A 144179-nucleotide genomic window follows, 5' to 3' on the forward strand; every position below is an offset into this window, starting at 1 on the left:
GCAATGGTGTTAGTATTGTTCATGTGACCTGGGATAGCTTGATATAAATTTGAAACTCCTTTATGTCTAAAATCCTTCATGCAATTCATTAAAAAAAACCGCATTGATCAAACTTGTTTTTCTGTGTCAGAAAGACAGATAAACCTGCAGAAATTACTTGTTTTAATTTTATTTAAATGTACCTGTTCACTATTCAATCTAATGTTTTTCAACTTTAAACACCTTACCCCCTAAAAAGTTTCTAGAAACTTTCTAAGTTCCCTTGGAAGTGCAGGATTGTTCACAATAAACTGTCCTTAGTGGCAAGAAAGCCTTGGCGAGCACTGAACTGTGCCAAGTGAGGTTAAAATCCTTGAGACTGGAGCCAAAAACAAATCATACCCAACAAGGCCAGAGCCTACAGTGGGAGGCAGTAAAGACTAACAGGATCTTTTATTTTAAACATTAATTTTAACTAACTAGATTGTATGAATAGGACTTAGTGTTTCATTAAACACATATTAAATACAGAGGACAGGTGTTTTAGTTTAGGTAAAAGAACATTCCAGTAGTATGAGACTGCTGTCAATGAAAGGCAAAACATGAACCCATCATCCCAACACTGAGGAGTGCTTTTCCAGTAAAAACATATTTTCGCTGGAAAAGGTTCTACATTATTAAAACATAAAACTACAAAAGTCCATGAAGTACATGTTCAAAAACATAGACTGACTGACACAAAAGGAAATAGCATGTTGTGCATACTCATATACAAAGGGATGCTTTGTGTGTCATGTGACTTTTCTTCAACACAAAATGAGAGCCACCTCAATAATCAGGGACGTTATTGAGATGATGATGATAATATATTGATAAAAATCTACGAGGAACATAAAAAATTCAACAGCAAAATGAAACATTAAAAATAATATATGTAATGTGCAGCCGTTACAGTACATATAAATAACAGCGTTAAAATATAATAACTCAAGTTAACTTTTATTTTACTACTCTGTCTAAAACCTGTTACTAACAATTTCCTGCAGCTTTAATGTCTTGTGTTATTTACAATAGTGTTGCATTCTGTTCTTATATTTTTTATATTCCCATTGTATCCCCATTTTTCCATCATCATCATCATCTGATATTTGATTCTAGTGTGATCATAGGGATAATTTTATGGTCAGATGATGTATGAAATCCAAGAAACACAGAATCCAAAGCAGAAAGCCTGGCCTAACATGGTAAGATGGATACCAATTGGATACCAATTTTATCCAAATGGGGTTTTAGGTTTTCTAAAGCCAGTTAACACAAATAAAGCCTGACTGGCTGAGTGTAACTTGCTTTCTAGTAAACCCCTCAACTGTACCTCTTCCATAATCGGCCTGCTGTATATATACGCTCCAGTCCCTCTTGTGTCCTTTGTCGTTGTGTCTGTTGAGCTACTGTCTGTGTTTCCTGTGTTTCCTGTCCTGCCCTTGCACTTGTGTGTTTACTGGCACCTCATTGCTGGTTTTGATTTGGGTATTGTTGGGACTGTTTGTATTAAATTTGGAATATGTCTTTGTAATAGAGATGGTGTACAGCTGATTCTGTTGCAGATATTAACATCCCATTAATGTATTTATTCAATTCAGTTTAGTTTCATTGGTTTTATTGCACCAAATCACAACAACAGTCACCTCATTAATTGATTAATTTATTAACCCTGAAAACATGAAGCTAGCTCTTACCTACTAGTAATTTTTAAAGTAAGGTGAATTATCGAGCAATTAATAAGGATCAAGTGCTGACCCACTTCTATCTACTATGTAAATAGTACACACAGGTTGGTCAAAAAGGTCTTTTGAAATTCATATTATGAAAGTCTAATTCTATTAAGTATGCTAAAGTTATTGTGTGAAAAATGACAACTTCATGAAATGACCTGTCAGTTTTCTATCTCAGACAATTGGATCTCTTCATTCACCTGATTGTTTTCTTTTTTCCTTTTTTCTTTTTTCTATCATGTTTTCTTTTCTGAAAGGAGACAAGAAGTTTGCAGGAATCATAAAATAATAATTTTTTACACTCTTACCTTTATCTCAGCTTCTATTCTCTTGTCCTTGTCTCGTCCTTGTCCACTAAAGTTCTGTGATAAGCAGCTTGAAGAAACTCTGTTAACACCCTTCGTTTCATAGTTTTAAACCTCTTGTGTAATATCTTTGTCCTTTTTGTTTGCCTCACAAGCTCAAAAACAAGGTTCACACACGTTCTGTACGTTGCTACCACTTCTGCCTTCCTTCATCTGTCACGACACTTGGAGGTTGAAAAGGTGAGACTGAGGTCCTGTTGACATTCTGAGAGATGAGCTTTAGCGGTGAGCGGTCAGAGGGATGAACTCTGGCTGTTTGCAAGCACAATATCAATAATACATGAGGTGTTTAGTGAGTCTGTGTTCTCCAGATCACTTTTATTTATGGAGCTTCTTCTGCATAATGCGGCTGAAGATGTAATCAGTGGAACAGCAAAGCCGAGTGATCTATGTCTGCACTCTTATCGGATCACTGAAAGGTTGCACGCTGGCCGGGTGGGGACGATATGTACCAGTGTTCCTAATTAATGGTGGACATTGTGTAGATGTAGCGGTGTCAAAAACCATCCTCAGCCCTTCACCTCCTTCGACATCATTATCTGCTGTGGCGATAAGAGACAAAGGTGATGTTGAAAAGTGTTCAAGAAAATTTATTATCAAACTTAGAGTCCCCAAGGTGGCTTGGTGTTGATAATTGATATGTATCAGGAGAAATATTAAATCCTCTTATGGAGGTAATCAGGGCAGACCATGAAGAGATGGCTAATCTTGAAACTTTGTCCCTTACTATCACAGTGCCCTCCTAGTGTAATATACGAATATTTCTCCAGCATAAGAAAATAACTTCATAACAATTTGAACTTTTACCTTGTATAAAATATTTGATGAAATTACAAGAAGATTTTATTTTTATTTTTTTAAATTTGTACCAACCCATTTACAGTCATTAGCGGTAAAACATATTATGTCAAGTTAGCTTATTACTGCAAAATAATGTACAGGGTATTTATGAGTCGCGGAAATGTGGCTGGAAAAGGACCTTAGTTCAAAGAGACCACTGAATAAATGCTCCCACCAGCTAAGTCATGCCCAGTATGAGGATTACTAAGGATGCTTTTAAAACTGTCACTTCTCACATGATATGCTGTTGATTCTCTCACGAAACCCTGCTCGATGCCACACGTCCCTCTAGTTTGAAAACTTTCCCTCATTCCTGAAGTTGGTAATGAATTATAGTTGATAACAAAAAGCCATCTATAGTCAGACAAAAACTTCAATATTCAACCTTTTCATGGAAATATGTGAATGGGTGCTGCATCCACATGTGTGGAGACACAGAAAAAAACTGCCAAAAGAAAGCTTATAGGGAATTTGATTACGGTGAATGAACAGTTGTTTTACAATCGGTTCATGTTGGGTAGCGTCACAAAGGTGTTAGGGTGACTGGGTCATCGACCCAGTCTTTTGTGTTTTTGGTACTTTTATTTTATTTATTTTATTATGTTCTAGTTTTCTTTGTCTAATGGGTTATAGGGTTTGTTCTAAGTTTAGATTCTTTGTGTGGTTTTTGTTAGAGTTTTAGTCTTCTGGTATCTGTTTGTGTTGATGTCTCCTCTGTCTGCTGTATCCCCTTGTCAAGTCCACGTGTCTGTTATGTTTCCTGTTATACTTTGAAACACTGTCTCATGTCAGTGTTTCTGGTTTTGCTTCCCTTGTCTCATTAGGCCTGATTTGTCCCAGCTGTGTTTCCCTCCTGTCTTCCATTTCCTGATTGCTCCTTCTGTGTATTTAACCCCTGTGTTTTCCTTTGTCTGTGTCATGACCTCTGTGATTCTGTACTGTGTGTTCTGTCTGCGAGCCTGTTTAGGTTTTTGTATTTTTTCAGTTTAATATTTTGGTCCTTTTCAGGAATAAAGCTGTTTTGAGTCCTATCCTGCCTTCACGCAGCCTTCACTTGACAAAAGGATATAGTGGCGGTGTCCTGTACACCATTATTATTATTTTATACTACTTTTTTCCTGTCACTGTTTGGTTAACACCTGAGAGAACTGGTTGGTTGGACTTGGTTAAAGATGAATAATTTAGCAGTAGGACATCAATGAAAAATAACCATAGTGGTTGATTTTTAAGAAGGTTAATGACTCCTTAATGTTAATGGTCATTTGCTGTTAATGTAAGATTTGTGACCTTTCTGAGGTAGGTCTGGTCACCCTGGTAACTAAGACAATGGAGAAAAAGCTTTTACATGGTGAAAGGTAGTACTCATTTATACTTCTGTGAAACCAGATTTTTTTAAACGATCCTTTAATCACTTGATTCTTTTAAATTTTTGCAAAAATTTTAATGTATGTGTGATATTTGCACAGGGTATATTTTGGTTAGGGAAATAATGTGTAGTTCAGGTCAGGCAAATATAATACTTTTGTAACTGTGTGGAGTTTGCAGGTCCTCTCCATGTCATTGCAGGTTCTCTCTTGGTATTCCAACTTCCTCCCAGATGCTTGATGACCCCCAAATTTTGATATCGATCTAATAAAAAGTAAATACGGCAGCAGAATTTCAGATACCAATGCTGATACTTTTAACCTATAATGGCAGCTTATGTAGGGGAGAGGAGCCAAATGAGATCCAGAATGGTAGTGGAACATAAATTTGCCTGTCTCTAAAGCACCTTAGAGCCTATAGCACTGCTATTGCCTATAAATAAAATAGACATGAATCTATCAACAGACTGTAAATATTTCTATGTTCACCCTTTACTTTGTGTTTACTACAGTGTACATGGGATGGGCATAAAGCATACTGCAATGTGCACGTTTATGGTAGTGCTATGGTATGACACTGCATGTGATTTTTATATTGCACAACAATGGATATCCATCACACACAAATAAGCTAGTTAACTGCACACCTTGGTTATACACCATACATGTGTTGTATTGGAAGCAATTAAATGTTTGTTTTATGTGGATTGTGACAAGAAAATGATATAATACCACCAGCCCTATCCTGCAAAACAGTGGAAAAATGGGGATATTGGGCTAATGTCACCTGCATTACCCTATGCTGCAATCAAACTGCTAGGTATGGCTGAAATAGCACAACAGAGTTCGCATATCTACCTGTGTGCTCTTTGTTTGTTGCTCATGTTAGATTCACTTGCTTAATCATGTTTTTAAACTTGACAGTGTTTTGCCACCATAGAAGCCACGCTGCAATTCCAGATCAATTTTCCAGAACAATTATGATGGATACAAAGTGACAACAGAGGTCTGCGATGTCGTATATAATCAGGCGGGTGGCGATGTGTTTTCTGCCTGTAGTGCTGCAGTCTCATCAGATCACTAATCAGGGAGAAGGCTGCTGGTAATTATCCATCAGATCTCCAAAGTGCAGCAGGAAACAGCAGCAGAGAGTCAACGCTCTTTCTCTCCACCCACCTCTTCTCTTACCACTGATTGCTGCTGTTTCACAGGAACGCATTAATCAAGTCTCTTCATTCAGGTGAGAGCACGTTTATTCATAACACTTGACACCAACCTTGAGTGAGCAGTGTGTTAAATTCAATTTAGTCCACATGTTACATTAGAGATGAGCGGAAATCCTAATGGTATTTGGGTAATTTAGAGTCATGTGAGCATGGCGTGATACTGAAACAAAATGATTATTCAGAAATGCCAGCAGTTACAGAGGATGCTCCATGGGAGTGTGAAATAATCCGACAGGCATGTAGGTAGAAACAAAAGTGGGCAATACCATGCATGAAACACACGTAGTCCCACTTTTTAGATATTAAGTAGTAATCCAAAGAATGTCAAGTAGACATGGAGACAGGTTTCATTTGTACAGTGATTATCAAATGAACAGAGTCTCCCAGCAGCAGGTATATTATTCATTCATTATTGGCATTCAATCCACAGTAAAATAATTTCATTGTTACTGAATGAAAAAATAATAAACTGTTGATTTTTCTCAGAAATTATATCAATGATTTCTGAGAACATTATCCTTAATTTGTTTTATATTTTTTTGTCTTCAGAGAGTTAGAAAAACAAAAAGGAAAATAAGCGGGGACTACAGCTCAGGTTTTTGTTTTTCTGTCCACTGCCCAAGAAGTTGCCGGTTACTCCCACTGGGTAAACAAAAGTCACCTGATGAAAACATGCGACATCACCTCATGAGGCCTGTGATGACAGTTTGAACAGAGAATCCAGTGTTTATTCAGGGGACTGCATTCTTACATAATTTTCAAGTAAACATATAAATCTTGAGCAGAGAAAAAGAAGAAATATGTAAAATGATTTCTGCATTGTGGAGGGTGTCTTTGCCTTTAACACAGAAAAATAGGTGGGGAGGAGGTTAAAGTGGGATTGAGCAGGTATGGAATTGTAAAATCACTTGTAGTGGTTCAGAGTACGGAAAAGACTCACAACTCGCACTAATTTCTATGGAGAGCTTAAGTAGATTTTCTTTATATACAGGCTGTGATCAGCTGATCTGGGCTACTGCTGTTCTGAGGTTTACTGCTCTTTGTGGATTTACACATCTGAATTTAACAAGATGTTTCATAAGATGTCCTGCCTCATTTCCGTCCTCTACACTGACAGTACACTGTTTATACTGTCTTTATATTAGACTGTATAAAGTTGGTATGAAGGTGGAATTCAGTGGATGAATCTCAGCATTATCAGCTTCTGCTAACCTAACTCTGACATGAAACCACAGTCAGTTAGCACCAGTCACAAATGCTTCTTTACTTTAAATCCTTCACATTACAGCAAACTAACCTGTCTATCCTGCACTAACCTGCAGAGGATTTTCATGCAGCCTTTAAATATCAGTAAATCTACCTCAGTTTGTTTTGCAGCACAATTCATAACATAAAAAAAAACATAATGTCACAAGCCTGTTTTGAAAACGTAAGGAGTAGAAAGTACAGATATTTGTTTAAAATTGAGAGCGTAAAAGTAAAAAGTTATCAAAAAAAAACCAAAAAACGACTCAAATAGAGTACAGATACTTGAAAATTCCACTTAGCACTGGGAATGCCTGTGCCATTTATTGTGATTATGGTGGATACCAGAAGTTCAAATTTACCTATCTGTGATATGGACTGAGAAACACACAAAATTCCAAATTTGATGCAATCTTGTTGTAATGAATGAATATAGACACCGAAATCATTTGCACTCATAAAACACAGTTTGGAAAAATGTGTATCTTACATCAAGTAATAATGAGCTAATCCATATGTTTCAATGAAGAAACTGAGATTCCGGGTTGGATGATTATATTATTGCTGTGTTTTTGTACTTCTGTCACAATTGCTTAGGCAATGAAAGGTTGCTGGTTCAATGACAGACGTAGACAAGGAAGAGCATCTGGTGTAAAACACTTCTATACCTGCTATAGCAACACCTTGTGTCAAGACAGCAGCTGAAAGGAGCGTATTCCCTTGTCAAAGTCTTCAAAATGCTGTAGCAGAGCTGACTTTGCTTTCGAATTTGCTTTCGAAACTTCTATTAGCGATGTGAGTCATCTTTCCAGGACTTGCAGCCTTAAACAAGATGAATTAATTCCTGTCGTGAAAGTTTGGACCAAGAAGTAACTTCCCTTCGCTCTCCAAATTTTGTAATTTGGAAGGAATTTGGTGATTATAAAAAACACTTCCGTTTAGTCAGCTTTGATTTTTATCTGTTTAGGCTGACGGAAGCATATTAATACCCATCAATAATGTCACATAGAGCATAAAGAAAACCTTGCCTTAAAAGTTTAGGAACAACAATATGTGATGTAAATTTATGTTAATTTAATTTGCTCCAGAGATGCAAAGTGCTGCTGTGTTTCAGCTTCATTTAACAGGGAAACAAAAGACCTCAGCTGCCTCTAAACACTGTTTTTCCACTGCATTTCCTGCACAGCAACAATTTTTTTTCCCATTCAACTGGATTTGAACATATAAACAATCGTATATACAATGTAAAAGTTTGCTTTAAGGTCGTAAGTGATGATTAAAAGGACATTCAACACAAAGATGAGCCAAAGTAGAGCTGATCTGTAAAAATCAGCAGGATTCTGGTTCAAAAAGAAACGCATAAAAGTGACTTTAACCACCCATCCAAACAGCTATGGCTTCGTTCCAATAGCAGACACAAATGCAGATAAAAAGCTTTGCATCTCTTCTATCTGACTGGGGGACAGAGACTAAACAAGCACTCAGAGGGATGGAGAGGAAGTCGTTAAAAAGCAGTTACGCCACTTAAAAGGACGGTTAGCAGAACCCATATCGTGTCATTTCCCCAGTTGGTCCCAGGAGGAAATTTATTACCCTTTAACCTCTTTAACCACCAGAGACTAAAGCTCTCAGCCAAGGTCCCACTCAGATGTCTGAATCACCTGGGCTGCTTCTGACAGCTGGACCCCAAACTAGCAGCTGTTACAGGACATGCAAGCAATATAGTTTCATTGAATAGTTGGTATTTCTCTCTGTGAGGACAAATAGGAATTCAGGATAACAACAGTAGGAACATTTTTCAAGCATTTTTTTGTGTGTTTGAATCTCAGTTGGAACAACATAAAATCCATACATCCTGTCACAGGTAAACACAGTTTCCTTCTGCACAGTGATAAGGCTGGCCGGTCTAATACGGCAGACAAATTAGTTCCTACGAGAAACTACTTACAGGGTCATGATTTACACAAAACAACATAGATACTGAGTTTTTCTTCTTGCTTTTGGTTTACATTAATAACTGGCTCTAAAAAAACAAACAAACAAACAAACAAAACAAGTCGATGACAAGGTGAAGTTTCTCTTTTAAGGAGTCCTATCCTGTGCTTTCTGTCATTGGTATTCTAAAGCCATTCTGGAAATTAATGTCAAATACAGTCATTCGCAATCATTTGGAATAACAACATTGCTACATCACCCTGGTTACAGGTTCTTTTTTTTCTGTTTCAGGTCTCATCACATCGGTGCTGGTATGTGATTGACAGGTGATTTGTGTTAAAACATTAATCTGTCTATTCCCATAATCCAAAGCAGGGAGAAACACCCCTACTGATGTCATTAAGAGATGCAGAGTATTATAAAATTATGGGATACCTTGTGGATGTAAATACCTTACTCATTTTATGGGTGTGTTTGCCCAAGGTTTTGAGGGTTCAGGGAACATATTCCAGCTTTCAAAAAACCTTTCTTTCAAATACTTGGTGAATAATCAGATCCGTCACATTTTTAAGACATCATAGTAGCACCACACAACACATGGTGCCTGAGATATTTAAAAGTAGATGGGAGGCAGAGCCTTGCAACTTCAGGCCCCTCTTTTGTGCAACCAGCTCCCAGTTTGACACCCTCTCTACTTTTTAGATTAGGCTTAAAACTTTCCTTTTAGTTAGAGCTGGATCAGGTGACCCTGACTCCTCCCATAGCTACGCTGCGATAGGCCTAGGCTGATGGGAGCTTTACTACACTGAGCATTTCTTCTTCACTCGCCTCTTTTCATTTTTATACACCTATTTGGATTTTAATAATTAATAGTCAACTATAACTTTCTCTTGCTCTCTGTTGTCCTGTGTGTGAGTCACAGCAGATGGCCTCCACTCCCTGAGCCTGGTTCTGTTGGAGGTTTCTTCCTCTGAAAAGGAAGTTTTTCTTTCCTGCTATTGCCACGTGCTTTTGCATGGGGAGTCGTCTGATTGTTGGGGTTTTCTCTTTATTATTATATGAGCTTTCCCTTAAAACATAATGTACCTCGAGGCAACTGTTGTTGTGATTTGGTGCCAAATAAATAAAACTGAACTGAAGTGAAAAAGTAGCTGCATAGATTAACTTATGCATATAAATGATGTTGCTTTGACTGTTCGGTTGGTGAGTCGTCATAATTTTATTTATAGGGTCAGCATTTATAAATGTTCCACTGTCTACAGTCTGCAGTTAATTAATCACACTTTTCTCCATGAACAAGAAAACTGTAAAAGAAGTACAGCGTTTTTTGTGTGTCTTTTAGATTTATTATTGGTATGTTGTTAAAGAAAAACATTTGCTTTTAAGAGACTGACTGCAGGCTGAAGGAGCAGAGACTTGGCTATGCAGCAAATCTAGAAGTACTGAGACCGGGTACTTTGCAGGAGAACATTTCTCATTTTCTTGGGATTCACTTTATACACTTTCATTTTGTTTCATCAACCAAAATGCAGACGACTGCTGTTTTGTGTAGAAGACTTATTCAGAGTAGTCCTCTGACGGGAGCTGTGTGAAACCACAAAAATTACTTTCTTTTTAAGCTATTTTTTCTGATATCATCCATACCGTTCCTTTGTTTACCTCTCCTCTCATTGGGCATCGCTGTGCTGTTGCTTTCCTTTGATTTTCTAAGCATAAAGTTTGCATTTGGAGCACTTTGTGGTTTCTCAGCTACATTGGAAAAGACAATGCATATCTTTATTTGCTCCACGGGAAAGACAAAAACACCAGCAGTCAGCTGATGTGTAGAAGAGCAAGTAACCATTTTCATGAAAAATGCATCATCGCATTTGCGTGGATGTTCTGTGCTAAAGAGCATCAACAGAGACGTTTATTTGAATGGCAATGACAGCTTTTGAGAGAAATGAGCAAAAAAGAACAAATAGCTAAATTCTGCAGTAATGACTTCACATTGTGATGCATGAAACCATTAAGGAAATGAAAGAATAAAAGCACTACTTTTTCACTTCTTTGGTCAAAATACCTCCAATGATTCAGAGTTTTGCATAAAGAGTGAAATATATATGTACTGAGTTGGTTGGCTTTCATTGCATCATTTCTACACAGCTGTCTCCTTGAGTTCATCCTAATTCTTTTTCTGATTATCCTTAAGGGATCCTTTCTCAAACTGGGGTGCACCTGCAGCAAGGCTAAGATGAGATGATGCATAGCTCTGCAGCGATAGACAAGTTTGTAAAAGGACCACCGGGTAAACATAAAAGGGCCGATGAATGTACACCAGATGTCACAAAACTTGAACATGTTTTTATCTACAGGCTGGGGCGCTGCCAGGCTCGGCTGCCTCATACATTGATCTCGCACATTTGTCCTACACTCCACCCCCTGCTAGCCTGCCTCACACTGCGCTTAACTTTCAGAGTCTGAGTATTCTTCATTTTTCCTCTCATATTCCCCATATTTTGTACCCGTGCTTCCTTTCCTTTATCCCGAAGTGAATGGAGCATTAAAGCTTTAACTTTGTGGATTATTTGGGTCGTTTTTGGAGGGCACACAGCAGTCTCACTAGTCAAACAAACTGGACTTTGGGGGTCAAACATGCTCGGGTGTGGTAAGAATGTTCTAGTGTGGTTATGTCCTCAGGACACCTATCAGGCAAAGACGGAGGCAACAGCAAAAACAGATGAAATGTCTGCAGAGTGAAAGCAGGGAGATGGTGTTTTATGGTCCGTGTCGCCTTGAGTTCTCGGGCTGGCTGCTCACTGCAGGAGGTACAGGTAGGCAACTTTTAAAAAAAAACAAAAAGACCTTGGTCTCATTGTAAAGCTTTTATTTTGTTCATGAAAAAGTACACGGAGTAGCATAAAAGCTTTCCGACCAACTCGGTGACAAAGGGTTGACGTAAAGCTTTGGACTGACTGACGGTTTATTATTTATATATACAGCAGGTGTTGAAATTATGTTAAGTTAAAACAGATGGATTTTGTTTGATTCTTGCACTGTGCTTTGGCTGAGGTTTCACATGTTAACCACGCATATCAATCCTCCTGTCAGTAAAGTCCATCTTCCCATCTTTTAAAACATCCTATGGCTCTGACATCTCAATTTTTTTTACATAAAAGTCATCATCCTCGTAGAAAAGTGTTTCTTTTTTCTTTATAAATCAAGCATAAATGTGCCATTGCCTTTTGATCGTCTGTTTTTCTGTTTAATAAATTAATTGTAGCATTTCACAATGGCAGAGAATTTGGGTAATAAGCACACAAATCACCATTTATTGTGCATCTTTAAATATTATGTACATCAAAGTGACACCATCGATTACTTCCAGGGAAATGGAGTCCAACACATTTGCCCGTGTTTCTAGCAAATTATACAATATTTACAAAAAAAAAAAGGTAACAAAGAAAAAAGCTCAGTGGTATTTTATAAAGCACTGAGAGTAAGTCCTCCTGATCTGTACAGGGTCAGGTCAGTGAGCGGTTATTTAGCAGTCCTGCTAAATAAAATACTCCTTCTGGTTTTCACTGGGAGCGCTCGGAGAATCCGGCTGGCCGCTGAAGGGGAACTCATTGCTGTCTTCAGGTTGAGCTGCTTTCACTTCCTGGTTCCGATATGTTTCTTTCCTGCTGCATATGAATCTGGCCATCACTGCCAATGCAGATAGGGTGACAAAAATCACAACAGCAATCACCCCTAAAAACAACAGAAAGGTAAGAAAAAGAAAAAGAATTGTTAAATTGTTTCAGATGTTGTGCACTTGTGCTCATTCTTGTCAAAGGTTAAATAACCTGAAAAAAAATTATCGCTCTCTAATTTTTAACCATATGTTAAGAATCACATAAGGGTAGCATGACATGTTTACTTTGATTACACAAACATAGGAAACATACCTAAACATGGGTAAGGCAAATTTCAGTGGATTGTTAAGTTGGCCCCACTTTACACCCCGACAAAGTTTTATTCATTCAAATTTATTCAAAACTTTTCAAACTTACAGACAGAATGACACTATGCATGCAAGCGTTACCAAAAACAAAACCTCCTTGGCGGAGGTAAGAGCAGCTTTCTGCAGAGTTGAAGAATGTGCCCACCAGCACCTCTAAAACTAACTTTGTCACACTTGTTTAATCTTTAGCCAAACAAGGCTGCAGGCAAACACTGTGTGTTTAGATGCACTTAAGTAATGGATTAAAGTCTGCCGTCCGCAACAACCTGTCATCGTAGCTGCCCCGCAAATGAGAAACTTGGTTTCTATAACCATGGTGCGGGACAGAGAGACAGACCTGGCAGTTCACAAAGTTCCTGACTGCCTTCAAGCACACATACGCACGACAAAGCAGCAGTGAGTCACACATGCAAAAGAAAGCCCACATAAACACAGTCACAAGAAAAACTGATGAATAACCAAAAAAAAAGGTGTTCAGTTCTACAGAACTGCATCTTCCCAAAGGTTTTGATTCAACTTTTATAATCTATTGATTTGTTCTTATTCCTGCTGAGAAGAATAGCATTACCTCCAATTAGAGCGGAGTCACTTCTGATGGTGTTGACTAAAGGCTGACCTGGATCCACTGAACCAGGCTGGCCTGCAAACAGAGGCAGAGGAGAAAAATACGTAGAGCAAAGATGAGAAGGCAAGAACACGCAGCTATAAAGGTTATATGTATATATGTGTATATATATATATGTATATATATATATCTATATATATATATAGATATATATATAGATATAGATATATATCTATATATCTATATATATATATATATATATATAGATATATATATATAGATATATATATATATATATATAGATATATAGATATATATATATATAGATATATATATGTATGTATGAAGTAAAGCAACAGAAGGTAGAGTTACTGAGAAAGCCATCAGTCAGTACTGATAGTGCTTGTTTAAAGTCTCAGCACAGCCTTAAAGGACCTCACTACAGTTGTCTGACTAATCTCATCTGTCGCTGTGCCATCACTCTGTCTGTTTACCGAGGAGGATGGTTAATGAGCCAATAAGAAAGTCTAATGAACAGCCATAAGAATAATATTAAAGGCGTACCAGACAGATTCCCACACCAGGAGAAGGTGGGTGGATGGGAGGGGGCTGGCCAATGACATATACATAAACTGAGCATACAGAGGCTGACTTTGCTTCCTGTACCCGATAAGGAGTGTGTTGTTTCTGCTGCGTAGGTGTTGGCTGGAGAAGAGGAACCACAGCTTGATTGCACCAATGGGCCGGTGACAATAACAGGGCTGTCAGGATGGAGCAGAGCAGCTTTCAGAGGACTGATGGAGTTAAAATGAACACCTGACAGGCAGCCAGTGAACCCAAGCGAGGCCAGCTCGGCCATCTCGGCATCCAATCCATCAGGCTCTGAATCCAGAGAGAGAAACACACAGCAAGGAGAGGGAGAAGGGGGGCAGATAAATAAAACCTCAACTTTGACGACAATGAACAACCACTCATTATGTTCAAAGTGTTTGATTGCTTTAACAGAGTTATACAGTTATACAGTATTTGTACACATCAACAGCAATATGATGACAGTATCAAAAGGTTGGGAAACTTTAAAAAAAAATAAACGTCAAAGGGCTGTGATGGTCTGCTTTCCTTTGTCACTGCTATATTTGTCACTGCATGTTTCTCTTTTTTGACACGGCATCAAAAGGCGGGTTGTGACTGTGTCTTTTGAGATGGGGCACAAATCATAGCATCCAGCATCAAAGCCACACAAATTATGTTGTGTCTGTCGTGCTGCATCTGCACAAAATAGTGGCAAGGAAAATAAATTATGTCCAAATTTAAGTGACTTTGAACGTGGCATGGTTCTTGGTGCCTGACGAGGCTGGTCTAAGTATTTCAGTATTTCTGCTGATCTGATGGTATTATTGGGATTTGTAACACTTCTGGGGTTTACAGAGAATGGCCTGAAAAAAAGGGAACATATCCAGTGAGCGGTGGTTTGCTGGAGTGAAAATGCCTCAAAGGTGAGAAGAGAATGGCTAGACTCTTGCAAGCTGACAGGAAGTCAACAGTAACTTAAATAACCACTTGTTACAAGCAAGGTATCCAGAAGAGCTCTGTCAATGCACAACAGGTCAAACTTAGAAGCAAATTGGCTACAAAAGCAGAAGACCACACAAGGTGCCACTCCAGTCAGCTAAGAACAGGAAACAGAAGCTACAATTTGCACAGGCTCACCAAAATTGGACAATAGAAGATTTGAAAAACATTGCCTGGTGTGATTCTCGATTTCTGCTGCAACATTCGGATGGTAGGGTCACAGTTTGGAGTAACAACATGAAACAACATGCCTTACATCAACAGTTCAGGCTGCTGGTGGTGTAACGGTGTGGCAAATATTTTCTTGTCATATTTTTGGGCAGCTGAGCATCATTTAAATACCACAGCAAACCTGAGTACTTTTGCTAACTGTCTCCATCCCTTTGTGACCACAGTGTGCCCTTTTAATGGCTACTTCCAAAATAATAATGCACCATATCACGAAGCTTAAACCACGTCAAACTGGTTTCTTAAACATGGGCAGTAAGTTCACTATACTCAAATACCTATTTCTCATGTGCATACCTCTTTAAGGAGTGAGTCTTACTTTCTAATACAGTCACATCCCCGCTATGTGTGGCAGCAGGTGCTAAATAAAATCTTAAGCAGCTATAAATGTCAGTACAAACCACAATTATTCCTGCAGTGCAATTTGATTACACAGCACATCACTGGCAGTCATCTAAGTTATTACCAGAGAGAAACAACTTTTCACCACATTAATGGGACACTGCAGAGTGGCCTGGTTGGAGAGGCCAGTTTATCTGCTGCATATTTGATCAGGCGTTGAGTTTTTAAATTCAGCGTAAATTGACTTTGATTTAAGTATCTTGTGTCATGTGCATATATGCATGAGTCAGCAAGGTATGACTGAGGACAGGAAAAAAAAATAAAAGGGAAAGCTGTGGTGGTAGAATAATGGATGTATTTGAAAGAAAACTAATTTCTTTAACACAGCATGCAGGCTCACAAGTCTAACTACCTAATGTATTAAGAAGACAACATCTCTTCTTGTGAGAAAAAATATACAAGAATATATATAAAAATATATATAAAAATTAAAATATGTGGAATTGAACATCTCAAACTCAACATGTTACAGCTGATGTGGCAAATGTTTTGATACTAATCGTACAGAATGAATAATCCTTGGGTGCAAAATGCTAAAAAGAGTCAAAAGGTGTTTATGTAGCCAAACCCTGACAGTATATGAACTGAAAAAACTGCTTTTCACCTTTACTTCCACCTCCTTTCACTGTCTCTGTCTCTCTCTCCCTTTCTGTGAGCATCTGAATCTCTCCATTCTTTCTTGGTCCATTAGTTAGTCTGATGGATGACAGGGCTGGCAGGGAGCGACAGTATATCAACTATTTTGCTGCCTCTCTGATACTGATATGACTGCCTGAGTCCTCTGGCTCAGCATGGGGGCAGTGGGGTTACATACTAACACAGCCTGGGTCAAGAATTAAAAAAAAAAAAAAAACATAACAAGGAGGACCTAAAAACAGCAACAGCATCGATTTATATCTGTTTCTTACTTGTGAGCCAAGTGCAGGAAGGAGTTCAGTGGCTTCCTGACAAAAACAAAATACAGCCCCAGTTGCTTCATAAAGTTGGGACACTGTGCAAAATGTCAATTAAAACAAAATGTAATTTAATCACATTTTATTCACAACACAACACAACACAGAAAGCAAATGTATTTTATGTTCATTCCATTTATCCTCCTCTCCCACTCATTGTCTTATTTAATCAAAAGTATAGAAAAAAACCCTACACATAGATATATAAGGGAATAGTGAAATGAGAGGCCTGATCTTGCAAAAAAAGATGTACGAGTCAAAACTGGTTTCAGGAAGCGTTGCTAACCCCTTGGCTCATGTACTTTAGGGCCAGGGCTAATGGATAAAAGTACTGGGCCACTCGATATCATGGCAAAATAGACACGCCGGTCCAAAGCATGAAATACATATGAAATAGACATGGATGCTGAAGAACCAAGGGAAAGTGTTTAAATAGACATTCTTATACACATTAGCCGCCTAGATTTCTGGTGACTAAGCACCCTGGAATACACTTTATACATTTTTTGTTCACTACCAGCCTCTTGGCTTTAAATTTTTTATCACCCCCGCTAGTATGCAACTTCTGCATGCAGCAATACAATTCCTGCATGCATGTCCATTTAACACTTCTGAGATTCAAAGCGTGGAATGGAGATGGTGAATGTCGTGCCATTTAGACATTTTGCTGTGATACTGGGTTGTTTTGGAGCCTTCTACACATCACACCTACAGAAGCTTTTTGGCCATGGAAACCCATGCCCTGAAGCTCCTGGCGCACACTGTTTGTGCTGATGTTAATGCCAGGGGAGGTTTGGACCCTGCAGTTATTGAGTCAGCAATATGCACTATTAACGGGGTGACCCTGTTCTGTTACTTTTGATGGTCTGCCACTGTATGGCTGAGTTGCTATGATTTCTAACTGCTTCCAGTTTGCAATAACAGCACTTACAGTTAATTGTATAAGGAAGAAATTTGACAAACTGACTTGTTTCGGTGATGGGATCATATTATAAGAGCACTCAGTTTTATTGAGCTGTTTATAACAACCAGTCCTTTCACAAATGTTTGTAAAGACACTGCATTGCTAGGAGCTTGATGTTTTACACCTGTAGCTTTTGAACTGAAAACACCTGAATTCAAAGGTTAAGAGGTGTTGCAGCGCTTTTACCCTGTGCTACCCCTACATTTTGAGAAACAGTGATTTTTTTAATTTAGCAATATAAAATCCTTTCTAACGCCCACAGGTTCTAGCAGCAGTGAAAAATCCCAAGTGATGGTATTCAAAAACAGCATAGGGAATTCACGTAAGTGTTTCTTTCTTAATGAGAACCCCTTGCAGTTAGAAATACAACATTCTGTCATAGAGGAATAGGGGGAACGGCACCTCCCGACTTCCTGGTTTAGTTTGACCCTACCCACAGCAGCTCAGATTTATTATTTTTTTGGTTGTTATGCTGAATTGAAGGTGCTGACTCCAATCTTCTAAGTAATTTGTTCTTTTCATTCTCTCCTCATTACCATACAAAGTGAAAGACCTTTTTCTGAAGTTGTTATGATTACAGCTGTCTGAAGCCTCGCTCAGCTAGACAGATATAAAGACTATGTTACTCGCCGCCCTGATACCACAGATAAAACTGCACAAACACGTAGGTATATTTTGAACTTTTGCACTAGTGCCATTTACACAATTATCTTAACCTACCATACTTTTAAATGCATCTACATTGCAGTGACTTTCGCAGAGTGGTGTCCTTTTCTAATCTCTTCAAGAGAGTGCTCTGTTTGTGACCAGCTGAATATGGATGTTAGCTTGATTTGCTTCACAGAGTCACAGCTGTTGCTTGGGCTGCAGCTTTCCCTCTGTTCCAGACAACATAATGACCAGAGAACAGCACAAGGATCCAGAACACCACTTTGCCACATGAGGCCAAACATCTCAGTACTGTTATTCAAATGAGCCGGTACTGGTGCATGTCTTAAGATAGCCACACTCACCCCCCACTCTGCCCAGTATGAGTGATTTGATGTTGTTGAACTCCACATCAGATGTCAAGTTCAAGTCCTCTCTGGCGTTCTGGTCAATCTGAAAACAACATTAAGCAAAGACTTTTATGTCAAGTGTTTAAATGACGACGACTATGTGAGCCACAGTGAAGGAAAAAGCATAACATGTGAGGATTATATGTTCAGCCTGGAGCCTGATCTGCATATTCTAATGAGAGGCAGTCTGAAATGCGACTGTGCGATTCACAGCAGCTGAGCAGGAAAAGACTGAGGTGGTAAACGTGTCTGAGAGAGATCCTCTTTATTCAAAAAAAAAAAAAAAAAAAGCTAGGAAACAGTGACATTTGGGCTTTAGTCTCATTTGTCAATAAGACATCTGCTAATGCTGAGACTTAAGTGGAGCGATAGAAAACAGAGAGGCAGTCATAGCTTGACTACAGAGAGGAAATCTGCCATTTATTACATTTTATTCTACTTCCAAAAGCATCCTTGTGGTCAGGGTTGGTTTTTAAATTAAAGAAATAGCTGCAAGCATCAGCCCACAATACTTTCCTTCCACTCAGAGTCTGCCAGCAGACTCCTCTTAGCACCAGCGGCTAAAGCAGTGTGAGCAGCAGATTAATTAAACAATGTACTCTTTAGCTCTTAGACTTAAATGTTGGTGGAGTTCTGGTGGAAGAAAAACCTGTGTGTTATTCCATTTGGTGGTAACAGCCCAGCTTGCTTATGTCTACAGAAACAGCAGAAACCTGTAAGAGAGTAAGAAAAATCTCCCGTGTGTTTGTATTCACCTGCACAGAGACGATATCTGCCAGTCTCCTGACGGTCACTGTGTGCAGGCGCCCATCAGCCACGTTTATGACTCTGCTTCTCAGCGTCTCCACATCTCTGCCGCTGTGCAGCTTGTACCTCAGTTCCAGCTCGTCTTCACAAACACAAAAGCAAACAAAGTGTTCTCAAACGATGATGAGAACTCTGTTACTTCACCTCTCAAATGACATTGAGGTTCAGAAAAAATATAATGTTATTAAAGACCACAAACAACAAAGTAGATCTATTCATGGAATAATGCAAAATATGAATCTGTATTATTCTTTAAATGGTGATCTATGGTCTCAACATGTCTGCGGTTAAAGTTGAAGTTGGCACAAATGGAGCAAAGCCTGTGATAAAGTTCAAGTAAATTAATTTAACTGCATTGTGTCAGACATGCACAACATGCCTCACTCTCTTCACATCCTATCCCTGCAAAATCCCCCTCCTAACATGCTAGTGTCCCTCCTACTATGTATCGTGTTGCAGGGTTGAAACAGCAGGCAGTGCCGCACCCCGCCCAAACCTGTAAATCTTTTTCTCATGACTTTCCTTATTTTAAACGCATGAAATGGTGAGCTCAGAGGCTAAATCTGACTGTATTCTACTGCTATAATAAATGTTAGATGTTTGACTAAATTAATGGTCTCTCATTGCATCACCTCCTCTAACTACTCATAATCTGGCCTGACAAAACAACTGCAAATTTTCTCAAACCTGAAAACAAACAAGTTGACGTGCTGAATGGTTAATAGGGTGTTAGGTTATTAGGCCAAAAACTCAGGTTAGCTCGGGTAGTAGATGAAAGAAACTATTGTTTAATAAAACCAAAGAAGAAAACAAGCCACATATCTGAATATTTTAATAGATCATCTACAAACCATGTAATACTGTAAGGATTAACACTTTATATCTAAGAATAAAACTCCATGATACAAAATTGATTATGTTTCAGTGTTACATTTATATCCCTTGGCTGCGGATATAATTTGAATGTTCTGAGATTCTTGCAGGCTTAAAAGATGAACAGAAATGATAAGAAATAATCTTTCTTTAGTACTACACATATAATTTGATTCTCTCATTTTGACTCTTTTTTCAGTGTGGGCTATTAGTGATTAATTCCCTTATCATAAAGCCATATATTTATAATAAAAAGACTCTTATAGCTGGAGCAGTGTCTTGCAGGCTTTCAGTAACTGAGTCAGATGGGAAAATTTGTCTCTGTGCAGTAGCAGAGGCCTTAAGGAAATTGCTTTGATTTGTGCTTTGGCACAATCAAAATAAAACTCTCCCTGGGATTTAGTTGGATACTTCAGCAAGAGTTCAGATACATGATATTGGCTTGATCAGCTAATTTAAACTTGCTTTTTTTGTGTCATTAAAAAGCTTCAATATTGTGTCTACAAAGCAACAACAACTCTATTCATAACAGTGACAAAAAAGTATATTTTCAGTGGCTTAGACGATAAATCCAAATATTTTAATCAGCCCCTTTGGAGTTTTGATTCTGATTGGAATTTCCTATGATGCCAGTTTACTTACTTTGAATACAATAAATAACCACAACAAACAAAACCCAACCCCACTAGTCAGGCTCTGTTGGAAAAAAGCATCACAGGACAGACAGAGAGGGAGGAGAAAGCAAAGGAGAGAGGAGATGCTTAATTCAACAAATTGCAGGAACAATGAGATGAGAAAATAGGTTGCAGAATTAAAAAGAAGCAATCATTTATCAACAAAAGACAGCCAAGAAAAAATGCCATTTGAGAGTCCTCACCATTTTTGTTGATGAGCAGGATCAGGTACTCTCTGTAGAACGAGCTGACATAGAGCAGAAGAGCAGGACTCTGATTGGTGCTGAAGCTCAGGGAGATGTTTTCTCCTCTTAGTGTGATATCTGAGTAGATGGATGAAGGCAAGCCACTGCTGTTCCTGCTTAGTTCAAAGGGCTCCTTCAGGATGTAGGTGATGGATGTTGTTGACTTAAAGCTGGCTGAAACCTCTGGGAGTTAAGAAGTTAGTGAGAAGTGTCACTGTCGGAGCTGAATGTGCTGGTTTAAAGATTAAATTCAACTAATGCTCTTTGCAAATTCTGTTTTGATGATAAGCATCACATCAACTGAAGAAAGTAGAAATTTTTTTTTAAAACTCCAGGTGGATTGTGGGTGGACGAAATGGATGCAAAAATTCAAAGTTGACATCTTGAGCTTCATATGATAGAGCGAAGCAGCAAATCATTTTGGTTGAGATTAGGGAAACTGTGCGGCTTTGATTAAATGTTAATGAGCATCTGGTTGAATACTTTAGTAAATTTTGAGTTGAAAATGTTTTGTTTTTTGTTTTTTTTTAAAGAACTGAAAAACATTAACTTTGGCTCTTTAGTTCAGTTTGCACTTTAGTAAAAACATTTCTTCAGATTCTTTCATCGAAAATATTTCTTCATTATAGCTTTTATAAAGCAAAAAACAAAAACAGAAAGAATTGTTTGTGTGTGTGTGGGGGGGGGGGGGTGGGGGGGGGGGGGGGGGGTAATTTAATATCTGGCTTAAGGTCTTCTCTGTGATCTCCCTGATTCTGCAGTTTCTTCTCAAACTGCCTGTCCACACAGTCCAGACAAAGCAAAGTAGATAACAACAAAGGAGGTAAGTACTTTTTGATGAATAACTCAACAAGTTGCTTTGTGAGTTAATCAGCTAATTAAACGTCTTAGTTTAAACAGCAAAACATACTTTACCTGTGGCATTTCATCAGGGCAAGCAAGGCAAGCATTGCTTGATATCCGGCATGATTTTTTTGTCCCCAACCAAGATCTGATGTATTTCCCAAGTCTTTCTTTAAGTTTGTGTTTTGAGCAGTATATAAAGAAATGCAGGTTGAGATTTTTGCATAATATTGTATATTAATTCCTCTTCGGTGGTGCAGAAGGTTAAGATAGGTCACTGAGTGCTTTGCCTCACACAAATCAACACCTGCTCTATTCCACTCCCCTTCTTGAAGTTTTTTTTTTTATGGAAAACTTGAGAAACTAAATAAAATATCAAATTTCCAAAAGTTTTTATTTAGTTTCTCTTGTTTGCTCCTTCTCTCTAACAGGCATGTCAGACCTGACACACTTTAATTACCCCCTATAACAAAAACTAAGTGCAGTCCAAATGTATGGACAGTGTGTTTGTGTCCTCTACTAGAAGTTGCAACATAGCATTACCAACACCAGAGTTTGTGTTTTCATTTAGCTCTTCCACTGCATATAGTGTTTCTCCACTGCGTGCCCTGAATGCTGCCATAGCAGATTGTAGGCTAATATTAGCTGCCCTTACCCTAATGCTTTTAGGAAAGATCAAACTCATTAACCTGAATAGTGTAACAAGACAACACATGGTCCTGATCTTTTACGGCAAAGCATAAATCAAACTTTTAATTCAAAGTTTTATACTTTTTTCTTCTTTCTTTCTTCTATTTCCATGTTTACTATAACAGTGAGCATTAGAAGATGTCATTCCATTGAGTTTCACTAATGTAATGCCTGTGATTGATATATGAAATTGGCCAGCAAATCTCTTTCCCTTTATTTGGAGAGCAGCTCTATAGGATGCACAGACTGAACTGTCAAAATAAAATGCCATAAAAAAACATAATAAGCTGCTGTTAAGACAGAAGAAAATCACTCTTGATTTTCAAAGTCATTCAAAAGTTGGTACAAGTGTTATAAAATGTAATGAAAGCATCAGGAATATATAAATGTATAAAGTACTAAGATGTTCATTTATTACAGAGAAAGAGAAAAGAAAAAGTGTCTAAACATATTTTCTTGCACTTATAAAATGTTACCATTAAAGCCTAAATCAGACATCAGTCATCCCAGAATGCTGATTCTATTTTTCTGGACATAGCATTTCAGTGGGAGAAACATAGGATAGTCGGAAGTCGACCCTTGGACAGGTGATGAAATGTTTCTCCTATGGACAACACTACATCCAAAAGATCGGAATCAGCTTACTGTGATCTGAACCAGACACTTTCTAGGTCTCTCAATATTACAGGAATATTATGCAGGGTTGTAAAATACAACACTGTGTTTCAGAATAACTATTATCTTCAAGCCATCAAATACCACCCTAATATTTCTTTTTCATTCCTTATCTCATGAAAGATCCTGCATCTAAAAGTGTACTCTGCCTTTCTTAGACACAAACCTATAATGAATTTTATGCTGAATTAGTCTTTCATCTCTTATGCACAAAAAAATGAAATTGTCAAGGCAATAGTAGGGACAAAAATACGGAGGGAGCCAATTTCAACTCTAGAGATTTCCTTTCAATTTCATTATGATATCAGACCATGGCTCCCTGAGGTGTTTGCTGCTGCAGCTTGTGATCTTAAAATATTAGTCGTTCTTGTCTGGAGGCTGCTGGATATTGAGATTTCTGGGTTTGCAGTTATGAATAAAGTTCACGTTAATACTTTTGTTTAATCTGTTAAATATAGAAGGAAGCCTTGCATTTGCTTTTAAATATATTTAGTAAGGCACGGAGCCAGAGAATGTGCACATCCTAGCTTGAATTGTCAAGGACTTTGACCGTCGCCATCTTGGTGCAAGGGTCACTGCGCACTGCTACAGTGGTGTTATATCAGCCAAAAAGTAGGCCAGCTCGAAAGCAGATCTTGCTCTCTAATTCTTTTTCTTTTTTTGACTCAAATGGATACCATGATGTATGAAATAATTATCATACTGTATTTTATAAGACTTGAAAGAAGGTATTAAGACAATAAAGTGATACAGTGTTTACTGAGCTCATAAATCAAGTGATCCATAACGCCATTTTCTCACAGGCGTACATAAAAATAAAAATGATGAAAGAAGGCAGGTTTGCCATTAGGTTTGCCAAGAAGCTACGTCAGTCTTTTATAAACAGTCCGTACAAAGAACATCAATGAATTGAGCCTATGGATCTGTGTAATCAGTGGCAGAAAGTCTCCACTGTCAGTGTGAGTGTCTGTACCTTTGTGGCAGAAGGCTCCAGTGTAGGCAGATTGTCCACAGTCGCAGGAGAAACCTTTGGCTTTTTCCTCACAGCGACCCTCGTTCTGGCACAGCGAGCCATAGCTGCTGCAGTGGCCTGGGCATCCAGGTAGGACTCCAGGCGTGATCTTAGCTCTCTTCTCCAGGTCCAGAGTGACGCCATTCAGCTGCAGAGAGCGGATACAGCCCAAAAAGCCTTTCTGTCTGGATGCAGTGCCTCCTGCCAGGAAAGAAATAACACTTGATACACCATTGCTCTTTTTCTGCCTACTCAGACTCAAACCTCTTAATGAAAGTTCTATGCAGTACAATCTAGTTCCTATAGACTGCAGATCTATAGTTTTTCATACTTCTCAGCAGTAAATTCTGATTGACAGCCATAAGTTGCTACTGTGGCACAAGACCATGTCTGCACTGCAGGGCAGACACAGTCACACAGCCTAAAACTGGTCCTCGCTGTTGGACTAACTACTTGGCTGTTGAGCCATCTGGTGTGTGCTGACGAATCCCTGCTTCCTTTCATTTTCCTATTAACATTCGAATATAGGCAGTTCACACAGGGTCTGGGCAAAATTACAGTACCAAGCTGGCTGCATCCATTCCTGACAGTTATTATTGTTTTCATAGACAGTTATTGGCAGGGTATTACTGTCACAGTCAATGTTCAGCCAAAGCGGCTTTTCATACCACAAAATCGATAACCTCTGTGTGGCTCTGGCTTCCTTCAGCAACAAAAGTTATAAAACACCTACACATTATGAGCACACGGGGCAGGAAAATTAATTAACGTCTTTTAACACGTTCTGTGAAGATAAGCTTGACTACAAAGAATGAAATACAGAGAAAGGAAAACTCCTGCTTAATGATGATTTAAAAAGCCAAATCTACACCATGATTCTAGAAAGTACTGGTTGTGACTGTTAAGAAAGGAAGATATCACAGTGCACAAAAAGAACAAGGACGGGGTCCTGAGGGGTGCCACCTCTGACCAAGGGAAGAAACAAAGGACACACGCTGCCAGAGGAAGAAGTCCTGTAGGAGTGAAAGGAAAAGCCTTGCATGACAACATGAATTTCAGCCAGTTAAGCAGTTTTACTTTCCCACTTTATGGTGAATAATCCAGATCCCTGTTTTAACTCTAGTGCAACAACAAGCTCAGAGTGGTCTTTTTAGGTCATTGGTACGTGCTGTAAGTGCAAAAGGGCTGAATTATAAATCAGATGAAATGACGTGACTAATAATTTCACTCTCATCCAATCACCGGTCTCCTCACTGTACAGCTGAGACAATCACAGGTTTCAACAGCTCAAAAACTGAGAGGTTGCTTCTGTAGAAATTATACAATGCTTAACAAATGTATTAGACTATCAGTGAGAAAAACAAGAAAACACAAATAATTTAGAAATCTGTCAAAAGAAAACTTGTTTAAAACTAAAAATTTGTTGTTGTTTTTTTAATTGAAAAATTGAATTGCAGGTTCCAAGTTGAGCCTGGAAGTCAGAAATTAATCAAGGACTAAAACTAATTGTTCTGTTTATTAATGCAAGTGAATAACTGCAATTTGGCAACTTTATCAGAAGATAATAACATATTTTCTCTGTCTCATGTCTTTCACGAATGACAACAATAATTATATTGTAGCATTAAAAATAATAATTTTGATTAAAGAGCTTGCACATACTGGTGGACTAACCATAACAGATGATAACAAACAAAATAATAACATTAAAGAATGATTTTGGTAATTACCAGTACTGTTCATTTAGGGTAGTTGCGATATAAACTATGCATTGGGTGGTTCTCTAATAAATTTGTTAAGCAGTATATGTTTAAAGCAATGGCACACAGTACTGCTGTTAAAAGTATAGTAAGAACAGTGAACTACAATGCTTAATATTCAATGCTGCAATGCTTAATGCTTTGGAACGGCACTGCTAAAATCAGAGGCTGTGTATTTTTCCACCTATGTGTCCTGCTGCAGACATTTAATAAATGGAGGGGAAAGTTTTTAATGTAGCACAAAACGCATTGCAGGCTGATTTCTACCAAGTGTGCTTCCTGATCGAAGCAGCCCATGATGGTTTGCCTAGTCCTGCAAATTTTCACTCTTGGGGGAAAGAACAACACGCCTTGAGTACAATGTTTGGGTGGAGGATTCAAACCCATCTTCAGCAGCTGCCCAAAGAAAGGATGCTCCCGGTGGTAGCACAAGCAGGTGCACAAAGCAGATGCTGAGATAGCAACCTCAGCAGTCAGTTACAGCAACAAACATAATCCCAAGAAGACCAGCTCTTTGATCAAGGCTGAAGAGAAGCTCCTCGCAGCTAAAAGCACAGACAGACTTTCGCAGCTTGGAAGAAGATTGGCAGATGGAGCGAAAGACCCCGGAGCATACTGCCATATCAACACTCTGCTAGAATACTGGCTGTGAGCTGACTGAAGCGAGCTGCTGAGGCTTTGCAAGATGGTCATTTTGCAGAGTTTTGACCTAATTCAGCATGGCTGGGCATGTGGAAAAAAGCCTGACAATATACATACTGTAGCTTTGGAAAAGAAAAATCTACTGATTTCCTGAAGCTTCTGCTTTAAACAATAAATGCATATCCATTTTCTGGTGCTTATCCTTGTCATGTTTGAGGGGGGGCTGAAATTCTATCCCAGCTACCATAGGGCGAGAGGCAGGGTACACGCTGGACAGGTCGCCAGTCTGTCGCAGGGCTAATACAAAGAGACAGACAACCATTCACATCTTTGGGAAATGTAGATTCACATCTTTGGACTGTGGGGGGAAGCGGGAGCACCCAGACACAGGGAGAGCTTGCAAACTCCACACAGAAAGGCCTCAGCCAGGTGGTGGAATCACAATCAGGGCCTTCTTAAGGTCCTGAGCATTAAGAGGATGTATCTACTTCATCCAGTCTTCCACCTGTGCACTTGGTGCCAAACTATGCACATTTCATGTTGTCTGGTTGCTGCACACGTTGGTTTTACTATATGTGGAAATGTTATTTTATGGAACGCAAAAAAAGTGTGCACAGTGTAACCACAGTGAATTTTAAATGGAATGGCAGGAAGGAAGGGGGACTGATTGTTTTTACTCTGGTGTTTTTTTAGCCATCCATCTACAAGGGACTGTGTCATGGGACTGTGGGAGGAAGCCAGAGTACCCACACAGACACGGGGAGAACATATAAAGTTTCCTTTGCTTGGTTTAACAGCATTTGGGAAATATTTTTTTAAAAAGACATAGGGGGGGCTCATAATTATGTTCTCATCTGTATAATTCAGAAACAGAAATATTTCGTGCTTTAAGTCCTGTGGATTTACTGATTATCTGCCATATAAATACAAAGCTGCCTTCCTCTGTATTGCCTTAAAAGAATCAACCAGAAAACAAAAAAACTATTACACAACCATGACCAACAATAAATTACAGGGTTATGAACACTTCATTATCAAGCTACAGAGATTTAATAGCCCGATACTCCTTCACCAAAGCAGTATGCACCATTAAAGTCAGATGTGCCATGTATCAGTACACTCACCTATGATTTATTAAAGCATTGATTAATGTAGCTACATCCTAGGCCAAGTAACAATAATGCAAAACATAACCCATAATGACATCGTGCTTAATTTTCCTGAATTGCCTGAATTGTATTGTTCATAAACTGCAAGCCTAAAAACAAGGAAATATTAAGGTTTATTTATTTAAACTAGCAAACATAATTTCTTATTAAGTTACACAATTTGATATATTACAAATGAGATCCATTATTCATAGTAATACAGATGTCTTTGCAGTACTGTGAGTTATGATTCCACAGAGGGCATGCTGTGCACACTGGATTAACAATAAAGCTGCAGAAAGAGCGCAAACGCACCCAAACGCTGACGTTTTACTGAAAACAGAGTCAAGTTTTTGACAGACAAAAACACCTTCTTAAAAAGCATTGTCCTTCAAAATCCTTTTAATCACATTTTTATTCAAACAAATGAGTCCCCGTGCGTTGCTGGTAAATCCCGCCCAAGTAAAGAAAACGACTGATGTTCGTTTCTTTTTTAGCTGTCCAGAGCGGATTATTAGCTTAACACTACCAGCAACTCAATTCCCACTTCGATCTCTCTGCAGCCTCTCAGTCTCATCACACTTTGTTCAATGATTTTGTTTCTCTTCAAAAAATGTAATACCTACAAAAATAAATGAACCAATGTTCATAATATTTGAACAAAGCCAAAGTCTTACAGTACAAGACTGATTTTCAAGCACAGTTCAGATAGATTAATGTATAGGCATCTGGACGTGTTTGGAACAGATGGAGGGAAGTGGTGAATTTAAGAGGAAAATGGTGGAAAAATGTATGCAACATCTCCTAAAAATGGACAAAAGCTATTGATTTAATAAAAAAATGCTCAGTCAGTTTAAACCGTAATGTTAAAGAGGCAATATTACATTTTTAAAAGAGTAAGTGTCGCTCATACAGTTAGGTTTATCTCCTCTAAAGGATAAAGCTGCTTCTTACAAATCTCATGAAAAGAAAAACCGGTAATAAGTATACGCATATAGCCAAAGTCTGACATCCCTCATTCCCCTGTGCTGCTGAGCTCTGCTAATGCCTCAAAATACACAGAGCTGCATTGTCACGCCAGGCGACATGCTCCTTCATTGAACACAAGTGATTTATTTTGATTCAGTCCCACAAACACTCCCCTGGTAGTATAAACACTCACTAGAAGACCAAATGGCAGTGTCAATGTTTCCTGTTGTTTTGGTAATGTTCGTTAAAAACAACATCACATAGCTTTATTTGCCATTTGAATTTACATGTAACTTTAAAAGTGTGACCCATTTTTATTTGTGTTTCAGTGGAAACTAACCGACTTTTGGTTACACAGCCACAGAGTGGGTAATGATGAAAGTCAGACAATACATCTGTTTGGTTTTGGTTTCTTCTCGGGATTTATTCGGATTTGACATTTAGGTCCCATGGGTCACCTACCAGTTGCCTCTGGCTGTCCCAAGAGCGAGGCTGAAGAACAGGGAAGGTATTTTCAATGAAAGCCCCCAAACTTTGCTTCTGTTTATGAGGTACAGAACAGCAGTCAAGTGTTTGCGATAACTGACTATGAGTCTTTCACTTCCCTGTGGAGAAATTTTGGCTCACTCTTCTTTGCAGAATTGTTTTTAATTCAGCCTCATTGGAGTGTTTTCCAGCATCAGCGGCCTGTTTAAAGTCTGTTTAAAGTGTTTAAATTCATGCCAAAGCATCTTAATTGGATTTTAGTCCAAACTTTGACTAGGCTTTCAAAACCTTCATTTTTATTAGCCATTCAGAGGTGGACTTGCTGTTATGTTTCAGATCATAACAGCACATAACCCGAGTGTGCTTAAGCGTCAGGGGATGAACTGATAGTCAAACATTTTCCATCAGGATTCATAATTTCATAAATTAGGGCAAGTTGTCCAGGCCCTGATGAAGCAAAGCAGCCCTAGATACTGGGCTAGTGTCTAGGGCTAGCTTGTTAGTGGGCTAGTGTCTAGGGCTAGCCTAGTGTATACTAGGCAGAGTAATTGTATACTTTGTTATACAATGTTTGATTGTTGCTATGATGTCCTTTGTATGAAACGCTGTACTAGTTTTATGGCAGATGTAACAAGACACAAATCTTTTGTGTTGTCAGTCCACAGAGTATTTTCCCCAAAGTCTTGGAGATCAAGATGTTTTTTGAATGTTTGGATTCTTTTTGGTCAGCAGACGTTTTTGCCTTGGAACTCTCCCATGGATGCCATTTTTGTTCATTCTCTTTCTTACTGATGAGGCAAGTGAGACCTGCAGTTCTGTAGATGTTATTCTGACTTCTTTTGGGACCTCCTACATGAATTGTTGATTACTTGGAGTAATTTTGGTGGGTCTGGCGAAGGTTCACCACTGTTCCAGGTTTTCTCCATTTGTAGATCTTTACGATTTTTACTGTGGAGCTCCAAAGGCGTAGAAATGGTTTTAGTAACCCTTTCCATGATAATTGATGCCAATGACTTTGTTTCTTAGCTGTTTCTTTAGATTGCAGCACAGTGTGTTGCTTTCTGAGATCTTCAGTTTGTCGGACAGGTTTCAGCAGGTCTGGCAGTAATCAGGTATGGGTGGAGATAGTGAAGTTGAACTCACAACCCTGTATCCCCATACCATGGTTTTTAACTCACTAGGGCTATGGCAGTTGCTTTATTCCTTTAAACTTAACTAGTTAGCATTACTGCACAGGTTTCCATGTTGGCTCTTTGTTTGCATTTACTTTCCATGTAACACTGCTTTTGTCAGTGATGTCTAAAACATCTTCAGCTGTCTAACAGATGTGGTGAACTTAAACTGTGGGGAATAATAATGATATATCTCAATTATTGGAGCCACAGCTCAGAAAAAATATTGCATTTCACTCAGGACACAGGAAGAGAAGAAGTGAAAACAGGAAATTATTGAAATTTCATTGACTTCACACTCTTTTGCCGAAGGCTGTATCTTTTAGGTGTTTCACCAGTCTCCTTTGGTATCCAATTTCCTGCACTGATGCATCATAGAGGTGTCTATAGAAGCCAACCTCCTCACAGACTCCTATCTCCAGGTTACAAAAATGTCATTTCTTTTGTGCTTGTAAAACTCTTACACCTAGTATTATTGATCTTCTACAGTACTATAGATAAATAGTCTTGACCCACCCCTCATTTTTTATACTTTGTTTCAAATAAGCCAGGTTTTCATGGAATTTTTGTAAGTGGTTTTGATCAATAGTTCTCCAGACTATCTAAAGGTCTTCCAAAGTTTTTGTTCGTATATTGGTTGCTTTTTCACACATTCTCAGTCCAGTCCTCGCTTCTGACCATTTTCACATCAATATTTTTTCAGTTTGTTTTTCGTTTAGCCACTTACCACTGAGTCATGAGTTATTCAACCATAAAAAATGCAACTAACAGAAAGAATGAGTAAGTGTTGTCTCTACATATAACAGGCAACTTAGCAAAGAACCAATTTTAAATTAAATTAAATAAAATTAGACACTTTGTTACTTTATTTACTACATTTCAGCCAGTGGTGTTTGAGATTTTGTCAAAATTGACAAAAGCAGTGTGGGACCTTCGTGACAATGAACAGAACAAAAAGCAGCCAACATCTAAAGACAAGCTTTGAAGACAATTACAAGAAAGTTTGTCCAGGATAGTTCAGACTATGCTGACGAATAAAAGTGGTCGTACCAAATATTGAGTTTCAAGCTCATTAGAAATGTAGTATTTTTGGTGTATTTACTATATTTCTAGGTATTTTTTGCAAATTTTAATAACTGGCTGCACTTATTTCCCATTTTCCTAGCAGAATGCACAGTTGGTTTGTGAAGGTTATAATCACACACACCAAACATTACACTTTCTCAGCACACACAAACGGACATTACTTATCCAGAGTAATTACTGTTTAGAAAAACTGAATTCAGCACGTCCTGCATACAGTATAGCAGAATTCTTTCTTGGTAAAGTCAAAATCACCAGCTCTTCTAATCACTCCTCACAACTTTCTAAATACCTAAAAACTAACTGGATTGGACTCTAACAGTAAGGTTTGCTCTTATTTTACATACACTATGCAGATATTCAGTACTACTACCTGATTTCCAACAGGTGTCCATGTGGGACTTGTGTGGTTGGGTAGAAACTGCAAGAATTAAATTGTGTTTTCATCAGGTTGTCTTTGCATGTGGGCACATTTGCATGCGTGTTTGTACATATCCAATTCTGAAAAACACTGTGTAAAATATAAATAAAAAACAGAATGATGATTTGCAAATGGTTTGCAAATCTCATAAACCCATATTTTATTCAAAACATAACACAGAAAACATATTTAAAGTGAAAAAAGTATAATTTTAAGAAAAATCACATTTGAGCTCATTTTGAATTTGATGGCAGCATCCTCTTTTAAATTCAGCCTGAGGAGACCAGCTCCTGGAATTGTGGGAAAGGAGCAGTATTATGTTTTTGTCTGATATTGTATTGTAGCTGCTAACGGTCCTGTTTCTTTATGTCATGCTCTAAACATCTTTAATTGGAACTGCATACAGCCAGTCAGCACCCAGCCTCTTCAGCCTTGTCCCTTGCACACAGAGATTTCTCTAGATTCTGTTTTGATATTATGTACTACAGATGTTGTTGAGAAGTATTCACAACTTTACAGTGTGTGGCATTATTCTGAAGTTGTTCCATCTGCCCACCTTTGCTGCTGAGAAACTCTGCCTCTCTAATATGCTTTTTTTTTTAAATCTCCACTCCTGTTGCTGAGCTATTGTCAGCTGTTTCTTTTTAGTTTAACTTGCCCTTCTGGCCTTTTGAGACTTTTGAGATGCGTTGTTGCCATCAAATTCAAATCGAGACAATATTTTTCTTAACAAAGTGCCTAATCTTGATAACCTTAAATTAACCCTGACTTATTTTAATCTAAAAATCCCTTTAACATGTTCTCACTTTAAATGTTTCTCAGGTTTCTTAAACCCTAAAAATTTGAAAAAAAAAGTCAACTTATGCTCCTCACCTATAAATAACTGGCTGTTTAGCTGCAGATGCATGAGTCCGTCAGTGGGAGCTTCGTGCGTGGCGGCGGGGAAATTATCGACACGCAGCGATGCTTCCTTCACATTTCGCTCAGCTTGCACTCTGTGCCATCGGCTGTCATTCAACGGGAGGTTCGTCTTAACTCGTACATCCAGTGGCCCATTCCCCACATCGAAGGAGAAGACAACCTCCGTAGAAGCTGAAGAGGATTATTCACAGATAAAAAGATCATATAAAAGCCTTAAAAACAACGATTAGGTGAAGACGCCTTCACAGTGACAAGAGATGGTCACATCAGCAGACCACATCTGATTCACGGAAATCTTCATTGAAAATGATCAAAGGGGTGCTTATTTTCACTGCAAACCACGATTCTCCAAAGAATCAGTCCATAATCACACTGTGTCCAAAGCTGATGACACTCTTGAAGTTAAGGCTTAAGAAGTTAAGAGGTTTATCATTGATCATTTATTTATGGATGACAAAAACTGCACAAAATGTAGAGCCAGTGTATGATAAGTGCCAGTGCCAGACCATGCTTCATTTCCAGTCTGATACGCCCAATGCTTACTGTCATCTTCTCATTGTTGGCTGTCCAGTAAAGGCAAAGCTGGTAGTAGTTGGAGCGGGAGGATGAAGCTCTGGCTTAAATCAGTATAAAGCACATGATAGTGTACGTATATTCAAATCTAAAGCTAATGTAGATCAGATGGTGCCAGAGTCCTCTGATATTGCTGTAACTGGAAAAATGAACTGATGAGCACATGCATGCTATGCTTTTTTAAATTAAATTATAGCCAAATCAAATAATTACACTAATTTCAAACTGTATTAGTTAAGCATGTGGGCAGAGTAGAATGACTGCAAGGAGTCAGATTCTTGCTTTGTATTCAAAAAGAGGAAAGAAAGAAAAATCCAAACACAGTTGAGAAAACAAGCTTTGACTTGCAAGAAATCTCTTTTTTTACTCATGTTTTTCTATTAGCAACTAAAGTGTATCAGACTCTTTTGTGGCTTTTTTCAGTGATATTTTTAATAGACTTCTTTCTCCCTGCAGTCTGGCTGCAGACTGCGCCGTCTTTTAGCAAACCCATTAGTCAGTCATGTTCGTCCATCATCATATGTTGGCAGAAGTGTGAAGTGACTTCCTCCCACCGGCCCATCTGTTGGCAGCATGGACAGACAGCTGGACGTAGATCTGAGATGATTTAGAGACCGGCCGAGGGCAGGAAAAAAAGACTCACATCTGTTTGTTCCTGTGTGTATCTGTGTGTGGGAAATTGCATGTGTGCTGAGACTGTTACAACCAAGCCTCATTTGAAATCAAAAGTAATGATAATTCTAATGTTCAGTAATACATTTCTAGGCTCACTGAGAATCACTCTGTAATCTAATTTTAATTTTCAGATTTTTTTCATTCAGTTGGGTGGAAAAATATTGCAATTACAGGCCAATTAGTTGAAACTTCCTGATATATACGAACAGATATTTTTTTTAGCCAGCTCTTGTACTGTGATGGGCTTTTGAGGAACTGCTGCTGTGATTTTTGTTATTTGCCTTGACTGGACTGTCAACTGCAAGAAGATCAACAAAAACATGGGACAATGTAATCATCATAATTGGCAGACTGTAGTTTGCATGCGGCTACTGACTTCTATGCACGTTTGCTCTATAAACTAAGAGCTGAGCAGTAGTACGACCTGAAAACCTTTGACACAAACTGGAAACTATAGGAGACTGTCGCAATCTTCTTGCAACCAATTTAAGGAGGATTTAAGTCTACTTATTTTCCCTAGCGAGGGGCAGTTGCCAGGGAGTCACTCAGCGGTCTCTAGGCATCTGTGGCTAGAGGCTGAAGTTAGCAGTGTCTGAACAAATAAAAACATTTGTAAACACTGAGAAACTCTTCCCCTCTGCCAAGCTAACGTGAAACAAACTGCACAGTTAATCTCAAAATAGAAGCAGAAATGCAATAATCCCTCTTATAAACTGTCATTATCAGTTATTTAGAATAAATCAAGAAAGCACTGAGCATTCGATAACAATTATCCAGGACATTAAGTTCTCACTTACAGCTGAGTTCTATCCTGATAAAGTCCTTGATGCCCAAATTCTCCAGGAAAACCCCAGAGGACGATGTCGTTTTAAACAGGAAAGAGATGTCTGCATTCAACTCTCCCTGAAAGGTGGGGAAGTGAAGGTAGGATGTCTCCTTATCAAAAAATGCAGCATTCCAGAAGTTCTCTGCAAAGAAAAAGAAAATCACTTCTTAAATGTGTCATAACATCTCTTTATGTTTGCTCATAAAAAAGGGATGTAAAACTTTCTTTTAAAAAATTGATATATCACTTTGGAACAAGGCTTATTAAAAGAAAACTCATTATGATGGCTATATAATGAAAATCGCATGGTAAACAAATGAACCAACTGTTCAGCTAATTAACTAAGAATAAAGGCATAACTCCAGCTATGCTATCTCATTTAGGCTGATTTATCTACCAAGCCATTTATTTATGTAGTCATTAAACTAAGTGGTGAAATTAAAAGCAATTAACACAAGGTAAAATCTATCACTTACATTAGTTTGTTATATATCTTTGTGTTAGCGGTTGTTATTAAAGAGCAAAAATAAAGTCATATTTTAGCTACTAATTAGCTTGTGCAGACTCTTTTCCCATTAACAAGTTAAATGGTCGGTGATTGGATACACTAATTACTTGAATTCTCTTCACTCTGTGGTTGAATAAAACCTACTTCTTGAGTACTCCATCAAAACATCATCAATATGTATGATATTCACATGGAGAAAACTGAGGTCTCAATATTTAACATCATCCCCCATTGTGCTAAACCATAACCAATTGAAATGGATTTACTGTCTCCATGACAACGTAGCGGTCCGACCCTATAGGCAGCCTCTGACCCAGGCCGATGGATGTCTCCCAGCACCAGAGACCTTACTGGGAGGGTCTCCTTATGGGTAAGCAGGCCTGAGTCCTCAGTCCTGAGGTACAAGGATGAAAAGAAGAGACAGCAGAGGGAAGATAAGAAAAACAAGAGGGGACAGAGGAGGAGGGTTGCATAAAAGGCAAAAAAATGCAAGAAAGAATAGGAAGAGAGTGTGGAAGGTGAGAAAGCATCGGTATTAGAAAGCTGAATAATCATGCATGCAAAGCAAAGGTAAAACTTGTCACCATTAAAACTCAAACAAAACTGTGTTTGAAAAAATAGGACAGGCCGTATTTAGATTAGTAACTCCTCATTTCTCGACTGCGCTTGTCTGCTCTCAGAGGCTCACTGGTGGATGTTGAGAAAAGCTGACACAACATGTCTGAAACAATGTCTTGTGAAAACCGTCTCTGAATGAACGCAGGTCGAGTGATTAATCTGTAAATTCACCACATGAGCTCGGCTCTGTGGTGCTTCAAATTCCAGCAGTCTGCTTTGTTGCTGTGAAATGTAGTCAAAAAATAAATCTGGGACTGTAGGCAGCATCCAGCGCCCGTGTATCTGATGAGATACTGATGGCAGGAGAAGAGTCTATAAAAATAGAGTTCCCCAGTACAGATTTAGGCTAAGAGATAATAGAATGAAGGACCTTTGGCTATGCAGGCAGCAGCAGGATTGGTTACAACATGGGTCTAACTGCAGAATTGGTCACAGGATTGGAGAAGGTGACCTAAATACAGAATTGCTTACAGGGTGGATGAAAGGATTTGAATAAAAAAGGAGTGGATAACAAAAAGAGAGAGACGTTTAAATATCTTGGGATTTGTTGTTTTATGGCTCTTTGCTGTTCAGTGTGGCAGGATGTCATGGGAAGCAACCAAATCAGTTTGTAAAAGAATCTCAGAGACATACACGTGTTTTCAAAATGCAGTGACACACTCTGCCCACTTTCCATGATACGGTAACAAAAGCTATTTTCTTTTAAAACACAAAGAATCAAAAAGCCAGATTTAAATAGACCCCAGAACTTACAGCCTGGAGTGATACCAGAATAGTTCACATTTGCAGTTCCAAAGTACAGTACCATTGGTCGTAGTCGGCATCACAGTTGCAGTTGTGACTTGGATCCAGACAGCTGTCCTGCAGACTGCAACCACACTGCTGGGTACCAGTCAGGGCTCCACCCCAAGATGTCTGGATCTGACCTGGTCCGGCGCCTCCCACCCACCAGCTGAAAGGAGCACCCTCTTGAGCACACACACACACACACACACACACACACACACACAGAGATAAAGACGTGATTAAGCGTTAATTTATTTTTCACTACAGGGAAGAGTTAGACTGCAAATGCAATCAATTTCACAGTCATTTTGAAATGGTATGAAGATGGTGATTCCTATAAAGATAATGAAGGCTGGGAAGGGAAACATCCCCAGTAGAGAATTTATCATACATCTGTTTTCATTTGTTTATTTTTTATTTTTTGTCATTTCATTTTTCTCTGTGGCACAGTGATTAGCACCGTTGCCTCACAGCAACAAAGTCCTGAGTAGGGATGGGTACCGGTGTCCGGTGCCATGATGGCACCGGTTCTGACATAAACGGTAGTAACCAGACCGAAAAGCAGCGCACATTTCGGTGCTTTGTTTCGGTGCTTTTTTTTTTTTCCTGAGCCAATTCTAGCCAATCATTTTACGTTTCCGAGGATAGTAGGCGGGTCCAGGTACGTACGTTCTTTTAGAGCAGAGCTACAGATTAAAAATGCCCAAGGCGAAGCGGTCAAAAGTCTGGCTGTACTTCGCAGCAAAAGATGCAAACTCAGCAGCCTGCAACAAGTACTTTTAGGTGATACTGTGATACTGTCAAAGGAGGTAACACCTCGAATCCGATGAAACACCTGGCGACGCATAGCGTTTTTTTAAAGCCGAGAAATGCGCCGTGTTTGATAGCTTGCTGCGAGACCTCACACCGAGCACATCTACTGCGGGTGTGGTGCCTGTTATCGGACCTGGAGTTAGCAACATCCCCCAAAAACTCGAAGAGTAGAGTCCTGGCCCCGAGCCCTGCCAGTGTAGCAGAAATGATGGATGATGATGGCAGCAGCAGCCGTTCTTCTCTGCGTGAGTAGCTTAATGTTGTTTGTGTGTAATTTATGTTGAGTAGGCTAACCATGTTATTAAATTAATGCATGTAAGGTGAACTAGCAAACACCGTCGTAGTTACATGCGGCTGTCTTCTTGTTTGATGGCAGATACTCCCTTCACCCTGGCCAAAAAGGCTAAAATGACCAAAGAAAAAGTGGAAAAAAGTTTAACATGAGAGGTTTTTGGACAAAGTTTGTGTTTTTTTTCCCATTGTTTAAGCACTGCTTCCAGCCAAGAGTGATACCATATATGCCCTATAGCTGCAGAAAAGGCTAACATTGTTATCTTTTTACAAAAGAAACAGCTGAACATGAGAGGTTTTTGGACCAATTTTGTGTTCTCCATTCTTTAAGCACCGGTTTGAGCACCGTTTAAGCACCGGCACCGTTTCAAAAGTACCGGTTTGGCACCGGTATCGGATAAAACCTAAACGATACCCATCCCTAGTCCTGAGTCTGACTCCACCACCTGACCAGCTTTTCTTTGCAGAGTTTGCATGTTTTCCCCATGCCTGCGTGGGTTCTCTCTGGGTACTGTGGCTTCCTCCCACAGTCTAAAGACATGCAGTCAGTGGTGATTCTACTGATGATTCTAAATTGGCCATAGATGTGAATGTGTCCAGGGTGTACCACGCCTCTCGCCCTATGTTAGAGGAGAATCGATGGATGGATAGTTAAATCTTTATTATAAAACCAAACAAATCCACTTAATTTGTGTTGCAAAATCAGTAACAAATGTGCAGCAGTATTGTAATCTGATTTCTAATTTCTTAATAAATTAAATACATCAGCAGTTCACACCACCTCCCTTCTTCTGAATATCTTATCTTAAAAAGTTGATGGATTTAACACATAATAACTAACAACTATTTTTCCAGACGTTACCGAGTGTGTTGGAGAGGCGGGACTTCCTGCAGTGATAGGACAGCTCCTGCTCGCAGTGCTCTGATTGGCTGATGACAGCCACTAATTGCTCCTCTTCAGAGGAATAGTCAAAGTAAGCAAAATGTTGGTTTCTCTCAGCGGAGGACTGAACTCTGGTCAGCTCTGTGTTATTGTGCTGAATCACCATCCACGTCTTATCCTCTGGTGGAGAGACAGGCAGGGTGGAAAGACCAAGAGAAGGTGTGCACATAGTTACGCTGGGAGCCAAACAATCTTTCAAACTAAAAAAACAAACAAAAACAATGCACATTTTCTTTAACAGGAAATAGAATACATTTGTGTACCATACCTGTCATGTTACAATAAATCAGCTGGGGTTTGATTGGTCCGCTGCCATCCACGTCTATATAGTAATGCCCTGACATGTTGCCTTTGTGTTTGTATGCCTCACATGACTGTCCATATATTGCTGAGGAAAAGAACACAATAAAAAACGTGAACTTTAATAAACTGGATCAACACTTTCTTAGCTATGCTTGGGACCATTAAACCGTAACATGCATCCTAATAAAGGGCAGTCAGACGTGGGATGCCAATACAATCAAACTGAATTCACATGATGTAACCCTTTTATTATTTCTAATATTGGCAATTGAATGATACAAATTTCAAACAAAAAAATACATTCTTGTTTATTTGTTGTATCTACATAAAGAGCCAACACTACCAGTTAATACATTATGTGTCACATCACATATAAATAACTCACTTGCTTTATGGCTCAGTCACACTAGAGTAAAAATAAGACTTCAACTTGTGAAAAATATTTTATTGCGGGTGATTGCTTTCACTTTTTTGCATTCAACAGCCATTTTCAAAATGTTCTGTTAAAAACTTTCTACTGCAAGGCGATTGGAAAGATTTGCAACAGACAATTTATAAATCCATATTGATTGCCAAAATGTTGCAATCAATCTGAGTCACTCTGATATCCACTGATATCTTTGCAATAGAACTTAAACCAACTGGTTACCAATTCAATGCATTCTGGTTATGTTCCTATAACAAAGCAAGGTTGTCAAACTCCTATGCCAGTACTTTTCTGTGCACTGCACTATTTATACTGCACTATTTGTGGGGACTTTTTAAATTTAAATTTCTGTTTCAGACCTATGAGTTTCTGGCAGGATTCTGAATATGGAGACAGTAAAATAGTTGTATTTCTTTTTAATTGAATTTCTGTGTATGCAGATGGCAACGGATTTGCGGCTTTCGGATTTATCACAAATAGGTTGGATGTAATTGTCAAATTGACCCCATGTAGTTGCATATTGATAGCAACATCTCAGCATCTAAAGTTGTTTTAAAGACAGCGACTGACTGTAAATGGTTGCAGACCTGACTTTGAAAGAACAATTTCAAAGGCAATGAAATTAAAAGTTCATCAAACACAGTCCCAATAATTTTCCCTAGTGTGACTGTACCTACATAGGCACCAGTTACATGGGCAAGTCATCTAGGCAATTGTTTGCTGAAGATTGCCAGCAGTTGCAAGATAAAAGTGGTCATAACTTCCCTGTGGTTTCGTTGCTAGCAGTAGTTTGCAAGAAAGATGCTCATTTGACTGCAAACACTCAGCAACTACTTGCTCACTAGTAGTGAAACTGTGAAAGGTGCACCGCAACCTGGAACTAGAAAGTGTTCACCTTCAAATGATATATGACAAGTTTTTAAAATTCAGTAGTGAGGCAGAACTTTTACTTTCAAGGCTAATGTTCTCCGTTTCCAGTCCGATTTGTTCTAGTTTTTCAAGTCTCATTACTGCTCTACTATCACCGCTACACATTTCTTACTCTCAACCGGTCATCATCAGATAGTCACTGACTGTTTTCAGTATAAAAGTCAAGCAGACTACATGCCCACCAGTACATATGTACATGTATACCCAGAGTATATGCATAAAAAATTTATGGAAACATGAGAAGATTACTGATTTTCAAATAACTAAAAACATCTATCAATTAAAATTTGTGTCCATCAATTAAAATTGTAACAATAAAACTGGTAATTGTGCAAAAAAAATTAGATGAAAGCAAATTATATAAAGCCCTACGATTACATAATGCTTGTTGTGTAGAATACACACACACATCCACAAAGGAATGTGTCTGAGTCCATCTATGAGCAGCAACAGCCACGTCAATGCTTGTTTCACTTTTCCCCAAGACACTGCCCTGATACAGCTGAAGAAAGGTTCTGACCCAAATTCAATTAACACAGCTGCGTGTGTGTGTGTGTGTGTGTGTGTGTGTGTGTGTGTGTGTGTGTGTGTGTGTGTGTGTGTGTGAGAGAGAGAGAGAGAAAGGGAGACCTGGCCGTAATCCAGCTCAGAGCTGTTCACATCACCAGCGTGTAGAAGGATTCAATTAATGCTCAGCGGTACAATCAAAGCAAAAAATCAGTTTAATTTCTAATCTGACTCACCTAAAATACTGTAGGCACTCTCTCAGTTGAAATCCATTTATGTGGAAAGAACAGTTTGCCTTGAGACTTACTCTCCTTTTTTTGACATGCTTGCTATGTACCTCCCATTTACTCCTATTCTAACCCCCTCTTTATATTTCTTTTTCCAATCATCGTCGTATCTTTCTTGATTTCTCCCTCTGTTATTTCTTCTAACGCATTTAAGCCCAGCGATTAAATTAAGTGATTTATTCTGAATGTTTGATTGCAGTTCATATGTGGGGACCCATATAACAATTTTAAAAACTTTTTGAGGAGAAAACATTTTCATACATAAGAGTGTACATTATTTTTAATATCTGGGGAACTCATACATTTAAAAATCAAACTATTAAGGAAGCAGGAAGAAGTCACAGTCGGATATTGACGCTGCGCTTGATGCGTGCTCTTTGAAGTGAGAAGTGGGAGAAAACTGTGGCTTTCATCTGCAGCAGGATGCCATCCCTTTGTTCTTTGTTCAGCTTTTCCTCGGTGGATAAAATGACACTTTATTTCTGCATTATGTATTACCAACCGGGCTATTTCTGTTAAGAAGCAGCATATCAAATTTGGGGCAAAGTTATTCACAAGTCTCCACAGGCCTGCAGGTAAAGTGTAACTTTCAATGAAAACCAACCACAGCTTTTTAGGCTTTTTTTTTTTTTTTTTTTACTAAAAGCATGTTTAACTTAATTCTAAAGTACCTAATGCAATCGGGAGAAGCTATTTAGAGCACCTTTCATCCCTCTCTGCACTGGATACGGTTTAGGTATAAACTGATATCACATATAAAAAATTTACCAGTTCAGGCACGTTTTTTAATCCGATAACTTCTCTGCAAGAGAACCTTATTCATTATTCATTATGAAATGTACATATTATGTATTTTTTATGCTGGATGGGTGTTTGATTTCAGCGTGAACCTTTGGCTGATTGTCCACTGGGAGTGAAATCCAGTCTGTCACGTCACTGTACAAACTTCAAACACACAGCTTCACGTGACATTAATACATACATATATTCAAACTGAACAAATACACCAAGCGAAGATGAGAGATAGTGGGATATCTGCAGGTGTCAAAAAGCAAAAAATACGACCTTTTAAGACTTTTGAATAGAAGTCCAATTTACTCAGCATAATGAAGTACCACCAATCCGACTGATCTATTTCCATTTGAACTTGGCTAATTAAAGTTCTGAAACAATGGCCTGAGAAGAAAAAGAGGGAAGTGAAATAACTATTGGAGGGCATGTGGCCTCTATTTTATTAAGTTAATAGTGCAAAGTCCTAAATATTAACCTTTTCTTATAGGAAATAACGTAACACGCATGTATGAGCAGCCTTCTGCTGTTTTCGCTGTAAAAGTTATTAACAAAAAACAGACAAAAAGACATCGTCTGCACTCCAAAGCCATGCCGAGAGAGCTGGCGGCTAGTTGATGAGTATAGAGAAGCAACACAAGAGATTAAGGGTTGGACTTACATTTACTTACATTTCTGCTCAATGTGTAAATACACAAATCTCTGTCACGTAATAATAAATGAAAAGTTAAAGGAAAAAAAAAATGTTACTACTTTTTCCTAGATAAATTTTAGGCTTCAGGCATTTTAAAGAGCTTCAGATGAAACTGGTTGCTTACAGCTGTGGCAGGTGGCTCCCCTGTAGCCACTGTTGGAGCAGTTACAGTGAAAGGTGCTCCACGACTGAGTACATATTCCTCCATGTTCGCAGTGACTGGGGGAACACCTTGAAGAATGAAAGAGACAGACAGAGAGAGAGATGTTTAGTGTTTTTTCTAAAGTTATCTGAAAAAGTTTCTTACGGATGTCTGCATGGAACAACAGACCTTCAGCATACCTGACTGTTTTGATGAGGTGTGTAGGAGAGATGGGGAATATACAAAGTCTTTCAAAAAAAACCTTTCAGTCTTAAAAAAAAACATTTCAGAGGGCTTTATTTCAGTGTCAACGAGAGCCACAGGTGTGTGTTCTCAGATGTAGGTGGCTTGAAACTTTCCTTTGTTGTGTTAGTATTGTTAACTAACATTGTAGGATCCACAGACAAAACTCTTGAACTCCCACCCAACCTGCCACTCAAAAAAAAGAAAAAAAGACACAATTTATTGTTTGCGTTTCTATTTTTTTAAAGAGAAGAAACACTTTTGTCCCGCACATGGAACAGCATTTTTCTCCTGTCAGTCTGCTGTGGTGCTCCATAGCTGCTCCTCTTTTGCACCCCTTTATACAAACACCTTCTGGTTATTGTCTCTCACAGACTAAATATATAGCCTATAAATACACAATAATGATTTTACATGAATTCTTTGTCTTTTCGTCTGTTGGCTTAGGCAACCAATCCGCCATAGCTACATTATTTATCAAACTCATACCTCTCTTTTTTTCAATTAATTCTCCCACAACACAGCATACAGCCACAACAGCAAAGCTTTCCATTCTGTACAGCCTGTGCTCTGCATAATGTTTCTCACAGGATCACATGCATGTGTCCAGCTCCTAATAGAGGTGAGATGAGCAACTTGCTCCTGTGAGCCTAAAACATTAAGAGAGCTGCAAAACAGTAATTTTGTGTATATTTAGCTGGGACCCAGTGCAATTACATAAACTGTATTTATAAGCACTTATAAGCTAATTTGCATGTGCACTCCACAGGCATGGCACAACACACAAGGACACTGCAGTAATGGGCCTTAGTTTTCTTTTGCAATCTGTGAAATCGCACATTAATGCAAAATTTGCATTCCCATCTGGAAAATGTCATTCATTAATTTTCTTAAGGCTTGACTATTCCAACACCTCCCTATCTACATTAAAAAAGTCACACTCCAGAAGTGCTGCTTTTTATTGTTTTTTACCAGATGACATCACACTGTCAGAATTCCTTCCATTGGCTCTGAGGACATTTTAAGATCTGTTTTAAATATATGAAGTATGATATATGGAATTATTTAGCAAAGAAAAAATTGATGAATAACTCTAAGTATGTCTTATATTTTAGAGTTGCACAAAGTAGCCACCCTTTGCTTTGTTGACAGTGCTGCAAACCCTCGGCCTTCTCTCAATGAGCTTCATTCTGTAGTCACCTGAAATGGTTTTCACTTCACAGGTGGGCCTTGTCAGGGTTAATTTGTGGAATTTCTTACCTTCTTAATGGGGTTTCGGATCATCAGTTGTGTTGTGCAGAAGACATGTTTGTACACAGCTGACAGCCCTATTTGACAATTGTTAGAATTCATAATATGGCAATAACCAATCAGCTCAGTAAAGAGAAATGACAGTGCATCATTACTTTAAGAACTGAGGGTCAGTCAGTCTGCAAAACTGCTAAAACTCTGAATGTGTCTTCACTGGCTCACACGAGGACCGCCCTGGGAAGATTCACCTGTGCTTCTGAGGATAAATTCACCCGAGTCACCAGCTTCACAAATCGCAAGTTAACAGGACCTCAGATTAGAGCCTAGATAAAAGCCACACAGAGTACCAGTAGCAGACACATCTCTAGAACAACTGTTCAGAAGAGACTGAGTGAATCAGCCCTTTAGGCCAAATAGCTGCTAAGAAATCACTACTAAGGAAAAGCAACACGCAGAAGAGAGATTTGTTAGGACTAGACATTAGACCAGTAGAAATCTGTGTTTTGGTCTGATAAGTCCAAAACTGAGATCTTTGGTGACGCCTGTCACGTCTTTATGCGTCTTTATGCAGAATAGGTGAACGGATGGTCTCTACATGCATGGTTCCCACCGTGAAGCATGGAGGAGGTGGTGTGATGGTGTGGGGGTGCTTTGCTTTGTTGGGGATTTATTCAAAATTGAAGGCACAATGAACCATCATGGCTACCACAGCATCCTGCAGCAACATGCCATCCCATCCAGTTTGTGTTTAAGTTGGACCATCATTTATTTTTCAACAGGACAATGGAGTAATGGGTAATGGAGAGTAATGGAGTGCTGCGCCAGATGACCTGGCCTCCGCAGTCACCTGACTTAAGCCCAATGACATGGTCCATTTTATAGATGGTACCATGGTGGACCAAGATCTGATGTTATTTTACTACATTAATAGTTCCAACATTGTTTCACCATTGGCTGAAATGTAGCCCCAAACCATGACAGAGCAATAGAATTAACAGAATGACCATCTCTCAGATCTTAAGGACAAGATTTTCAGAAACTGTTCGTCTGCTGTAGACGCTTTTTTAGATCTGCTACATCTTCTATCATCAACTTACCAGTTTCCTCAACTTTTTTTAAGGATATGCTGCATAAAATGCCAACACATGCTAAGTTCTTTGGGAAACACGTGCAAAAATACTATTTTATATCTGTCAACCACTTTTTGTAGATTCTACTACAAAAGTTATCTGTTTTTATTACAGGTTGCTAGTGACAAAGTGCCTAAAGGTACAATTTTAAATTGGTTCTTTGCTGATGTGTGGACACAACTCTGGTTCATCCCTTGAGTTAGGTGCCTTTTTTTCATGCTTCAATGACTCATAGGTCAGTATTAAGTGGCTTAGCAAACAAAAAGACATTTCTCTGAAAATGGTCACGTCTGGAAAGTGGGCTGAAAATAGGTGAAAAAGCAGCCAATATTTAACAAAAGACCTTGAAAGAACTTCAGTCAGCCTGGTCAACTATTGCTCAAGCCCACTTTAACTTCTAATTTGTTTAAGCTGGACTTTTTTTCCCATAAAAAGGTGGTTTCCAGTCATTTCTAACTCATCACACCAAGCAGGCGAAAAATAGCACAATACACTCCATCTCCACAACGCTTACCCATACACTATTTAACAAGTCAACTTGGGGTACTTGTAGGTTCACACAGAAAGCAAGGGTCTAATGTGGAAAGTCTGTGAAGTAAAAGTGTGCACAAGTGTCCATGGTACTGCATGGTGGACTTTATTTTTTCTGTATTCTTTCATTGCCCAGAGTGTGCTTCTCATCTACCACACAATAGCAGAGAGTTTTCTACACTGTGGAATTTCAGCATGTTTTGGCAGCCTGTCAGTGAAGTAAAAAGCTGCCTCACACAAAGGCCATGGAGAGCATGGGAGTCAAACAACAACCAAACTCCTCACTGCATAAGAGGAAAACAGCATCAGGAAAAAGAAAAACACACCCTTCACCTCCTTTCAGTGCAGCCATTTAAAACACAGACACTGCTGCATTCATCACTCCATTACTGCTGTTAAACACCCCGGCAGCAATAATGGATTATTTATTGATTTTTAGAATACTGTGTTACTTTGTATGTAGGTATTAATGAGATGAATGATGTGTACCAATGTTATAGTTGTCAGTAGCAAACAACATCAACTTTGTACAGGAGAAATTACATTTGGTACAGTAAAATCTAATCTCTTGACTCTTATAAAGACTTTCTTTTTAACTATGAAATGATGACTAGGAGCTGTGTTACATTTGTTGAATCTTGTGTGTGAAAAGGAGCTCTACAACAGCATTTAACCCCTAAATCAGTTTTAATCAGCTGTCAACACACACAAGCACGTGTCTGTATACTTGTGAGAACCCTCACTGACATAATACTAGACTTGAACCCCTAACACTACTTGCCAAATTTCCTGATGGTAACCCCACATTTCAAAAATGTCTTGTTCTACTCGAAAGTTCCTGGGTACTATAGTGTAAAAACCTTCCTCAGCCGTGCAACGCATCCGAAAAGATCAAAGAAAAAGAGTGAGGGTGGGGCGGGATGGGATGGTGGGAGAGAAAATCAGAGAAGGTGGGAAGGAAATGGTGAAACTAACGAGTGGGACGGAGGAGAAAACAGAGAAAAACAGGGACTGGATATCAACAACATCTGGAAAACAAACAAGGGGGAATAAAGAGGTAAAGCAAACTTGGTGAAGAACTGATTTCTAACTGTTTAAATGATAAACAACAGATTCAGTGACTGCAGACTGTTATGAGGGAAACATCTGTCTCCAATCTCCAATTAGTTTTTTTCCCCAACTTGATTGACTTGATGAGATCCTTTTACCATAATTTGTGGATGGACTTTCATGGCACTTCCATACAAATCAAATCAACAGCATAACTTTATCTTCATTAAGTTGAGCAAACTAAACTTTTCTTGGCAAGAACTGCTTACATTCACAGAGAGTAACACTTTCCAGAAACAGAGTTTTCTGTCAACTGTCTCAACATTCAGGGAGTTGTTTGCAGCCTCAGACAGGAACACAGACAACGAGACTTCAGATTGGGGCGAATGGTGAGATGCCCTATAGCATTTTATCACCAAACCCAGTGAAAATCCAGAGTTTTATAAACACTATGACCACTATAAGTCTCCAGGGGGCTCCCAGCTTGACGATTTGCAATGCGACTTGGTCACGTACTGCACGAACTGCAGTCCACATCACAGGAGTCCTGGATTAACTCAGTCAAGACTTTGTAGCTTATCTGAAACGTTATAGTATGGAATGACAGTGTGCTGTAACACAGCTTGGATCACAAGACTCGCATCCAATCTCCCTGGTTTCCATTACTGCCTCTGGCTAAAGCAACACGGCACAGAAACTTCCCTGATCTGAAAATTATTACTGGACAGCCCGACTGGGATGTCCAACAAAGACTTCAAATAGCTGTAGCGTGCTGCATTGCATGAGCAAGAGAAGGGAAAGGTATGTATTTTCACTCTTTTTGCCTGCTCTGCACTTGCTCCTAGATATGCTTTCACATCACACACACACAGTGACTTTGCATAGCAAATTCTATGTTTGTGAGTCCCTGCTCACGCTGACAAACCGGTGTGTTTGTCAGACAGACAGACACAGAGACAGTCAGACACAACAAGAAGAAGAGTGGACCTCTTAGTGACCTGTGTTTCTTTTTATTTGAAAATGTGTGTGTGCTTTGACAAGGTGTATTATTAAGTTGTCAGCTACCTGGCAGAAGCAAAGAGGTCAGAATTACTGCCTTCTGACAGCTTCATCTATCTGGCTTCAAAACACACACTCACACACACTTGCTGTGGACAGAGGTCGAGGTGGTGGTGGTAAGCTCAGGAACTTTATAGCCTTGGAAAGCATCTGCGTCCTAAAGGTGTCAGTATGCTTCAATCAAAGTGTTTGTTTGAAACCGCCTCCTCCCACGCTTTTGCTGTGGCAAATTTTAGGGCTGCAACAACTTTTGCGATTTTCCAAAGGCTGACAATCGAACAAACAGCACTTTCCTTCGCTTTTTTCTTTCATTCTTTACAAAGGTTAGGAGTAACCTACAAGCTAGACGAAGCTTGAGCTGCACTGCATCATGCACATATTAAACTCCTCTCTCTATCAAATTTGGTCTTTTTGAGATGCAAAATTTTCCATCTCTCCCTCCAACATGCCAGTACCTCTTGGTGCTGCTGGATCACTACCTGCTGTTTCCACTCCTCCACTACTCCTACAATCCACATATAGGCTCCCCAGCAGTGGCAAGGAAAGAGAGAAGAGTTGAGATGCTGAGACAAAATGATGCGTACGTGGACCCAGATCATTAAGCGGCCAGCAGGGGAGTGGGGAGGAGGGACAATTGTGTTCAGGCATGGTACAAGGCAACCATGCTCGGTCTGAGTACACACAAAGTCCACTGCCAATTCCTTATTGTATAGTGTTGCTTTTTTTCTTACTTTCAAAGTCTGTTTTCTCAAAGGAAACATGGCAAGAACTTAAATGCATTCTTTTTTTCTTTTTTTTTAATCTGATAATCGCCTACACAAGGTGCCCTGTTATTATTTGCCTATCAGTGCCAACTAATTCCCTAATTGCACAGCAAACAAGGCTTTAGGCTCTCCTACAGGGTTGTTAAGCAGCAAAGGAAAAGAGCTCTGCATAAGTGGCTAGTGGTTCTCTCATTTCAATTTCAAGGACTTGACCTTTTGTGTGTGAGATTTAATTTCAATATGATCCTTTTTATCAGTTTTTGTTACTGCAGTCTATCAAAGCAGCTGGTGTGGCTTTATACACACTGCCTAGACACACCCGGTTATGGCATTAGTAAGATGGGTCTATCATTCCCACGGCAGGGTTTTGGTTCTGAACATTTTTTTTAACCCCAAACTACAATATTTTCCTAAATCAAGCCAAACTGCTACAGCCGGTTTGTCAAGACACCAAAGTTGGTGCTGTACCCCTACCATTACCTTACATAAATATATATTATTTTTTTTAATACCAAACAAAAACAGGTCAAACAGATTTATTTGGGTAAATGCCAGGTAAAAATAATTTTCTAGTATGTTTAGAAAGTATCTCTTACTAGTATCTTAATAGGTTTTTCTTACAAATACTTTCATAGTAACAATGAAGAACTCACTACTGACCATAGCCACATGCTAACTGTGTGTTAGTGGTTGTGCTAGTGGAAATTTGCCCTCAGGTATTTTCCGCTGTGCATTTGCTGCAAACACATGAAAGGGACAAGCTCATTTACATATAAATGAGCTTGAGTCTATTCTTTAAAAATACATTGTCATATTATGTTTCTAAAGGATTATCTGTGGTATGAAACTGCTGCACACTTACTGGCTAACGACTTGCCAATCACAAATTTCACAGACAGACCTCTGACATCTTGTAAACATCTCAAGGAGCTTCAGAAACCGATGGGTAATTTCATGGTAGCCAATTCCATCATCATTATAGTGTCCACGGATATATACACTGGGTGGAGAACACTGAAATTCAGAAAATTACTGTCCACGTTCATGATGCATCTAATTATTACCCAGTACTTAGTTATAATCAGTGTGGGGACTAACGCGTTATTAAGTAACGCATTACAGTAGCTATGTTATTATTGTGGTAACGAGCACGGTAACTAGTTATTATGCCAAAATCAGGAATGCGTTAATCGTTACTGGGTTTTAGATAGGGTCGTTATTCATTACTTCATGTGTTGCGTTCGACTTACCTCGGAAATCGGAACACGGACCTGGGAACAATGTCACACTCAAGTAAACGGCTTTCTGGTTAGCCTCGTCAGAGAAGTCGGGATTCCAATATGGCAATGCCCTCGAAAACAGTTGTTTTGCTAGCCCTCTACAAAAACAAATTACTACTAAACACATATGCAGCCATAGCTGGACTCAGTAAGCCAATGGTGATTTTTCGTTTTTTCTTTTCTTTCTTTTTTTTCCATAACGGTATAAACAATGAAAGGTGGTGGATTGGCCAGATGCTGGCAGATGTGTACAAATAACTCAATTGTTTGGTGGTGGCTATGGCGGAGCTTCCACAGATTCAATAACATTAGCAAGCGGTGGAGGCCAGCAGGTGGATGAGGGAAAGGTGAGGCAGGAGGAGAAGAGACGCGAGGCGGCCGCCGGTCGGAGTGTCAGGTGAACTTCAGGTAAGAAGTTATGACTTGCAGTCTATGTGAGTCAGATATAAACCAAGTTTACGTGCAGTTTATTTTCATTGTGCTAACATTTTGCAGTCAGTTATAATAACTCATACTGCATACAAGCTAGCATGACGGAGTTTATATACTGCTGGGGGGGGGGGGGGGGGGGGGTGCTATGATGTTACTGATAGTGAACTTTATTTTATCCATAAGGTTAGTTATTAGAGTTGCCAACTGTCCCCGAAAAAATGTAATCGTCCCGTATTCAGAGAAAATATTACGCGTTTACAGTTTGTCCCGTACTTTGGCTACAATGAAAAAAAAATACACAAAGCTGGATTTATTCTGTCCTTACGCTGCGTAGCTGCCTCTTCTTCTCTCATTCTCTCCCCCTCCCTCTCCTGTTGCTACTTCAATCATGAAACTGATCAATGATCAGCTGACCGGCTTTTCTGTCGCAAGTCCCGTCTCTCTTGTTTGTTTATCGCCCACTTTGCACCAGAAAGAGGAAACCAGCGGAGTTCACGTTTAAACAACAGCAGCACCTTTGAGCTTGATTTATTTAATATTACTTTCTAGTAGTAGGTGATGTTTGCTGGAGCCACAGCTGTAAAAGCTGCTGGTCCTGATATCAGTTTGGATATGTGGTGAGAGGGAAACATGAAGATGAAACCAGGAGATGTCCTTACTGAATCATCAGAGCTGAACAGGTGATGGAGAAACAGGTTTACCTTTTACGTGACATGAATGAGTTGAAGGGAAGTTATGAACTGTTTCTGACAGACAAATAACACCAGGATCCTTTTTTAGACTGACAGCTGGTAACTGTGCAGAGTCTAGCAAAGTTTTGCCAGGGGGCCAGGTAGGGCATTAACAGGGAAAAGGGAAAAGGGGGGCACAAAGAAATACTTTTCTTTCTTATTCTCATGTGTTGTAGATAGTTCAGGAGGTTAACTCAAGCAAGCAGTTTTGGGGTTTTGGCTAAGTACTGTTTAGAGTACCAGAATAGGGAGGGTGGTGTAGGTTTAAGTTTATTAGATAGATACATATATATCAACAAGACAGTGTACATCACTGTCACAACAGCGTTTGTTTTCATTCAAAGGCTTTATGGTTTTTCCTATAATGGTGGGCCGGTCTCTAGCCAAAATGCCCAAGACCGATTTTTTGTCCCAGTCCAGCCCTGTATGCAGCTCATCTGCAGTCTGGAATTACCCACATCTTCCTACTCTGAAGGCAGAATTTCCGAGTTCCGAGTATAATCGAAAGCACCACGACTGCAGTTTCCGTGTTGGACGTAAAAAGTGCACGTGACGCTGTGACATAGGCTAGGATCATGGCGGCGGTCAACGACGGTCCAGGCGTGGGATTTCTGCCATGGAAATATGCACATTATTTTTTCCTTTCTGTTGGTAGGTGGCACAGTGCACTTGTGGCAGGATAGCGCTAACATGTAAGCAAGCTAGAAGACTGCCATCCTTGCTGGTATTGCAGTTAGGGAAGCAACACATTAATAAGAGAATTCTGAGTAAAACCAAAGTTACTTTCCCTAGTAACTAGTTCCTTTGAAAGTAACAAGTAACTTGAAGTAACTGAGTTACTTTTGATAGAAGTAACTCGTAATGTAACTAAGTTACTAATTTAAAGTAACTTACCCAACACTGGTTATAATTAATATTAGGTGTTATTCTTGTATTGTCATTTGTATGTCATTGTAATTACTAACAAATAAAAGTCACTTCACTATGTCTACATTCAGCCTGGCACCACACTTACATTTGAAAGGTGGCACTTTTAGGGACTTACCTGTCAATGATGCCACACATGTCAATCTGCAAGTGGATGTAGTTTCCCAGCAGCCTTTGCTGCACTTCGATCAGGTCAACAGTTTGGTCATCCAGAGTCAAGAGACGCATACATCCTTGAAATGTGTTGAAGGGGTTCTTGCACTTTTGAGCGCTCTCCTCAGTGGGACAACCTGAGAAGGGAAAAACATCTAATGGTTGGACTTTTAAATTATCCAAATGATTCCACATGATCTCGATTATTATTTTTAAAATAAAAAATTCAGAGATAGATTTTCTCCAAAGTTTTTCTCAACAATATTTATTTCCATCCTTCCTGAGAATTATCTCTTCACATCTTAATTAGGTGCAAAAATACACCCCCCAAAAAAATCTTAATTCACATTTTTGATTTTAAAAAAAATTGCACGTTATAAGACATTCAGAAAAAACCCACAGACGTCTCATAAAAACCAGCTCACAAAAACAAACATTAACACTGTGGAAACAAAGAAACAGTTTGAGGTATGTTTTAATATCCCTTGTTTTTTTGTTTTGGAACAGGAGGTTGTTTTCCATCGTACTACATCACTTCTGTTTTGAGCAATACCCTGTAAGCAAGAACTGAGGAGACTAACCTCCGTGGTTTTAAAAGAAAAATATTTTCTCATTCCTGTTGGGGTGTCAGCTGTTTAAGAGCTCAGTGCTTCCTTTGCTGTATTTTTTTGTCATGATGCTCCAAAAGATTTTCAATGGGTGATAGGTCGTGACTGCAGTTAGGTCGACTTTGTACCCCTGACTCTTTTAGAATACAGAATGTGGAGAGCCAAAACCTAGCAGTGAACTACAGGGACTAGCTGAGAATGAATGCAAACAAAGTCAGCTGGGACAAACAGGCACTGCAACTGCAGCTGTCATCTAAAAAGCAGCTCCTTCTGAATATTATTAAAAACTTTTATATTATATTTTATTATTCATCATCATTCATAAGCTTAAATAAACACTCTCAAGTCATTTTACACTCTTCAAAGTTGTACAATGATCACACCTCTGAAGACTGCACCTTTAGGTTTTATTAAGACTAACAGATTGTTTGGAAATGGTAGGGGTTTCAAATATTTGTAATTATGTTTTCACAGAACTCTACTCTGTGATAAACTAAGTACATGTCAAGATTCACGAGCTTTAAGAACTACCTTCAGCAGTATAACTGCTGGTCATTGTACTGTTGCACAACCCAGATCAGCCAAACTTAATGGACATCTCAGTGACTTCAAGGGGCCCAAGTCCCGTTTTTACAAAATAATCATCAAATCATCAAACTTCCACCACTGTGCTTGACAGTTAGTATGAGGTGTTTGTGCTGATATAATGTTTGGTTTTCACCAAATATATTGCTGTGCATTATGGTCAAACATCTTGATTTTGGTCTTGCCTGCCTGCAGACATTGTTCCAAGCCTTCCAAACAAGCTATACTTACTTTCGGTTTTTCATAATTGAACTGTTATGAACTTTAACATTTGACATGCTGACTGAGGTCTGTAGTATCTTCCTGGAAAGATTGTGTTACTGTGTTACCATATTGTTGTACTACAGATCAGAAAACTACCAGATCTTCTGCTCTGATAGAGTTCACACTTGCTAATGACCAGTTGAACTGATTAGCAGCACCTGGTTGCCACTTCCCCTTTTAATTCCAATAGAAGCAATAAGGGTGTACGTAGTTTTTCAGAAGACTCCATAGCATCCTGTGAGCACATTTATGCTTTCAGTTTTTCACATGAAAGCACAAATGTTGAACAGATAGAAATGTGACACATTTATGTATCCAGGCAATCAAAGTTTTTACGAAATTTGTTGAAACCCCAATGCAGCAGAGAAAACCTACAGGAGAGCTAAAATCAAAAGTATTCAGCCTTTTCAGAACACAAATACTTAGATGTTGAGATATTTTGTCAACCTATTTTGACCTGCTAGTTGCACTAACACAAAGGTTCAGTAAGCTTTCTTTTTCTGATCACCTCATGCACAAAAGAGTAGCTGACCAACAAAGGCCCTCCACCCCACCTACCGGCCCAGTTCATGTTTATCTTATTCATTCATTTGAAAAAGCAATTCACAATATCATCATGGTCTAATATCTACTTTTTCTTAGGCAGTTACCCTCAAAATGTTTTTGCTTACCACTCCCTTATCTTGCTCTGTGTGATGAGCCTTTGCACAGACTTTGGATTCTGTGTATGAACTCTGATTTAAGCCCTCAGCACAAGCAGTCCAGAGGTGGCTGTCAGATAAATCCTCTCTGCCCAATCCTGTGAATGAGCCCCATGTTTTATCCATCAGTGATTCATGCTTCAGGTTGATCCTGGATGGCAGTATTTGGTGACCCAACACAGCATTGCTGCTCGCGGCTCTGCATTGCTCTAATTACAGTCAGTCAGACACACAGTTTGGCACTTCTTACCACAGGAAGGGGGGAAAGATGAGTCACTGGTCGTTGTCACTTTAAATTTTAGAAGCTCAGAAGAAGATTTTGTTGGACCTGTTTTGCTTATGGCAGTCAAGATGACGCAGCAGGAAGTTTAGTGTTGATCACAATGTCATAACAATTGAGTTTCACCTGAAATTAGGTTAAGAATGTAACTACAGCTGAACTCACTGCCATCCTTTGCTCATAATACTAAGGCTGCTGACTCTTAGAAAAACTGGAGCACTCCTTTAATGTTGTGATACCATTCATAAGCAGTATATAAACATTTATGCTGCAGGCAAAGGTGTGTGAAAGGATAATGCATGTAAAAAAAAAAAGTTTTAAAAAACCATTTCAAAAGATATCCTGTACATTAACAAAAATTTGATGTATTTTTTACAGCTGCTTACAGTGATACATATTCGTTATATTATAGAAATATTAATCAATTTAATCTACATCCTGTGAATGACAAACAGGGTTATTTAAGGTGCAGTGTTACTGACAATGTCAATGGAAAGGGGGTGTCCAAAGCAACCCTCATTACTAGGTTTGTGCAGTAGGCTAGTGTACTGCAGATATACCAATCAGACACATCATTTAAACCAGGGGCAGGTCAAGTAAATAACATGGATCAATAAAATGTTTTGCTGGGAAACCTTGGGCCCTGGCATTCATGTAAATGTTTCTTTGACACAATCACCTAAATATTGTTGTATACAACCACCCAGCACCACAACCCAATCCACAGAGGCCCTGCACTGCAACCCACGAGACCCAGAGGATCTGCTGAAAACAATCTAATGCACACCCCCAGAGGGCTTTTGTCCACTCTGATATATGCTGTTGTGGCATGGAAGTGACCTGCACAATATTAGGCAGGTGGATGTAATTTTGCAGCTGATCTCTTAACAAGTTTGTCTTTAGCTCCATGTGTGTACATGTGTAGGGGTGGAAGAGAGAAAGTATACATGTGCTACAGTAACAGGAGGGAGGGAAATGAAAAGAAGAAAACCTCAATTTTAAAATAAAAACACCGGTGATTTGGAGAGACAGAATGAGAGAGAGAAAATAGTGGATACAGTAAGGACAAAAAAGGAGGAAAAAAAAGAAGAAAGATGGGAAAGAAGAGGGGGGTGGGGATTGAGAGCCACCGAGCAGCTTTATGACTTTGTCCCTCTCTGGGTGGCACTAAACCTCCAAAGGAGATCTGGAGATGATAATTATTATCAGAGTACCTGCATGAATTTTAACTACCCCTGTCTGTCGATGTCAGCAGTTTCTCTGGCAGCAAAGCAGTTGCACATGCTTACAGTATGTATAATCTGTTGACTTTGACCATAGAGAGCTTTTAGAAATGCTGAAAATCCCCCCCCCCAAATCTCTCTATATAAAAGTAGTACATGATGCAGGTATTCTTACCACCAAAGAAGAGTTGACTATCTGAGGTGAGAGGAACCGAGATGCTGATGTGAGCGGTGGCTCCTTCATCTTTGTCCACTGTGATGCTTAGATGATCATGTTTGAAGCTCAGCTCCACATAATGCCACTGACCATCATTCAGACCTGAGCCTGAGACACACATACAAAATCCAGAACAGGGTGTGACTGAGTTCAAATCAGGATGTGACCTTGGTTTAATTTTAATTTAAAGTATAAGAAAAATATAAATTACTCCATTTCCATTTTTTACTTGCATACACTTGTTGGCCACTTTGTTAGGTACACTTTGCCCGCACTGGGTTGAACCTCCTTTTACTCTCAGAATAAGTTCTTTGCGCCACAAATTCAAAAAGGTTCAAAACTTTCCCTAGAAATTTTGGTCCATATTGACATGACAGCATCAGAGTTGCTGAGAATTTGTCAACTTCACATCCATGATGCAAATCTTCAGTTCCACTACATCCAAGGTGCTTTATTGGATTGAGATCTGGTGACTGTGGAGGCCATTTGAGTATACTGAAATCACCGTCTCGTTCAAGAAACCAGTTTGACATGACTGTGGTCGTAAAGGGATGGTCATGGCCAACAAAACCCAAGTAGACCATGGCGTTTAAAGATGCTTTAAATTTGCAAAGAAAATATCCCCCAAATCAATGCACGAGCAGCAGCAGTCTGAAACACTGATACAAGGCAGGATGGATCCATGCTGTCATGTGGTTTACACTAAAGTCTGTTCCTTCCTCTTAATGTTACAGCAAAAACAGAAACTCATCAGATTCGCAAATATTTTAACTTCTCTGTCCCATTTTGGTGAGTCTGTGCTGATTGTAACCTCGGTTTCCTGTTTTTAGGTCACAGGTTAGCAGCCAGTGTGGTCTTCTGCTGCTGTTGCTCATTTGTAATGAGTGGGTATATGAGTTACTGCTCTTGTCAGCTCGAAGCAGTCTATCCACAGAGTTCTCCTCTGACTTCTGGCATCAACAAAGCATTTTCTGCCAGAGAGGTGGCGCTCACTGGATATCTTTTTCAGACGATTCTCTGTAAACTCTAGAGATGTGGGAAAATCATGCATGTTTTGCTGGTCTTGCACCAACAACCATGCTACAATCATTAGTGATTAGCTGATTAGATAGTTGTGTTGTTGAACTGATGTACCTAATGAAGTGACCATTAAGCATACTCTAATGTATGCGCAAATGAATAGAAAAACATCCAGATCGTGACTGAACCCACCTGCGCTGAGGTCCAGCGAGGATCTGCCAGCTTTACTGATCTGTAGTCGAAGCCTTGCCTGGCTCAGGTATAGGTAAACTGTACCATCCTGCTGCGGGAGACCAAAGGTCAAGAGCAGACCTCCCTTGTTCCACGTCCTGAACTGCAGCGTCACAGACACTAGCCCTGTTGACCATGATGTAAGGCCAGGTAACTGGAGGAAGCTGTGGGAGTCAGTGAACGTCACAGCCACTGAAACTGGCTCAGCACAAGAAAAGGTCACATTGCCCTGAGAACAGGAGGAGAGAAGAGAGAGAGAAAGAAATGATTATGAAAGAGATAAAACATGAATATTCATCGACTGCAGAGGCTGATTTGGTTTGACTGGGTGTCACAGAGGTCTCATCAGCACCTCTCTGAAAAAGGACACCTGTATTTCCATATTGATATCAGCTGAACAGCTAAAACGCTGAAGGCTTTCTTTGGAAACCTGAAACATCAGAGTCAGAAAGGCTTTGCACACACTGCCTATTTGTGCCACATAATCAAATTTCTTAATTACATCAGGAAACTGAAATAATACAACAAGAGAAATATAGTTTTATAAACAGCAGTGTGTCCAAATATTCCATGATGGAATTTACCGCGTATAAGCTAGTATGGTTCAAGTTTTCTTCTTTTTTTTTAACTGCCACTTGTCTCATGCAGCTCTTTTGCTTTGGGCTTTGTAACATCAGAATGTAGATGTGATGACACTGGTGATGATAATGAAGGAGATTATGATGATGCTAATGACGCTGATGATGATGATGATGGGTGTAAAAATAGGGAGGATGATGATGCAAATGATGAAAATAATGATGATAACAATAGTAATCATGACAGTGACCATTAGCATAATAATTACCATGATGCAGAAAAGGCAAAGAGGAAGGCTGGGGGAAAAGTCACTAAAAGTCTGTCGTAGGGAATAAAAGTTCGCAACTTGTTCAAACTTTCATCACGCAAGTATTCTAACAGAAGAATGATAAATGCTAAATAATTAATTACTATCATAATAAATTGACAGCCTTGACAGAAGGATAACACAGCTTTACTAGAAAATGCTATCATCACTATAATAAAAGACCATTTTTCTATTAAATTATTTTTTTTACAGAAGACTTTTTATTTACTATAAAAATGTCACTTGTTCTTAAGCTACAAATACATAAACTGAAAGTTGCTTTGAACTTGCAGCTAATTTTTGATTTTCAAAGGGAAAAAAAATGAACGATTGGCACACTGCAGAACTCCAATTTCTTTATTTAATGCATTTAGTAGTTTGTGATGTTTCAAGCATACCTTCCCATCTTTAATCACCTGTGTTAGGTCACATGACCACAACCACTGACAATAATATACGATCACATCCACGTCTTACATAGGACAAACAACTGATGAATAAATCTTCTATGAATAACACATTGAATTGGAAGACCAAAGCGATATGTGGAAGATGTCTATGTCACATTTTTTGGCTCTGTAACTGCTCAACAAGATGGAGATGATGTGCGTGGATTTTTATTTCCTAATTTCCTAGAGGTGCAGTCTACTGGTGGATGAAAATAGGATCAGCCAGACTGACCTATAAACAATCAGAGTGGTGGAAAAAAACTCTGTTGCAGTGATGCTACCCCTCATATCCATATTAAACCCTAGATATAGGGTTGTGGCTGACTTTTGTAAAAACTTTTTAAAACTTCTTTAGGAATCCCATCCCAAAAACAAATCAAACATAAACTCTCAAATTTGCCCCATTACCTTGCTAAAGTGCCCTTCACATACAACGCTTCAATGGCACCGCTGTGCTCTGAAATTTATTATTTTCCTGGTTGGTGAGCACTCGCTGGTGACATGGTGTGACATTTGCATGACCAATAGAAAACATAGAATGGCAGGGAGCGTGCACATAAAATCCACATAAAGACCATTACTAGCTGCAAAAACAGTACATGCAAAGCACAGCAGCCGTTCCAACAGCTAACCAGTGCTGACTGCTAATGTGTAGCTGATAAGTGAATTATGTGAATTAATGAAGTACATTTAACTTCTGCACATTGGTTCAATCGATGCAATGGCCCAGTAAATTATTCACTAGAGATGCAATAATGATAGATGTTAACGCATTCTTACAAATAACACACAAAGTGGATCATATCACCAAACACAATTTAGAGTAAGAAGAAAGTGTAAAACAATACAACAATAATTATCCATCCATCCATTCACTTTTGCTTATCCTCAGGGTCATAGGGGACGGCTGGAGCCTATCCCGGGCACCACAGGGTGGAAGGCTGGGTACACCCTGGACAGGTCACCAATATGATGCAGGGCTAACACAGAAAGATGGACAACCATTCACACTCACATTCACACCTGTGCGAAATTTACTATCACTAATAATCGAATACCACAAAATGCATGTCTTTGGACTGTGGGAAGAAGCCAGAGTATCTGGAGAGAATCGACAGTGTCATGTGGAGAACATGCAAACTCCACACAGAAAGGCTTCGACTAGATGGTGGAGTCACTGGACTCAGGACTAATATTGAATGTTTAGTTTTTGCAAGAACTGCAATGCTGAGTCCTACATGACATTACAAACCTACTAGAAAAGAAGTGATTTCTGAAGATGCATTTTTTTAGTACACAAAAATGAAGTAATTTCAATGTATGCTCAAAAATCTCTTCTTTTCTCGTAGGTTTGAAATGTCATATAGGACTCAACATTGCAGTTCTTGCAAAACAAAACAAAAAGCTGAAAGAAAATATTTAGAATACTTTACAGATATTACAAAAGGATTGTGGAGGCAGTCAAGGCACTTGCTGCTAAACGACAGATGAATGTGCCATACACCCTACACAAGCAGAGATGCATGAAGATGAACCGGCAAGTGAACCCCAACACAACAATGAATATTGTACTGAAAGAACAGATGTTATACTCTTTGAGCTGGCTTTGGACTTGGACTCATCTTTTCTCCTTTACGCACACTAAGATGAGGTCATGTTTATTTTTAACATATTTAACAATGAAAGCTTTTTGTAAAAGGAAGGAGTTACTACACTAAATGGTAACATATAGCAGTCGTTTTCAATCCTAGACTCCACAAAAACTTTTGCTTTTTTTCTACTAAACTTTTTAAAACTGCGTGTATACAAAGAGATGTCCTCAGAATTATTAATATAAACATGCAACACTTAAATTAATAACATTACAGCTTTAGTTCGGCGTCATGAGTGACAAGCGATTAGTAGGCAAAATTGTACCACACTATTACTTTTAGTGCTTGTGGTAAACTTAATTCATAAAATGCTGAAATATAATGACTCACCACTATCGCGACCTGTGAACTGCTGTGTTTGGCCAGGTCTATCAGGTTGATGTCGCTGTACAGCAGGTTCTCAAGGCAGCCATGAAAGTTCCTGTTGGACAGGATGGGTTTCTGCAGTCCGTGGCTCTGGACAGCCGCCACCGTCAGCTGCACAGTAATTCCAAAACACACTATAATAATATTACCTTCTCCCTCTGAATGGCATCAAGGTTGCTGTAAGAGGTTCAGTCACAGAGTACGCTGCCTTTTAATGCAGAAAAATGAGCTCAAAAACACCTCTTTATTGCCTCAGTACACTCACACAGTTAAATTATGCACTGAATAGCCCCTTTGAATAACCCTCTCAAGCTGGTTTGGCACAGAAAGCTGCCCACCTTCTGCCTTTTCATTCACTAGAAGAACTAATATGACTTGAGCGTCCTGTCTGATTTATTTAACGAGTAACTCACTCACGCTGCTGAACAAATGAATATTTCTGCAGGAGTGGATGCGCTTTTGACACGTTTGCTTCAGAATGTGTGTGTGTGTGTGTGTTTCCTCTCACCGTGTGAATGTGCCAGTGGCTGAGATCAGCCGGTATTTGAACCTGCTGTGTATTTTTATCCACGGTCAGGTTTAGGTGAGTGCTGAGCCGCTCCAGCTTTACATGGTGCCAGTGCTGGTCATCAAGCAGACTGCCCAGGGAAACGAGAAGCTGACCACCAGAGGATGAACTCACACCTGCAACACAGAGGGAGAGAGGAGCGGGAGAAAAGTTGTCATGTCGGTGCCATGGTACATTTCAGAGAAGAGCAACGTCCCCGGCCAACGCAGAAATCCCATTATGCATCTCCTGCTGAGGATCTTTGATTTTTTTTTTCCTGAAGTTTATTACCTCCAACGCACTTGAAGATGAACATCCATAAAACATTTTTAACAAGGACAAACATCTGTGAAGAAAATAGTCAGTGCTTTTTCCCAGCAAAACACCTATAGGAAGGGATTGTGTTCAATCTATCAAAACAAAAAGCGCCACGGAAAGATTGCTGCATCAGTGGGATATTTTTTAATCTCTGTTTCAAAACAGGAAGCAGGTCACTGAGGTCACCCTCTTTCATTATAGAGCACATTTCTGTATGCTGAGAGGGAGGAGGACAGAGCACGAGAAATGATGATGCTACAAAATGATACCAGGACATAATTAATGACAGACCCAACACCAGCAGGTCTAATAGGTGGATTCATCTCTGGGTCCTCCAATGTGTTGGTTAGGAAACGAGGTTCTGCTGACAGAAAGAGCTACAACAAAAGGAGAGATATAAGCCAAGTCATTAATTATGAAAGGTATTTTCTTCAAGATAGAAAGACAGTTCAAATTACAGAGTTCCAACTCCTCATTGTGTGTTTAGGGGTCTGAGGGAGAGCTACGCAAAAGGCTGGTAAATGCTGGAAAATTGGTGGTTGGGAGTTAGAAAGAAGAAACCTTACAAAAAATCTGAAGCCTGCTCCCCAAATCAGTTTGAGGCTTTTAACCACTACTATCATAAACCAACTAGTTTCTCCAATCTAAAATAACTGTCAGTGATCAACTTGCTGAATAGATCAAACTGTGGGTATCCGTTTCAGGTTTCAACAAGGGAGTATGTTGCATTCAAAGTTTGCATCAGTGACTTCATTTTTTTTTCTATATTGTCCAACGACAGTTTTCCCACTACTAACAATCAAATTAAATGAAATTAAAATTAAAATCTGAAAGATAAATCTAACATGGAAGTCACAAAAACTGCAGGTAGTCTAGAGGCAACTTGAGGCTAGTTCCTCAAAGCTAGTTGCTCCTATTTATTTCCTGTGCTAAAATGCTCAATTTTGCAATGGAAATAAGCAAAAAAATAAAATAAATGTATGCAAATAAATCTCATCAGTATTTTTTATACGAACCAAAAGTGGATTAAAAGTACACACCGGCTGTTAGCTATCTCATGTTACAGTGCTATGGTTAAATGTATTGTAATTCAGTTTGGTTATGCTAGTATTACTTTATTAATACGTTAGCACTAAGTCGCCTGTGTGTTCTGCTCATACTGTAGCCTAAAGAGGCACCTTGCTAATGAAGCTAGTTAATGTTAGCTGATGAGTAAACATTCCAGCTTCTCCAAATATGGTGATCCCTACCCTAACTGAGATCGTGATTAATGTTAAATAGTATCCAAACTTACTTCCAGTCTGAAACCAACTTTTCAGGGGCTTCAACAATGGAGCTTTGATCAGGACATAACTACCTTAGCTTAGTTTAGCACAGAGATAGGAACATGGGAAACAGCTAGCCTAGTTCCATCAACAGAAGCCTGTCTTCCTCTTGCTCCCAGTACTTATGCTGAGGATAAACAAGTTGTTTAAGAGAAAACAATAATAGAAACACTTCACTTCCTTTAATGAATCTCTTTCTCACTCTCTGTCATTCTTGATTCCCTTATTCCCCTTCTCCTTGCCTGCAAGTTTAGGAAGCTGAGAGAAAGAAGGCTCAATTTAAGAGAACCGTAACATGCTGCGGTTCTCACATGCCATTGGCTTAACTAATCAATCCGAAGGAGCAAAGCTATGTAACACTACAATAACAGCCTAATTTAACTTGACTGAATGCACAAATATTGAATGTTCTTGTGTTGCAGGAGCCTACTGCCCTAGACAGGTCCCCAAGGCAATATTGCCAGATGATTTTCTGTCTGCTATTCCATTATGCCTCTTCACTCAAGCTCTAAATCTGTTTATGAAGGATGACAGTGACAAGTCTTATCACAAGATATACTGTTATGATTATTTCAGGATTGTATCGTCACGTGGTGCCAGCATTTAAAATACAACTTCACTGCAAAGCTAACACACATTCTCAAAACCAATTCTTAGTTTTAGTCACAGTTACAACAAGGAATTTCATACCATACAGAGGGAAAAGGAGCAAGACATCCATGGCAAGAATTTGACTATGAGTGGGTTTCAGATTTGTTTATTTCATGTATTTGCATCTTTGTGTATGAGGATGGTGGGACACACAGTCTTACCAATGGTGTCAAACCATTTCACAGATCAATGGCTTTGAAAAAGATCAAGATTAATTTAATTATCATTATCCTACACAAGGTTGCACAACAAAATTGCAGATGCAGTACCCTCCATGCTATTAATGAAAAATCCAAAATGAATTGAGTAGTTTAGTAATTAAAAAGCTATTTTAATGGCTCTGAAGTTTTAAAGTTTTATAATAAAAAACAAACAAACTACAATCCATCAAACGGCAGGTTGGTGCTGGCTCCAAAAGGAAGACATTTCCTTAAGACTCCCATGTTAAAAGGCCCATTTATTGCATAAACGGCCTTGGTTATATCAAGATACAACATGTTTTGGGTCTGTTCTTTTCTCTTGTTTTCTTGTCTTGAAAATAAGATGGGACACATTTTTATAAGTTATTACCCACCTATTTATATGAGGGTTATATAATATGGTTATATTATATATAATTAATGGCTGTGGCTGTTTTGAATGACAATTTGTGTTATTTTTACCAAAATATGATTCCGTTCATCTGGACGTAGTGTTTTCAGTGCGAGAAACATTTCGTCACGCACCCAAGTGACTTCTTCAGTCACTTGGGTGAGTGACGAAATGTTTCTCGCACTGAAAACACTACGTCCAGATGAACAGAATCAACTTTTGGAGATTTACTTACCTGGATGATTGAGAATGCATCAAGACGTTTTACCAAAATACTTCAGTTTTTCCAGTAAATACAGTATCTTTTTCAATAGCACAAATTGGCGTCCCATTTGCTGTCAGAGAGAATTAAGTATCAAACGTATAGATGATGTCAAAGTGGCTATGTCCATTTTAATGTGCAGTCTATAGGTAAAACGCTATGATAAAATGTATTTTTGCCACTCTGGCAACAACTTGCATTTGTTTACAAAAAACCCCAATTAAGAGATCACTAAGATCCTGAGGGGAACATAAATGTGTTTAACTGTTTTTTAAAAACCTACTAAACAGAAAACATGAAAGCTCTGGAAACAACATGAAGATCAAAGTGCTAGATAGATACAGAGTAGTAGATAATCATAGCATAGGTTGGCATTTATACCCCAAAGATGCTATTCCTATTCTTTTTTGAATTACTCTCTAGACAAAGTATGTCTTCTTTTGAAACATTCATTTTAGCTTACCATAAATTTGAATGAACCAAATCAGTCCTATAGTAAGTGTGAAAGGCAAGAAGTTATAGCAATATTTACCATCTGCAGTCAATTAATATTTAGAAAGAGTCCTCCATTTGTTCTCCTTTTTTTCTGCCACAAATCTCTTTCACTTCCCAGTGTCTTCAAAGGCAAACAAGACGGCAGTCATTTACATTTTTACATTTGCCTTTAAACAATGAACTATGAGGGTTTTTTTAAATTGTTTTAAATTCTATTTTAAAGATACATTCTTTATTTTTACCGCACCGAAAAATTCAGTAGTAAGTAACCTATCATACAGCAGGGGAGTGCAGTAAGAGGTTTCTTTCCATTTTCTGGCTCCTCTGGAACTCTTGGGAGGCAGCATACAAAACGAGTAAATCGCTGTAGACAAAGTGGAATTGAGTAAGCAAATGCAACAGCAATCACTGCAGTTCATTGTCTTCTATTTTCTCTGCCAACTGGCACACTTTGTCCAAAGACATTCATCTGATTTCAGCGGCGCTGTTCAGATGCCTGGGGGGAAGATCTAGTTGTAGCTTTTGCTGCTCTGTACAATGAGCAAAATGCTGATTGTGGCAAAGTCGTGCTACTGTAAACCCTGAAATATTCCATTTAGTATGCCAGAAACCAGACAGTGAACACAGCATGTCCTCACTGCTGAGAATACGGAGACAAGAAAGCCTTTCACTTAACATGCAGCCTGCCCTGCATGGATCTCTGATGCCATCCTAATTTCGTCAGTGATACTTAACACCATTTGTCCAAAAGGCACTGGAGCCCTCAGCGCATTTACTGCTGTGTATTACAGCTTTCCAATGGCAGTTCAGAATTGAAGTGAATTATGAAGCAGCAGGCTACATTACAGCAAACTGACATTTTGATAAATGTAAAGCATAGAGGAAATGAGATGGTTTTGGATAGCGGACATAAATCTTAATGAGCCAGTCAATTTATTCCAACTGCTTGGACAGCCACAGGCACACAGAGAGGGTCTAAGTGTCTCACTGCATGTGTTTGTTTGACTGTCTGTCTCCTTGGTCACTGTCTATTGGTCTGTCTGTTATTCCTGTCTTTGTGTTTCCATTCAGACGTGTACTTATGCTAATGGATGTTGCTCACTAATTAATGAAAACACTTGCACCCTTATAAGCTGTACATTTACCCAGTTCATAGTGTTAGCTGCCGTTAGCCACCTCTCTGTCTCAGCCAGCTTGCTGTTCTCGTGAAGTGACATGAATCACCGTTAAAGAGAGGACCGGGACTGACAGGATCAGGCCAGCAAAAGGGAGAGATAACTGTGAAGAGCTTCAGAGAGTCTCTCACATTCTTCAGTGTTTAGATAATGCATCTAAACCTTCTGCTATTATCTATTAGCTCTGTTAGTTTGATCTTCTCTTGTCTTCCAATAGCTGACTGTGGAGGAGCATGCTGTGGCTCAGGGTGGATGCTCCAAGCTATTGATCTAAATTACACTGTCTGTAGACTCCAAGCTCCTTGGAGATTCAGAGGGAGGAAGAAGAAAAAAGATGAATACCATGCAATTGTTAAAGGTAAATAATTCAATCTGAAAAAAGAACTAGCAGAGGCAGAATTTGGATCACATATGAAAAAGGCTTTGATAAATAAACATGAAAAAATTTTTCTATAGCAAAAAAAAGATAGGGTAGGGATTGACAGAGAGGCAGGGCAATAAAGAGAGCGTGCAGTGTCAGTGCTGTGACTGAGGCAAAGTACGATTTTTAGGATAATCGCAACTTAGCTCAATATAATCTCTGCACCGTTACAACAACAATCCCGTGTTTACTGTCGTTCCCAGCCACCCAAAGTTCTTTGAGCACTTTGCTGACTATCGGACTGAGTCTAGCAGGGATGTGACAGGCGTCACTCAGGGAGCTGATGTCAGACTGACAGCTTTTGCAGATGACGCCTCTTTCCAGCTGACATATACTAGACAATACCACCAGGGAAATAAACTACTTCCACCCAGTCATAACTAATGGGAATTGGACAATATTCTGCTTTTTATTTCAAGAACGCAGAAAGGGAGGGTGAGACTAGGGTGAGTAAAGAAGCAGAGTTGGAAACAACAAATTTAGGCTTTCACAAAATCTTAGAAAAATAGCTGTGGGAATCTGGGATTTTCAGCCTGTGTGTGTGTGTGTGTGTGTGTGTGTGTGTGTGTGTGTGTGTGTGTGTGTGTGTGTGTGTGTGTGTGTGTGTGTGTGTTTGTGTGCCTGCATGGCAAATGCTGAAGAATAATGTTGCGTATAGTAAATGAAAGGTCCCTTTTTCAAACATTAATATAACACTAAAATGCAGTTGAATTATGTCTTCTCTTGAAATGCTTTTAATTATGGTTAAGTAAATGGATGATGCAGGAAGTCTGACAATCGTGAAACGTGAACTGAATGGTACAGCATGTACTGTATTCAGGTTTTGTTGTCATGTGATCACTAAACATATGATGTTGACTTGTCTGTCATTTTGAACATGTCCCACTGTAGGGTAAGTTTAATAAAGCCCCATCTCTCAGGCCTAGTGACACTCAGTGCTCCCTCCTGGCAGCTACTGTGCACTAAAGCAAAACATATATTTCCTACCTGCAAACACCTTGCTTTGGTTGCTAGCAGACTGCTACGTGTCACTTGTAGTATGCATGAAAGAAACTGACTAGTTGACATGTATTTTCCAAGTTACAGTGAAACTGTGGAAAATGCAACACAGCTAGAAAACTGAAATTGTTAGCCTTCAAAGTAGTTGTGGAGCCATTGCTGCGCCATTGAAGCACACTTTTACTTTGAAGGTAGAGTGTTTGCAGACAAGTCTGTGTCTTCCATGCAAACTACAGGCATCCATGGCAACCTGTTAATGGCCAAAGCAACTGTAAGGATGTTTTTTTGCACAGCAACCTCTTTGCATCTGATTTCACCAGCAACTGTCAGCAACCCAAGGAACCACTTGCCAACCAGTTTGGAGGACATATTTTTCCATAGAGGACATATTTCGTATCACATCCAATCTGGTGGACAATCTTCAAGCAATATAAGTATGGAGCAAACTCAGCTTTGCTTATAGTGATGGTCAAAATATTCAGTTTTCCACAAATCAAAACATGGCAGGAATTGTGGGAAATTCGGTGCTTATAGTTCATCTAAGAAGGTTTTGATCGATTATTAGTTCTAACAGCTGGATGCTCTCTGTTGCATCATACTCCTACTTGACCTTCTGGTGTGTGCTACCATTAGTTCATCAATGCTCTAACCTAATCTTTCTTTGAATTCTCCTTTCACCCACACAAAGAGCAGGTACCGAGTCTCACTCAGTTTTTCAGCAACCAAACAACTAGTCTGCAAAATTTCAACTATACTGCATGTCCCCTGTTTTGGGATAAGAGAATACTGTGATTAATGAAAAGTACAGTGACTAAGTGGTGCTTTTTATTTATTATTTATTTGTTCATTTATTTCTACATCAAAGAAAGTTTAACTTTAGAACAAATTATTGCTCTGTTATAAATATAACCACACAATCTTACATCACAGAAATAAATGAATAAACACATAATTAATCATAGAAATTAGTTTTATCTACAGTTTCACTTTTAAAATATATCTTCATTTAGGACCACAAAATATGGTTTTCTGAGGGAAAGTGATATATTCTCAGGAAGCTGCACTTTTAATTTCAGCTGTAACTGAAAGGAAGGCCTGGCTGATGAGCAGAGCGGCAGAGTACTCCAGCAGCCAGATGGCACGGCTGATGAGAGCTTTGCCATATGGTGATAATACGACAGGCTGGCAGTCCAACAGCACCTCAGGTTTAACCTTGTTTACGCCAGATACACACACACGATGTCTCGCCTTGCACCTTGGGTCATGTTTTCTATTTTCCTGTCATTCATCATGGTTTCCTATTTTATTTTAATACACGTGTTTTAGGCACTTCAGTGTTGTGTCAGCTCCACCATCATGAGTGTCATCTGTGCCTCATTGTGCTATTCCCAGAGTTTATTTAATATGGCTGTACCTCTCTTTCTGTGCCAGACTGTATTGTGTGCTCCAGCCTCTAGTTCCCAGTGTACATTTTTAGGGAATTTGACTTCCCAGATTCCCTGAACTGCCATGGCCTGGTCCCTGTCAGCGGCTGAGTGATTACCAAACTTTTTTGTTAAAGTGAAGAGTGTTTTTTTTTTTAACTTTTAATTCTGTCTCTCTAAGTTGTGCTTTTGACTCCTGTGTCTGTAGCTTCATGGTCATCACAACATTTTACCTTCATTAGCTTCCACACAGGCAGTGGGTTATGTTATGCTAACCCACTGTGCTCCACAGTGTTCATCCTTGACACATGTTTATAGCATCCATCATAGATTATAGATTAAAAGAGAGAGATGAGGACGTCAAGCTGGGAGAGAAACGGCCAGAAAGAGAGACCCCCCACTAGATAGAGGCGAAGAGTCTGGGAATAGCTAAGAATCAGTGAGACAAACAAGACAAGAAAAGAACAAAGCTAAACACGAGTTCCTTCATGACAGTCAATCACCAACATTGTGACTGACTGCATCTGCCAGATACGGTCAAATTGTCAAATCCAGATAACAACAGTAGGGACGCTGTGTAAACAAATGTAAATAAAAACAGATTGGAATGATTTGCAAATGTCACAAACCCATATTTAAATCACAATAGATTAAATATAAGATATATCAGATGTATCTGTTAAAAAAGTTGGGAAAGGGCCATGATTCCCACTGTGTAGGATGCCGTGTTCTTCTAACAACATCTGGAAACGGAGGAGACTGACTGCTGGATTCCTGTGAGAGGAATGTTGTCCTTATCTTGTCTGATAGAGGATTCAAGCTGCTCAAAAGTCCTGGATGTTCTTCGTGGCATTTTTTTTTGTTGTTTGTTTGTTTCGTGATGTATCAAATGTTTTCAGTTTGTGAAAGGTCTGGACTACAGGTCAGGTTAGCTCCCAGACTTCCATTATGAAGCCATGTTGCTGTAATAGATGTAGTGTGAGGTTTAGGAATCCTGCTGAAATGTGCAAGATTTTCCCTGAAAAGGTATTGTCTGGATGGGATAGTAGCATGTGTACATTTTAAATCAGCTTTGGCCCAGAGAGATTGGGGGCCTTTCTGGATACTGTTCAGGCAGTGGCTTCTTCTTTGATTGATAAAGCTTTAACCTGTACCTGTGGACAGCACAGCAACCAGTGTTCAGAGACAATGAATTTTAGAAGTCTTCCCAAGCTGTGCAGTGATTTCCATAACAATATCATGCCTGTTTTTAATATGGTGCCCTATAAGCCCCAAAGATCACAGGCATCCAATATTGATTTTGTGTCCTTTCCTTTGCACACAGAGATTTCTCCAGATTTTTAGAATATTTTTATGATGTTATGTACTGTACATGATGAGATCTTCATAGTCAATTTTATGTTGATGAGAATTATTGTGAAATACACAATTTACAGATTGGTGATCCTCTGCCCATCTTACCTTCTGAGAAACGTTGCCTTACTAAGATGCTCTTTTTATGCACAGTCATGTTACTGATCAGTTGCCAGTTATTCTAATTAGTCACAAAATGTTGCTCTACCTATTTATTGTTAGTACCACTTACTTTTCTGACCTTTTGTTGCCTCTGTCCAAATGTTTGTGAGATGTGTTGCTATGAAATTCAAAATAAGCTAATATTTATTGGAAAACAATTAATATGGTTTTTATGTTCTATGGTGAATAAAATATGGGTTTTGAGATTTTCAAATGACTGCATTCTGTTTTCATTTACATTTTGCAAAGCATCCCAACTTTTTCAGAGTTGGATATATAGTACTCTTTCTAATGAGCTTGAGAAATATGGATAAACAAACAAGCACTGTAGTGAGCTAAAAGGCATATGTAGAAAGAAGCATAATTCCCCTGAGTTTCATCAAAATTGAATCAGAGGTATTTCCCAAAATTGTTTCTGACAAACATGCAAGTGAACCAGCAGATGGGTTGAGAGTGACTTCAAGCTTGTTCCATTTCATTATAGGGACAAAACATGCAAGATATTAAATTTCCTATACACAGAAGGGATTTTGGAAGCTCTGGACCCTGAGTGAGTGCATAATTACGCTGTACAGTTTGCATGTTTAGCTGACATTTACTCGCAGAACTAAACAATGAAAGAAAAATGAATGGACAGATGAGTGGAGCTGCAGAGTTTGCCAGTGCAGTTGGCTCAAGGAACTTCCAAAATATTGAATTCAATTCAAACATCTGAAGTTTCACTCACTCTCCAGCACAGAGTTTCAGTCACTGTCCTCAGGAAGTCGATCACTGCTGATTTGGTCCATCCAAAAACATTACCATGTTCAGTTGGTGTGAATATGTTGCTTGCAAACTGTTTGAGGTGTGCAAAATAGTCCCTGATTATATAGTATGACAACATGACAATCAGGCACACTATTAAGATCAAAACACAAGTCATCACAGCAGACAAAATCCCTCTGACAGGTACGGTTTTTCCCAAAAGTGTAAATCTTAACAAGCAATTTGTTAAATCAGTTGGGCTGCCCTAAAGCGTACCCTCCTTTACGTCTTTCTGGACACTAATAGGACCCTTACAGGTTAGAGGTCAAATTTATACCATCAGTACATCCAGTGGGAAGCTGAGGGGTCACACTATATATACACACACATATATATATGTAAATTACAAACATTCAGCAGTGACAGATGGACAACACAAACTCGGGGAAAAGGCCAACAGATGGACTCGTGCTGGGGTTTAAACTAATGTTGTCACAGGAGGCTTGTTAGAGAGCTTGGCAGCTAATGCTAGTGCTAGTCCTTTGGGACCACAGACTTTCTGTATATGTGACGGTACCGCTGCCTGTTCAAATGATGGAAAATGTATGTTTTACATCTCTGCTGGCAGTGGCATTGTCAGACTTTTCCAACAATGTGTGTCTCAGCATGACAAGCTACACATGCATAAAAGACCTGATTTAAACAGAGTGAATATATTTATCTTGCACAACCAATTAGGCAATATCACTATAAACTGCAATTTCGCAGAATGATTCAGCATTATTGGGGTTATGTTTATCATGTAAGAAAACAAAACAAAGCATTAATTTATGGCTGTAGATCTGGGAGACCGATGTCCTACCCTGTAGGTGGTAGAGTAGCAGCTTTCCTTTCTCGAGCACCAGCGTGAGGCTGTGATCTCGCTGTCCCTCTGCATGGAGCAGTGTCCCAGAATTCTTCAGGGTTTTAAACTTCAAAGAAATAGTCTCCATCACAGTCCAGCTTGCCCTCACACTCAGTCTGTAGACCAAGCTACTTCTGCTCCCATCAAAGCTTGCCACGCTAGAAGCTACAGAACAAAATTAAGTGGGAGAGGGAAAAGTTTTATTCTTTACATTTCATTCATTTTAAATAACATACTAGCACCAAATACTAACACAACTGTGCAAACTCTGTCTTTGCCACCATTTTTCTAACATCATGAATTTCACAGAATTGTAAGAATATTTCTAGACAGATTTGGATCTCTTGGTGAAATTATTTACTCAGCAAGCACATTTAACCCCATTAACATCACTTTTCCATATGATTTAGCCCAGAGTTGACCATTTCTTGTGGTGTCTGACGTGTTAAACAATGCTATGTTCGATTTGTGAAACTTCTTTAGTATATTTTAAAATAAAGAGGCGATGGCGATTGATCAGTAGGCTTCACTAGTTGAATTTAAGCCCTGTTGTCACTCAGAGAGAAGTACAGTTTTACAAACCATAGCTTTATTATAGGTAGGGTACAACACAAAGTAACAGGACTGACATTTAGTTAAGTCAATTACAAAGAAGCAAAGCTTGCTGCTGCTGCCTTGAAATGCTTGGATTGCTTGGAGGCATTTTGCATGTACATTTCTATTGTTTCTTATTGCACTCTGTATTAAAACCATGTGGTCTCTGTACATCTCACACACAACACCCAATAACTCTAGTGCATGGCTTAGTGTTTGAATAGCACTGCTTATTTTTCTCAGAACTAATGGTTTCTAAGCTGGCTGCAAAAGGTTTGTATAACTCACATCACACACCAGAGCAAAATCAAACCAAAGTCATGTTTCTGCCTATAGAAATGTGGGAGTATTTTAAATCTATTTTTCTAAAAAACAATGAACAATTTTGTTCTGTATATAATGCTGCAGGATTAATATAACTTTCAAGGTGTTCCAGGGACCATTTCTTATTTTTCCACACCACATTTAAACACCATAATCCAAATTTGATAGAGATGATCTGTGTAGATTTAATCCAACAAATCAAGATTTAAATTAATTTACTAAAGTTTGACTTTACATTCTAAGCTACAAAACTAGCTGCTAGCAAAATACTTGTAATACAATAACAAGCCAAAACTGCCATTTGAAATATTTTAAAAGAAGACACTTTTAATGCCATAACACATTTACATTTTTAGCATTCAAAATGAGTTGAAGCCAGTCGGGCATTAAAGACTTCAAGAGAGGCAATCAAGACCAATTAACTGTTGATAACATAATTATATGTCACTTAAGGTCAAAATATTCTATGATAAAATAAACACTGGATATATTTATAATTGCTATAACATAACACTTAATTCACAGTTACTTACTATATCGACATCCATATATTTCCAGTCTGAGGCCAATCCTCCCACTGGGGTTCCAGTCCAGTGGGATTAAACGAAGAAAGCGAGCTATGACCGGCTGCTCCAGTTTGTACTGGACCACAGTGTCAGCATTACTGTTACCTGGAAAAGCCTGCAACAATACAGTTACATGTTTGTTACAGTTACAGTTTTCTTCATTCTTACACTCTGTCTCAGTCAGCTGATTGCTGCAACAACAATGTAATAATGTAATAATGATGTAATAGCACTAACAAACACTAAAGGGTGATGCCTCTATCAGGAAAGCAGATAGATATGCTTCTCATCAAGTGTTCATAATGGTGACTAAAAGCTAGATCGAACCATTATACATTGAAAGTTTTCCATATTTGAGGGCTGCAGCACTAAATCTCCTTGTCAGTGGAAAGAAAAAGTCTCCCAAACCTCCTCTGCCCTGAGACGGTCTTCATTTTCAAACTCTGAACTCACCGAAGCCATTGATCCTAAGTAATGATAATGTCTCTCCCTCTCCCTCATCTCTGTCCAGTGATCAATAACTTGGACCTATTCTGTCTCCGTAGCAAGCCTCTCTTTAAAAGACTAATGGCTTCTATTTTTCCCAATCAGCTGCCTGTGGGAATCCAGCAGGGCTCAGACACACAGAGAAACACCTGCAATAATATGTGTAAGAAGAAAAAAAAAAGAACAAGCTGCATATACGGTATACAGTAGGTGTCCATGTGTTCGTGTGCATGTCCTTTGCTTGTGTCCTATCTGGAGCGCTTGTGTGATGCTGCCTGTGTGTTTGTGTGAGAGACTCAGCTGAGGGTGTACCGATGTGACTGTGTGAGAGAAATTGGCTTCTCTGGCACTGCATAATTGTGATCTCAGTGCCGTCTTCAGTGCTTTGAAGGGCTGAGCCGGCTGGGCAGCGGAGCGTTAAGCTCAACAAATGGCTCTGTTTCCTGCTGAGGAGAGCAGCATCTCATTTACTTGCCCGAGCTTCTTTTGAAATATGAGTAGCCTCTGACAAGCCTTCAGTCAAGGAGAGAGGAATGGCTAGAGAATGAGTCGAGGAAGAGGATGAGAGGGCATGACAAAGGAATCGCAGAGGAACTGTGCCTGGCGTAGTTGGTACCACCAAGACAATATAAAAATACTGAATTATGCAATAAAGTCCTTCATTAAAAGGAGCTACAAGAAAAGAACGCTTGGAATCAGCAGTAAAATAATGTTGGCAGACACGTTATTCAAGTGACATTTCAGTCAACATAGGCATTTCACTGCATAGCTGCCCACAGTGAAGCTAGGTTATTCACTTTAAATTAAATGGGGTGTTTGCTGAAATATACTTGTTGCCATGCTAATGACTTTTGCTCCTTAGGAAGTTCTGAGGAGAGTTGCCAGCTTTGTTAACCTCATTTGCTCCTCTTTACTTTATCAGGGAGGTAAATTATCATAAGTGGGCTTTAAAACAACTTCTAAATGACGCACTGACTGTTAAATCTCAACCAAACTCTTGTGCCTGCCACCCCATGGGCCAAAATCAGATATACCTCTTATGTTGGTCTGGTTTTCCGACAATGTTTGGATCGCATCCCAGAAGCATGTTTGTGGCACAGGAAATCCTGGGGATGCTGAGGGATGCCTTCATAGTGCATAACTCCTTAAATGTCAAATTTAATGACAAGCATTGTGTTGGTCATGCTTCTGACGTGATGTGCTTTCTTTGGGATTTGAGATTGCTGTTTGGTGTCTGGGTTGAAGCCAGAGATATACTGTACAGTGGGGGTAATAATTCTTTAATCACTTGCTGAACTTGTAAGTTTGCTTACCTCTAAAGAAATGAACAGTCTCTTATTTCTTTGGTAGTTTCATAATGGAGAGAGACAGAATATCAGTGAAAAAAATCTAGAAATAAAACACATTACATGAAAGTTCTAATTTGATTTTTATGTCACCGAAAATGTCATCTCTCTCTGCAGATTTTCTAGCTGACTGAAGTCTGAAGACTGGCTGGGCCACTCCATGAGCTTAATGTGCTTCTCCTTTAGCCACTCCTTTGTTGCAGAACGATGGGGAAGGATAGGTCATGATCATGGATGGAAGACCCGCCCACAACAAGTTAGTGCATACTCAAGTTTGAAGAAAAATGGTGAAATGCAAATGGTCAGATTGGGACTTCAAGAAAGCATCCAAATAAGTAAGAGTGAATGATAAAAGGTTAATTAATGTCATTTTTGTGTTTGTTTTCTATGGGCACAGTCTCCTTTTTAATCACACTTTGAAACATTTGAAACATGTGGCATCATAAAGTAAGACTCCACATGCAACTTGCTTGATGATGGGATCTAATTTTATTCTATTTTTAATCCATGAAGTAGTTAGTGACTCTAACCATCAAATAAATGAAAGTAACTTGAGTAGAGACTTTGTTTCTACCTTTACCTCACAAGTCAGTGAGAAGCTGTGACTGATGCAGCTGTTTTTGCAGTAAAATTCTCACCATCACAGAGACGCTAAGCAAGCCTGACTAATATACGAAGCTTTAAAAGTGCTCTAAAAGCTGATGTGGATTCACCGCATTTCATGCTGACTGTCAAATCAACATGTTTTTAAGCTACAAGGAGTTTGTTCTTTAGTGATGACTTAAAGGGCTTTGGAGAATTTGTATCCTTCACTGTGAAAAAGTTGTAGCCAGTCAAATGTGAGGGGAAAAAAAGTTTTCTTTGGGTTGCTGCTGTAATGAAAGCTGCACTTTCTTCCACACAGAAGGGAGGAGACTCGTGACTTCCTCTGAATCATATCAAATGTTGTTCAGTCAGCCGAGGCTTGCATGGCTGCCTGTCATTCTGACATCTGTACTTTGCTCATTGGTGATCAGTCATTCTCCCAGTCTAGTATTCTCTTTTTTATTGAAACAACGCTGGAAAAATAAAAAATTAAAGAGAGAAAAAGAAATGGGGGATATATTTAGATGTAAAGCAACCGCAACACTAGGTACTTAAGTCACCACGTGCTTTTCTCAGCGAGCTTTCTCACCAATTTCTTCTGCATATTTACATTTTAAGAGCCGCCACACTTATCGAAAGCGGCTGAGCTCGGAAGCGCCCATTCAGCGACCTGCTCGCAGACTGGTGATGGACATCTTTGTCATTTCAGGCATCAAAGCTGGGAGTTTTTCTACGCCAGGCGGTCTTTGTCATAACAGCACCAACCTCCTGTCAGCACAGGCTAAACTGTCTGACAGCAGACCCACACCGTCAACAGACTCCTGCCCAAGTTCCTTTCATTGTTACATGTATTATTAATAAATAGTGAAAGGCTCCTGGTGAGCACGCCATGTTGCTGCAGGCAGCACCAGTCCCCACAGATAATGTTAAGTAATGTCTATGACAGTTAGGTCAACTGTGTGTGATTGTAGAGTGTCACTGCCTGGACAAACTGTATTTTTAGCTGTTAAAATCTGTATTATATAACACATGTGGGGGGTTTCTTTTTGTGTGCACTTTTTGTTAAATATCGATGATCTTTTCACGATCAGTTAAAAAATATGTACTTTTCTAGTGAAACATGTCTACAACAAGATGATGGCTTGACATGGACATCCATACTCCCATCAGGTGACTGCACAAATATGTTGCACACCCAACACTACTATGTAATCCTGCCACTGGAAGAAGAGTTACCCCTAAGCTGTCTTCCTGCCGGTGTTGTCTCCAGTTGTGTCCTGTGTCACTGAACATCAACAGATAGGCCGTGAGCCAATCAGAGCTGCCGTAGCGGCCCTGCGTGGCAACAGCAGTGATTTGGGTTCTCCTCCCCAGGTCCACCTCCAACCACTGGTATCGGTCTGAGACGAGAGGAGACCAACCTCCAGCTCCTGCACAGGGGACAAAAACAAAGAGTGGATTATAATGATGGGTATACACGGTTAGTGCAAACTTAGTGTGAGTATTATTCTTGTTGTGGGACCACGGCTCTTACACAGTCACACTGCAGGCACTATGGTTATCATAAGGTAAAATATTACATTTTAACAAGAAGACCTGGTTTAAGATCAAGATGAAGTTCAAGCAAAAAGCAGTTATGGTCGACAGTGAAAGAAATGCTCTGTGTTTGTGTGTGAAAACATTAGCATAAAAAGCCATTGGTGTAAGGTTTGACCAGTCAGGTGGTGATTAACCAATATGACCAGCTGGCCACTGTTCACATGCATAAGTTAGTATTGTGGATCACATTTGCAAAACGGTATTACTAATACTCCATCCAAGCCTGTGTTATTTGACTGTTTGGTTAGCCACGGCTCTGTAAATGGTGTCAAAATCATTTCACTTGTTATTCTGTGTTTGCAGCCTATAACCATCCTAAGGGTTCATTAACACTGAGCTGTGTGACTTTTGACTGACTTGAGACATTTGTATGAGTGTGAGTAGTGAGTAAAAATGAAAAGAATGGCAAGGAAATAATACCAGTTCAAACAGCCAATTTGGAGAAATCATTAAAGAACAAGAAATCAAAGACAGCAACATAAATTGCCAATAATCCGCTAATGCCTGTTGATGCCTTTAGGTATCTAAATTAAGATTTAACACACTATTTTATTCTGTTTTTGTCTTTCAAAGCATTTCTTGGTTTGTACAATACATTTTTTTAGATATTCTTAAGTCTTCAGATTGATTATAAAATGGTAAATGGGTGTTTTCTAATCTGCATACTTCAACAGCTCAAGTGTCTGGATCCAAGCATGGCAGTCACTTCAGTATGAAATCTTCAGGTTTTTCATATCACAAAATGTCACGATGGTCAAAGATGCCAAGAAGCCATTGGCTCCCTTTAATCGACTTGAAGAGAAGTTTAAAAACTATATGCCAAAAATGCAAATCCCTTCAGAGATGACAGAAACATCACAGAGAGGGTTTAAGTTACTGGAAAGATATATTAGTTAATGGTCCATTTCTAAATATCTTTTTAATAATAAGGAGACCCTGCTTTGAACTTTAAATGTTGCAAACCACAGTACAATTATAGTGCATCCCTTTTCTGGATTTGATTGAAGTCCACATAGATGCTCACAGACATAAAACCCTAGAATATGTCAACATTTGCCTGGTTTCATGATGATAACTAATAAATCCTCAAGACATTAAGTGGGATATATCTGGGCCACAAACCCTTTGAAGAAAAATGGATTAGATGATGCAGCACCAGAATGGTATTTATGAATCTCCACAACTAAGTGTCAAGATTTGTCCTGCCATTTAATGGATCTGTTCTGGTTTTTATGAGCTCACCAAGGTGACAATATGAGAGAAAGTGAATGTGATTCAACTTCACTTAAAATATCTTCTCTGACATGAGACAAATCACTGAGCTGAAACTTTTGTCTGTTCTCCAGTGACATGCAGAGTACTATCATATTTTCCAGGGGTAACGTGCTCCATTTTTGTCTGGGCAACATCTGTTGCAACAGCTGGAGAGGACACTCAGGGATGTATGGGACTAACACACACTGTGTTCATGCTGTAGTCTAAAAAGGGTACTCCCATCAGCACTGTGGTATGTCTGACACTGCTATACCATTTTTTTTAAGAAGATGCAAGTGTGGAGGTAGCAGCAAACTGTAAGGACAGAGTCATAATACTGCACCTAAATGCACTCATTTAGAAATCCTCATTAGAATGAAGGCTGATAGTCTATAGTTAGATCTGCACGTTTGCTTGTTTCATAGGGAATTCAGATAAAACTAAGGTTATTGAGCCATGTTCTAAAATTTAGAATCAAAAAATCTTGAATAGTCAGGCGCCATCTAATCTTAAAGACCTAATAGTAGCATATCACTTCAACATAGCATTTTACTCTTGGACTGCTGGCTTACCTGTGGTTAAAAGGAGTATGGGAGGGAGAGCCTTCATCTTTCAGGAACCTCGTCTATGGAACCAGCTCCGAGTTTGGATTCAACTGTAATTAGGATTAAGCTTTCCTATTTGATAACATTTATATTCAGGATTGGATCAGATGAACCTCCTATCTGCACTACAAACGGCCTAGGTTGCTGGGGGCTTCCCATGATGCACTGAGTGTTTCTTCTTCACTCACTCTCTATGTGTTTACACACCACTCTACATTTAATCATTACTTATTTTTAATCTGGCTCTCTTCACGCTCATTCCAACCTGTTGCAGCAGATGGATGGTTCTCCTGCAGGTTTCTTCCTGTTAAAAGGGAGTTTTTCCTTCCCACTGACAACAAAGTGCTTACTCATAGGGAGTCATTTGATTATTGGGGTTTTCTCTCTATTACTGTAGGGTCTTTATCTTACAATATAAAGCACTTTGAGGTGATTTGGTGCTATATAAACTAAGCTGAATTGAACTGAACGGAAATGACTGTTCAGTTTGAAGCCTTTGAACTCAGCTCTTTGTGCAAAAAGTACAGCTATAAAAGTTTTTGGATTTCTTCTAGTGTTGACTTTTTTAGCTACAAACAAAAATCAAGGTGGATTTTTCAGTACTAAGGACCTTTAATATCCAAGTAAATTAATCAAATACAAATATATAATGCAATAAACCTGTTTAAGTAGAGATAGCAATACACCCTCCAATTAAGTATCACAAAATGTTGTGGTATATTTGACAATGTATCACTGTTTAATGTTTTTATCGAGCTTTGTTATTGAAGTGAAATCAAAAGTAAAGCAGGTGAAAGTTGATTTCACTAAATGTTCCACAAGGAATAACGTGGAGTATTCTCACACAGATTATAATATCCATGGGCATCTTAATCAAAGAAGGAAAACTCACTGTCATGCATAGTAAGCAAAAATCAAAATGAATCTGGATTAGAATATTGAATATAAGAGCATATAAGGAGAAACAACATATTTGTTTTGTGGTACTCCATTTTATTGAGCTAGTATGTGTTTTTAATGTTTTGGCTGCTGTAACACAGTAATTTCTCAAAATTTCTGGCATAAACAAAATATATCTTATCTGAAATAAGCTGCTGAATATTTATGCACCAGATTCCATCAGGGATGTTTGAGTCTGATAGCCTCCATGATTTGTTTTTCTATAAGCACAGTTAGTTGCATCTAATCACCTCTAATCACCTCAAGCTCATGTTTCAAATGAAATGTTTTGGGAAAAGATTAAAATATCTGGATTTGAAAAAAATGGTGTAGATCAAAACAGGAAAGATGGCAGGAACACACAGCAGGAGTCCTGTGGATTTACAGAGTCTGAACTGTGTCATATAAAATACTGCAGTTAATCAAGTGGGTTTGTATTTGGGAAATTTAGGAACCTGTCGCAGAGGATGAGTAGGTTGGAGAAAGGGAGTGAAGAAGTGAACTGGGCCAGAAAGCGAAACAAAGGCAGAAAAGGACTGAAAGGCACAGACACACAGAGTGGTGCCTTGATGCAGTTGCTAACCTTTGCAGAAACATTGCCATAACTAACCCAGCTGCAATCTGATTTTTGTTTTACTTTGGATGCTGCTGGTATCCCTGACTCAATGGAGTATGTGTGTGTGCGTGTGTGCGTGTGTGTGTGTGTGTGTGTGTGTGTGAGTGGCTGTGTCTGAGTTTGTGAGTCTACATGTGTGCAAGCTTAATAAAAAGTGCTGAGTCAGGGCAAAGCAAATCCATGGTGCCCGAGGAGCAGATGGAGGGATTTCTCCCCTACTGAGGGTACACACATACACATACACACACCCACACACACACAATAACACAGCCACCCTGAAGAGCACTTGAGATTGTGTTGTCAAAGTGATGTCATGCTGCTATTAGGACAATGTAAATTAATACTACAAACTCTTTCAAACTGCCAAAGTGGACACAGTGTCTTTTTATCACATCTATTATTAATCCTCCTTATATCAGTTTACTGTGTTAACACAACCGGCCATGGACTTCATTTGAATTGTTCAACATAGAATAGAATAGAAGAATAGAATAGAATAATCCTTTAATTGTCCCACAAGGGGAAATTTGGTTGTATCAGCAGCAAAAACACACATATACAAACAGAGCAGGACACAGAACAGAAGCACAATTTTTACATATTTACATCATGGACAATAGTTACCAGAGCAGAGTACTGTACAGTTGTTTAAATTAGCGTACACATAGTGTGCAAACGGAGCAGGATACTGAAAGATGTTTAAATAGTTAAGAATATTTAGAATAATTAGAAAAGTGCAGATTGTTTATTGTACCTGTGCATTAAAAAGTAGACATGTAACTTCCAATAAGTTGTATATATAAGCTGAGAAAAGTAATGTGCAAGTTATAACAGAAGAGAGAAGAGATTGCTAGAGTACAGCAGTGATTGGTAATGCCAGTCAGCATCATAACTGATCATAGAGATTATGAGCCTTTAAAAGAACAGCCCACACTTTCAGTTGTAGCTTGAAGGAGAAACAAATCTAACAACTTTAATAATGGCTTAATTCCATTCTGCCTCCCAGTATAATATGTCAGTGAGAAAGTATCCACGCTACCAGCATGTTGAAATCTCTTAATCAAATTGGTTGATTGCTATGAGATGAAGTGAGATGCATGGCAACATGCTAACATTCAACTCAAAGAACAGTAGAGAAGTCACTGTTCAGCTGAGCAACATTACAAAGAGTAGTTATTTTAATTTGTAATTCATTTTAAAAAGGCAAACATATATATTCATCACAACTAAAGGGAAATATTTCAAGCCCTTTTTGTTCTAATTTACGTGATTATAGCTTACATAATATTTCCTAAAATCAGCCAAAAGAGAAAAAAAATTCAACACAAAAATCTGTTCTATGTTTAAAACCTCTGAAAAGCAACTTGTTCATACCGTTAGTACTCAGTACCGCAAATTACCACTCCAGTGTGGCGTGGCGTTCATTAGCGCGTGGTACTGCAGAAGTGTTATTGAAGCCCAGGTTGCTTTAAAATCAGCTTTCAGCTTCTCTGTATTTTTTAGGGTGGGTTCTTTCAATCACTCATCGATTCTCTGTGGAGTTCAGGTCAGGTGAGCTGTTGCCCAGCACAGTAATAATATGGTCAGCAAACCATTTGGCAGTAGTTTTGGCACTATGGGCAGATGCCAAGTCCTGCTGGAAAAGGAAATCAGCATCTCAGTAAAGCTTGTCAGCAGATGGAAGCATGAATAAAAAGCATGCAATAAAATCTCCTGGTAGAAAGTTGCAGGAAACTCTGTGGTATAACCACAACTAATGCTGCAATCCAGATAGCTTGGAACTTTGATGTCGGAACTCGGGAGTGACGTCATCCCCATTTTGGTTTTCAGCAAGATAGAGGCATCCAGGTATCTATAAAAATAAACTTTTTTTGCACTTAAAAACCACATTCATGGGTAGAGCTATGCAAATGAACACCTTGGCGTCACATTTAACCCATGTGAGTAATCATTATTTATCAATGTGCAGAGCTAATGTTTTAGAAGCGGCGTACTGTAACCCAAGAAATGATTTTTTCCTAGATTTAATCCGTTTTTGGTGCCTAAAAAGTAAGCAGTGAGTGAAAGCCAAGGCTAAAAGCAAGGGGGGGGGGAAGCAAAGCTTGAGAAACAAAGCAGCAGTCTCCTGGCTGACAAACTTGTGACTTCACTTGAATTAACCGTGCCTGAGGTCATCTTCTTTTCTCTTGCTGTGCTTCCTGCTTGTTAGGGCAGCAGCTAAAGGCCAGAGCTAATAAGTACCTCAGTAACAGACATGGACACTGACAGCGCAAGAGGAGAGAGCAGACAGGCTGACCTTTACTCATTACAGCTGGAGTGGAGAGGGAAGAAGTGACAAACACAAACAAAGGAAAGGAAGAGACTGAGAGAGTGACAGAAGAAGGCAGATCAATTGACATCTATAGGACTGCAGAGGAGGGAGACTTAGGAAGAGAGGAAGAAAGGAAGAAACACCTGGAAGAGAGGAGCGCTGAAGGGGTCTAAATAAAAGAGGGAAGAACTGGGTATAAAGTGTTTGGGGAAAAAAACTAATGACCATGTTTCTCACATATCACCTGTTTGATCAGCAGCATAATTGTTTCTGTCAGTTCTGATCCAGCATATCTGTTTGTTTTCTCTGTATAGCCTGTTTTATACAGACTATGGTACGTACCAAGGCTGCATTTCTTCCAGTACTGAAAGGAGGCACCATACACCTATACTGAAGGAAGGTCAAGGTCAAGTTTATTTATATAGCACATTACCAACAGTCCATGCTGCACAAAGTGCTTCACAGTGTAAAAGGAAGGAAGAAGGACACCAACAAACACACATGCAAATAATCCTATCACAGTTTTCAGACAAGGAAAGGAAAGACTTCAAATAAAGAAAAGCACCTAAAAAACTAGATTTGTTCAAAGAATTCAAGGTGAATGAGTTTGAGTTCCACGTCCAACAACATCAACAGCATTATCCTTTTTTATGTAATCTTTAAATACCTGCTAGTATTTTATTTGCAAAAGCAGCTATGTTCCAGAAGAAAATGTAGTGGCTAATGTTAAACAAATGCTTAAGCTAACTAACGTTATCCCTCGTATACACAGCCTACACCAGCCATCCTAACATTTCAGTCTGGGTCCCATCAACAAAATAAATAAATGGTCTGCCAAGACTGATTGAACAAACTTTTTAATAAAGAAGTTTCTATTTAAGAATATGAGATAATTATTTTTTGTTATTGCATTTGGGTATTGAAAATTATGTTATTTTATTGGTACTGGTGCCAACTATTAAAATGCTCGTATCCTTACATGATTGAAAAGCACTGTAGAGCAGCTGTACTTTGTTGCTACAAGTAATTCCTTTGAGTTTATGGTTTGTCTTGTTTACATTAAAATATTGATTTGAGACATTTAGATTTTACTGTAGAACACTGGCCAAATAAGAAAAAAATGTAATTAGCAAATTTCCAATTAAAACATGCACGCACAGGAGAATTATATAAGAACTACAATTTAAAGCAAGAGTTTTTAATTTTTGTCACAAAGAAAATTAGCTTTTATTTTCATTGCACAATTTAAAAACAAAACAGACACCTTTAAATCTGTACCGACAACAGTACCCAGGTGCAATGCTTCTTGAGAATTTAGGTTAATGTTTAAGTTAATGCCAAACAGTCTGCCTGAACATGAGATTTGAAGTGAGACTGGGAGACTGTGCAGTTTTGATTTCTTCATGGTTGGTCAATAAAAAAATGGATAAATTGTAGTTTTGATTGCACAATGTTTTATTATTAAAATGTATTCATCTGCATCTGGTAGATTTTGAAAAGCCACCTATTTGTCTTAGGAGTGTGATAACCTACTGAGAGTACTTAGTGTTTAGGTGTATAGTGTTCTGTTACAGAGTGTAGCAACTCTGATTAAACACCAAGCTAAACCTCTGTCAATGAATACAGGAGTCCGAGTAGAGTTGACCCTTTACTCACAATCTTCATTTGACAAGCGGTGAAAACTGTAGTTGAAAAGAAATACAGAATAGAAAAAATGTTCGTGTTTACATAAATATTGCATCACAAAATAACTCAAAATGTGACCTTACATCTTCGTATTAGCTTGAGCAACAGTAATGATCATCAAAACTGCCTTTTCTAACATGTACAAATCAACCTTCATGAATTACAAATAAAATATAGTTTTTAACAAATACCGCTATTTATGCCTTTTTAACACCTTCATCATGAAATATATACACTTACGGCGTTGCCTGAACAATGTTCCCAAGTGGATGGCTGTGGATAAGCCTCAGAGCATGACCGCATGTCACTCTCCCTCTTAGAGCAACCAGGAAGAGGAGGAAAACAGGAAATGAACTCTGACCCACGAGGAAGTGAGGTTATTAGCAAGTTCACCTTCAAAATTAAATCTCCTTAACATTTTTTTAACTCTTTTTACTGTTCTTTTTAACTTAAATACATACAAAATGAATTATTTTAAAGCAAATATTAAAGATAAATGGCATAAATGCCTTTGAGGCATCACAAGGTGGGATTCAAGTTCTGCTCTTCCATAAACAAGCACATCCTTTCATATAAGTTAATATGTGTCATTGCGGTAAATCAGGCATGGTTTTATTTGGGCTAGCATGAAAGCATCAAAGGGGGTGTTATTTTAGAGGCTTCCTCCTGGCTCAGTGCTAGGATACAGGCCAAGGACACGTGGTGTCAGCTATGGATTATGACTTTTTCATGGCGGGCAGTGGTGGGAGATGGAACAGAAACTCACAGATAACAAGTTCAGTTCCCACAGCACCAAGTTTGTGCCCATCAGAAACTGCAAATGTTTCACAAGTGTCCTTGAGTCACACCAAATAAGAACACCATCTTAGTGCCTAAGATTGATTTAGATCAAAATAAGAAAAAAAAAAACTACTGAGAAACCACACATGACTGGGATTATCGGAAATGTGGAACAGATTCTTGATAAAAGCCTCATATGAATTAACAAGCTATATCACTGCAAAACACTTGTTACGTAAAAAAATCTTTACACTCTTTAAACCCATGCACGTACAGTATCTCACTCTGTGATTAGTAAACATGAAACATTGTCAAAATGATCATATTTTAGTTCATATGGATAAAGAAGTAAAACAGAAATAGTCCAACACATCTACACACATTTGTTTGCCATAAAATTATGGCAAACAAATTACAGCAGGCGCCTTGAGGTGCTTTCTACTGTAAGGTAAAGAACCGACAACAACAGAGAGAAAACCGCAACGATCAGACAACCGCCAATAAAATAGCACTTGGCGACAGTGGGAAGGAAAAGCTCCCTTTAAATAGGAAGAAACTTCCAGCAGAACCAGGCTCAGGTAGGGGCAGCTATCTGCCATGACCAGGTGGGGGTGAGGGGAGGGAGACAGGACAAAAGAGAGCCAGAGTTTAATAATAGCTAGTGATTAAATGCAGAGTGGTGTATAAACACGTACTGAGTGAAAAGAGGTGAATGAAGAAGAAACACTAAGTGCATCATGGGAAGCCCCCTAGGTCTATTGCTGTGTAACTGAGAAGGGAGTTCAGGGTCACCTAATCCTAAAAGTAGAGAGGGTATCTGTCTCCCAAATCAAAACTGGGAGCTTGTTCCTCAGGAGTGAAGTCCGAAGGCTGAAGGCTATGCCTCCTAAACTCCTTTGACCACACGTAAGCCAGCAGTTCGAGAGCAAACGGCTCCGTTGGGGTGATATGGTACTATGATGTTTTTAAGATAACATGGGGTCTGATTATTTAAGACCCTGTATGTGAGGAGAAGGAAAGCATCAAAGGGGTGTTATTTTAGAGGCTTTTCCCTCTGCTTGCTATTGTTTACCTGCCTGGTTTTGCAAATTTATGTAAGAAAAACTAAGAAAAACTAACTATGCATATGTGAGCTTATGTATCACAACCTGCTTCTTTTTATGTGCATTTGAGTGCTAGCAATGATCTCTGATGGCACAACCATATTTACAAAGGATGGGCACTACAGTTTTCCTCCTAAAACTTTCATTTTGTCACTTAGACTTAATGATACTGCAGTCACGTCCTGTTTATATAGCTGACTGCTTTTGATTGGAGAGCTATAAATTTTCTCAGCAACCCAATTACATGTCCCTATAAAATCTTTATTATCTATGCTATTTATTATCTTTTAATGGTGAAGCTCATGTTAGTAAATCTCCTCTAGTTTCAAACTAGCAGTAGCCACTAGGAATTTAACTGAGAAATACCTGCTGCTGCAGTTACTGTATGTTCATGACCACAGTCTGTGGCTTGACCACAGACAGACTAATCAAGCCGGTGACACAGCTTTTGTTGCAACAAATAATAGAGCAGTGCCCCTGGTGCTAGACAGAGCCATCTCCACTTGCAGAATTAACTTCAGCTTTTGTCTCTGCTAATAAGACGGTAAAAGAACTCAACATCCTGCACGCTATTTCTATCCTCTCTGTTCTAATTGCTATCTCCACCATGTTAGTGTCTATTGGGAAATAGATGGTGACACAATGCTTGTCAGGGCAGTGACTTTACAAGGAGGAATAGATGTGTCTGCCAGATAAATGTACTGTTTGGTTAGCACTGGTGCACAGTTGTTCATGTCAACAGAAGGTTGGAACAAGAAGACAAAAGCAGGTCTGCGGTAGAGGGGAAAGGATACGAGCCATTACAACAAGGGAAAAAAGTCACCCAAAGTCAGCGGGTCTCAAAGATGCAGTAAGTCACAGATAACTAAGCAGGGACGCATGGCAGTATTAGCAGGCCAAGATCTGTAAATGTGTCTGTGTCTGATTTTTAAACGGATTTTAGTGGGAGAGAGTTAAATTTGAGACAGAGCTTGAGGTGTATTTCTGACAACCTGGGAGATAATATGTAGCTATATATAAAACTGACCGGGCACCAGAGCAAATAAACAGTCTTGGAAGTAAAAAAAGAAAAAAAAGAAAAAAGAAACACCTGAAAGATACAGAGGCCAGGTCACTGGAATCTTTTATGAAAGCCTTTAATATAGGTATAGCAAAACCACTTTTAGTGTCCAAATGCAGCAAAGAAAAGAGCTTAAAAACATTAAAACCAATGTGATTGTTTTAAATATGTAACAAAGCTGATCTTTGAGTTATACAGAATCCTAAGGGGGTCTTAGTTCATCTTCAAAATGAGAAAACAGGACTCTTATTCCCAGAAAAAGAACCTGTGATTATTATTTTTTAAGTGAATACTCCCTGTGAAAGGACAGTGCTTAGAACTTACGATGCTTGGTTGCCCTTATTCTGCTTCAAGATGCATCAAACACTTTTAAAACTTACATTTAAGTCTCTTGATTTACTTTTTCTGCATGAAGGGCTCATGCTGGGCTTAACCTGGGCTAATGATCATTTCCATACCACTGAATATATTCAAGAATTTAGAGCTGGGCATTTTCTCTGGTGGATGAGGATGAATTTGAGCTAAAAGACCTTTATTATTGACCAACATTTGCTAAGTTGAGTGAAATAAATGGTAACATCACCCCAAAAGTGCTGAATGTATAAAAATAAATATTTCGTAACACGATTTTTCATGTACGACCTGGTTTCATTGCTGCCGAGCGGTTTAAGTTTTGATCAAGTTTAAGCATGTGAAGCTTTTAGCTTAAAATGTAATTTGTGTTCATTTCAAGCTGTCATATTTCCCATTAATAGCATGACCCTCAGTTACTGAGCTTGGCAGGGATGGTACTGACACTTCTCACATCCATATTGCAGATGTTGAGAAGTGAGCATTAACAATGAGCAGTGTATATCAGAAATTAGCCTTCTTGACAACTCCATTAGGAGTCTTCATCCACGGATACTTGCCATCTGAACCGTGCGTAACCATGGCCATGCATATTCATTAATAATATACAGGATGTTATTAAATATATGATATTTCATGTGACTGAACACAGTTAAAGTAGATTTATGGGTCCCAGATAGTTTATTATCAGCAGTAAATTGGGGGTTAGTCACAGCATAAAAATGTGATTTTTAATGAGCTGTCATGGATTAGTTACTCTGGCTATTTTCAGTAAATTGACTGAAGGATGTAGAAGCAATGTAGACAGAATGCTAAGATTAGAGGCTCTTTAGCTGCATTTTGTCAAGGAATGAGGCAATATTTATATATATTTATCCATATAATAAGATTTATGGGGAGGCTGACTACCTCAGATTAGAAGGAACTGAATGGAGGAGCTGTGGAATTTAACTAGATAGGGTGTTTAACAGTAAGCAGTAAGTGGGCACCTGGGGTGGCAAAGGTGACACATAAACACATCACACTTAAATCAATATCTGATTCTACATTTAATTCCACATAGTTTATTTTAACCTGCAAACCCCCCCCCCCCCCCCCCCCCCCCCCCCCCCCCCCCCCGCTAATGTTGCACCCCTCCTTGAACTCTAAATGAGCACTTCCAGAAAATGATTACTGGGGACTGATGGAGTGTTCCAAGCCTGTTTCAGCATAATTACAGTGATTCTAATGTGCAATTATCAGTATGGACCACTGAAAAACAGAAACTGTTTAGATGTTAAATACTGCCATTAACATTTGCCTATAAATGTTAAATGCAGCCATTAACATTTGGCTTTAAGATGAAATGGAGTTATCTTAATGTTTTCTTGGCAGTCCAAATGAGACTGAGCTTAAATTATAATTACAGCTGACCACACTGTACAAAGAAGAGCAGCAAGAGAGAGGAACTGCTGGATTTGACTGAAAAAGAGAGGAGGGAGGGGCTAAAGAACTCTATTGTCATTCCCTTTATATGGAGGCAGATTTCAGCTCAGTATCTGTAATATGAACACCTGAGTGCATCCATTTAACATTAGCTTGATCACCCCTGTGGGAAATTTCCCCTGTGCTTTTCTTTAGTCCCGTAACAGCATTGACACAAAGATGAGACTGTTAACTAACTCAAGAAGAATCGCAGGTTACCAGGCATACATCATGCATTTTCTAATTTTTCAAATGCCTTGTCACGGAGCAAACTCCCACTAGGATAGATGAAAATTCAGTGTGTGTGTGTGTGTGTGTGTGTGTGTGTGTGTGTGTGTGTGTGTGTGTGTGTGTGTGTGTGTGTGTGTGTGTGTGTGTGTGTGTGTGAACTGGCTGACTTTGCCAATAGCAGTAAAATAGCTATTTTCAAATCTAAAGCCCTGTTCTGGACTTCACTTTGCTTTTTTTCAAACACAAGACCCTCAGCTCCAGTTCTAAGCCTGACGAGGTGGAAAAAGTCAAGCCTAAAGGCAGTAACAGCAAGGCACTGATCAGCTTGTACAAAGAGTCCTGGCATCTATTAACCTTTATGTACCTCAAGAACCAAACTGCCACTGTACAGAAGATTTGAGTGTGACTGACCTCATTATTTTGGATTTGAAAGGTGTACCATGCACCCCATTCTGCCTTGGATTCACTTTCCGTCAGGTGCTATCAGTGGTGTGAAAATATTTCTTGGTTAAATAACAGGTTGAATCTGGACAGATGGCACCACACTGCTCCTCATACACGTTTTATGAACAGAGATTTCAAAAATGTTATCCCCAACTCTGTGCCTCTGTATTGCTTTAGGTGTCTGAACTCACATGGGTCAATATAAGCTTTGTTTTTTGCTTAGGCTCTGATAAGCTGCTGCACCACTTGCACTAGTCTCACTCCTCCAGTAAAGCAGTTCAACTTAGTCGTACAAAAGTGTCTTTCTTGCATAACTGATGGCAAAAAAAACAAACTTGCTCAACATATTGAGGACTGTTTCTCCTTGGCCTTTAAATTAAAGCCTTCTGCTTGAGGGCCTCTGCTGAATTCTGTGTCAAAGCCTCTCTCTGGCCTCTCCCAAGACCCTTTTTTTATAGCTTCATCAGAAGGAGCAACTCTCAGTGCCAGGGCCATTTCCCAGCCTAATGAATTGGCCACGTTCAATGTTCAGCCAAACAGTGCATACAGTGAGGCACAGTACTGGGAGTGGAGGCAGCACTGTGATCCTTGAGTGGGATTAACAGGGCACCATGTGTGAGCAGCCCATCCAGCACCAGTCCCCATATGGGCTGAGCAGCCACAATGCAACTCAAGAGGTGGGAATGAGAGCCAAAGGAGCTGAAGGAAGCACGTGGGAGTTCTGTCACCTTCATCTAATCTGGCTGCTTGGCTTCTAGTAGAGTTCTAACTACTTTGTGATGGACAGGACACTTCACTGTGCTTTGCTCTTCACTTTTTATTGCCCCTGTTCACCAACAAGAGGGAACTAGTGGAAACCAGCAATCACTGTTGTAGAATCCTGAGTAAATAACAGGATGCTGTTTCTGTTGTTCCTTTAAACAACAAATGAGGGTGGGATCAAGAACTTCCTGGAATCTGCTTGTAAAAAACAAAACTATTTACATTTGGCTTGTAGAGCTCTGGGCCACTTTCAGATGGATCTTTACAAATCCTGTTATGACCATTTCACCACAGATCTCAAATGTGTGCAATTAGCAGTGGATTTCTCTGTCAGACTGGTCAGACTTCCATGTTCAAGATCGTAGCTTGGGGCTCAACTTAGCAGTTTCAGGATGTATGCATGTATTTTTTATTTTTTTGAAATTTACAACATTGTGCATTGTGAATTCTATTTTAAAGTTAAAAAAGGGAGCATACTCAGCAGGAGAGACCCCAAAAAGCTGAAGGGTTGCTGTTTTGACACACATGAAGGAGATTCAGAGACACATCATAGAGACACAAGTGGACGGCGTCAGAACAGGACTTCCTGTTATTAATCTAAAAATAGCCTCATCGAGTGTTGTCCAGATATGCCTAACAGTTGACTTTGAAGGGTTTTAGTTTTCATGAGGTATTCCCACCACTTTGTAATCATACCTCAAACTGACTTCTACTTCTGCCACTAAAAGTACACAGGACCTGAGATGGTACCTTGTGGTATTTCGCACTAGGATGTTGCCTTTGGATAACGTTATTTGTTGATCATCTTGTGAATCCTGCGGATGTCTGATCAGACTAGGATGTGGGGAGTCTGGAGGCTGGATCAATTCATTAGGTTCATTACGTCCCACAAGTCATTCCTGAGGAGTTTCTGCAATGTGCCAGCTGTGCAACAATGCTTAGGTAAATGTTGGTGTCTAAATAACATGCACATAAATGACAGGGGCCCAGGTTTTCCAGCACAATGTAGCATTTCATTGTCCCATAAATGTATTGTACATGTACAATGACAATAAAGACCTATTCTGTTTTATTCTATAATAATGCTTTGATAAGTGTTATTCACATTACTTGTCAGTGGTTTTAATGTGGCAGATAAATTATGTATTTTGCAGATATTTTCTAGCTCCCAAGACATATCCTGAACCTGCCCTGAATGAAATTACAAACTGAGCAGACACAGTACATGTTACACTAGGCAGTTGGAAGTGGTCCAATAAGTGCCTGGCTTTAGTGTTTCAGTGGAAAAATGAAGACAATAATTCCTCTGTCTCAGTCTAATATCGATCATGTGTGTACATCGTTTACAAACAACCTTATTTAGAAAACAACATTCTGGTGGCTCATCTTCCATTTTTCTCCAGCTTGATCAAATTATTCTTACAGTGTGAGTAAAAGATGAAGAAATCTACCGCTCCCACTGACGATGTTGTCCACTGGTTCTGCAGTCCGCAAGTGGGCTTTGTAAAGCTCCAAACATGGCATGGTAGCCCTTTGCAAGGCCAACATCAGCATCCAGTAAAGACATCTCTCTTGAATTTTTACTGTGCTCTGTGAATCACAACCCAGTTTTATGTCCCTATTGCGAGCAGGTGGCCCAGTAGAGACTTTTGATGTACTAGTGTAATATAATTTCAGTGTGTTGTACAGTACAAATCGTTAGCAGTAACTGTTCTTTCTCTATCTATCTATCTATCTATCTATCTATCTATCTATCTATCTATCTATCTATCTATCTATCTATCTATCTATCTATCTATCTATCTATCTATCTATCTATCTATCATCTATCTATCTATCTCACATGTTAGAGTCATTTATTATACAAATGATAAATCGATAAATGTCTTCTTCTTCTCTTTGTTTCGATATCCCTACAGCCAACGCGGATGTATTCACACTCTGTGAATCCAGCTTAGGCTTGCCTTTGATGTTTTGTGCTCAGTGCCCTGTAGGGAGGCAAAGACTCTCCTGCACCACTGACTGCACCACTGACACCCACAGAACTGAACACATCTCAGTAAAAAGACAGAGAGTCGGTCAAGGAGCACTGGGTTTTTTTTGTTGTTGTTTTTTAATTCTCAGTCTGTTCCTACTATTTCATTGGCCTGAAGGTGCTTCTTGACGGATGATGTCAACAACTGACCAAATGTATGAAGCGTAAAGCTGCACAAGGTAAAAAACTTATAATGGATAGCCTGCACCTCAAACCCCTCACTGTTAATACTTTCAAACACAAATGTGAAAAATGGAAAAGGTCATTGCTGTAAGGGAAAAGGGTAGAGAAGAATGATAACCATGCAGGTTGAGCTAACACAAATCTTATATTTAGCCCTTTTCGACTGAATAGTTGCAGGAAATACGAAACCGCTCCTGTTTTTTTACCAACAACATTTAAAGAACTGATGATCAAACAGATTAGATCAATGACGTTTGTTATATTTTTAGTTTGTTTTTTTTTTTTTACAGAACTCAAGGTAAGCAGTGGAAACAAAAGCACAGAGTAAACTTACTGTTCTTTGACTTTTCGATTTTGTGTATCCACCATGTTTGAGTTGGATGTACAGGACGAACGTAAAGGAGATATTTAACTGAATGGGGGTTTGGGGGAGGGGGGTCAGTACATAATGAAACTTGGGTTTTTTTGTAATAAAAAGAACTATCTCAGTCTTAACCCAATATTATTATTTATACACTTTCTTCTAAGAAAGTTTGCGAAAGTTGCTTTGTGGCTTCTCATAGGTGCTTTGGGGTCAGCCATCCAAGTTCAGCCTTAACTGTCACAGCACTGACCAGTGACCCAGTGTTTTGTGTTGCTTAATTTATATTGCTTAATGATTGTTATTCATAGTTTTGGTTCTCTTGATTGTTTTCTGCTCACGTTATATTTGTGGTTCCAGCTTTTAGTTTCAGCCACTGTGTCTTCCATGTGTTCAACGTTTCGTGTCCAGTCAGTCGCGACTCAGTGTCAAGTCCGTGTCTCTGTGCACGCTTCACGTTTCACTTTGACAGTCTTATGTCCTATGTTAGTGTGTTCAGTTTTGCTTTGCCTTTGTCTTGGTATGTCTGATTAGTCCCTGCTGTGTTTCCACCTTACCGTTTGTTGTCGCGCTCTCTACGTTAGCTGTGTGTCATGTGTAGTTCCATTTTCCTCAGTCATGTCAAGTCTTGTCCAGTGACTAATGACCAGTCAGGAGTTTCCTAGTTCTAGTTTGTGTTTGGTTTGTTTCTTTAGTATTCATGTATTTTGTTTTTAGTTTGCATTTTCAAGCAATAATGTTGCCGCCTTTAGTTAAGCTTTCTGTCTCCAAAACTGGCGTTTGGGTCCTGACCTAGCCTGCCACATAGCTCACCATGACATCAATAGCACTTTGACCTTTATAAGGTTTTATTACGGAGAGAAGTTTTTAACAAAAAATAAAAAATAAAGGAACTAAAACGTGTGCGGTTTGGAAGGTAAATCCAGTGTGTCACACAATCTGGGTCAGATAAGATTCAAGAAGCATACAAAGTCCCGGTATGATGTCACAAGCTACACTGCAGACAGACATATGTTGACATTGTTTCCATATACAGCAAAAAAAATGCAATAATAACAGGAAATGCATGTCTCATCCGACTGTCAACCTATTTGGTTACCAACCAAGTGTAGACAGCCAGATGACATCTGCTCCACATACACAAGCTAGTATTACCAGATGGCAATTTAATTTTGGAACTATTTTTTTAAACCAAGAGCAAGAACTCAATCCAATCAAGACCAAGAAAAGACAGTCGGCCAGTCAAGACAGTAATTCAAACGTCATAATGTTTGCTGGAGTACTGAAATCTGGTTTCTGTGTATGCAGATGCCTTCCACATGCACAAAACATGATGAGAACCATCTGACAGAAGAGGAAACAGTTCTTTGTTTATTCTTGTTAGCCAACACAAAAAAGATCAACCAGCAAAAACAGCATCTTACAAGAACTGGGCGAAAGGTGTGTGAAGCACAGTATAGCAAAATACATATGAAGCCCACAGTGTGTGTACCTATTATCTTTCTGCGGCATCCACAGTTGTGGGCTGTACGATGACTACACCATGAGGATAATTGAATTTTACTGTGAGTGCTCTGTAAGGTCAGCCAAATGGATTTCTTCACAAGGTAGCAAATAAAACAAAAACAAAATAATTGCCTTTACAATAAGAGAGCACTCCCCAACGAGTTCAGCTTTATGTTTGAACTTTTACTGCTATGTGGGATTAAGTTTGAGTAATGAATTCTGGGTAATAAAGTCACAGTTTCACTTGGGCTTGCAGTGGTGCACAGCTAACCAGCTTGGATTGTCTCTGTTAGCATTTTTGACAATTACCAGGGTACTAACAGCAGATGGTGAAACGTCTAAGTTTAACAATTACAATGAATAACTACTCACCTTCTCTCCTGTTGACCTTAGCAAAGACCGGCCCATGACTACTGGACAGCTGGGAGGAGCTTCTGAAGGATGATGGCAGAAGACTGGACATCAGTGGGTTGTCACAAACATCTGTTATCCAGCCACAGCAGAAAAGACAGAGATCAGTGTTTACACTCACGGTCTGTTTCACTGGACATTCATAAGGACTTTCTGTGAGGAGTTTGCATGTTCTCCCTTTGCCTATGTTAGTGTTGTCTAGGTGCTCTGGTTTCCTCTTGCAGTCCAAAGACATTTAGGCTAAATGTTCATCCTGAATCCACCATGGGTTTGGAAGTGGGAAAGATTCTGCACTTAAAGTCTGTATGTATCTCACTTTCCCAGGAACTGGCTTTGGTAAGGTGTCACATCCCCTCAACAAAATGATCAGATCTATCATAACTGTCAAGGTGGGAGGGGGGACCCCATCCACTCTTCCAAAACAGTTAGCCTAAAGGAAAGTACAGATTAGAGATTAAGAGTTTAGAGCTGTTTAAGTGAGGCACATAATGTAGGATGCTTTGTATGGTCAGTAAGACTAGAAAAAGTGATCTATACCAGCCCATTTCAATCAGTCTCATAGGCTAATATCTCATTGTGTTTTGCTCATATGATAGTGTCATCCCACCTGAAAGGTTAAACTTGGATTACCCAATACCCAAAACAGATGTAATCCTAGGTTGGGGGATAGATATGGGGCCTTAAAATGCTATTTCAGGCAATAAGACAACTTGGTTTCATAGAGAGACATTTACATGCCTAATACACTCTCATGTTTATGGAAGTCAAGGACAAGAAATACATCAAAGTTCAAATTTTATATGAATTAGTGACTCATGTACCTGCAGTTGAGTCATTGATACAATGCAAAAACTATATCATAAAGTGAAGTGCTTATTTTGATGTTATGAATGGCTTTGATGATCAGAGGATCTACACTATGACAAGAGTTTGTCCATGGGACAATGTAAATTCTGCAGTAGTAATATAAAGTGTATATAAAATACTGACAAATGTTTGAGTATATTCATTCAGTCTTTAATATAATCAGTGTTATGCTTATTAAAGAAACACTGGACAAATTTTACCAGACCATTAATACAGGGTTTAAAGTAATAAAGGGGGAAAAATCTGATTTTGATATATTGATCACAATTACACAACGTGTACACAATTACTACAACTTGCAGCAGTGAAGTGTGCATATAAACTATACAATTTCATTGGCTTTCTGCTGTAATACTGACGCTGCTTGGATGAATCTTAAATATTGAATCAATGAACACAGAAACTAAATAATTTCTCTGTTACTGAACAAGGTCAAATGCTGGCGTACTGAACCTTAGTGATGTAAATTTATAAAAAAAATTCAGTCAGCACTAATGCCAACAGGTATTTCAGTAGAAATACTAGATATAACCATATCAGAAAAAAGTCTTGCTATTGCAACATATGCAACACATACTTATTTGTAATTGACCGTATACATTTATGACGAACAGCATCATAAATGCTGTTTCTCATCATCAGTTATAAGCGGTATACATGACATTTTGTCGGATGTACGTACACTACAAGTGCGTCTAGCGAGTTCTAGCAACAAATCAGCCACAAAATGCTTGGGCTTCTAAACTGATAACCTTTAAGACCCAAAGGATTCACTGCCAAAGGCAAGATGCCAAAAGAAACCAGAGATCCTCTTTCCATGATTCAGTGGTCCAGGACAAATTTTTAAATATGTCAGAAATATAAACAATATCAGGGCAGTGATTTTAATGTTGTGGCTCCCTGTGTTTAAATTGGTATAGCGTATATCTGCTATTTCACCCCAACCGGTCGCAGTAGATGGCCGCCCCTCCCTGAGCCTGGTTCTGCCGGAGGTTTCTTCCTGTTAAAAGGGAGTTTTTCCTTCCCACTGTCGCCAAAGTGCTTGCTCATAGGGGGTCATATGATATGATTGTTGGGTTTTTCTCTGTGTTTAATATTGTGCTATCTACTGTACAATATAAAGCGCCTTGAGGCGACTTTTGTTGTGATTTGGCGCTATATAAATAAAATTGAATTGAATTGAATTGAATTGAATTGCCAATTCTAGTTCACAGTTGTTGTTTTTTTAAAGTGCAAGAACACATTAGTGAACAGGATTACCCTTCGGTGGAGGACCCAGACTCGATATTTCTGTCTGTCAGAATCTGTCATGCTGAAGAACCCTTTAGTGAAGAACTGAGGGCTGCTGTTCTCCTCATGACTGAAGTACTTATAAGACAGAGGCTGTGACTAATATGTCATTTATTCACAGGGAAGCAGTTTCCCCAGAACACCTGACTATTAGATCATTACAAATGTTCACTCATTTCTATGACTACTGTGTAATCTAACATTTTTTAATGGATTTCCACCAGCAAGAAGAGTTGCCTAAATTATTCACAATCCCTTCAGAGATGCCTGGTCCTGTCTCCCTACCATGACAACAAGGCTTCCTCTGAGATTACTTTGTCAACATTATTGTACTTCATTTCAAGCACAGAGGGATTTTCATTACGTGAGACTATAAACCAGAGACTGTTGACAGTTTTGAATAGCCTGTCATATCCACCTAAGCCTTTTCCATCTAACACCGCCCTTCCCTGCAAGTACTTGAGAGTTTGTGCATTTCTATTCAAGCTCAGGTGAATTTATTGTCGGAAATCTGAAGAATATTCTTTACTTTGGGTAGCCCTGTGCAAGAAATTGGATAATCACAACTGTCATTTCTTTCAGTAGTCCATGTTTTAAAACAACAGCAATACTTAAAAAAATACTACACCACCAAACAGTTGCACAAAGTAATAAAGTAATATTAGTCAACTACGGAAAACAGGAAAACATCCAGGCATTTTCTTTGAAGCCGTGATGCACTGATGCAGATCCCACATGGACAGCAGTGACTTGTAAGCCCTTCATAACATAGGAAACAGTAAACATGTTTCTCACCTACAGAAAAATTAAGATTCAAGAACAGATAATTAAGCTGTGCAGTATAAAATGACAGTGGGAATGACAAGGTGTTCAGGAAATGTATAATCTCACTATAAGATTATAAGCTATGCAGTATAAAAATGACAAGTAAAATGCCAGGATGTTTTCCGTAGTTTACTAATATTACGTGTAACCTTGTTTATGGGTCCTCCTTAACAAGTGAGCCAAATCTCAACAAACCTTTGCACAACATTCTCACACCTAAAGCAAATATTAATATCTATATGTTTAAAAAAAAAAAAGATTTATTATAAATCCCAACTTGTTTGATTTTCATATTTATCATATATTTATACCCCCTGCAAATAAGCCACATTCTCCAACTGCCTTTTTCTCCCACATATCCGTAAACAACTTAACAGATACCAGAATTTGTGTCTGCAATAGACTTGTTTTGACTCACCACTAAATACTGAATAAAGAATTTGAAAAAGCTGTTGTTTCCCACCTTATGGATGTGGATTTTGCGCTAAAGAGCTTTTTCTAACTTCTCATTTTGAACAGCAATTACATAGTGTAGCTAAGTTACACGTAGCTAGCTAGCGTTAGCTTGTTAGCAGACTAAAGATTTAGCCTAGGTGTAGCTAGCAAAATAATCAATGAATATCTTAATCAATTAGGTTAGCAAAGCAGACTAATTTAATGACCCATTATATTACAAACTTATTTCTTATGCAGGTCATTATTTTAACAAAACAAAGTAATATAAAGGTACAAAGAAAGGCATGCAACTACTGTCATGGCTATGTTTAACTCCTTGCTGGAGGGGAGAGGGAGGGGAAACAGGGAGACAAAGGAGGGCGGGAACAACTAATCTATAGTGCCTTTTTCACTGTGCAATATTTTTGTGTTAATATCCAACGGTTCAATAGACTCCCAATAGTTGAAATGTGCAATTCCCTTGTATATTCTTATTCCTATTTATTCTATTTATCCCTATTGTATACTCTGTATTTATATATGTATCTTTATTTATATATGTGTATATATGGTATATTTCTGCTCACATTCTGCAAATTCTGTCGGTGCTGTGCTACTGGAAGCTGAATTTCCCGGAGAAACCCACCCGAGGGATAAATAAAGTTTCATCTAATCTAATCTAATCTAATCCAGCAAATGGATAAAACTGTGCTGTTCATGTAGTAGCATGAACTCTTGGACAACAAGCGTCAATAATCCAATCATAAACAGTAGAGACTGGTAGTTTGGAAGAATAGATGTGCAGTAAATCACAAGTCTGTCAGTCAGGAGACTGCAGTTTGTGTCCTGTTTGGAAGCTTAGCATTTTGAGTTTGTTTTCACTTGCTAAATAATCTACAGTTTTTACTCCCTAGAGTTAAACTATGCTGCACAACATTAACCCTGCTGCTTAAAATTATGCTTACTCAGTGCATTTAAATGCAGCACCCAGGGGTCCTCTGCAAGCATCCATATGTGACGAGTTGGCAGTGAGACTTGGCCTAATAACCTCGTGTATCATCCACTGTGGCAAAAAGCATACATGTGACACTCCAGAGGCTTCAAGGAAACAGTACAGTTGTCTCGTGTGTGCCTGTTTCAGCAGATACTTGCTCGAGCCAACCTACAGTGGGTGAGCATGGACTCAAGCCCGAGCGACTGGATTCTGATTCTATTTCACTAAATGTGCACAGTCATCATCAATAACTGGGGATTTCAGCTGTTTTTTAAGCAGCGAATCTTTGCAGATTTTCATTTCAGTTCATTTATGGAAACAGCATATAACCTATGCAACCTAACACATTTCATATCATTTTGATGCTGCTTCACCTGCATCTAGCTTAGTCTAAAGCAGACAGAGATACTAAACAAGATATAGATGATGGCCGAAAGGGCATGAGTGCTGTAAAACATAATCAGATTTCTGAATAAGCAAGTCTGATTTTCTTTAGAGTTGCTGTGACATTTGAAAGGTGGCTGTGAGGGGCGGAAAAGTACTGATTAACACAGGCAAACATGATATAACGTGATATAGCAATCATATATAAGATGCTTTGAAATCCCAGCCACTAACTAACTTTATTAGACTAAAAAACAGCTTCAAGTTTTGCTTAGAACATTTACTGAGGACTAAACTGACAGAAGGACTAACTCGATTTGATAGCGGAATAATAATACAAACACTGATAGACCTGTAGTACCGGAAACCTAATATAACACTATTACAAGTAAACTAAAGCTATGCTTGAAATAAATCTTTATTATTTTGAGTCCCTGAATTCTGAGCGTTAATTGTTTGAGTGTATGTTTTTGTCACTTAGTAAATTTCCACAAAGAAGTGGAATAAGTCTGTTTCAAGAACACTGTTTCTCTCAGCAAACCCACAAATCAAACACATAACACCTACAGACCCTGCTCCTTTGCCATGAAGCTCCCAGTGCATAGTTTATGTGCTAATGTTAATACCAGAGAGCTGAGTGTTGGCGACTTTTACTCACTGTGTGTTGCAACAATTGGCATCTTTATATGCAGTACTTTTGCCAGATTTACTAATCTAAGTAAAATAGTATGAGCGCAACCCCTGAATAGCGCTTATAGGTGTGATTAATTGCACCACTTTCTAAACCCAAGCACAATCAGTCCATTTCAATATGAAGTGCAAAAAATAAGACATGCTTTTTTCTGCACTAAATATTGGTGCAATTAGTAGTAGACTGAGTGTCAAAAACATTAGTAAATCATTTTGCACACTTTAATTAAATATTCTTTTTCTTCTATTTTGTGCCGGATTGCCTTGTGAATAATAAGGAAGTCAGCATTTATAAACTGTATCAGAGATAACACAGTGGTTGGAGTGGATGGTAAGTATGTAAAACATACAACTATAATATCAGAGACCAGTTTTTACATCCAGAGTACAGCTCCCTATCTAGTTAGTTTTAGGCATCAAAAGCACTTCAGTTCAAGATATTGAATACTGAGTGGTATCTAACGTTTTAATAAATGACAGATAAGAAAGATCAAGTTTAATACTTTCTGTCGTGGTCCTGGGTCTGACCCAGAGCTTTTGAGTTCTTGAACTTGTTCACTATTTGTTTGTTTTATTTTTTGTATCTTTGTATTTTCCTCAGTATTTAGCTCTAGTGCTTAGTTGCTGTTGTTATGTGTATTGGAATTCATTATGCTTCTAGGTTTAATGTCTTTATATTTATTAGTCTCTCTTATTTCTTCGTTTCAGGTTTGGATTATTTAATATTTGCTTGTATTCTTTCCTCAAAGTTTTCATTAGTTTTTGAATCTTGCTTACAATCTGTTTTTTATGAGCCCTTGTTCCCCCTCATATGTCAAGTTCTCTATACTCAATCTTTCCAGTTATTTGCTTCCTGCTTTATTTTTGATCATCATTCGTCTCCTGTGATTTGTATTTACTTTCACTTCCTTATCTGGTTTTTTTTAATTAGTTTCAGCTTCCCTCAATTCCTTCATGTGTCTATTTAAAGCCTCTGTTTGCCGAATCATACCGTTATCTCTTCCTTCCTCATTAAGTTTTTGTTTTTACACCTTCTGTATTTCCTCCTCGAGTTATTTGCTTCACCTCAGTAAAGGTCAGTTTTTTGTTTAAGTTGTCTGCATTTGGGTCCTTCCTACCTACATGTCATGATACTTCAGGAGGGAGGAAAATATAGTCTTTTGCTAAAGAGCTTTCACCAGAAATCTTCCTTACACTGCATTTTGTTTGACTGTTGAAACTGTGTGTGATCAAAACAAAAAGGTTCATCAAAGTGCAAAATTAAAGAAAATGAAATGATACATAATTTGTAATAATAATTTTTGTGATACCTGCAGAAATTACCCCAGAAAAGGTTTGTTTTTGTTTGTTTTGGCTGTAATGCATGAACATAAATCCAGGCTGCTTTTACATAGATATTGTTGAATTTGTTATTGGATATCTCATAGGAAGACAGGCATTGCTTTCAAATCTGTACCCTTTTAGGTTTTTGACATGCTCAGAGACACAATCTGAGCAAAGAGGATTAAAACATGAAAAGGTGTCCTACAAGTAAAGATTCTGTCTGGTCCCACATGTATGTGTAGAAAGAAATAAAGAAGCAGCAGGCAGACACTTAGAAAAGCTGCATATGTTGTGCTTGCAATAAGAAATAAGCCATGCATAATATTTAAAGTGTTTCTCTGAGGCTGCAGTGTTAGCAGGTGAAGAGCAGCAAACAGTTTCAGACTCAGGAACATTAATTTATCTCCTGCACAGAGTAGCGACAGGCTGAAATTTCTGAGTGACATGTGACATGTATGACCTCGCACTGTCACACTGCACAGTTTGTTTTGAGTCATCTCTGTGTCACAGTGACTGACAAAATATGTCAGCAATGTTGAGAATTGTTGTTGTGTCAACTATAAAAGTGGTTAGAAGTATTTATCCTGGAAAAGAGAAAAAAAACATTTCAGTTCTAGAAGTGGCAGTGTTGATTTGTGGATACACCATGCTGATTAGACATAAATACCACAACAACTGTTAGACATACTGCCATGATTTTGTGTGGACATCCATGGTGCCCAGAGGATATACCCTACACTGGTAACCCCCAGTGTTTTTCTCTGGCTTTCTGTGGTACAGAGTAAAATGTGTTGCATGATTGAACATATGCAGTGAAGACATTCCTGCTGAAGCACCAGACAGGTCCACGGGATATCACATTCAAGAAGTTACGTTTTACCACATTTAATTTGAGCAAAATTAACAGAGGAACACACATGAAGCTCTTGTGGCTCTGATAAGTTTTTGGATGCTGAGAATAAACTGTGGAGAGCCATTTGGTGCAGAGGCTGCAGGTGTGTGTATGTGTGTGAGAGAGTTGAAAAAAACAAATTACAAAAGAGTATTTACTGACAAAAAAATATGCATTGCATCATGACGCAAGTTGCAACTTTCCTTGCATGCATCCAAACATTCTCTTTCACTTATCCACTATATGTTCCAGTTGGGGAGGGCAGTGTACACCCTGGACTAGTCACATGGAGACAGAAAAACAATCACATTTACAATCACATTCTTTCCTCACAGCCTGTTTAGAATCACCAATTAACCTAACATGGATGTTCTTGAGACAGTGTGAAGGCCAGAGTACCTGGAGAAAGGCCACACAGATATGGGGAGAAGATGCAAACTCCACACAGAGAGGCCCAAAAGCTTGTTTGCCAACCATCCTACTACCGAGCCCACTCATTTTTGTACATCATACTTAGTTGTAATGTTATGTATTCAGTTCATTTGGAAATTTAAATCCAGTGGTCTTTAGGTAGTTCAGTTAAATATGTGTCTCTGCACAGTTAATCACACCATGATATATGACAGTCAGCATGTGGCCATTCCTAAAGATGGCCCCAAATAATCCACAAAATCATGAACTTGCCCAGACAAACCAAAGCATACCTCTTTAAGTCCTCTCTGTGTTTTTTGGCACAGTCGGGGTAACTGCTAAGCTAAACTCCAGCTACTAAACTGATACCAGAATAACTTATGTTGTCATTGAACGGAACTGAGCTACGATTGATCTTCTCCTAAAGCCTTTTGGAGCAAGCTCACTTCTCCTGTTGTGTCTTCCTATCTCTCTTTTCCCTGCAGAAGTTGTGAAATAAGACTTTTCTGTTGAGTCATCCATAATCATTACTATTTCGTGGCCATGAAAGTCAAAGGAAAAGTTTGCGTGGTAATGCAGTTTGGCTGAGAACGATATGAATCCTGTGCCTTCTTTGGCTGCAGACCACAGCCTGACAGTCTGACAGCTCAAGTGAGATGCTGTGCTGCAGGGCTGACTGCTAACAATGAGAGAAACGTTAGTTCCTCTATACCAGCCCTTCATCTGTCTATTAGCAACACACCAGGCCAGTAATTCTGCTGACTCATGATCGAAGCCCTCCGAAGTTAGAAAATCACATTAAGCTATAAAACACTCATAAATTCACCTTCCCATGCAACATAATTAACCGCTCTTTTTTGACACATGCTGAAACTAGTAATTTAAAAAAATGAATGAACACATTGGTAGTAAGCAGGAAAACTTAAGACCACTCACTATGAAATATGTCAGTCTTATGTAGATTGGAAGAATTGCTGCTGGTTACATCACACTTACTAATGGACCCAGAAGGAGACATGTGGAGTATGTGATGAAAATATCATTAATGGATCATTTTTGCATTTCAAAATAGGGAAAAATACACTGAATGGCATACTTTTCTTACTAGACATTCTCCCTGAGAGAATATTAAGTGATATTAAAAAAACAAACAAACTTACAAATTATTATCTGCTTCCTCCTTTCCTTTTTGCCTCCAGCATTCAGGGTTGGGTAAGAAGTTACGTTTTTTCTTTGTTTCCTAAAGATTTTTTGCAAAGCATTGTTTTTTCTTTCTTTTTTTCCTTTTAAAGGTACCTGAAGTTTCACAAATTCTGTAAGACAATTTGGATGTATTACAACAACTCATACAGATCTAAAAACAATTATTGTTTGTAACATTTGAATGACAGTAACCATTTCCTTTATAAACTATAGTGGCAATGCTTCACCACTCCCTCTGAAGTTATCAATGCACAAAAGTCTTAGTCCCTATGGCCACTAGAAGGTTTTGTCACTTGAATGAACATCATTACTGGGCATCTGCTAAAATGACTGTTGTTCCTCTGCCAGGATGGAGAGCCAAGATGGAGCCTCAACACAAGTTTGTTTGCTGTGGTGTTTGTTCATTTCTCTGTCGGCAAAATTTTGCAAAACCCAGAGCTGAATTTCACAAAAAAATGGTGGAACTTGGACAAAGAAAAAACATAAGAAATTTAAAGTGGACCTGAAGAGCTTTCTTAAAAACATATGGTCATGGCCTTAGAAGATGATTACACTCTGCACAACAGTGTTTCCCAACCACTATACCGCAGCACATAGGTGTGCCGTGAGAAATGATCAGGTGTGCCGTGGAAGATAATCTGGTTCCATCTGATTAGTACTCTAAGCGATCGGCGTAACGTGCAGAACAATTACATTCTCTTCCAGTAGAGGGCAGTACAACTACCTGCTCTAATTAAATGGGTTGCCAACTTCCAGTAAAACAGAAGAAGATGAAGAAGAACTTATATAATAGTCGTGCTGTGAGTGAGACAATGCAGCGTGTAATAGCAATAGATAAATATGTGAAAAGAAAAAGTAATCAATTTGACCTGGGCCCTGGAGAAAATTCTAGATGAAGGTCCTAGCATGAGTAGTGGTCAGAAGAAAGCAAAAATGGTATACTGGGGACAAACGGAGCCAATTCCGCTATACCTGGTGCATGGAGGAAAATTATTATGTTTTTTGTGATGTTTTGTTTGGTGGTGTGCCGTGCGATTTTTCTAATCTGAAATATGTGCCGTGGATTCAAAAGGTTGGGAAGCACTGCTGTACAAGACTTATTATTTTGTTGAGAGCACAGTCCCTTCGATTGGGTTGGAACTGCTCCATTGACATTAACTGCAAATATAGAGACATTTACTGATGGTATTCTTCATATTTGATTTGATTATATTTTTTACTCCCAAAAGTCCACTCAGGGAGAATATGCAAACTCCACAGCTGGTGTGGTCAAACCTTCTTGGTGCAAGGCAGTACTGCTAACCACTGTACACACTAGGAGCTTAAGAGCTACTTGACATGTTCTTCTGTTTTCTCAGTTCTTGCAGGACATTTACCCTCCAGAGACAGTACATGTCTTGACCACAGAAAAGTTTTTTTCACTGAAAAAACCCATCTACTTCAACCAGTCATTTTTACTGATCAGTGTCAAATCACACACAATCCAGCAATAGGGAGCCACAAGCCAGAATATTCATAGTGTCAGTCCCAAGCCTGGATAAATGGGGAGGGTTGCATCAGAAGGGCATTCATCATAAAATCTTTACCAAGTCAAACATGCAGATAATAAAGAATGTCTGTGCAGGATCGTTAAGGGCGCGGGTTAACAATGACCGCCTCTGGTGCTGTTGGCCAACAGGGTGTCCGCGGAAAATCTCCTACTGTTGGACAAAAATAAAAAAGATGAGAAGGAAAAGTGTGTTAGGAGGTAGTGAGAAAGAAGGAAAGGCAGGCTTGCTGAGGTGAGAGTAGGGACTTTAAATGCACGGTCTATTACTAGTAAGGCGACAGAGGTGTCTGTTATAATGGAGAAAGGTATATATATTGTGTGTGCAGGAGATCAGATGGAAGGGAACCAAAGCCAGGAGCATCAGTGGTGTATCTTACCATGGTATAGACAGGAACTGAAACAGAATAGATCATGAATAGATCAACAGAAAAGATCATGAGCTTGAAGCTGGAAATCAAAGGGCTGATATTGAATGTTGTCAGTATGCATGCCCCACAGGTTGGACATCAGAAAAATAAGAGGAATTGGAGAAGATTTAAATGGACATGTAGGTGAAGGGAACAGGCGTAGGTGAGGACGTGTTGGGTAGGTATGGTGTTAAAGAAAGATGTGCAAAAGGACTGATGGTACTGAATTTTGTGAAAAGGATGGAAATGGCTATAGTGAACAATCACTTTAAGAAGAGAGAGGGAGAATGGATGGAGGGGGGTACACACAGGAGGACTACATCTTATTAGAGGACAGTGTGTAGGATGACTTTGGAAACTAAGGAGAGAAAGTGAGTTAACTTAAAGCCAAGGATTAAAAGATGGAAGCTGAAATAAAAAGAATGTTGCACAGAGTTCGGGGAGGAAATGAGACAGGCTCTGGGTGGTAAGGAAGAGCCAGATCACTGCGGAAGTTCAGCTGACGTGGTGAGGTAAACCAAGAAGGTGTTCAGTGTAACCCCTGGATAAAGAAAAGAGGACAAGGAGACTTGGTGGTGGAATGAGGAAGTATAAGAAAGTATTCGAAAGTTAGAAAAGAAAAAGTGAGCAGAATATAGAATGAGAGAATGTTTGAGGAATGGAGAAGAAGTGGACTGGTACTGATTTTCAAGCACAGGGGTGATGTGCAAAGCTGTGGTAATTACAGAGGGATAAACCTGATGTGCCACACCATGAAGATATGGGAAAGAGTTGTTGAAGCTTGGTTAAGGTGACAATCAGTGAGCAGCAGTAGTTGCTCTCAGCTTCACGCTGAGAAAAAAGAACCACCAATGTGGTGTTTACTTTGAGAGTGTTGATGGAGAAGTACAGAGAAAGCCACTGTGTATTTGTGGATTTAGATAAAGCATATGATAGAGTGCTAAGAGAGGAACTGTGGTACTGCATGAGGAATACAGGAGTGGCTGAGAAGCATCTGAGTATGGTGCAGGATATACATGAGGAGATTGAGAGAGTGGTGAGGTGTGGGGGCAGACTGACTGTTCGGTTCAAGGTGGGAGTGGGATTACATCAGGGACCTGCTCCGAGTCTTTTCTTGTTTGCAGTGGTGATGGACAGACTGGCAGATGTGTTCAGGCAGGAGTCTCTGTGCACTATGATGTTTGCAGATGACATTGTGATCTGTAGTGAGAGCAGGGATCAGGTGAAGGAGAACCTGGAGAGGTGGAGGTATGCTCCGGAGAAGCTCAGTAGAAGCATGACAGAATGCACATGTGAAAATGACAGAGAGAGAGGTGTGACAGAGACGATGCAAGGAGTAGAGGTATAAAAGGTACATTAGTGTAAATATATCCAATGCAACGGACGGTGCACAAGAGAGGTGGAGAAGAGAGTGCAGGAGTGGGTGGAAAAAAGTGCTATGGGTGATTTGTGACAGAAGGATAGAGTGAAAGAGAAGGTTTACAAGTCTGTTATATATATACCTGCTATAATGTATGGCTTCAGGACAGTGGCACTAAAGAATAACAGGAGGCAGAGCTGGAGATGTTGATATTTTCATTGGACGGACAAGATTAGAAAAGAGTACACCAGTGGGACAGCTGAGATTGAGTGGTTTGGAGACACAGTTAGAGGGGCAAGGTTAGGTGTATATGCGTTGAAAGATGAATAGAAAGGATGTTGGATGGGTAGCTGCCCGACATGAGGAAAAAATGTGGAAAAAAATTCACGAATGTCATGGAGTGTAGTGTAGTGACAGGTTGGTATGAAAGAGGAGGCTGCTAAGGATATAGCAAAATGGAGGTAGATGGGCTGCTGTGGTGACCCCAAAATGGAGGAGCCTAAAGAAGAAGAAGAAGAAAAAAAAGGTGTTAAATCACATATAAAATGTGAACTTCCAGAAGCGAGGGGTGAATTCTTTTATATTCAGGCACAATAGTTTGTGTGACAGGCAATCATTTCTAAATAACGTTTTATTGTAATGTTTCACACTAAAATGTTGTATCGACATGCCTTTGACTTATATTTTATTGTATATATTGATCTGTGAGAAGCAGAGTTTCCTTGGATGACATCCTGCAACTGAAAAACCTTTCTGTTTCTCAAGGCCTGTCTGATAAATAATAGCCCACAATGACAATATTGCTTTTCATACAAAGTGACATTGAGGGTTCCTTTCACAATCTTTTTTTCTCTTGGTGGTTTTCACACAGCATTCCATCAGTTTTAAAAAAAAAACTTAACAGAACATAACATGCTAATAAAAACACAGTAATGTAACTATGAGTAAACACTACTACAAAGCAATGCAAACAAACGCAACAAAAAAGGCACTACTGAGAACAACAAAGGAATCATTTCAGTTGATGACTCAGTCCAGTTCAATTCAATTCAGTTTCTAATCATTCTAATCTAAATCTAAATAATTCTAAATAATTCTAATTACAACAACAGGCACCTTGAGGTGCTTTCTATTGTAAGGGAAGACCCCACAATAATACAGAGAAAACCCAAACAATTAGATGATGTCCCTGTGACCAAGCACTTGGCAACAGTGGGAAGGAAAAACTCCCTTTTAACAGGAAGACTTCCAGGAGGGAGCAGCAGCCATCTGCCGCAGCCGGCTGGGGTATTCAATGTATTTTAAGAGGTTCTTACATATTCATTAAATTGAAAACAGACAAGGTCACCGACTATGATTAGGTTCGATGTGACAATGATTTCCTGTTTAACTGGTTGAGAGAGGAACAAAGGAGAATGCGATACATGCGATACTGCACACAGGGTAACATGATTAACAGTCAAATTTTTGTTTTTTGTTTTTCACCAAAAACTTCAGTTTGTTTTTCTCGAGGCAGTTCAAAGTGGATTTATACAATAATACAAGCAGTTAAGTAGGCTACTATTCACCTACCACCCTGCTACTCCACCCCCAGCCTTTGTTACAGTAATACCATACAGAGTGAGATTGTGATGCAGGACTGAACAGGACTTCATTGCTGGGACTTGTGTTGTTGTGCACCACAGAGCAGCAGCTGTGTGAAGGTGAGATGAGGAGAGACAAATGAATCCGAATACACACACACACACACAAAGAAAACCCACTGATGGATGAAATGAGAGAAGGAGCTGGGAGTGTCACTGAATGGATTAAAGACGAAGGGCGCAGGCAACGAATGACCATGCAGGGCAGTGAACCAAACTCCTCCACTTTCTTGTTGATTTCTTGGGCCTTCTACCACCATATGCTGATCTCCTCAGCTTCTCCTCCTCCATTACGTTAACAGAAATACAGCGTATTCTTCTAAGGGTCAGCTCGCATGACCCTTCCTTTAATAATAAATGACTTTGGAGCCGTATCATGTATTTAATTTGGATGGAAGAACACATTATTCTCCACATGAGATTGTCAAAAGCAGTTGGGAAACCTTAAAACTGTGCAGGGCAGTAGGAAAGATCTTGGGCTCAAAGCAAGCACATAAACATTAATTCCACTAAAATATTGATGCAACTCTTGCATTACTCACTGCAATAATCGATATTGTTAAGATGGCAATGGCTTAGATGGTTATGTCAAAGGTGTTGCGTATGCTGACAAAACCCACAGGGAGTTATGTAAAGCTGTTTCCTTCAGCTCTAAGGAATATTTTAGCACCTTTTAAGTCACTGTTTTGGTTTCTTAGCTTGTCGCTAACAAGCGTTTCAGCAAAACAAAGCAGAAAAACCCTGCAGTGCACTTCATTAGGCATTAAGTGGTTGAAAGTTTTTCCTCAGGACAGCCAAAGCTGAGGTACGAGCCAAAGAAATTTGGTTTACATTTGGAAAGTGGCCAAATACATGTTCATGCTCTCCAGTTCAGCAAATCTGTTAATCACGAATTGTTTTTTGACAATTAGTCACCGTTTAAATCCTAACATGTTTCCCTTTGCTTTATATTACCAGAGAACAGCAGAGAACATCCAAATATTTTTGCACAGTTTCTGTGTCTCTTGAGCTACCTGCTAACTGAAGGAACCCAATCATACTTCCGTGTCAGTGTTAATGGTTGGCTCAGCTGGTGAGGTGACACAGGGAAAGTCATTAAAACTACTCGCATTACATGAAGTTCATGTGTAAAACAGACAAGAACACAATAACAGTAACTTTCATAGTTTATTGTATGTAAGTGAGGGATGTAGCAGAGTGGTGGATCTGACTGACAAATCAAGGTACACGGCGTGCTAATATAGTAGCGACTTGTCAACAGCAAGGCAAGAATACTTTGGGGCCTTTCTTGTCACTAAGAAAACACCTGATGAGTTAATGGGCTTGGTTGCAACCAACTTGATCTTTATTATGGTCCTTCTGAGCTGAGAGACAAGCAATATTAGGGCTGTTCTCCCAGAGTCTTCTATGAAGAAGCAGTCAGAAAACTGTTATCATGGATTATCCTGACCACCCTGCACAACACTTAGTGGATGGGCAGCAGAGAAGCATCTGTAACAGACTGAAAGCTCCACTGTTACAAGGACAGATACAGGGAATCTTTATACCACACGCTGTGACGTTCTAGGATACAATAAAACACAGAGAATTATCTACCAGATATATAATATCAATAATATATTGTACAATAATATATTGTGTAATATATTATTGATATTATTTCTATGTATTACTATTTGTATTGCTATTTTTTACTTAGTTTATTTTGTTTTTAATATATCAAATTATTATTAGTATCATTATTATTAGTATAATATGCTGGACAGAGTGCAGCTTTAAGGTGCTTTTGCAGTGGCTTCAGTTTTCAGACCTTGATGGTATAGCCGTCTTTTATATACAGTCTATGAGGGTTGCACTGCCCCCAGGTGGCTAAAATGTAATGTAGGTTTGAAATCTTTGTTTAGCAACAAAGCAGAAAACATAAGTTTTTGGTAGGTTTATTTCCAGCAACCATGGTTGAAACTTCCTGCTCAGTGCTGTAATATAAAAGAAGGACTGTAAGAAAAAAAAACTGGAGTAAAAAAAAAAAGGATGTTTAATTAATTATTTATTATTGTTTAATTTCAAAAATATGTTTGATCAAAAAGTTCAGACTACACTCATTTGAAACAGCAGTTAAGAATCTCATCACATCTTCCATTTAGCAGCTTTTTCTGCAGATTTGCTTGTAGAGAGTCGAGTATTTCTCACAGGCAGTCATGTGACGGTAATCACAGTGTGGTTTTGCTAATAGCTGATGACTACAGTTTCTGCTTTCCTGCTGCTCCAGAGAGTGACAGTGAGTAGTGACCTCAGCAGAATGTGGCCAATTCTTGAACCGATAACAAGTCATCTGATATAATGACAGGCCCATTTGATGAATGGGTCTGTTTTTAGGCAGGCAGACGTCCGCTGGGGAGCTGGCCTTGGGCAAATACAAAATCCCAGAGGTTACAAAGGCAGATGGATGGACTGCAGTTCTCTGTCACTTTTATGGCTTAACTACTTGTCCCTGGATTAATAAATCTAGATTCATGACTGACAGCTCCAGGCTCACACCACCAGGTACTGCCACCTTTGTGCAACCTTGGTTTAATCAGAACCTCTTCATGACTCCACATCTGCTAAATACATGACATAAAAATAAGGGCAATTTATACTTAACTACTTTGCTCTTTTGCCACATACTGGCTCTCTAAACCTCATGAAGCATAAAGGACAGGGATGGTTTGCAGAGACACATTCGCATCAAATTGATTTTATTCCGTGGTTTTAGTTCTCTCTGTGCAAACCACCAGCTCATTGAAAAGTAATAAATTCTGATGAGACAGGGCTGTTCCCATATGAAGCGGGGAGCCAGCCACAAATTTAAATCAACTTCTCCCCCAGCATATTTTTTTATTCTCTGTCTGGCTGTGACTGGTGGAGATGAATTTCCAGCACTCTTAGAAAATAACAACATCTTAAAGTCATCGTCGTCCCAGCCTCGGCTATTTAAATAATCAAACATCTACCCTCAGCCATCTGAGAGATGAAACGCATCCTGTGCTACCTTGGTGCCCCTGTCGGTGCAATAATCAAAAAGAAGATAAAGAAAAATTGTGTTTTCTTTCAAGTTTGAGAAAAATGCAAAAAGAAATGCGTCTACCTGTATTATGAAATGAAACAAAGCAAACAGTGAGGGTGTGTGTGGGAGGAAGGAGATCCAGATTGTTTCTCACAGATGATAATGGTGGTGCTGCTGATGATTCTAATGATCTAAGCGGTGAAGAGTCTTCGCTGGGGAAAAAATAATAGCCTTGGTCATTTACTCAAATGTTTAAAATGACATATTTATCGAGCAGGTGACCTCTGTTTTGTTACTAGCAGCAGCGGCAGTTGCATAATGTTCTTAAATGGTCATTAAACCCCCAATTAGAAATGTACGTTTAATGGTAAGAGAGCCTTGAAAATAAATTCTCCTCTTCATGAATTGATTAGCAGAGGATGAGTGCTGGGCGAGAAAGTAAAACTTTTAATTTCCACTGTGGCTGTTGACAATCACGACACAAAACACTTTTCTTGGCCTACTTTCCAACTTAGGTATGAAAAATCATTGGATTTGTCTGCATTATTCTGACCTTAAAGTGACTCTGTATTGTACTGTAATTTCACTTTAGGTATCACCATCTTTCGGGTTAGGCTTGTGATCGTGAGTGAGTGGATGAAAAACGTATTTCAGTCAGGACTACAGCAGTCAAAAGATTTTTATTTTCATCTTCAGCAATTTACAATTTGCTCACATTTGCTCTTTCTGGGACCTCTCTGTCCTTCTCTGTGCATACATGCAAAGCGAGCTCAAAGAGAACAGAGCAGCCATCATATAATGACGCTGATGAGGTCAGAAGCACCGTGGAATGAAGCAGCTGTGGTGGAGGTGGGTTGCAAAGCAGCTTGCAGATGTGCAGCAGCTGTATGCAGGCTAAAGCAGCATAAATACCATGCCTGATATGACTTATGCTAATTGGATTTAAAGATGAATAGAAGCTCAGCCACCGGCTTATGTGTGCTGGCACTAAGATCACCTGTTCTGCCTAAATTGATGCTACACACAAATAGCAAAGACGATTTCAATCAAACTCATTGTTTGGTCATTAAACAGCATCTAAAACCTTCTACCTCAGCACCTTCCGTGTCATCACAGATACCTTGACTTTAAGTACACACATTGCCTGAAACATCTTGTTGTGTCCCATAGCTCTTTGTTTGAGCTATGGGAGTTAGTTAGGGTAAGGACTGGGTCGCCAAAGAAAGAATTAGTTTGTGTAACATGTTGTCTGTCCACATCGGGAAATGAGCTGACTCATAGCTGTTCTGGAAAGTGACGAGTTCAGCAGTTCACTTCCTCACCATCACACAGCTGTTCATTTAGTTTGTCAGGTGGGTATGTTATATTGTCATTTTGGAAACGTTAGAGAAATTGGCTCAGTGTGTGCGTGCTTGTGTGACAAAGTGGGTATATTGACAGATAGAGACTATTACAGAATGGACAGAAGCATCCCATCCTCCTTGTAGTAAACATGATGAATGAGATGGCAGTTCTTTACTGAGCTGACACCTGCTCATTGCTTAGGAAGCATAATATGGACAGACGACAGATTGTTAGACGGATGATAAAGACTCCCACTAATACACATTACTCTGTAGATCAACTATATGAAGCAAAGTGAAATTGCTGGCTTTGCGATTGTTTCCTGTTTGTCTTAGGCTTCATGAACCAGAACAAAGTGGGTCTGCACCAACACTGTCTTTTCATCCAAATTTAGGTCATTTTCAGGCAGTAATATAAATATGTCCACTATCTATCCAAACAATCAATGCAGCTGAGAAAGTGCTATGCCTGTGGATGCCCATCTTTACAGTCATCCTCCTGATTGTTTTGTTTTTTTGTTTGTTTTTTTCGCCAGTTGTGTGCACAAAACCATCTGATCCTTTTGTTTCGTTTTTTAATCTGAGATGTCACATACAAGATTGCCCTTATTTACAGTATCATGGAAGTAGACTACAGTCATTACAGTGGGAAGCACGGGGCCATGACATCTTACTGAACACCTTCAACTGTGGAGGTCCTGGAACCATTCACTAAATTCCTCCCATCAAAAACTAACAGCTCATATGCACTCATGGACTGAACAGCAGCAGTGAATAGGAGATGTAGCACACTTGTTGCAGACAAAAATTCTATATCTGTAATACAGACATGTTCAGTAATTTCTTTTAAAGAAATCTCCTCACACCAAGAAATCACTTTTTAAGGATCTTTTTCTGAACCTTAAAGAAGCTCCAGGATCCTATACAGCGTCCCTGCCTCTTCAGGACGAGCCCACAGTCTCTCCCACTCTCCTTCTCATGAGAAAACATCAAATGCTGAAAAATGATAAAATAAGAAGGCAACTGGAATTCCCTATCTCTTAAAACTTGACAGCCGTAAATCCCCAGAGGATGTGCGCTCCCTTTCAACAACAAGCCCCCGTGGTGGTCGGATTAGATCCAGCCAACTGTTTAATTCACTAAATTTACTGCGCTGAGCTTCTCCTTGCCAAACCCGGAAAAACAGGTCAGATCAGTCAAAGCTTTCGCAGGGCAGACACGAAATATTTCTTCCTTTTAAAATCATTTGTACCATAATGACTCGAAAAAATAATCAAGAAATTAAATCCAAATAAACAAACTGTAATGTGTTTTATGAGTTATTAGAGTTATTTATAATAGCCCTTTCAGGGGTTTTTTGTGAATTAACAATCTGCTGAATATATGAGAACAAAAACGAAGATACATTTTGTCTACTTTTTATTTCTTTTTTGCCAGCTGGCAGGTTAATTAGCGGGCGTGTTTACAACCGTCCAAACATATTATTCTCATTCATTACAGCTGAGTGAATCCAGGTGGAATAGTAAACCACAGGGATGACTTTCAAGAAAACACCCCACTCTACATCTCTCCTAAACAGCGCCAGAGGCGCGCGGAGCCGCTCACCTGCACCTGTCCCACAAGAGCCGAGCAGCAACGAGGCGATCAGCGCGATAATCCCAGCAAGTCTTTTATTCCCTCGAGGCATGTTGAAGGGACGGGATACTGTGGGGTATAATCCCGCCTGTCTGAGGGTAGCAGTCCGTCCGTCCTCCACCTCCTCCCCCTCTTCTGCTCTCCTGTTCGCTTCTCCCCTCTGCTCTCCTCCAGCTGCGCTCCGGTGCGCTGCGCCGCACCGAGTAGCCTCGCTGTCACAGTGTACAGAGGCAGGCCGGTGCCCAGCGGAGGGAGGAAGAGGATGCTCACACGCCGCTTGTCCTCCGCCAAGTGATGGAGGCAAAAGAATGGAGCCGTGAGGAGGAAGGGCTCCTTTTTTTTTTCTTTCTTTTTTTTTTACGATACTGTCGCAGGTCCGAGTCCAACGCACTACCTCCCTCACTGAGATGAAAGAATCTTAAGAGTTCCTTCTGGGAGTCCCAGGACTGGTTTAGTGCCACCACCACGGCGCAGTGAGCGCACTTGATGTTTAACTCTTTAGGAAGCTTTCCCCGTAAAAGCAACACAACTGTCACGTTTATTTGAACAGAAGCAGGAATGCAAAGGATAATTCATAAGGAGACTATGAGGCAATTTTGAGCTCACTCTGAGACACACGAACAAAACTGCTATATTTTAAATTTGCAGTTTTGATCACTTTGTGGTCAATTTTAGTGTGTTTGTAACGATTTTTTAAAAATCGCTATAACTCTTTCTTCTTTTAAAAACAAAATGTATTCAAATGTCTTTGCTTTACGCTGGACATCAAATATTTCCCACTTTATGAAAAAAAAATCATTATTAGCATGATTCTATATCAGGCTGCATACATGAGAACATCACAAAATTACGCCCATACCTGCTGATCCAAAACTCAGATTTAAGGTGAACTTGTTCTTCTAACAGCCTTCTAGTGTCGAATCCTGCATGTCTATCATTCTGCACCATGGAGGTCTAACAGCCAACTAAAGTTACAATAAGCAAAGCACTTTTTTTTTTTTAACTTAAGGTTCTTCAAAATTGTCCCTGCATCAAAGCTTAAGCAGCAGTTTTATTAATAGGGTCACTTCAATAGCTTTTCTGTTCTCTAATGTTACACATCACTGCATCATTTTTGTCTCGTTTTTTGATGTTCCTTTTATGCAAATCAGTTTATACAACGAGGTTTTGTATAATTAAAAGCAACAAAGAGGGGCCTTGGGCCTTCATAGCCATATCTGAATAATGCACTTTATGCACAGATAGTCAGTACAGCGATCACTACATTTTTGTTTTTTTGTTTTGTTTTTTCACAACAATCTGGGGAGGGTACAGTAGGTCACTCAGGCACTCCGACTCAGTCTACTACAGCAACAAATAAAATTGCCACAGAGAAAATACAAGCATCTCGAATATTCGTGGAAATTTAATACACAAGTATTTCAAGTGTTTTTGTGTGTATTGAGTCCAGTAACCAGGAAATACTTTGAGAATGTTACAAGCACAGAAACATTCATCTGTTAGAAATGATTGAAATTTGTCTTTATAAGCCCAAAAACTGCATTAAAAATAGAATGAATATGTTCCTTCTCTCAATAAGAGGTCAATGTTACAAGTACACAACCCCACTGAAAGTTTATGGTAACCTGAGAAAGTACAAACTATTCCAAATAAAATCTGGTAGAGGATATGTTGTCGTCCTTGGGTTTCCTGAGGAAGTACTGTGTAATATATTTTTCCTCAGGTCTGTTCTTGCTAAATATGAAAATGAGGCTGAGTTGAGAAGAGGAAAAATTGAAGGACACCAAAGAGTGAAGGCTGGCTTTGACCCAGAGACATTCATGGCTGTGAAGCACTTGAGCCAAACAGACACCTTTTAGATGCTCTCTAACTCAGTACATATTTAATTTAATGATTATTCTAGCCTGACACACATCATCAGTCATTTTGATGTGCTGGAGAGAGGTGAAATGCCAACTCGATTCTCTGGCACAGCACCAATACACTTGGTAATTATGCATGTACTTTTTCAGTATATATTCAGTGAGTAAGAGTTTGAATTTCAAAATAATAATCAATCAAAACTACATTTAATCCCCAAGGTAGCATGAAGTCTTGTACAAACTCATTGTAAAGGTCCACAAAAATGTCCAGTATTTACTGCTGACCTTCACAGTTGTGAAAACTGCAGTGGAGCTTCTGCTGTTCCTCATGAAGGTCACTGGTGGGTGCAGTAATAGTTTAGCCTTGAATGTGATTGGACACCTTCAAACAAAATGCAAATAACAGACATGGGTCTAGGTTTTGTTTGCATTTTAGAGGGAACACATGGGTGGGTGTGGAAGTGGGGGAGGGCAGGCGAAATCGCTGGACCTCCTGGATGATATTTTGGGCATCAAACAGTGGATGCATGCTGATGCTGCAGTTTGTTTCCTGTGAAGGTTTTTCTTTAAATATAGCTATTGACTCAATTTAGTTCACTTCATCCATCCATCCATTCTCTTCTGCTTATCCAATTCAGGGTCATGGGTGGGCTGGAGCCTATCCCAGCTGTCTTAGGGTGAGCTGGGATAGGGTTCAGTCACTTCAATTTATTTAATCACAGCAACAATCATCTCAAGGCAATTTATATTGTAAGTTAAAGACCTAGAGAGAAAACCCTGACATTAGATGACCTATGAGCAAGCACTCTGGTGACATCTACAGCAGAACCATGCTCAGGAAGGGTCGGTGATCTGCCACAACTATTTGAAGGGGATGGATGTGGAAGAGAGTCAGATCATGAAAAGACCAGGCAACGAAAGAAGTTTGACTTTCTTACTTTTCATCAGAAACCACAGTAAAGTATGGAGAGTGTCCTCAGCAGCCAGAAGAAAAAAGGATGCCACACGGAGGATGTGGACAAGTGGGTGAAAAATTTGTCTGACAGACAACTCACCCAAACAGTGAGTTTTCTGTCAGACTCAAAAAGGTTGAACTTTGCTGTGACACCAAGACAAGTCCCGCTTTTGGAACTGATCACAGCCACAGAAACAGAAATTTGAAAGAACAACCTTGCAGACATTGAAGCAGAGCAACTGCAGATGAAAGTTTCGGCCTGACTCGGCAATGCACAGCCCCCGGCATCCAACATCAGCATGGAGGAAATGAAGGCACTCATATTGCTTAGTAATGACAACAACATTGTTATTCTTCCAGCAGACAAGGGTATTTGTCTATGGTATGGTACTGAACTCCATATCCAGAACACCTTGGATTTTGTTGAGAAAGTGAGAGGTCATTATGGAGGCAGATGAAACCATGGTCTCGTACGATGTTACATCTCTCTTCACTTACATTCCAGTTACTAAAGCGTTGGAGGTAGTTCATAAGAGATTACAGGATGACCCCAACCTCAGCAACAGCACCACAATCAGCACCGACCAAATGTGTTTGCTCTTTAACTGTGTCTTCATCTACATGTTTCACATACAAGGGTCAGTACTACAGGCAGAAACATGGGTGCGCCATGGGTTTCCCAGCTTCACCCATTGTGGCTAACTTGTACATGGAAGAAGTGGAAAAGGGGGCTCTGTTATCCTACCCTGGAACACCACAAAGTTCAGGTTCAGGTATGTGGATGACACCTGAGTGAAAATCAAATCTCAGGACGTACCAAGGTTCACTGATCACATTAACTCGGTGGACCGACACATCAAATTCACCAGGGAGGATATGAAGAGTGGCAGGTTAGCCGTCTCAGACTGTGAGATTTCCATCAGTAATGGGGGACATTTAACAGTGGATGTGTACTGTAAACCAACGCATACGGATCAGTATTTAAGGTTTGACTCTTAGTCATTATGTAAATATGCTCTTTATAAGGTTACTGAAACCTGCAGTCAGCTGAGAGTAAAGAAGTCACTTGGATGAGTTTGTCCCACTGAACACGCTACACCCAGATGAACAGAATCAACTTTTTGGGAGAGAGACAAATATTAAGATTAACTAATGATAAACTGCAGAGTGGTGTATAAACGCATAGTGGCTGAAAAGAAGAAGTGCATTGTGGGAAGCCAGATAACAAACCAAGAATTCAGGGTCACTTGATCCAGTCCTAACTATAAGCTTTATTAAAAAGGAAAGTTTAAGGCTAATATTAAAAGTAGAGAGTGTGTCTATCTTCTAAATCCAAACTGGGAGCTGGTTTCACAGAAGAGGGGTCTGAAAGCTGAAGGCTCTGCCTCCCACTCTATTTTTAAACACTCAGAGCAGTATTCTATTAGAGTCTCTCTTGATCTCATAATTATTTATTAATCTAAAGTAATTTATAAACCCATGGGGTTTTCATAACAAAACATCTGCTTATGTTCAGATGGCTTTGTATATTCAAATCATATCAACCATATCTGTGTTGTGGGATCATTCTCAAGAATCATGTAGGCTACGTCTCACATTTCAAAGTCAAAGTCATAGTAGCATAACACAAGGAAGCCAAATAGCAAACAACACTTTGAAAAATATTACAGAGTGGCTCCTAACTTGGCTGGCTTTGAGACTTTTTGAGGGACAAAATGCTCTAATAAGAGTCCTCTTCTCCTACTCCATCTCCACCACAGTCTGAATGTTTGGTGGTAGACGAGATGCTGTTTTGCTGATGCTGACCAAGCTGATAAATCTTTACACTGTGTTGCAAATTGTTATGCAAATAAGATTTTAGTGTCATAAACATTCAATTTTTTGTTTTCAGTTAAACTCATGGGTGGTATTGTGGCTCGGGGCTCTGTGGATCACTGATATCAATCTCAGACAGCTGTCATAATTAGTTTGGAACAGGATGAGCCCAATAAGATAAAAACTACTTAAGAAGGATGTTCCACATCATTAAGCATGCCACGGGTTTCAAGTAATATGGGAAAGAAAAAGCATCTCTGCTGCAGAAATGTGGTAAATAGAGCAATGCCTTAGATGAGGTCTGAAAACATTAGATATTATACAAAAACTTAAGCATGATTATTGTACTATGAAGAAACTTGTGGCTGAGTCAGAGCACAGAAGGGTTTGCGGAGACTAAGGCATAGAGATGAAGGTTTCTGCCAGACAAATTCATCAGATTAAGAGAACAACTGCTAAAATGCCATTAAAAAGCAGCAAGCAGGTATTTGAAGCTGCTGGTAGTCCCACGAGTAATTTTCAAACAGTCTTGTTAACTGATGATTGCCACCCAACTATGGATGGTCCTGATGGATGGAGTAGGCGATGGTTGGTGTATTGCCACCATGTCCCAACAGGGCTGCGACATCAGCAAGGAGGTGGCAGAGTCATGGGGAGAGAGTTGGTAGGTCCCTTTAGGATCTCTGAAGGTGTGAAAATGACCACAAGTATGTAGAGTTTCTCACTGACCACTTTCTTCAATGGTCCAAAAAGAAGAACCGTGCCCTCAGTAGCAAAATTTTCTTCAAGCATCAACCCCTGTCAGGGTTCACTGTGTGGCAGGGTAGAACCTTAAAGCAGGAAAAAAAATCGGAGCTTAAACAGGAACTTTATTGCTGACACTCCCAAAGTTGGCTAAAATAAATCTTTGGCATGAACATCAATTAAGAAACATGGTAACCTGGAAATAATAGGGAAAACTAAGGCACTGGGACTGCTAGAGCTAGAGAAAGAGGGACACAGAGGGAGAGAGGGAGACAGACAGAGCGAGGGACAAGTAGAGAGAGGGAGCGTGCACGGGAGACACTGAAGACAAAACACAAGGAAAGGGAAACATTAAGGGAACTAACCTAGAACCACAAGAGTTAAACACAATGAGCAGGAAAACTCATAAAAGGTAAGAAAACTAAACTAGGAAATATAAGTCACTCTAGCAATGCCACGATAATGATTAACTAAGATTCAAAGGTCCACAAACACAAAACACTGAGTCAAAGCACCAGAACCATGACAGACAATGTACCATCTGATGCTGCAAAAATACCTCTGTGGCATTGGCTGCTATGGGCATAACCTTATTGAGAACTGATGAAGCATCTGAGATCGATGATGGATGGTTGCAAGAATTGTGAAGGTTAGAAGGGGTTGATATGTAACTTGGCCTGTTAAGATGTTTATGATTGAAATAGCTTTGGTTTCAGTAAATATGATCTCCTAATGTTGCACTTTCAACAAATGATCATGTTCGGCTCTTTACAACCAATAAAATGTTTTGAAACTCTGTTGTGCATAATAATTTGGATCAACGGATTCTTAGGGGGTTTTTTTTATTTGTGCAAAATCACAGTTATCATTGGGAGGTTTGTTCAATAAAATTTGAATTGTGCTCTAACGATTGATGGCTTGAAAAGTATACTGACTGTCATTTGAATAGACTATGTAGGAAAGTCAGTGACAAAAATCCTTTGCATAATAATTTGGAACCCGGTCTGTGTGTTTGCATTTATGGTTTGAATAATTATATTTGCAACCTGTGATTCAGTGGCTGCAAAAGCTCTGCTGCTGAAGAACAAAAGCATTGGTTTGATTTTTTTTTCCCCTGAAAAAAACCTAAATAAATTGCACAACACATTTTTAAGCAAATACGACTCAAATTTAAAGTTTGTAAATTGGTTCGATAAACTCTCAATTTTCACATAATTAGAATTTTCTGGGAATTATTTTGTGGTCAAGGCTTTAAAGGGTTAACTGCAAAATGGCATAGTCACTCAGCTACCCTGTTTTGTATAGAAGAATATTACCAGAATACAACCACTTGGAAACAAGCTGAGTTAAATCCCTTGTTGCAAAGCGATGCACTGTAGACGAGCTGCGCTTATTGACACAGACTGACTCAAACTGACTGCAGTCTTTTGTCAATTTGTCTCCATGTATAAGCTACACGGCAGTTATTTGAATACCTTTGCCAATTTGTCTGAAAGGGACTGCAGTCACTGCAAATCGAGCCCTAGTTGCCCCAGTTTATCTGTGCAATAACCTTGTGATAGAAAGCGGTTGTCCAGAGGTTAGTCTATGGGCAACCAGCTGGTTATCACGACTAATTGCAATCAGTCATCAAATATGAAAAAACAATAATAATTCATTGCAATCACCGGTAGCCACTGATTTTTCCTGGTCACAATGTCTTTGCTGTTCTACTTGTGTGACTGAACCATAACAGAGAAGACTGAATGAGGTTGCCTGTCAGGAGCACCTATTTGTAGATTACTTTAAGTATTTTAAGTAACTTTTAGGTGATTCATGCCTATGCGGTGCTTTGTTGAAAAATCTAGTGACACTTGGAAAAAATATATGTATGAATATGACTAAACCAACTCTTTAACATGACACGTATAAATGTGGGGACTTTCCATTCTGAAGCATTAAGGATTCCATCACAGTTTCACCCCACCTAAGATGCAAGCATAATGCAAGCAAAGTAAAGTGATTTCCATATCATTTGCATATGCATGATTATACAGGTGTAAAGAGGCTTATTTTGGCAGAAATCCATCTGCACGGCTCCATTTTCCTGCTCTACTGTACCTCTCAAATGAACACTAACAAGACCTTAGAGCTGAGCCAGAATGAGCTGCACGCCGCCCAGTTCATTTCCCCACTGATTCAGTGTACTGCCAGCACTGATGAAGCTGCTGCATGATCATATTCAACAAAGCATGCTGGGTAAGAAATGATAGCTGGCAGCAGAAATGAGAGGAGGCACCTGTTCTTACGCGGTAAAGGAGGGATGGTGAGGAACAATGACTCTGAAGTGATACATGAGGAGAAGAACTGCGGCGAGAAACAGCAGGTAACATCAATCCAAAGGGAGGAGTAAGTGGGGAGTGACAGTGGTTTACACACACATAACTGCACACACAAATGGAACAACTATCAGGCAGCACATAGAGGAATCAGTGAACTATGTAATGGTAATATCTGCTATTTACAAACAAAAATAAAGAAAGGTGTGCATGTCCACAGTAGGTTCATGCTATAAATAAGAAGTGGCTTGAACTCTTTATTTTCACTGTCTTAGACAGAACTTTACAGTGTCAACTAATCCAGCAGGCTTCCAGAGGTCAGGGAGCTCAGGAAGTGAACATAGAAGTCAAATTCAGGTTGTCACACGAGTTGACTTGAGTGACATTGCCAGTGGGGTAGCACACTGGTAGTTCATAGGTTCAACACAAGGCTTTACACATCTACACCAACATATTGTAGCATTGTACTGTCATGTGGGGGTGGTGTCAAAAATGTTTGGAACAATAGGCAGTGTAGTGTCCTCTTTATATGGCTTTCACCTTAGCCCTTGCCAAGGAGAAGGCAGAAGTCATAATGTACAAGTGAACAGAAACCTCTCTGTGTCATACCTTTTCATACCTTTTTTTCTCTTTTGATAAATACCACAGTTGCTTCCTTTCTGTTCAAGCAAACCTTTGAGCCAATCAACATTCACCAGAATTTTGGCTAGGGAATTCCCACATAAGACACCAAAGTTCACATGCGTGAATTATTCACAATGTAAACAAGCCACTCACTTGTTTACATTTTCTGTTTTCACACAGCACAATAATGAGGCATCCGAAACAACACTGTAACACAGAAGCAACGTCATCATGAAACGCCACTAAAAAAACTGTCCCATAGACACCTTGTGTTTTGTTTTTGCGCTTTTTTTTTTTACAATAAATGAACCAATTAATGAATTGGGATTTTTATAAACTGCTCCATACAGAACTACAACAAAGACACGGACAGCAGAATTAAAACTGCAGTCACCTATATCATATGTTGAACTAAATGACAAGATTTCTCTGACCATAAGTGCTAAATGCCAAGTCTAACCAAAAAGTTACAAGTTAAAGTTTTTATTTAGGTTATTTGTAAAAAAAAAAATTTTGCCTACACTTCCCTGAACCACATCGAATGATGGCACATTGTTCTCACAAACTCTGGAGCACACTTTTGAATCACAGCAGCAAGCGCGGGTGGAATCTTCAGTCAGAAATTTTGGGTGACTGTGAGCGGATTAAAACTTTTTAGGAGCCACGGGAATATGAATGGAACCAACCATTTCAGAGATGGTTGTTCACCTGGAAGTAAGAACAGATAGCTTTATATATGCAAAGTTATGAAAAGAGTCATTGGAGAGATCCAGTCCAATCCCTGTTAGGTCTGACAATGGGCGATTTTATGGTGCTTTTGGTGGCGTTTCTCAGCAGGGGCTGTGAGCTATGATATTGCATCAATCGATATGACCATAGAAAAGCAGAGTGTGAAAAAGTGAAGTCAACATGAACGTTTGTTTTAATGGCCACCAGGGGGCTAAACAGACTTTAAGAAAGCTGTTTGAAAATGCCAAGATGGTATTAGCAAAAAGCTAAAACGTTCATGTCAAGGCTTCAGAATGGGAATCTGCAAACCAGTAGCTGATATCCCAGTAGCTGCATCCATCTTTCATATGGTCTGTGAACTATGACATCACCTAGATACCTAACCATGTGTACCCAGTTAAAGTGATGGTCATGACGGGGGTCTTCACAGTTCAGGAGGAGTCTTTGGTTTACTAATCGCATAACCACAGTTGAAGTTCCTAGTGTTGAACAGCTTGCCATGTGACTTGTACTTGATAGTAACACCAAAGTCAGGCAGCTCAGTGAATCCATTTTTTTTGGTCATTGTTGTTTTTGGCTGACAAATCCACAACTTATGTACCTGGCATATATTATACCTTGTGATATAAATGTGTTGAAACCCTATAGAGAGATAGGTAGGTGACAAATGAATTTTTCTCTGTTTCTGACTTCTTTGGATATCTTTCCTTAGCAGCTACACTTATTAACTTTGGTGTCTGAAAAACTGGTCTTCCTCCCCCTCCATAAGATTCGTGGAGTAGAAAGACACTTCAGAAAACGCAAAGAGACCCCCCCCCCCAATAGGACATGGTGTCATAAATGGGAACATATCGCTGCCATCATCAGCCTCTCCTCCTGTGAAAAGCAAAATTGAAAATTGGATTGATGCTATTTCTTCTTGTGATTATTTGTTACAGTATCTGTGAGATCTGATGAAATTGCCTTGCAGAATGTAAAACCATGCTGCACTGGAGGTGCGAGAAAAGTAATTTGTCGCATATTGTGAAAATGCATCTTCTCATCTTTGCCAGCTCTTTCTTTTGAATATTACTGTGAAAATATGCCCCATTCTTCTTTGAATACAAACATGTATTACTATTATTGATACACCTATTGTTACTTCTGAGCTTAATCATAATGACCATGTTCTGCATAAATTTCATTTCAAATGTGCTTTAAAAAAAAAAGAAAGAAAGAAAGAAAAGAAAAAAGGAAACCCAACATGTGAAAAAAGTAGTAAAACTTTCTGCATGCTTGGTTTTTCTCCCAGCCTGTCTGTAGGCTGAGTGCAGACCTTGGTCCTAATGATAGCAGGAAGTAGCCTTACACTGATTGTAAAGTTTGATTCACATGAGTCCTGTCTAAAGTAGGGGTGGGCAATTTACTTTTTCCAAGGGGTGTCATGAAAAGCTGCGACTGTTCTGGATGGCCTCATCAATAAGGTGAACGCAATTCTGCTCAATAATAATTTTTTTCTTTATAAACTGCTACTAGTAATGAAAATGTGAAATGTGAAAAAAAAGAAAAGAAAAAAGAAAAATTCCACAAACCAGCTGGGAAGAAATGTTCATTTTTGTAAGATTTCTGTCAGGGACCCTGGTCTGAGCGACCCAGGGTCCATGAGCAGTTGTGGTCTCATTTTATATTATGTATGTTTGCTGCACTGTGCTGCTGTTGTTGTGTTCTCCATGCTTGTATGTATAGGTAAGTGGGTGTGTCCCGTCTGGAGGCTGGCCACACCTGACTCGTCGGGGAGCTACTTAACAGTGTGGCTGAGCGCTCCTTGGCAGGATTGTTGTGTGAGACTCCATGTCAGTGCTCTTAGATAGACCAGTGTCCAGTCCAGTGAGTGTATGCCCACAGCAGTAGAGTGTCTTGACGGCTCTATTGTTTACGGCAGGAAGTGCGTGGAAGGCCACAGAGCAGCGAGCACGGGGAGTGCAGACACGGTAGCAGAGAGCACGAGGCACAGACTTGTGGGAAGAAGACATGGCATGGGAGTCAGGGGAGAGCACGGGGATTTATTGTTGGATTGTTGGATTTCAAGGCCAAAATTGAGCAGCCTTGAAAAATAAAGTGCTATTTTAAGTACTTTAAGTCATTAGGCTAAAACACATTTTTAGACCTCAAGGCAGCTCTCTTTTTTGTTACTATGTGACCTGCAAGTGAGAAAAGTCTCTCACATGGGACATACTTGTGGGCCAGTCCAGTTGGGTCCCTGCTCAACTGGACTACCGCTGCAGTGGGCAGTCTGTCTCACTGATGGTGGAATCTGCTCTGTATAAACTCAGGTCGTTGTTACACAGGGCTCCCTTATCTGAATCAGAGTCTGAAGACAATGAAGGGAGGAGGAGGCTCTTTGTCTTTGCTGGCTCCTTTGTGGTGACATCTTTACACCGTTCCTGCAGCAGGGCCTCAAGGCTGGTCCAGTCCTCTTCTCGCTCTCCCTTTGCAAGGCATTTTAAATCTATAAAGCATGGGTCAAGCACAGTAGCTATCTTGAGCCGCTGATGGTTGAATATAGCTACACTTTGGGATAGGTCCTTTGTGAAGGTAGTCTTAAATTTCACCACGTAGTTTCATTCATCATCGGAGACCTCCATGGTGTGATGCAGGTGACAGAAAGCAGGTAAAACCACTGAACATGAGACACATGTCTCACCTCCAAGAAGCTCAGTCACAAATCTGTAGTAGACAGTTCAAGAAAGTAATTATTAATCTACATAATTACTGTCAACTAAAGCTTTTTGAAGAAATAGTAACAATAAGTTTAAAAATTGTTTTATTTGCCTGCATGACTCAAAGACAGCCGACAGCTTTGGGAGTTTTACCAGCTCTGATGGAATGAGTAGCTTGTGCTTTTGTTTGTCTAAAGCAGGAAAAATAGCCTCTTGATTCTTTAGTAACCAAGAAACCATATCCAGGGTTGAATTCCACTGTGTGGAAGCATCCTGTATGAGTGGCTCTTTCTGTTGCCCCAGTCTTGTTTGCTCCTGGTGTAGTTCCTCCATATTTGCAGGGCTGTCTGTAATGTATCTAATTTTGCTTGCTTTTCAGTGTCATAAAGCTGCTGAATTTTACTTGAAATAGTCTTTCAGCACAGGAGTTCGAAAGTTAGATCACCTGACGCTAACTGTAACACATTTTCTAACCCCCTATCTTCTACCACTGATAGTGGTCTACAGTCCTGAAGCCAGTCATTTCATCAAGTTTGGGCAGCCGAACTGGGACAGCTAACGCTACCAGCTCCCACAGTTTCTGTGCTCACTGCAACATACTTCGCATTTAGATGGTACCCTAAGGTTGTAATGCTTCGGTGGTATGCAAACTCCTGTTTGCACAGTTTGCACAAAACCACGCTTTTATCAAGGCTTCCGTCGGGTAGTCTTTTGAAATGAAATTTGTCTCCAATCAGTCCTAGCAACACGCTTTCTTCTGATTTATCCATTTTTGTAGTTCTGACGTGTCCATCAGTCTAATCTGCGTACTAGGAAATTGTGCATTGACAAAAGTTCCCCTTTGCTTGGAATGCAAAGTGTGAATAAATGTGTTATGTTTTTTTTAACGCGATATTTTTTTGTAATTAATTAATCGCAATTAACGAGTTAAATTCCCACCCCTAGTTAAAACATCAATTATGTAATTCAATTTTAGTATTGAAGTACACAATACTTCTTGGTGTATAACACAATGCAAAAATACTCATTTCAGTTCTGGGTTCATTTAAGTCACTTTATCTTGCATCCAGTTCAAAACTTGGACTTTATTTCCTGCCAGATTTGGTCGTAAAACCTGCCACTTTGTCTGATTTCAGCTCCAGCCAATCAAAGCTGGTGCTGAAAGGTTACCTCTGTGAACAGATCACTCCCTGTTATAGTCCCTTTCATACAGTGCATTGCTGCCAGCTCCACTATAATCCCAAAAAAAAATTTTTATCCCATGTCCAAAGATGAGGAACTGGGCTGTGTCTTTAACATCAATTATCACTTCAACATCTCTTATTAAAGACGAAGTCAGAAATGTCCAAGCTCCAGATTTCCAGCAGTGCATTTGATCCATCTTGTTACAATTTGCCCAGAGAGGGGCTCATTCTTAAATTAATTAAACTGCAGTCAAACAGCAATCTGCTCCTCACACGCACCTCACACAACTTTACCTCTGACTTCATTACATACTTTTATATCTGTTTCCTGTTAAAACACTCTATCAAGCGCTCTTTTTTTGAATCTTCGGTGGATGAAATGGAGCTAACTATATGACTAACTATCCTAATTTCCTATTGACCTAACGAGGTCTGTCAGGGACAACAGAAGGGTCAGGTGTGGGCCAGGGACATACAAAGGCCAGTTCTGGTCTAAAATAACTACTCTGTGCAGGTTTCTATACTGCAGACTGGTGTTTCTGTCTACTCTGTGGGTGAGAGTCAAACATCAACAAGCACAGGCACAGAAGAGAAGGCTCCCTTGATTTACTAACAAGCCCTGCTAAAATGCAGAAAGAACAACCAGTTCATATTATGAAACCTAACCGTGCTGCTGACTGAAAAACACTTAAACCCACTGTTGCTAACTGGTATGTGGATCCCTGTGTTCAAAAGGAGACATTCCTAGCCTGTGTTGAACACTTTATTAAGATTGAAGGATTCACTAACTAGGAAGTTATGAGTTTGCATCAAAGATCAAAGAGCAGCAGTCCTGATGCAAGATGGAAAACATCCTATTTATGTGGTCGTTTCCTCTGAAAAGTGCTCCACAGCAAAGCAAATGACAAAATCAAACAGTGAAATAATAAACACAAAGAAGATTCAAATCAAACATAAAGAAAAGACAAAATAGCAAGAATGGTAAAAAATTACAATACAGACAAGCTAAGAAGATGCAAAACTTAGTGCATCTACCAATGTGTTTGGGAACTTGAACTATGGAGGCTGTGATTACTAACATCTGCCCATTTCTACTGCTGCTACTTTTATGATACTTACACTGACACTTGCACTGATGAACATCCAATAATGCATCTGATAATGAGGCTGTTGTCTTAGCGTCTGATAATGAAGAGATGCAGAGAAAAAAATACTATTTTATTTTATTTTATTTTCTAATCTGGCTTTATGATTTTGTGTTGTGGCAGCTTGGTTTGTTCTTGCAGCTGAATATGGCTGATGCTGTCTTTGCGCCTAACTGATGCTGCTGCTGCTAAATAAGAGAATCCTGTTTAATTCTTGATGCTCACTGATGATCTTTGACACTTAATGTGGGTCAGTTTGAAACTCAGGCTGAAGTACGGCTCAAGTTTGAGGTCCATGGTGAAATAGTAATAATCTGAGTGCAATAAGTCAGTGGTGGGATTTCCAGGGAGTGATCCAAAAACATAATATTATACATATATAATATTAAGATGTTTATTGGACATCACTGCTTAGATTTGCTACAGCACTGAAAGTCTGGTAATACCAGTAATGCTTTTATCATTGCAAATTTAATATATTGTTGATATATAGTACTGATTTCTGGAACTTTGAGTTTGCACCTTTTTTGCCATCTGTTATGTTAAACCTCCTGTAGAAACCTATTTATTCCCAGCAGAACACATCTTGTGTTTCTTGACAATGTTTAAATATAGTCCTCCTCTCCAAATCTATCTTGGGGACAGAATTAAGTTGCTGTGTCAGATAACATCTACTCTTGGTGTTCATTCCCCTCTTACCTGCTGTTAGCCCTAGTTAGCATATAATGCAAATGAGTCTCAGTGGAATCTGTGAAAATAATTGCCTCATTTATCCAGACATCCGCTTCACTTTGATATTGAAATCTTTTTGCCCATTAAAATGTAAACAGATGCACGCTGGCATATTTAGGCTTTCTCACAGTCACAGGCAAACAAATACACATCCACACACTAAAAAGACAAACGCTTCCTCCATACATAGAATACTGTTTTTTTCTCTTTTGTTTCCTAAGCATTAATCCATCTGCACTGGGGAATTACTAATTTTAGCTACATGTAACGGAGTTATTTATAGTCAGATAACTGATAAAAGTATGTTTAATTAAATGATGGTCTGACATTCAGAAATGTTATTTTACAAATTATTTTATCGTCCTCTTCTGTCATCTTTTGCTGCGTCTTTTTGAGATGTTGCATCAACAAAGCTGTTGTAAAAACTTGAGTTTAGCATCATAAAGAATAGGATAACTTACAAGTTACTGGACAGCTTTAAATGCTGTGTATGCATATGCGTGGCCAACGGGAGGTCATTTTGTACAGACTTTGGGAGACTTGATCAAGCATTACCTTAACTTTTGGAGTAGTGTAGTGTTCAGCTCTATCTTGCCAGCCCAATTATAAAAGGTTGGGATACTGTGTAACATATAAATAAAAAGAGAATGCAATGTTTTGCTAATCTCATAAATCCATATTTTATTCACAATACAATAAAGAAAAGCTCAAGTTTAAACTCATTTTGAATTTTGATGGCAGCAACATGCCTCAAAAAAGTTGTATAGGGACAATAAAAAGCTGGAAATGTAAGTGGTAATATAAAGAAACAGCTGGAGAAATATTTTGCAACTAATTACAATAACTGGCATCAGGGCACTAACGTGACTACATATGAAATGAGGAAGAGATTCTCAGAAGTAAAAATTGACAGAGATTCACAAATCTGCAGAAAATTGCTTCTATAAATCATTGAACAATTTCAGAATAATGTTCTGCCACATAAAATTGCAAGACTTTGGATATCATATCGATGATATCTACATACCATCATCATAACATTCACAGAATCTGGAGAAACTCAGTACTGGAAGCACGTGATCTTTTGGCCCTCAGACAGCATTGTATTAAACACACACATGATTCAGTCGTGGAAATCATTGCATGGGCTCAGGAACATTTCTACAAATCAGTTTGTTAACACAGTTCACTGTGCCATCCACAAACGCAAGTTAAAACTCTATCCTGCAAAGAAGAAACCATAGCTGATCATGATACAGGAGGACTGCCGTCTTCTCGGGGCCGAAGCTTATTTAAAATGAATTGAGACAAAGGGAGAAAACTGTTTTAGGGTCAGACAAATCAATATATGAACTTCTCTTTGGAAAATATGGATGTGACATCCTCCAAACTGAAGAGGAAAGAGACCTTCCGGCTTATTTTCAGCATTTAGTTCAAAATGAAGCGTATCTCATGGTATGATTGGCAAATCACTGAATTCTGTTTTTATTTTAATTTTACATTCCAATTTCTGGGGAATTTGGGTTATGTATAATTTCAATATTAGCTATACCAGATGGAGACAAATGCGAAACAATCGATGGTGCCAACAGCTGTAAAATCATAAAAGGACTCATTAGCAATTCTAAACATTTGATAGTAGACAGGAAGCAGAAACAACAAAAACCAGGTCAAAGGTCAGAGTTCATGAGTTCTTGGTGTGGTCTGATCAAAGTCCATACTTAAATCAGATTGAGATGCTTTGGCATGACCTTAAACAGGCCGTCCATGTTTGGAAACCCTCCAGTGTAGTTTTTAAATAATTTCATTTAAGTAATTCTCCAAAGAAGAGTTGGCCAAATCTCCTCTGCAGAGATGTGCATTTGATCGCAGTTCTTGCTGCCAAGGGTGGCACAACCAATTATTAGGTTCACAATTGTAACAGGTAGATTTGGATAGTTTTTTTGTCCGCTGCAGAGAGGAATCTGGAGAAATGGAGGCAAGACGAAGACAGACAGAGAAAGAAAATATCCATTCGTCTAGCAGCGTCTGTGCCTTTAGTTTGTCCGGAGCTGGTAATCTGCTGGTTTATATAAATCAATGTAATGAGTAAATGCAATGACCTGCTTGGGGTGGGGATATAACAGGGACATTTTGCTGATGCATATAGTTTACATCAACTTTCCTTATCATTATCTAGTTTGAGCATAGTTTTAGCTGCCTCATTTACATTTTACATTTTTTTAATATGGAATAAGTGAGAGGGGAATATTCATGGCTGAATATTTGAACACTGAACATTTAACTGTAGAATTTTCAACAGTTACGTGTCAGCTGATTCACTGTCTGAATATTGATAGAAGTGGTTATTTCCCTTCAGTGTCCTTTATGGTTGAGTTCAGCTGATATGAGATGATGAAATTTCATATCTGTGCTTATAATGGTGACCGTGCCTGTCATCATAATTGTACTCAGGGGGGCAAACAATGAGAGAGTGTGTGTGGCTGTGTTGGACTCTCCCAGGTGTAACTATATGCAGCTTATGCTAAAAATGAGCATGTGTACTCAGCAAGCTTTCCTGCAACAATATGTGCTTATACTCTACTCCAGTAAAATTATTTGGCAGTGCTAAGTGATGAAGGGCTAGGATTTACCAGGCCCTGTGGCTTTTCTAGCTACATGTCCTGATGCGATGCTGTAATTTGCCACCAATTTCAAAGCCACCCCACAGTCCCCTGTCCCAATTTTCCTCGCATGCTCTTATTTATTCTGCAAACCAAACGGAGCCGGCCAAGGGATCAATGCACTCTTCCTCTAACTTTTTATCCACAGCATCTGCTCGTGGAATATTTTGGCAGGTCATTTGCCTGGAAAAGTATTCAGTCGTCTCCACGGCTGCGAGTTTCTGAAAGAACCTCAGCATAAGCTTAGTTGTATTATTCATTCATTTTCCAATACTACTTTTTCCTGTTCAGGGTTACATGGAGCTGAAGGCCTATCCCATCATGCAATGGGTGGAAGAAAGAGCACTGAAACGCTGGCACAAAGGTTCACTTTCACACCTACTATGGTAAACAGTTATTATTTAGCTTATGTTGTATAAGTGAAGTCCATTTTTGAGGTTTAAGGAAGGTTTTGTCAGTATGCTGAGAGCTGCTTCACATCTCTGTCCAGTTACCCTTGTAATGAAAACAAACACAGCCTCGAGGTGTTACTTATGAGACTAGATTTATAAAGCAAGGTCAGACCAGAGGAGAGAACAGCACTCCATAAAGCTGATGTGATACATGTTTCTTCTGGCTCATTCGTGAAACATTCTGGTATGACATATCTGGAAACAATGCCTTTCTTAATCCCACTTGTTCCCCTCTGGGAAAAACACTGATTTCGTTTGAAGTTCCTACCAACTTTATGTATCACTGTTTTATTTATAATTCATATCCAACAAAACATATATATATATGTAAGAGCACTCCAGGATCGAAGTTTTTACTAAAGCCACTGCCTGACTTCATACTTAATATAAAATCTAACCAATATTTATATCAGCATTTAATGTAGTCTTTCTTCACACCATGTTTTATCTCTCTACCAGTGAAATTCAAATGAACTAACTAAAAAACAGCACTGATCACTTTGGCCTTGCCTTGGCAGAGGTAGTATATCAGTTTAGCTTGTTGTGAAGTACGTGGTGGTGTCAGTAAGTCAGTAAGTCTCTCCTCCAAAGACAGTTAACAGCACTGACATAAAGCTTTCAGATCCTTGGGGATTCTCCTCAGACATCATTTTTTCCTTCTGTTCAAGTTCATGTGAAATTATACTTTATACGTGCAGGTTGTTTCTATGGAATCAGAGAGGCACAATAACCATGTAACACAGTAAGATGATATCTTCACAGGCACTCCATTGATCAGGGTTCCTGTCGTTCACTCTGGCTTCAAATGTATTTTCATCATTTTTGTGCATTAATAATGTAAAAGGAAACTTTTTCATTATATCCATAATCCAGGATGACGAAGGGAGAAACGCAAACCAGAAAACACCAAATAACGCAGACGAACCAGCAACAAGCAGGAGAACACACAGGGCTTAAATACACACAGCAGTAATCAGGGGATGGAAGACATTAGGGAAACACACCTGGGAGAAATCACAACTGACGAGGCAGGGGAAACGTAAACTGAACACACTCACATAAGCCAAGGACCTTCAGAATAAAACAGGAAACTAACAGCCACAGAGAACCAGACAAGACACTGAACTAAACAGACAGACTCACAAGCAGACACAGTGACACAATGGACAGACAGAGGGAACACAGAGCAGTGGGAGCAGGCAGGCACAAAACAAAACCCTAACGAATGGCAAACCGAACCCAAAGACATAACAGAATAAACAAGAACACAGAGTAATATAAAGAAACACAAAACACTGAGTCGTCAGACTCAGGACCATGACAACACCTAACTGTAGTTGTCTCTTAGCTTTAGCAGCCACCTAGTCTTGCTTCACCAAGGAATTATTCTACATTTCTTTTTTTAATTTTTCTTTTGTTTAGCCCTCTGTAGCTTTTTTTCCTCCACATGCTTAGTCTGGTTGATAAATGAGGCTTAGCTAATCCCTTGGTTGCAGCGTTATATCTGGTGTATCTACAGACATTAAAGTCACAGTTTAAACTTTTTGCTGTTAATACTCACAGGAAGAAGGTAATGTAGGAACTGAGGAACCTAAAGTGCAAATTATTTTAGTAAGGAAGAAAAAAGAAAGGAGTGTATGATTCAGTTGGATACCTACACTAGCTGATGCAATTACAGTCAGGCATTTCAAGGTAGGATAAATATAGGTCTTGCCTTCTGAGCAGATGGAGTCTGCCAGGGTTTGATGTGAACCTGTAGACACTGGCTCCACGGGATGCTTTTCATTTGACAGCTGCAGCTTGGCCTAAACATCAACAGCTAAACTGTGAAGATGATATGGAGGACCCCAGCCTGCTGAGAGGCAGCATCCCACCAACAGAATTATATAAATATACAGTACTGTATGCAGTATTATATAATGTTCTCTATGGATGAGGAAAAGATTTTAGAACAAATAAGGAGTTTCAAGATGGAAATGATGAAAAAAACTTTCATTTGGCACTGTTTTGTTCTGGCTTGAAAGATTACTTGAAATTCAAAATACTTGAGATAAATTTACAAAAAGGCTTTAGGATAATGAAAGTACTAATTCAAGTACCTTTAAAAGCATTCAGCCCCCTTCTGAGTGGTTCTACAATGCTTCCTATGAACTGACATATCATGTGACTCAGGTAGTGGAACAGGTCATCCACCAACAGGGAGATTGGTGGATCAATCCCCAGTTCCTCTAGTCTGCATGTTGAAGTAACCTTGGGCAAGATGCTGAACCCTGAAATACCCCAAATGCACCTACTGGAGTTTGAGTGTGTTATTGGGTGAATGAGACTTTTAGCAGAAAGTGGTTTGAGTGCACAAATTGAGTGGAAAGGTGCTATATAATTACCAGTATTTGTACCATATCATTGTAAGCTGTGCCAGACTTCAATAAAATGTAATCTGAAGAGCAACCTTTATTTAAATTTTTAAAAGCACAAAGGTTACCTTTGATACCATAACCTACTAAATCCAAAACAACAAAGCAAAAAACCCTGCTCACCAAGATTCTGGACATGCTTTTCACAAGGTTTAGGAAAGTGTTTGAGGGGAATTTTTGACCATTCTTTGCAGAAGCTCATTTGTGAGGTCAGACACTGATGTTGGATGAGAAGGCCTGGCTCACAAGTCTTTGCTCTAATTCATCCCAAAGGTGTTCTATCAGGTTGAGGTCATCGAAGGCCAGTAAACCTCCTCCACACCAAACTCGCTCATCCACATCTTTATGGACCTTGCTTTGTGCTCTGATGCAGTCTTGCTACAACGGGAACTGAATATCCCAACAAAGTTTGGAGTATGAGATTGTCCAAAATGTCTTGGTAAACTGAGCCATTAAGATTTCCTTTGACTGGAACCTCCTGAAAAGAAAAAAAAACACCATAATCTCTCCTCCACCAAACTTTACATTTGGCACCATGCAGTCACACTAACTGGCAACTGCCAAACCCAGACTTGTTCGTCAGATTGTCAGACAGAGAACCTGATTCTTCACTCTAGAGATCTCCACTGCCTTAGAGTCCAGTGGTGACATGTTTTACACCACTGCATCCAGCAGTTTGCACTGTGCTTGTTGATGTAAGGCTTGAATGTAGCTGCTCAGCCATGGAAACCCATCATATGAAGCTCACTATGCACTTTTCACTAGGCGAGTAAATTATTTTGGCCATATAGTGTATATACACATGCAAACTAGTGTGAAGTTTCTGTACTGTAAACCAGCTTGTAAATGTTGTGCACAACTGAAAGTGACTGAGGAAAATCTCCTGTAATTATAATTGTGTTCAATTAGCCTTAACATGATTACCAAAGGGACTAGGTGCTCTGCAATTGGAGCAAAAGAAGATCTTGCATGACAGCTGCTTTTGCACATTTGTTACACTTGTGGAAAGCATCACTGGTATCACAGGAATGATACTGGTGTGAAAATCCTGACAGCAAGTTTGTCACTTAAAAAAACTTGACCTGTAGCTACAGAAGTCACAGACTGCACAGGTATGAGTGCGTTCAAATTAAACTCCCCTAAGTGTTTCACTCAGCTGACATTGATCTTTAGCGAGCGAGCACGAGTAACACATGTACTGCGGCACTTTGGGAGCACAGAAGATGAGGTAAAGCTCTCGAGAAAGCTGCAGGGTATTGAGAGTGTTGTGGAGCGTGATATTAGGGCCAACGTTTCCCATCGAGAGACCGACGAGCCGTAACTGTTTGCAAGCATCACCAGTCCAGCAGTTATGACAGACAGGATCTCTCAGCTGGAACAAGACATAGAAAAGAATAGCAAAGACTTAGAGTTGCTGTCCAAACAGACACCTTTTTATGATCATTATTATGAATTATGCTCAAATGAAACTACCTGATACAAGCCTTTTGTTACAGCAGTGTCCACATCCAGTTTTCAACAAAGGAAAGCAAACTGCATCAACATTGTTATTCCAAATTGAATGAGATCATACTGCAACAGTGTCTTGCCATTATGCAACTAATGCACCTATTGTCAGTCCTTCATTACCACCACAAGTGTTTGTTCTAATCAGGACTCATTGTCACTGGTAACACACTCTGGAGATTAGAGTACCAGTTTAATGAACGCCTCAAATCAAGTTTCTTCTTTCTCTTTTTGGACATAAAGCAGTATGCAGAATCCTTATTTCTCCTCACCTATCCTTTAATAAACTCACTATTAAAGGTCATTTAGATTTACCCAAAACGAATGTAGACACACTTAGCAGTGCTTTGTCAGCCCCATCAGCCCTGTGTGGGCAAATCTTCAAAAACATGCAATTTAAGAATTCAAAAAGTTGACAGAATCACCCTGCAGGTCCATGTTTTTTACACTGGACACCATACTGTAACCAGCACTTGAAGCTGAGAGCGGCAATGAGCCAAAAATATTAATATAGCTCACAAAACTGAATGACAATAATAATAATAGTAGTAATAGGATCCAATCAGCAACACTGAAAATGCTACTAACAACCACAGAGAGGCTTTGATCAACAGTCTGTCACTCCGGGCCTGACACTTCACACCTTCATCCCCTTTTTAAAAAAAATCAAAATAAGATGTCAGATGTGAGCTGAATATCATCTGGAAATGAAACCACAGGCTACGTGTCAAAATGGTGAGGTGTAGGATGTTGGAGGGGGCGATGGGAATTGTTCAAACTACATAACAACTCATACCTGCGAGCTCAACAACAGGATGTGTATTAAGACAGTCAACATGAGCCTACACTCCTAGTCTCTATCAGTACTACAGAACTCCAGAGGGACTAGAAACCATATATCATCAGAGATGGCGGGAAAAAGAATCCATAATATTATTATTATTATTTCTTAACAGAAGTCATATTTAAATATTTAACATGGGCAGAATTTATCTTTCCATTGATCGCACACACAAATGCTACACAAACTCAACGTGGCATCTCACTTTTCTCCCACACGGACACGTGAAAGGAAAATCTCCAAAGAGTAAAATGCATTCAGTAAACCTAAAGATAAATATTTTATCCTGTTAATAGAATATTATTCACAGTGATATTGTTGTATTTCTGTCCTTGTTCTCATCTTATTATTATTCCAGTCTCCCAGGTTTTGTTTACACGCTCCTGCCTTGCCTTTATCCACGTCTCTGTTTGTGTGTTTAATGTTCGGCTTCATGTCTTATTGTTAGTTTTCTTTGGACATTTCTTGTTTTACTGGAGGTGTCTCATTCTATTTTAACCTCCTGATGTGAATCCTTTCCTCCTGTGCTCTGCTCTAACCTGTGCCCTGTATCCCAGTTACTCCTCATTGAGTTTATATATAGTCCTATCTTCCTTTAATCTTTGTCATAGTGTCTGCGTGTCTCCCCTGATACATTGTCCTGATGTGCTCTCTGTTTATCCTCGCTCCCTGTGATTATTTTAGACTGCGGTTTGCTCCTTTATTTGACTTTGTTATTAGAGTTTGCTGTTGTCCTAATAAAGGGTTTGTTTATTGTTATTTCTGTCTGTCTGGTGTTCTGCATTTGGGTCCACCTGCACCCGACAGAACATGCTCACTCTCTAACTCAATGCTCTATCCTTCATCATCTGTTAATGGTCATAATGTTATCCCCGATCAGTGTATATGTAATAAATCTGTTTTGTCACAGGTGATAGTGTTTTTAAGATGGTAAACTTGGTAGGTAAACTTTGGTTGGACCCTTTTTTACCTTAAGAACTAGTGCTGGAAAGATTCCTCAAAGATTTAGTAGAGTGGGAAAATCCTAGCCAATGAGCAGCGCCTGAAATACTTGGACCAGCCTACCTGCCACCAACAACCATGCCACATTCAAAGTCATTTAGGTCGCTGTTCTTTCCTTATTTTGATCCTCAGTTAAAACTTGAGCGGGTTGCTTTGAATATGATAAATATGATGAATATGATTATGACATGTGTACATTTGAGTTTAATTTCCCTACAACTGAATATCTCAGATCAATGGTGCACATCAGTGTCAGTAAGTGAGCAGTTGGTCCTTGTAACCATGAGCATATCTGACAAATAGCTGTGTCCAGCCACCAGATCACTGTTACCCTAAAATTACAATCCCAAATTCTGTCTTCTGTTAAACATGACAGCTTTTGAGCTCAAAATGTTGGCAGCTCTACAGCCATGACCAAATGTTTAAGCAGGAGCACCACTGCCAATCCATGCACTTCTTTTTCACTATATCATAGAAACATATAAAAATAATAATAATAATAAAAACTGCATAAAGTACATAAAAAACACATTTTAAGCCTTTGTGAAAAATTTTTGGCCATGACTGTATTCTCCAAACCCATTTGTTATGTAATACCATGGTTAGTCCCTCATCCAAGATAAGTCTTGCCAGTGTGTAAGCCAGGAGCCATGTTTTTATTAAATATTCACTAGCTATAGACTGTATAACAGGAACACAGCTGTCATTGATCATCAAATGAGGAGAAAATTGACTCTATATACACCGGTTAGCTTTAACCTCAGTGGCAAATATTTCTTGGAAATGGATCACAGATCTATGAACATCCATTTAAGAACATTTAAGGCTGTTAAAAAAAAAATTAAGTTGTATTAGCATCTGGGATGTGGCCTCATGTCTGCTGGATGTCCGTATTAGTGTCGCCATGATGTCTTCCCTGACTGACTTTTCCCTTTTTGTCAGTACCCAAAAACAAACACACAAAGAAACACAGAATAACAGTATGACCCATGTGGCTCATACTTGACACCAAAGGCCAGTACAAATACGCTCAGCAACAGACAGTCAACAAAAGACCGTGCAGATATACATGAATGGTAATAAAGAAAATCATTTTTTAATATTTAAAAATCACCTTCTGATGCTTTGAGTGTCACAACAAATGAGTCACTGATTAAAAACGGTTGTATTTAAAAACACATTCTTTTCTCATAGCAAGAATATGATCGGTATTTCGTGGTTGGTAATAGAGCCTCTGACTGGACCACTACTGGATGTCAGTCGTGTCTAATGTTATTTATTTCCCTGTAACGCTGGGTGATAACATTACTGCTTGCTTTTAATGCATTAAACATAGCCCCGGGCTACATTTCCCTAAAACAAGGTTTCCTCCTCAGAAATTTGATTCACTCGCCGTCCCTCCTGTCTTTTCTCACTCTTCCATCTGAGCTATTTCCTCCACCCAGCACGTGTCTCTCATCTTAGTCGATTGCCACGCTGACAGATGAAGGGCTGATCTACCAAACAGACCTACTGAGTGAAGGAGTATAAATATACCTGAAGTAGATCTGCACTTGACCATTCGTGGGTCAAATGTTTCAGATTTCCTTGAACATCACATAGAAGCTACTCTCCCATCCGAAGCAAGGAAGATCTTTCATAGATCATATTAGGTTTTTTTCCTCTTTCCTCTGTGTTGATTTTACAGTGTCAGCTCTAACTCCCGCCATTATTTTCACTGACACGTAACCCGTGTTTTTATGTCCCCAGCGTCATGCCTTTATGGTGTATCGGATGACAGATGAAACAAATTTAATGGAACCGCAGATGATGAAACACTATCCAACAGCATGTGTGAGGAAGGACAGAGGGCTTTTTAGGGCTCGACACAGAGCACCTACCTGTCATATCCGTTACAGTGATTCCTCCTCAGCGCAGTGCTGAATCAAGAGCTCACATTTACGCTGAATGTAAAGCAGGCGGCCAGATAAAGCACCTCATTTCCCGCAAACACTTCCCCTATGGCCACAAAATGTCAAACTACCATGTGCTAATTTAGCTCTTTTATGGGCACGCTGGAGCTCTCGAGTGTAGATGCATTTCCAAAGCAGCCACTGAGGAGTGAATTATTTTGCTGTAATGAGATCCCCCCTCAATAACAGGAAATCTGCATGTTTAGTCACTGAACTGTTTGAAGTGCCTGTAGCTGATATCTTCCAGGCATAAAAATAGAAAGAAAAGGAAAGAAATGGGATAAAATGACTGTTTCTTCTGACACAGTAGAAAGGTAACGCATTTGTCCATCAGTGAGCCCAGGACAACATGACTATATTGTGTGAAATGTTGGGTTGCTGGGTGAAAAGTAATGAGATGGTGTTTAATCTTTAATTGTGTCAATTTTAATTTCAGTATTTTGAGGTCAAAATGGCATTGACTTTCTAAAAACATGATAATTTAACCAAGTCCTTATTTCCAAAGTTGTGATGAAATTCATCGCAGAAATAGGCTCCAACAGTTACAGACTGAATCAGTCCATGTTTCTCTGCAGTGCTTCTCACCTGCTGTATCTTCCCTGCTAATTTATATTCCCTTGAAGACTAATTATGAACTCCATATTGTATTCTAACTGTGAAATTAATTTATTAGCTGACTCGGTCGGAAAGCATCTCACGTGAAGGCTGCTTTGTCTTCTTTCTTGGAAGATGGTATATTTAAATCAAAACATCATCTCTAATTTTCTGTATGTGGAGACGGAAAAGGAAAAGCTGTTTTATCCAACGTTCACTTGTGAGTAAATGAGTTAAGATCACCTGAGAAATGCTGAAGTGTAGGTGGATGTTCCACCAGATCTTAATGCTGTGTAAAAGGCATTTTTTGAGCCTCTTGATGCTACTATGCATACTAACTCTCATAACTTACACTGCACAGAACAAAAATTGGTCACATAGTATCTTCATCTTTGAATTCAAGTGTTTTCAATCCCATTGCCCCAAGTGTATAAGATCAAGCACCTAGCCATGCAGCCTGTCTTTACAAACATGTGTTGCTCTTAAGTGCTGACTGAATTCAAGTGTGTTATCTTAACAATATGTGAAATTTCCAGTACATTTACCATAACTGAAAAATATGTGGATGCGTTTAGGAACCACAGAAACTCAGCAAATAGTGCCAGAAGATGTAATGCTACAGAGCGGGCACGGCTTCATAGCAGGGGTTTCCATGACTGAGCAGTTCATGTAGGTTTAATGTCTAGTAGGTCCAGTACTTCTGGCCCAAATAGTCTACCAGGATCTGTTTCATTTAACCTCCTCCTGCTATTCCCAGTCAGAATCTCTGCTGGGAGGTATAATGCTGAACATTTAAAAATGACTAATCTAAAAGATGTTTCATGAACACTGAATGCATACTATTTTCTCAAATGTTACTGAGCGCTTCACACTGGGGTTTCCGTGACGTTAAACTAACTTCAATTAAAAACAGACATACAGAAGACATATGTGAAAGCATGTGGACAGGGGTTTGGAAACACTTAGTACTTAGAAAGGCTTAGAAATGAGTGAGTTTATGCTGGTTTGTTTGACTGCTTATCCATGAACCACTCTCATCATGAATTAATAACCACGCTATCTCCCACTCCAAAGGACGGTGTTGAGAGCTGTTGATCTTAATTGTGATGGTGAAACATTATCTGACTGCTTTAACTCCAACCTGCCAATGACAGGTTGTCTTAGAAATGGTCTTCTTAATGAGAAAAAGCAGGAGACTGTGATGCAATTCAGCCCTCTCATTAACATGATGTTTAGCTAATTCTGACTATAATCTGACCCCATTAAAATTGACATGTTGAGCCTGAATGAAGCGTTTTTTAAAAGTGTGGTTCCTGATAACCGCCAGGCCATCATGTGCTGTGTTTTCCTGCCTGCAGGCTTGGAAGCTGCTGAGAGATGGAGGTCCACTTCAGCCAGGAGTAGGTGAAGAATTGGAATGTGCTGCTACACCGAACACACCATGGCATCAGAGCAGAACACGCACCACTAATGCCGGCCACATTAAAAGATGCTAGAGTTGAATCCATTTGTGTGACAAGACATTCACTAAATGAAGCAGTGACTTAGCCAGTCTCCCGGTACCTAAACACAACACTGAACCACAATCTAGTGCGAAATGGTTAGTGCAGATGGAACCTTCAAAATAAAATATTTTAACACCTTTAGAAAACAGAAAAC

The 144179-nt window shown here is 39.2% G+C and overlaps 1 protein-coding gene across 2 annotated transcripts; it reads right to left on the reverse strand.

Annotated features, from left to right (window-relative positions):
- Positions 1-11575: 11575 nt before the first annotated feature.
- LOC134646831 (contactin-associated protein-like 4) lies at positions 11576-116570 on the reverse strand. Of its 2 annotated transcripts, XM_063500810.1 has the most exons (24): positions 116260-116570; positions 95954-96064; positions 77528-77721; positions 73842-73989; positions 72349-72555; positions 61528-61703; positions 60984-61130; positions 57628-57895; positions 56374-56523; positions 52503-52674; positions 42969-43075; positions 39176-39295; positions 38827-39027; positions 36880-37042; positions 35723-35850; positions 34920-35090; positions 32827-33045; positions 24234-24473; positions 21011-21235; positions 19209-19342; positions 18409-18496; positions 13943-14158; positions 13280-13351; positions 11576-12458 (listed from the first exon to the last, which is right to left on the reverse strand). In XM_063500810.1, the coding sequence occupies exons 1-24, from the start codon at positions 116339-116341 to the stop codon at positions 12262-12264; spliced, it is 3936 nt and encodes a 1311-aa protein (XP_063356880.1). In that variant the 5' UTR covers positions 116342-116570; the 3' UTR covers positions 11576-12261. The 2 variants fall into 2 exon arrangements, with proteins under 2 accessions (XP_063356880.1, XP_063356881.1); XM_063500811.1 differs by lacking the exons at positions 95954-96064; positions 116260-116570 and adding an exon at positions 85542-85581.
- Positions 116571-144179: the final 27609 nt, after the last annotated feature.

This window comes from Pelmatolapia mariae, linkage group LG17 (assembly GCF_036321145.2).
Source record: "Pelmatolapia mariae isolate MD_Pm_ZW linkage group LG17, Pm_UMD_F_2, whole genome shotgun sequence".
Classification (NCBI taxonomy): domain Eukaryota; kingdom Metazoa; phylum Chordata; class Actinopteri; order Cichliformes; family Cichlidae; genus Pelmatolapia; species Pelmatolapia mariae.

What these genes read in the sequence shown, in the direction of transcription:
- LOC134646831 (XM_063500810.1), bottom strand. Translation starts at nt 116,341, where the DNA reads ATGCCTCGAGGGAATAAAAGACTTGCTGGGATTATCGCGCTGATCGCC. An exon ending in CATACTGGGCAGAGTGGGGG is followed by an intron (nt 14,159 to 18,408) that starts GTGAGTGTGGCT and finishes CTCTGGATTCAG; the next exon opens with AGCCTGATGGATTGGATGCC. An exon ending in AACAACACACTCCTTATCGG is followed by an intron (nt 13,352 to 13,942) that starts GTACAGGAAGCA and finishes CTCTGTTTGCAG; the next exon opens with GCCAGCCTGGTTCAGTGGAT.